The sequence below is a fragment of the Oncorhynchus keta genome, chromosome 19 (assembly GCF_023373465.1).
Source record: "Oncorhynchus keta strain PuntledgeMale-10-30-2019 chromosome 19, Oket_V2, whole genome shotgun sequence".
Lineage (NCBI taxonomy): Eukaryota > Metazoa > Chordata > Actinopteri > Salmoniformes > Salmonidae > Oncorhynchus > Oncorhynchus keta.
The window spans coordinates 40,365,073-40,509,251 of NC_068439.1; the positions used below are offsets into that span (position 1 = coordinate 40,365,073).

Here is a 144,179-nt window from a genome sequence, read left to right on the forward strand (position 1 = left end):
TCAGCATTGTGAATGCCTGTGTTATATAGTTGAGTGATGGACAGTGAGAATCCTGTGCTGCCTGTTGTTTACTGTAGTGCAGGGGAGATGGGAACAGGCTTAGTGTTTACAGGGGCAGGGCTACCACACAAGCCTCAGGTCACAGAGCTTGTAAACCGATCCTCGCAGTCTGAGCACATCCTCTGTACTGGGGTTCCTTTCTGCCTTACACACACACACACACACATGCACGCACGCACGCACGCACGCACGCACGCACGCACGCACGCACGCACGCACACACACACACACACACACACACACACACACACACACACACACACACACACACACACACACACACACACACACACAGAGCGAGAGAGACTCGTCCATACACACACATTCCTCTTCAGTCTCTGTGAGGGGCAGGCTCAGAGTGTGCTGGAAGCCTGGTGCTGTTCTTTAGTGAGCCTCACTCCAGTCGTTTAGTCACAGAGGGAAACCAGAGCAGAGACGGAGGAGGAAGAGCAGAGCAGAGACACAAGAGGAGGTCTGACGACACCATCTGTATGCACTGACACTCAAATTCAACACATGTAGACAGACATACATGCACATGCTGCGTTGATACAGTGTAAACAAGGATCCTCTAAATAAACACACAAGCTGTCGCGGTGCAACACGTGTATGTGGTGAGCCCTGAACGACTGACTTCTGGCTGACTTGTGACCGGACTTATAGCACTCCAGAAACCCATTACACGCGCGTGTGTGTACGTGTGTGTGAGCACACCGGCGATGCCCTCCAGACCTTCTCACAGTAGGAGGTCCAGCATGGGGATGGAAGGCACATGTTCTACATCGACTGGGATCCTTACAGCGCTCTGATTCTACTCCAACCAAAGGGAATACTGGCCCAAGACCGCTAAAAGGAAGAAAATCCAGAATCCAACGATACAAGGACTTTACTTTTCAACCTTTCCCCCCAGGCTGATATGATGTTGTGGAACAAGTTTTCCGGCCACTTGCTTTCCTTGGCAGCCCTGCTGGTGGCAGTAAGCTGTGGCGGGGTGGAGCAGAGAAAAGGGGCAGATGGCAGCGCCAGCAGCACAGGACAGGGTAGCACAGGTGGCATCACGGGTAGCAGTAGTAGTACTAGTAGTGAAAGTAGTAGTGGTAGTAGTAGCAGCAGTAATCGGAGGTACCACAGAGTGCAGCATGGACAGTGCACCTACACCTTTATCCTACCTGAGGGCGACGGCAGCGGAGGGAATTCGTGCCGACAAGGGAAAGCCGCGACCCAGTTTAACAGCGCCAATGCGCTGCAGAGAGACGCTCCTCCACTGGAACAGGACTTCGCTTCCCAGAAGATCCAACACCTGGAGCTCGTCATGGAGAACTACACTCAGTGGCTGCAGAAGGTAAGCGAGAAGTGGTCACACTGTCAACAACTTTGGATGAACACAGGTGTTCATTTATGTTTACTTTCAGATTTTTTCTTCTTCTGGTGTTTCGTGACATCTTTAACAGCGATGTGTGTTTGAGAATGACGTTCTCCGGCTTTCAATTTCAGTTCTCCTGAGGTTGTCTTTAATTCGTGTCCTTACTGCATTGTCGGGGATACATCCGTGTTCATATTGGCTGGAGCTGTGTTCTACGAGTCTTTTATTAATGGTTTAAGATCATGTTAGCGGATCTTGCATTGATGAACGATCATTATGACAAATGTAAAACTTTGTGAGCAAATCTCATACAGAAGCCCACGGTACTGAACGAGGGTCCTATTAATCTGGTTAAAAGCCTTTGTGTGACTGTCACATACCGACAAATAACCAACATCCATATATAATTGAAATCCACAAAGCTGCTTCATTACATTCATTGTAAATGAGAACTTGTTCTCAACTTGCCTACCTGGTTAAATAAAGGTTAAATAAATTGTAAAAAATGTAAAAAATTACGCAACTGTCAACCATCAATCTATTTGTGTAAGAGTAGTACTCAGTACTTCTCCGAAAATCTCCGTGCTCCCTGAGTTACGTTCCGCGTCACAAAGTGGTGGTAGTATTGTGTTAGTCACCCAGAGTTCTCCAGTGTGCTGTCTCTTTAATGACAGGAAACCAATAAAGACCCCTGTGAGAGTGCGAGGGAAGAATGCCCCCTCTATGTGCTGCTACCCAGGACTTCTCATTAGTCCAGACTGTAGCATTAGAATAGAAAAAACAACAACATAAATGGTATAATCAGATATTTTCAAAGTGCATTATATTGATTGAGGGGACAGGATTTACTAATAGGAAAGACATTAAACCATTGTTTATTTTATTTTATAAAAGGGGATATTTACTTGTTATTGGGAATGCATCTTCAATTTTCCCTTCTGTGTCTTTTGCCGTTCAAAATTGTGTATCCATTTTTATTTCAAAGCTCTGGATGCTTTTGAAGGGTAACCTTCAAATTGGATTCTCAACAGGCAACGGCAGTTTCGAGATTTAAATAGAGGTTAAAGCTAATATGATGTTACAACTGGGTAAGGTACAGTATCGCGGGAAACATAAATAATGATTTTGCAAGTGCTCAGTGAATACAACTGGGAAAGCAATCAACAAGCAAATATACTTCTCATTAGGCTTGTCAAGAAGTGTAGGCAAGGAAAATAAGCGGCATACATTTCAAATTGAGTGTTGCTAATTTACCATCTATTCGGGGTTTAAGAGACAAGATGCCTGTCCAGCCTGGTCTCAGAGCGTTTTGTATTACTCTGAACGTAAATCTGTGAATTTAATTTAGTATGATATGTTATGTTTGGTATAGTTAACTAAGACAGATGGTTACTTAAGGCAAAAATGAAAGGAGGGTGGTTGGTAGGGGTGGATAGGTATGTGTATAATACAATTATTAAGCAACCCAAAGGTTGCGAGTTCGAATCTCATTACAGACAACTTCAGTATTTTAGGTCATTCGCAACTTTTCAACTACTTACTATTTTTTTTAGCTACTTTGCAACTACTTAGCATGTTAGCTAACCCTTCACCTAAACTTAACCCTAACCTTAACCGTAACCCTAACCCTACCCTAGCTAACGCTACCTAGAATGTGTAACACATCATAAGATTAGCAAATTCCAACATATTGTACATTTTGCAAATTAGCAAGATATTGTACATTTAGCAAATAAGTAGCATACAGTATCAGTCAATAGTTTGCACACAACTACTCATTCAAAGGTCAGTCAATACGGAAAATTTCAAGGACTTTGAAAGTTTCTTGAAGTACAGTCGCAAAAACCATCAAGCGCTATGATGAAATTGGCTCTCATGAGGACCTCCACAGGAAAGGAAGACCCAGAGGTAACTCTACTGCAGAGGATAAATTCATTAGAGCTACCAGCCTCAGAAATTGCAGCCCAAATAAATGCTTCACAGAGTTCAAGTAACAGACACAACTCAACATCAACTTTTCAGAGTAGACTGTGTGAATCAGGCCTTCATGGTTGAATTGCTGCAAAGAAACCACTACTAAAGGACACCAATAAGAAGAAGAGACTTGAATGGACCAAGAAACATGAGCAATGGCCATTAGACCGGTGGAAATCTGTTCATTGAGATGGTTTGGGTGAGCTGGACCTCAGAGTGAAGGGAATGCAGCCAACAAGTGCCCAGCATATACTCCTTCAATAATTCCAGGTGAAGCTGGTTGAGAGAATTCCAAGAGTCTGCAAAGCTGTCATCAAGGCAAAGGGTGGCTACTTTGAAGAATCTAAAATATATTTTGATTTGTTGAACACTTTTTTGGTTACTACATGATCCCATATGTGTTATTTCATAGTTTATGTCTTCACTATTATTCTACAATGTAGAAAATAGTCAACATAAAGAAAAACCCTTGAATGAGTAGGTATGTCCAAACTTTTGACTGGTACTGTGTAATACAAATTGTAAATCGTAACATATCATACATAATGGTGGATGGACATCCACAAATGAATACATACCATACAAAACTTACCAACTTGGATTTACATACAGAATAATACGAAATTCTCTGAGACCAGGTTGCGCCATCACGTCCTTTTCCTCCAACAAATGAAAACCTGTTATGTATTAGATATTGCAAATAATGAATGAGTCTTTTCATGGTGAGGTGTCATGTTCTTTTGCCTATGTCTGAATAATGATTTGTTTGTAAAGCCAGTTAGGTGTTTAAGATCACAAATACGGTTTCACTGTGACGTTAATGAATTGTGAGGTCATCACTGATACCACTTGGCAACTGAATTGCTTTTCTTAGCTTTGAGACTTGAACCCTGTCTCTGAAAAGACAGATTGTCTCTCTGAAATGAATACATGAATCTAATAAACAAACTCTAAATTCGGAAAAGCAGCTCTGCTGTACTTTTCACAATATTGTGACTTTCCAATGAGATTAGTAAGGCCAATCTATGATGAATTGCTTAAACACATAATAGTTTATTTTTGTCTGTAAAATGTTGGCACAAAAGTGGACAAAATCATTTCACATAATGCACAGTGAATTGGAGATTACACTGGAATTGTGGGATTAATTGAACAGAACGTCATCAATACCCGTTAGCATGCTGTGCCCTCTGCTTATTAGTAGTTAGTGTACCCTCTTAAAAGCTATTTGGGAAAGCTTCTCAACAGTTTTACTGCGTTTCATCTAGCTCTGAAAGGTTATCTTTTCACTCCTCAGGTTGTGAGAAATAGTCGTTCTTTATAAATGACACAATCTTACATTCCAATGAACTGTTGGTTGAGTTTGTAGTTAGGAAAGTAGCAGATATGTTATTCCTTCTTACTGTATTTTTGTATTTGTATTATTTAACCTTTATTTAACTGGGCAAGTCAGTTGAGAACAAATTATTATTTACAATTTCACTCTAGTAAAGCACAAAGATACGGGTATGTACATATCAATTCCCAAAGAAATGTTTGGCTTTTGCTCAGAAACAGCACGTATCACTATGCATCAATGGTTAAAAACTGCTTTTAAACTTGGAATAAGCTGTGGGTTGTAAATGATTATTGACCTACAGTATATAAATGAAGAAAAACTACTGGCATGCAAAATATTGTTCAGTGGAGAAAAATCACATCACACATTTAGTACCACGTTTATACATTGTAAGAGAAGTATGTTGATTCAAAATATAATTGTAAGGCCACCAGCTGTAATAGGATTGTGAGTTTGCTCAACATTTGGGCATATAACTGAAAGAACATACAGTGCCGTTGGAAAGTATTCAGACCCCTTGACCTTTTCCACATTTTGTTACATTACAGCCTTATTTTAAAATGGATTACAGAGTTTTCCCCTCATCAATCTACACACAATACCCCATAATGACAAAGCAAAAACAGGTTTTCAGAAATGTTTGCTAATTTACAAAAAAAAATGTTTTAAAATATTACATTTATATAAATATTCAGACCCTTTACTCAGTACTTTGTTGAAACACCTTCGGGTATGATGCTACAAGCTGGCACACCTGTATTTGGGGAGTTTCTCCCATTCTTCTCCGCAGATCCTCTCTGTTTTCAAGTCTCTCCAGAGATGTTCGATTCGGTTCAAGTCTGGGCTCTAGCTGGGCCACTCAAGGACATTCAGAGACTTATCCCGAAGCCACTCCAGCGTTGTCTTGGCTGTGTGCTTAGGGTCGTTGTCCTGTTGAAAGGTGAACTTTTGCCCCAGTCTGAGGTTCTGAGCACATTAGAGCAGATTTTCATCAAGGATCTCTCTGTACTTTGCTCCGTTCATCTTTCCCTCGATCCTGACTAGTCTCCCAGTCCCTGCCACTGAAAAACATCCCCACAGTATGATGCTGCCAGAGCCATGCTTCACCGTAGGGATGGTGCCAGGTTTCCTCCAGACGTGACGCTTGGCATTCAGGCCAAAGAGTTCAATCTTGGATTCATCAGACCAGAATATCTTGTTTCTCATGGTCTGAGAGTCCTTTAGGTGCCTTTTGGCAAACTCCAAGCAGGCTGTCATGTGCCTTTTACTGAGGAGTGGCTTCCATATGGCCACTCTACGATAAAGACCTGATTGCTGCAGAGATGGTTGTCCTTCTGGAAGGTTCTCCTATCTCCACAGAGGAACTGTAGAGCTCTGTCGGAGGGACCATTGGGTTCTTGGTCACCTCCCTGACCAAAGACCTTCTCCCCCGACTTCTCAGTTTGGCCGGGCAGGCAGCTCTAGGAAGAGTCTTAGTGGTTCCAAACTTCTTCCATTTAAGAATGATGGAGGCCACTGTGTTCTTGGGGACCTTCAAAGCTGCAGAAAATGTTTGGTACCCTTCCCCAGATCTGTGCCTTGACACAATCCTGTCTCAGAGCTCTATGGACAATTCCTTCGACCTCATGGCTTGGCTTTTGCTCTGACATACACTATCAAATGTGGGACCTTATATAGACAGATGTGTGCCTTTCCAAATAATGTCCAATCAATTGAATTTACCACAGGTGGATTCCAATCAAGTTGTAGAAACATCTCAAGGGTGATCAATGGAAACAGGGCGCACCTGAGCTCAATTTCGAATCTCAAAGCAAATGGTCTGAACACTTACTGTATGTAAATAAGGTATTCCTGCTCTTTATTGTTAATACTTTTTCAAAAATGTCTAAAAACCTGTTTTCACTTTGTCATTATTAGATATTGTATGTAGATTGCTGAGGCTTTTTTTTATTTAATCAATTTTAGAAGAAGACTGTAACGTAACAAAATGTGGGAAAAGTCATGGGGTCTGAATACTTTCCAAAGGCACTGTATATTCTCATGTTGAATTGAATGTTCACTCAATTTGAGCTGAGTTTGTTGAGTAAACACACTTTAATACATTAGCTCCAATTTTTTGTCCTTTTGAAGTCCGCTCAAGTCACAGAATAATGCTGATTAAGCAATTGGTTATATTGGCTTTTAAAATGATTATTTTTACAGTGTAGGCCTACTGTCAGGCCATCCTGTGTAGAAAAGAGTCTGAGTTTAAATCCGACTGAAATTGAATCTCACTGGTCTTTATCTTTGTTCAGTGGACCTCAACACACTATACAGCATACTATAGAAACAGTACTGAATTCTAGACTAATGAGACCGCTGGCATAACTTTTCCACAAATGTAAAAATGTGAGTGTTGCGAAAGCATCTGCCATCACCACTAATACCACCATGTTTCTTCACCTGACACATTTGCGTTCTCTGCAGACCTCTGACATTTTTCATCTGAAGCGAGAAAATCAAGGGGGGGAGGGAAGAAGGGGGGGGGAAAAACATGCATCCAGCATGTCTTTATTATTCGGAAAGAACAACTTTCACTAATCTTGTCAACGATAAAGTTGATAGACAGGAGAAGTTACAGTAACCAGTTGACGCCAACACGAGAAGAATTAGAAGAGACGCTTCACGAGGCAGCCCTGAAGCACACAGCGATAATTCCGCCTAATTATGGACGTGCAGGAACATCCGGATGCAGTTAACATTTTTCATTGGACAGAAGATTAAGTGTCCCAGCCAGTCTATCTATCTTAATCACGTAAGCCTTGGCTGCTTGTCGAGAGGAGAGCTGTCCCTAATGCTACACCAGCCACTCTGGTGAAAGAATCAACAAAGGATACCACACACACTCCCATGCATGGGCGCTTAACTGTTGGGGGTAGATGCAGCAAGCAGCTGTTTGAGAAGCATTAGGCTGTCCCGATCATTCCCACTGTGAAATTCTGCTTGGCCCAGGGAAGAGAAGGCACTGATAACATTCCTGCCCAGTCAAAAGTGTCTTCTGTTTGTCTGAATATTACTTCTCCAGCAGACCTGTAAAGAATTGGGGGAATTGGATCAGATTGTCTGTGATCTTTGGGTATTTGTCACTGGAAACGAGCCACTTAATAATGCATCCCCACTCCAGGCCATTGCTGCAGGGCTTGGGGAAGTGTGCATGGTCAGTTGTAGAGGAAAGATCATTAAGTTTGCCTTTAAAAAATAAAAATAAAATAAATCATAGTTAAAATAACTTGGGCTGAGATGTTTTGTATCACTCACCTGATCACTTCCAGATGCATTCAACGTTTGAAAGGTATAAATCACCTACAGGAGAGATACACTCCAGATCCCCTTTCTACGTCCTCAATATTTAAAGGACAACTCAAGTCATTGGAACTTGGACGAAGGTCCATTTTGAGGAGCCAAAAAAAACCTTCTGCTTCTAGCGAGTGAAAGTGATAGATCTTCACACTTTGACTTCAGTGCAGACAGTAGAAAGGGTTTTCAAACCAACGTTTCTTCAGAGGGAGTCATTGCCAGAATAAGCTGTTGAAGTCAAAAGAGAGACAAAAATCAGTGTGTACACAGTGCTATCCCTGTGAAATTCCCATTGCTGTGCCTTTAAACTGAACATGGCCATGCTGGTTAGTGTAAACACAGGGGTTAATGGATGTACAACGTGGTTAATACAGTGAAAGGCTGAATAGTTCTATTCGTAATGCTACTAGAAGGCCACACAGCATGCCTAAAGAGCCAAGGAAAGACCAAGCTATTTTAGGGGTGACTTCCTCTGTATCAAAGTACATTTTTGCTGATAATGCAGGCCAAAACTAACAAATCGGATGATGCATAGATTTAGTGGACATGCAACAGACTGAGAAGCGCTTCCTTCCTGTCCAGCGCAAAACTTGTAAGACCGCAAAAATAAGGTAAGAACAGAGAACAGAGCTTTCTTCTCAACATGTCAAGGGAATAAGGAAGTCCATTACGGCAATGCCACAGTATTTCCACATGGATGTGGACACTGAGGCCAACATGGTTAATGTTCTTGGTTTTCAGGAAAGGGGCATTTAGAATGTTTGTCACAGTCAATATGGCAGCGCACTTAGTTTCAAACTCTTTTTCCAGGAATCATATTTCGTTGTGGTCATCAGCCTCGAATCTGTTAGAACTTTTGATATTGGGCAGAAAAGTCCTTAACTTTATACTACAGTTATGCAACCGAAATGAATGGTGGAGTTAATTTCTCTGTAATGTTACCCACGGTCTGGAGAGGCTCTCTGTGAGGCATCATGGGTACATGTGGTTAAACTTCCTGCATTCATTTTAATGAATCACTCTCTGGTGGGCACTTTGTGCAGGATTTATCTAGCTTTAATTGCTATATTATTTTTGTATTTGGTGAGGTGTGTCAGGCTTTTGTTATATAACCCTCAAGACATGTCACTTAGTGCTTTGCAATCACTAGTTTATGTGTTGAATGAATTGAGAATATACTGCATTATGTTTGGGATTCCTTCCTTCTGAGTATATTCCATTCTTAATAATGGAATAATTTCTTCTGTGAGTACCACAGGTATTATAAATTAAGGGCAAGGCGTCCAGTCAGCGGGACACCTGTCAACAACTTCCGGAGAAATTGGAGGGCGCGCAATTCAAATAAATAATCATAAAATGATCCCTATTAAACATCTAGGTACATATGTGTCTTATATCGGTTAAAAGCTTAAATGATTGTTAATCTAACTACATTGTCTGATTTACAATAGGCTTTACAGCGAAAGCATGCCATGCGATTGTTTGAGGACGGTGCCTCGTTTCAAAATGATATTCAAACAGAACAGGCTTCGTAAAATCACAAATAGCGATTAAATATTCACTTAATTTTTGAAAGTCTTCCTCTGATTTGCAATCCAAAGGGTCCCAGCTACAACATGAATGGTCGTTTTGTTAGATAAAATCCTTCTTTATATCCCAAAAAGTCAGTTTAGTTGGCTCCATCGATTTGAGTAATCCACTTGTTCAACATGCAGAGAAAGGAATCCAAAAAGCTAACGCTAAACTTTGTTAAAACAAGTCAAAATATGTTTATATTTAATCCTTTAATCATAATTAAACTATAATACTTCATATGGAAAGAAGTATGTTCAATAGAAAAGCAAAATAAACAAGTGCGCGTCCCCTTCGTCGCACGCGCACAGACTGATTTCCAACTCTGACTCCCAGTACCAAAACTCAAAATTCTTCCTCATTTGGGAAGAAACAATCCTGAAACCTTGAACGAAGACTGTTGACATTTAATGGAAGCCATAGGAATTGTAATCTGGGAGCTGGAATTACATATGACCCATATCTTTCCATTGGAAGTGCATGGGCTCTCTCCAAAAAAGTTGTGGTTGGTTTTTCTTTGGATTTTCTCCTACCATTTCAATTGTGTTATAATCTCATACATTATTGTAAAATTTCTGCAAACTTCAAAGTGTTTTCTATCCAATGGTACCAATTATATGCACATCCTGGCTTCTGGGCCTGAGTAACAGACAGTTTAAAGTGGAGGGGCGTGGAGAAAAATAGACCCTAGCTTGAAGAAGTTTTAAAGTGAGTGTGCTGCAGCATGTCACACAGGTGATATGGATAATTTTACCATGTAGGCCTATACTGTATATCAGGTAACTAATAGTTTGAAACAGTTAGTGGCATTTGACCTTGTTTTGAATAAGGGTAAAGTATCACATACCTGTGAAAGGGATTAATATAAATAATGTTGTTTTGGACAAGCAAGTGGATGTTTTTGTGCTTGTGTTTAGAAGTAATTACTGTAGCTTGCGAGCATTGTCGAACGTAGTCCATAGTCCAATGCCCTGGCAAATGCCTTTCTATGGCACGGGTGAGTGATTTTGACCCAAATGAAAGATAGTTCCCATTTTTATATTGTGGAATTGGAATACTATACAATACTATAAATGTGATTGTTCGGTCAGTGGTCAAATAAATTCTGCTTTCACAGTTTACTACAACATATCAATACTGAATTTGGAATCCAGCTGTGATAAGAATGGCGTATCACTGGCTTCCATTATTTATATATGTCACAGGCTATAACTCATGTCATCATTTCTCTACCTTGTTAAGCTTCTGTCATCTTTCTCTGAACTTCTCCACCGGGTAGCCTGTTCTGGTTCATTTCAGTCCTGTAGAATTCCACCAGGCCCTACAAGAGTCTGCCTTCATATAAATGTATACAGCTTTTGTTCTTCGAGGGACAGCTATCGCAGAAAAAAAACATGCAGGTCTATGCTTTCTATTTCTGTTTTCTGGCATGCGGCAGAAACGAAAGAGCCCGTCGACTGTTTCTTTGTATCTCTTTTTGGGTTCAGCCAATCTTTAAGTTCACTGTAGAGTTTCATCGTCTACAAAATCCATCGGAATTCTCTTCCATCGGACAATTATTCATCTGAGAGAGATAAGGCCGACTCCGAGGAGTCGGGGTAAATTCCTGAAGCATCCCCATACACTGCCATTGAGCTCTAATCTCCTTAGAGGTTGTGTCCTACAGATGTTCCATTGTGAGTGGCTGCCTTTGTCTGTCAGCGCTGAGGCCGCTTGCCAAAGTCCCAAAGGACACACCATTTCACCTTATCTGAGAGTTCAGCTTCTTCAACTTTTCCATGAGTACAAATCAAAACATCACAATTGGGGATGAAAGAGAGCAATGGAATAGTTTCAGTTGAAGCGGAGAGGCTTTGAATACACGAACAGAACAGCAGATAAATATCAAGTCATAAAAGCACCCGCCGTGTGGGAAACCAAACGAAGACAAGCAAGTGAAGGTGGGGAGAGAGGGAAAGAGTGTGGGAGATATTGGGGAACAGATAAACATTTTCACTCCCTCACAGCCAGAGTTGGATCTGTAAATGATGAATAGCCGAGTTTTCCTTCTCTTACTCTGTTCTTGTGCCGTTGTTGTCATAAGACTTCCATGAAAACTATTTGCAATGACCCCACTAATTTATTTATTCCATCTCTTCGGTGCGGGTAGGGCTTAGGGAAAAGTTTCTTGATGAAGAATTGTTTGTGGTCCATATCTTATGATATATTAACATGCGGTTTGAAACTGCACAATATGGTAGGCCACTCACAACTCCTTCCAGTGCGGTGGGTGGTTTTGTCTTATGTGTGGGACATGTTTGGGTCCTGCTTTATCAGTTTAGAGCTGTGATCGGCGTGACACCTCATCCACACCCCTCACACACACACACACACACATTATATTGACAGCTCTGGAGAACATCTTAACCTTGTAGAGCACTGTGTTTGCCTTGTCTGGGACCCAAGCCAGGCTTCTCACATTCCGCACAATACCAGGGCTGTGGCTGGCAGAGTCAACTGGAGATAGTGTGGTTGCCCCATTCCCCCTTTTCTCCCCTTATCACATCATATTAGACCTCTGCTTAAAATAGGAGTCAAAGGTCAATCTGCATTACACCCCAACTTTTTTAAAGAGAAGAACTGTACTCAATTTAGTCTCAATCACCCTTATGATAGAGCCCTAGCAGGCTTTGTCGGGTCAGGATAAGACTGACCTCTTGTACTATAAAACTGTAAGTGTTTCAGTGATAAACGGATAGTTTTAACAAGAGGTGTAACAGTAGTCGAGGGTAGAAATTCAAAAACTACCAGACTGATGCAGACCACCACCAGAGAGTCACTCAACGAGCCAGCCCCAGAACACACGTCTGCAGCTGGAAAACGAATGGAGCTCTAAGCCTGTTAAGTCATAAATGGGTGCAGATGTTTGTATGAGTGGACGTATCTGCCAGGGGGAGCTGCAGGCTGGGGTTGTGGGGGTTAATCCTCAGCAGGTCTGGAGGGGCTGTGCATGGATGGACTGGAGGAGCATGGGGTGGGATTCAGTCTGACTAATGGTGGTCTATACTGTAGAAGGTCAGGTGGGATCTGCCTCTGTTACCCCTCAGAGCTCATTCACCGAGCTTGAAACATTATGCATTAAGTTCTCAAACTTCTTAACATATAGTAGTGTATGTCATTGTGTCAATCTGCCTGATAATTTTGTTTTGTTTAACTTTATTTGACCATTTCTTTTCTTTTTTTACTATTCAGGATATTTCAATAATGTTATATTACAGGGGACTACTGCGAGTCACTTGTTCTCAATTTAAGGGGAATCTAAAGCATTCAAAAATAGGACTCTCAAATATTACATAATAATGTTGGAGTATTATATTCTATAGCATACAATAATATGGTAACCGTAGTCTAGCGCAGGGGTCTCTAACCTTTTCTAGCATGAGAGCTACTTATGTAAAAAATAAAAAATAAAATACTGAGCTTCTCATTTTTTTCTAGCTTTCAAATAGGCACATTATTTTCTTCTCCTCTCCCCTGCAACTCCTCCCCGGGTCCTTATTGTCCAAGAGGAAGCAGTGCACTATGTTTTCTGTCAATATACCTGGTAAAATAATGGTTAATAAACAACTCTAGCCATTAGCATCCATTTTCCCTTCGTTACACTGGTATGAGCTGATGTCAGGGGCCCTATAAAATCTGAGATTTTGATATTTTCCCAAATGATACTTTCTCAGTTTTATTTTCACACTCAAAATTACAATTGTTCATACAGAAACAACGAAATTGGATGTTCTGAGTCCATGCCAAAACTTAAATCACGTCAGGAGACCCGTTTTTATTTAAGTCTGGAAGAAAACTGACACATTTAGATTTTTGAGTGTAATCCCCCTTTAATTGCACATCTGGCCCTTTAATTGTGCATCTCGTGAGTGAGGAATGTGCTTTCTAATGTTCAGGTCTAACGACGGTTCTGTACTGCTGCTGCTCATTTCAAGGTTTGCAAAATAACAAATTATATACTTCTGCCAGGTAAGCCTACTTCGCCGGTAACATTTCATTGATAAGGTTTTGGGGGAAGTATTTCTGTCAACCAACCCACAAGACGGTTGTGCCTACATGGATTGATAGACAAACGCGTGTACCACAGACAGACAGGGGCAATTTTGCTGTAAATGAATGAGCAAATATTATGTTAGCTTTTTAAGCCAATAGTGGCTAATCAGAGGTGGGATAATGTCAAAGTTGCGTTAATTAGATAGAAGCTGGGTGCTTGCGGTGTATAATACTTGCGAGATTTGTTTATGACAGTTTGCAGAGGAACACGTGAAAATTGCATGTACTTTCAGAATGTTTTTTTCGAGCAAGGCTACTCAGAGTTAGGCTGAAAGATAGTGATATCTCGCAATTGACCTTTTTGGAGACCACTGGTCTAGCGGAAAGGATCCCTACGCATCCCTTATCCTTCAGCTCAGCCTGGGGATAATGCACCTACCCTACTTGTCTTTGGGGTGCGCTGGTTTCGATCATCTAATCTCTCCCTGGTTGTCACCATGTGTATACACACTTCTCCTGCACTTCAGTCTCAGAAAGCAAAAATAAACAGAGATCCAGCCAGATGAAAAAGCCGGGGATATGGCGACATTGTGCTGCGTATCCTCTGTGTGTCTGCCGCTATGCTCTGGGCCCTCAGAGGAGACAGAGCTGTAAGAGGCTGGAGAGGACCACGCTGGGTTATGATGATGTTACAGTGTTCAAACAGAGCTCTACTGTGCAGGTCTGGTCTGGTCTGCCTGGGGATCTTCCATATGATATGACTATGAGCTTCCACAGCTCCAAGGGTGGGGTTTTGCTTGAAGGGAACTGCATTCTCTCCATGTTGACATGTAGATTGTAGGTTAGCCAAAGGAAAGTGGGATGAATTAGTCAGTGTTATTACTTTACAAGACTTGACCTCTGAGTTGTTGGTTAGGATGTGAAACTAGCTATAACATTGCAGAAACAGTGGGATATCTTCTTTAAGATTTGTGACTTAAAAAAAATAATATTATAGACATTTGAATCTATGAAAGAGACACATTGCCTCAGCAGTCGTCAGCATCCATTCTCCCTTCGTTACACTGCTATGAGCTGAGGTCAGACCAAAGCAGTTCCATCTGGTGAGGGCTACTGTACCTCTTCCTGACGCTTTGTTTTCATTCCACTGTTGTTCGGCATGCACCGTAACGGAGGAAAAAAGGGGCTGTTCCGAGCCACTGCCTCTGCGGCCTCCATGCCATTGACCCCCAGTGCCGCCCCCTTCCGCCCCGTACTACCCCGGGGCACGATGACTACCGCTGTCAGCACAGATGCTGGATATCAAAGCCCCCTGTCCAGAGTCCAGACCCACACAGCCACAGATGATACATGGTCCAGTCTCACCCCACACTGTGAGATGAGGCAAAGAAGTGCCTCATAATTTAGACCTGATGTAACAGTGTGGCTCGTTGTGTGATGTACACTTAGAACATAAAGTGGGGCTTGGGTTTGACTTGGGAGCTTATATAGTTTTTTGGGGTTTTGTGAGGGTAACCCTGGATGACTAGAGAATTTATAAACTTTCGCCTCTTTAGCGGGATGTTAGCGGGGGAAGATAAACATGGACGTGACGCTGAATGTAACAAATCGCTGTCATTAAATGGCCATTTATTTGATCAGAAGAGGCAGCAGTTCTGATAGATGTTTAGCGGCCTCTGGCAGTGAGGGAATATAGTAGTTATTATTATGTTATGAGAAACCCCTACCATATTCTCAAACTTTGAGATTGCAGACATACCAAATGTGTTATTTCTTTCTGGCTATCTTGAGGCAAACCAATTCCACCAATTCCAAATGTCTGAAATGTGCTGGAAGAGAGAGAGATACTCCCGAATGTTTGGATTTAATCAATGGGTTGGTGTTCCTTTGTGTTCTAGGGCTAGGAAGATTGAAACGACAATGCTGAAAGGATTACTCAGCCATTATCGGCCACATTCCTACTTGGATTGAAACCCTGTGGAAACTTTCCCATGTTTGACAGAATCACTAGCTCAAATCCTCGGGAAAACTGCCCTGGTACTGGGGGTCCTACTCCTCCGAGCAGAGTTAAATTTGTTTGGTTGTTTGGTTCTCTTTCCGCATTCCCATGTCTTGGATGAATGCGCGTTTCCTCTCCCAAACGTCCAGATACACATAATTAATTGGGGTAATTTGAGGGCCTGCTTTGACATAAGAGAGCTCCTTGTAACTCGAGGATTTGTGAAAATATACATCCCTACACAATCACGGCTGCAAAATATTTATTTTCACTCTGGATGAATTCACATGAATGATGCTAAGTAACCTGAGCTCAACAGAAGGAAGCGAAACAGTCAAATATGGTTATTACAATGATAGCCTATAATTGAATTATACGTTGATTAATATAGATAGTGAAAATGATAGGGTGTATTAATAGACTATTACTGTTCTTAATCTAGTTTTCGGACTGGGTAAAAAGACCAATTGTTTCCCATTTTTGAGATTCATCAGTGTGTTGCCACTGGAATATGGTCATATAAGATAGCCAAATAATCCTTGTCTAGACCAACTCTACAAATTCATTTTCAGAGTCTTGATTGTAATAACAAACAAACCTTCCACATCACAGTACCCAAATCAAAAAGAGAAAAGTCAACATTTCTGTTGGACAGGATCCCTCCGGCTGTTCGGAGAGGAGAGCTAAAATTCAAAGCAAACACTTTCTCCGTCCCTCTTTTCATGTTTTGAGTAAGTTCATGTTTATAAGGCAGGATATCAAAAATTAATTGCTTCTTGGTTATATTAACTTCTTCTTCTTGTGAAATTGGCTCTTATTTTTTTGACGTTTTACCCATCTGTCATTACCTGTGAAGTGATTGTAGCTTGTTGCCGAGGATGTGTTTCGTTTAGTACATGATGCTGACTGTTGAAGACCTTGAATTGATGTCTGAGATTTCTATAAATAGATTGGGATAAATGATTCCAATCACATAAGAATGAATGTAAGGCCATATTTCCCAAAAGGAACAGAACTATTTTGGCCGTCACATGTTTAGATTTAGTTTAGTACTTTTCTCAGGCTTTTTTCCATTTATAAATGTTTCACCTTTGTCTAGGCTTTATAAACCTTTGAATCTTTAATCTGATTCAAGTTGCGCTAAATGTTACTGTCCATGTACACGATTTATATTTTGCGTTACTAAAACTTACTAAAACATAAATAAATAGCTTTGACTTAATAGTTTGTATAAAGAATTTCACAATCTGCCCTAAAATCTGCCCTAAAATCCTTCAGTCCAAAGAGAAAAAAAGTATTGTCTGATTGATATTTTGATTTTAATAAACAGTGCTACAGTGTCTGTACTTTTCTCATGATCGTTTTGTTTACATAATTGTACTAGCGGATTTTATGTAGGATCTCTCCAGGTATTCCAAGATGCACTGGCTCCCCTGTGCTTGTCCTTCACAGAAACCATGTACAATGATTCAGGTTTGAGTTGTTACATAACAGTAATAAGTGGCAACCTACAAGCATGCCCCATTCCACCATGGCAGGCCACCTTTCCATTCCCAGGTTCAAGCTCCAGAGCTTTGGCAACAGGGCCTTCTCCAGGGTTGCTCCAAGGCTCTGGAACTCCCCCCAGCCATCCGTTACTCTGAGACGTTACTCACCATCTTTCAGTCACTCCTAAAGCCCCAACTCTCCCCAATTGTAAAAGTGTTTCGGTCTTATGTAGCAAAATTTGAAATTGTGTTTTTGTTTTGTTTTACATTGTATAAAAGTAGAGGCTCAGAGCTAGAAAAGGGTATATTATACATTGTAGTTGAGGAACAATGGCAAAGTAATTCTGCTTTGACAGATGTTAAACTTGTAACCCCACTTTTGAGAAAATGGGCCTTGAATGTTCTGGTTCACTTACTGGAGAGCTCTTCTTTGTCACCCATTCAGCATCCTTCACATCCTCTTATGCCTTAGCCCCACCCCTCTCTTTAAGGATTCACATGCATGACATCAGCAGCCTGGTGGTCCAACATTTACATTTACATTTAATTCATTTAGCAGACGCTCTTATCCAGAGCGACTTACAAATTGGTGCATTCACCTTATGACATCCAGTGGAACAGCCACTTTACAATAGTGCATCTAAATCTTTTAAGGGGGGGGGGGTGAGAAGGATTACTTTATCCTATCCTAGGTATTCCTTAAAGAGGTGGGGTTTCAGGTGTCTCCGGAAGGTGGTGATTGACTCCGCTGTCCTGGCGTCGTGAGGGAGTTTGTTCCACCATTGGGGGCCAGAGCAGCGAACAGTTTTGACTGGGCTGAGCGGGAACTGTACTTCCTCAGTGGTAGGGAGGCGAGCAGGCCAGAGGTGGATGAACGCAGTGCCCTTGTTTGGGTGTAGGGCCTGATCAGAGCCTGGAGGTACTGAGGTTTTCACAGCTCCGTAGGCAAGCACCATGGTCTTGTAGCGGATGCGATCAACTGGAAGCCAGTGGAGAAGCGGAGGAGCGGGGTGACGTGAGAGAACTTGGGAAGGTTGAACACCAGACGGGCTGCGGCGTTCTGGATGAGTTGTAGGGGTTTAATGGCACAGGCAGGAGCCCAGCCAACAGCGAGTTGCAGTAATCCAGACGGGAGATGACAAGTGCCTGGATTAGGACCTGCGCCGCTTCCTGTGTGAGGCAGGGTCGTACTCTGCGGATGTTGTAGAGCATGAACCTACAGGAACGGGCCACCGCCTTGATGTTAGTTGAGAACGACAGGGTGTTGTCCAGGATCACGCCAAGGTTCTTAGCGCTCTGGGAGGAGGACACAATGGAGTTGTCAACCGTGATGGCGAGATCATGGAACGGGCAGTCCTTCCCGGGAGGAAGAGCAGCCCGTCTTGCCGAGGTTCAGCTTGAGGTGGTGATCCGTCATCCACACTGATATGTCTGCCAGACATGCAGAGATGCGATTCGCCACCTGGTCATCAGAAGGGGGAAAGGAGAAGATTAATTGTGTGTCGTCTGCATAGCAATGATAGGAGAGACCATGTGAGGTTATGACAGAGCCAAGTGACTTGGTGTATAGCGAGAATAGGAGAGGGCCTAGAACAGAGCCCTGGGGGACACCAGTGGTGAGAGCGCGTGGTGAGGAGACAGATTCTCGCCACGCCACCTGGTAGGAGCGACCTGTCAGGTAGGACGCAATCCAAGCGTGGGCCGCGCCGGAGATGCCCAACTCGGAGAGGGTGGAGAGGAGGATCTGATGGTTCACAGTATCGAAGGCAGCCGATAGGTCTAGAAGGATGAGAGCAGAGAGAGAGAGTTAGCAGCAGTGCGGAGCGCCTCCGTGATACAGAGAAGAGCAGTCTCAGTTGAATGACTAGTCTTGAAACCTGACTGATTTGGATCAAGAAGGTCATTCAGAGAGAGATAGCGGGAGAGCTGGCCAAGGACGGCACGTTCAAGAGTTTTGGAGAGAAAAGAAATAAGGGATACTGGTCTGTAGTTGTTGACATCGGAGGGATCGAGTGTAGGTTTTTCAGAAGGGGTGCAACTCTCGCTCTCTTGAAGACGGAAGGGACGTAGCCAGCGGTCAGGGGATGAGTTGATGAGCGAGGTGAGGTAAGGGAGAAGGTCTCCGGAAATGGTCTGGAGAAGAGAGGAGGGGATAGGGTCAAGCGGGCAGGTTGTTGGGCGGCCGGCCGTCACAAGACGCAAGATTTCATCTGGAGAGAGAGGGGAGAAAGAGGACAGAGCATAGGGTAGGCAGTGTGAGCAGAACCAGCGGTGTCGTTTGACTTAGCAAACGAGGATCGGATGTGTCGACCTTCTTTTCAAAATGGTTGACGAAGTCATCTGCAGAGAGGGAGGGGGGATTCAGGAGGGAGGAGAAGGTGGCAAAGAACTTCCTAGGGTTAGAGGCAGATGCTTGGAATTTAGAGTGGTAGAAAGTGGCTTTAGCAGCAGAGACAGAGGAGGAAAATGTAGAGCAGGATGAAAGGATGCCAGGTCCCAGACTTTTTCCATCTCGGCTGCCCGGAGCCCTGTTCTGTGAGCTCGCAATGAGTCGTCGAGCCACGGAGCGGGAGGGAATTCCAGCCGGCCTGGAGGATAGAAGGACATAGAGAGTCAAAGGATGCAGAAAGGGAGGAGAGGAGGGTTGAGGAGGCAGAATCAGGAGATAGGTTGGAGAAGGTTTGAGCAGAGGAAGAGATGATAGGATGGAAGAGGAAGAGTAGCGGGGAGAGAGAGCGAAGGTTACGGCGCATACCATCCGAGTAGGGGCAGTGTGGGAAGTGTTGGATGAGAGCGAGAGGGAAAAGGATACAAGGTAGTGGTCGGAGACTTGGAGGGGAGTTGCAATGAGGTTAGTGGAAGAACAGCATCTAGTAAAGATGAGGTTGAGCGTATTGCCTGCCTTGTGAGTAGGGGGGAAGGTGAGAGGGTGAGGTCAAGAGGAGAGGAGTGGAAAGAAGGAGGCAGAGAGGAATGAGTCAAGGTAGACGTGGGGATCTCGCCCAGAACTGTGAAGGTGAGCCGTCCTCAGGAAAGGAGCTTATCAAGGCATCAAGCTCATTGATGAACTCTCCGAGGGGACCTGGAGGGCGATAAATGATAAGGATGTTAAGCTTGAAAGGGCTGGTAACTGTGACAGCATGGAATTTCAAAGGAGGCGATAGACAGATGGGTAAGGAGAAAGAGAGAATGACCACTTGGGAGAGATGAGGATCCCGGTGCCACCACCCCGCTGACCAGAAGCTCTCGGGGTGTGCGAGAACACGTGGGCGGACGAAGAGAGAGCAGTAGGAGTAGCAGTGTTATCTGTGGTGATCCATGTTTCCGTCAGTGCCAAGAAGTCGAGGGACTGGAGGGAGGCATAGGCTGAGATGAACTCTGCCTTGTTGGCCGCAGATGGGCAGTTCCAGAGGCTACCGGAGACCTGGAACTCCACGTGGGTCGTGCGCGCTGGGACCACCAGATTAGGGTGGCTGCGGCCACGCGGTGTGGAGCGTTTGTATGGTCTGTGCAGAGAGGAGAGAACAGGGATAGACAGAAACATAGTTGACAGGCTACAGAAGAGGCTACGCTAATGCAAGGAGATTGGAATGACAAGTGGACTACACGTCTCAAATGTTCAGAAAGTTAAGCTTACGTAGCAAGAATCTTATTGACTAAAATGATTAAAATGATACAGTACTGCTGAAGTAGGCTAGCTGGCAGTGGCTGCGTTGTTGACTTTGTAGGCTTGCTGGCAGTGGCTGCGTTGTTGACACTACACTAATCAAGTCGTTACGTTGAGTGTAATAGTTTCTACAGTGCTGCTATTCGGGGGCTAGCTGGCTAGCTAGCAGTGTTGATTACGTTACGTTGCGTTAAAGAACGACAATAGCTGGCTAGCTAACCTAGAAAATCGCTCTAGACTACACAATTATCTTTGATACAAAGACGGCTATGTAGCTAGCTATGTAGCTAGCTACGATCAAACAAATCAAACCGTTGTGCTGTAATGAAATGAAATGAAAATGTGATACTACCTGTGGAGCGAAGCGGAATGCGACCGGGTTGTTGAGTGCAGAAGTTCTATTCGGTAGACGTTGGCTAGCTGTTGGCTAGCTAGCAGTGTCTCCTACGTTAAGGACGACAAATAGCTGGCTAGCTAACCTCGGTAAATTAAGATAATCACTCTAAGACTACACACTCTAAACTACACAATTATCTTGGATACGAAGACAGCAAAGACAACTATGTAGCTAGCTAACACTACACTAATCAAGTCGTTCAGTTGAGTGTAATAGTTTCTACAGTGCTGCTATTCGGTAGACGGTGGACGTTTGCTAGCTGGCTAGCTGCTGGGCAGATAGCAGTGTAGACTACGTTAGGACGACGAAATACGATAATTACGCAGTTATCTTTGATACAAAGACGGCTATGTAGCTAGCTAAGAAGAAATTGCTAAGATTAGACAAATCAAACCGTTGTACTATAATGAAATGTAATGAAAAGTTATACTACCTGCGGAGCGAAGTGCGGATGCGACCGCTCGCTCCAACCCGGAAGTATGTACTAAAATAGCATAACTGGTGTATTTTAACACCAATAAACCCATCCGTTTAAAAATACATTTTTTATATGTCAATCTAGCAAACCAGGCTACTAAGCAATGTTTTGTTTCGTTTCTAGCTTGTTAGCTAGCTAACATTAAATTAGCTGGCTAGCCAGTTCAAATAATGTCCACATCATATATCTGAAAACATCTTAACTTTTGCTCATTTGTATTTATTATTACAGGAAAATAAACTCACAACAAGATCGTTCTTTACAAGTTAACGGCAAGCTAATTACAAAAAATAGCTTAACGAAATAAAACCAGGGCATTCTACCAGATAATTTTAGAACTTGAACACTGTCTCATTGGCCTAACTTTATATTCTAATTTGACTTTGGTGTAGGTCATGTTGTTCTTCACATTACCGTCTCTGGTAAACACACACTACCAAATAAAATCAACGTTTATTTGTCACATGCACAGGATACAGAATGTGTAAACGGTACAGTGAAAAGGTATCTTACATAGTGGAATCTTTTGTTTAGACATGTAGCTAGCTAACTAAACAATGATCCATAATCCCAACTCATAATGTTACTACCCTGCATGAATCTGCAGATAGCTAAAAAAACTAGGTTCAATGTTAGCTAGCTAGCTAACATTAGGCTATAACTAGCAATGCAAATGGCTCTGAGAAACTAATAATAATACTACACAGATCATAAATGTAACGTTAGCTATCGAGCCAGCTAACATTAGCTAGCTAGCTTACAGAATGCTTTAACTGGCAATGAAAATCACTTTCAAAATTAGAAACTTATAATATCTGAAAATGTAGCTAGCTAGACTCTCTTACATGGATGAATGCTTCTCCCTCTCTGTCACAGATGTTATAGTGGCCTGGCCTTAGTTTGAAGAGGTAACACGGAGACGGGTGTTTTATACAACAGTGTGTGTGTTCTGTGTGTTCTTTTTTCGACTCCCTCCGCATATTTGCAATCAAACACCAGACTTTTTTCCATCTCCTTAGCTATCATACTCTGCTTCCACCGGGCATTCCACTGATTTCAGAACTGTCCTCCAGAAGGTGGAGAGCAACACAGTTATTCGCAATATCTTTCAAAAAAGCTGAGTTAGAAAGGATTACTTGCACATACTGAGTAGCCCTTTGTTATAGACAGAAGCGTGCTACATGGCAGACTAATCCGAACTCATCCCCCGGCATGTCCAGCCCATCCATTATCTCAGCCAATCACAGGAAAGTTCCTACCTTTTTCCGTGGCTAAACCAATACGGCTCGTAATTTAACAATTTTATTTGTATTTACAGATGGAATACAAGTTTGTTGTTAAGGCACATAAAAGTTCACATGTTCCATAAGGCATTTCTGCCAAAAAACACATTTTGATAAAGAGAATTATGTTTACATTCAAATGCCTCTCCAGTGAAGTAGTGACGCGTGACATACGCCTAGTTTCTTGAAACGAGTCATATATAAGTCCCATGTATTATTATTATTATTAAATATAGTGACAATTTAATAATGTCAAAGAAACTTGATTTAGATTTTTTGTTTATGCATTACATTTTTAATGTCTGGTAAATGGACCCTGTAAATGGAAGAGAGATGTAGTGTGGCAAATAAAATTGAGAAAATTCTGAAAGTGAATTTTCTACACTAGTTCCTGAAAATGTCAGATATTTACCTCTTTCCTTACATGATTCGGGAAGGATATAATCTTATTAGATTAGTAAATTAAATTGGATCATCTGAATTTGTGAAAACGCATTAAAAAAATAGCAACCAATCGGATTTGGAAATGTGAAAATCCTTAGTTTCCTTACTGCACAAGAACCTAAATCAGATAGATTTTAGGGAGTTTTGTAAAACAAAAGAAAACGGCAAATCTCTAGAACTCTTCACCAGTGGGCATGTGAAAATGTTGAGCCTAGGAGCCTTTGATGGACAGAAAGGGGTGTATGGGCTCTACAGTACTTGCCAAATTACTTTGGGCACAAGTTTTATATGCAATGATTTGGGTTGAGGATGGTTGGTTTGGTTTCAGGTTGTGTACACAAGACTAATTATGTCCTTGGAATAGGATAACGAAATCAACGCAACAGCATCCTGACAGAAAGAGAGAGAAACACAGAGGGGACTTGTGGGTCCTGGCAGTAGACTGGTTGGATAGAGTGTGACTCCCATGGGGCTCTGGTCAAAAGTAGTGCACTATATGGTGGGGAGACAGACAGAGTGAGAGGCATTGCGTTGCGATTTGATAAATGCCTGGTAGCTAGCCATGAGGGGGTAAAGGTTGTAGAGGTTAACTGTGAGTTCAGCCTGAGTTTCTCTCCTAATTCGTATCGTCTCAGTGTCTCACTCACTGTCTCATAGGGACTTACTGTGTCTTCAGAAAGTATTCACACCCCTTTGTCTTTTTCCACATTTTGTTGTGTTACAGCCTTTTTTTTGTCAATGGCCTACATTGTTCGGGGGAAATCCAATACATCACATTACTGAGTACCATTCTCCATATTTTCAAGCTTAGAATGGTGGCTTCATCATGTTATGGGTATGCTATTAATCGTTAAGGGCAGGGGATTTTCAGGATAAAAAAAGAAACGGAATGGAGCTATGCACAGGCAAAATCCTAGTGGAAAACATGGTTCAGTCTGCTTTCCAGCAGACACTGGGAGATTCATTCACCTTTCAGCAGGACAATAATCTAAAACACAAGGCTAAATCTACACTAGAGTTGGTTAACAAGAAGATAGTGAATGTTCCTGAGTGACAGAGTTACAGTTTTGACTTAAATCTGGCAAGACCTGAAAATGGTTGTCTAGCAATGATCAACAACGAATATGTCAGAGCTTGAAGAATTTTGAAAAGAATAATGGGCAAATGTTGCAGAATCTAGATGTGGAAAGCTCTTAAAGACTTACCCAGAAAGACTCACAGCTGTGATCGCTGCCAACGGTGATTCTAACATGTATTGACTCAGGGGTTTAATACTTATCTAATCAAGATATACAGTATTAGTGTTTTATTTTTCATAATTGTTTTACAAACATTCACATTTTTCTTCCACTCTGACATTACAGAGCAGTTTGTGTAGATCGTTGACAAGAATATTTCAGTTAAATCTATTTTAATTCTACTTTGTAACACAACAAAATGTGGAACAAGTCTGTATGCTGTCTATTCAAAATTATATGCAACCTCAATTTACACAACCCATAAAAGTCCTGGGCATTGTGTGAATTAATACCCCAGGTTTCAGAGAGCATATTATTATGGATCTATCTGCACTGACTCCATCTTGCACTGACCCTACACACACTCACTAGACTGTATATACACAGCATGTTCACATGAACTCACACACACTACATTGACACTCCCACAGGAAACCCACACAACATTCAAATACACTACATACGCACACACGCACACGCACACACACACACACACACACACACACACACACACACACACACACACACACACACACACACACACACACACACACACACACACACACACACACACACACACACACACACATAACACGAATGCACATCCTGACAACACAAATGCACATACATACACATTACACACGCACACTCACACACTTTTACACTCATCATCTGCTGCTGCTACTCTGTTCTTTATTTTACTCTTATTATTATCTATCCTGATGCCTAGTCACTTTACCCTGCCTTCATGTACATAACTACCTTAAATACCTTATTATTATCTATCCTGATGCCTCGTCACTTTACCCTGCCTTCATGTACATAACTACCTTAAATACCTTATTATTATCTATCCTGATGCCTCGTCACTTTACCCTGCCTTCATGTACATATCTACCTTAAATACCTTATTATTATCTATCCTGATGCCTCGTCACTTTACCCTGCCTTCATGTACATAACTACCTTAAATACCTTATTATTATCTATCCTGATGCCTAGTCACTTTACCCTGCCTTCATGTACATATCTACCCCAAATACCTTATTATTATCTATCCTGATGCCTCGTCACTTTACCCTGCCTTCATGTACATATCTACCTCAAATACCTTATTATTATCTATCCTGATGCCGAGACACTTTACCCTGCCTTCATGTACATATCTACCTTAAATACCTTATTATTATCTATCCTGATGCCTCGTCACTTTACCCTGCCTTCATGTACATAACTACCTTAAATACCTTATTAGTATCTATCTTGATGCCTAGTCACTTTACCCTGCCTTCATGTACATATCTACCCCAAATACCTTATTATTATTATCTATCCTGATGCCTAGTCACTTTACCCTGCCTTCATGTACATATCTACCTTAAATACCTTATTATTATCTATCCTGATGCCTCGTCACTTTACCCTGCCTTCATGTACATAACTACCTTAAATACCTTATTATTATCTATCCTGATGCCTCGTCACTTTACCCTGCCTTCATGTACATAACTACCTTAAATACCTTATTAGTATCTATCCTGATGCCTAGTCACTTTACCCTGCCTTCATGTACATAACTACATTAAATACCTTATTAGTATCTATCTTGATGCCTAGTCACTTTACCCTGCCTTCATGTACATATCTACCCCAAATACCTTATTATTATTATCTATCCTGATGCCTAGTCACTTTACCCTGCCTTCATGTACATATCTACCCCAAATACCTTATTATTATTATCTATCCTGATGCCTAGTCACTTTACCCTGCCTTCATGTACATATCTACCCCAAATACCTTATTATTATTATCTATCCTGATGCCTAGTCACTTTACCCTGCCTTCATGTACATATCTACCCCAAATACCTTATTATTATCTATCCTGATGCCGAGACACTTTACCCTGCCTTCATGTACATATCTACCTCAAATACTGCACCTCGTACCTTGGCACATTGATCTGGTACTTCCTAGTTCCATTCTTGTGCATTTTATTTTATTCCTCTTGTGTTACTATTTTACCAGCGCATGTGACAAATAATATTTGATTCGACTGTTGTTTTGGCGATAAGAAGGCGTTAGCACATTTGCTGGCATCGGTCTCAAGGTGCACTGTGTTATAGAGTGAAGTGCTAATCGACAGTAACAGCTCCTTTACCATATCCATAAAGGCTTTTCCGATGGTTGGGCCCCGTCAGTGGGAGAGACTCCCCCAGACCACCAGAGAGCCAGAGATAAGCTAGGCAACAACAGAGCACGAAGCATTAAAACAGTCCAGGCCTACTGTCTGTCTTGTAGCGCTGCCTGCAGTGGCTCCCAGCACCACGGCTGTTTAGAAAACAAGCTCTCAAGTCTAACCATGTCCATCCCTCCTCTTGGCTAGAAAGCCTACGAATGTCAACTGTCAGGAAAATGGTAAACATTTTAGCAATCCGTTACAATGATGTAAGGGAGTATCAGGTTATTTTGCTTCTAGGAACAGCTTGGAAGCATCTGCTACGATATCAAGGACTTTATTTTTGGTCACGTACAGCCATGGATTATATTTTGTATATATTTTTTTGTATAGTCATGTATTGTCTTGTGAAAGAATAGTGTTCTACTTCACAACACAACCAGTACAGTGGATCGTTTCCCAAATGTCTGCCATTTTTCAATGATAAACTGTCCCTCTGGCCTGAGCCTCATGTTCCTTGCTTTCGCACCGTCTTCATTTTGTTCCACACAGCTGAAAACAGATTGTTTTATCGTTAACTGGGAGCCGCAACTCATTTCCCACAGCTCATAAAGCTGCTAAATGACTGAGGCAGGCCTGTACACGCAGCTACAGTGGCTTTTGCGACCCACTGAATGCCGCAAAGGAGCCTTGGACGCCGTGGCGAGGGGGGTCAGCGTGTCAGGCAGTGTTGTTAGTGAAGCTACGGGCGGTCTAGACGTACCCAAGGCCCTCCAGACCAGAACTCCTTAAACCTTTATGCCTTTTTTTGTAAAGTAGCAGTTTGGGAAACATAAAGTTCTGTTTATGTGGCTCTCACTTAGCTCACGGCGATTATGTAAAAAGAGGGCAAGATTTAGTGGTTCTCAGAGCAAGGCTATTGTTGTTGCACCTTCTGGAATGTCACAAAGAATACATCTTACTTCGTCACCTTCGAAAAGCCACGGGGGGAAAAAGGAGAGTTTAATATATGGCGTGTCGTTATTTTTCATGGGAAGTGGTGTTACATTTGAATTTCTTTCCGGTGTCAAACTGTCAAATGTTTGCGTTTCATGTTGATTATGAAGTGAAAGTGTTCTTGACAAGGACACACACACACACACAAACAAAATAAAACTTCTTGTAGAATAAACATAGTTAAAGAGCGCAAAAGGTAGATGCTGTATGAAGTTGAGAAAGCTTCAGATTGTCTCGATTCGGACACGACGACGAATGGGTTTTTGATAACCCTATTGAGGCAAGAACTTGCGATGATATATTGCTCAAACTGGTCTGCAGGGGAACGAAACATTGCACACAGCAAAATAAAGAAAACAGGCTTGTAAATCTGCTCTGTTTTGCCTTATTATAGACACATTAACATTTATAACATGTTAACGTAATATAGCATGTGTAAGCAATAAGCAATGCGTAAATCAGTCACACAACCCCTATCACCTTTATGCTCAGTGGCTCTGATAATGATACACAGTCTAGGTAAGAGGTTAAACCTGACACCATAGTTATGGCTGACCTCAACTTATTTGGACTGACCCCCAGCTGGTGGGCTGTGTGTGGAGTTTAACCAAGAGCTCCGGCTGCTGCTAAGCCAAGTTGTACTGGTCCCAAACATGGTTCCCCTGACTCGGATAATAGCCCAGATTCCTCTCTATCAAATGTGAATTTCTTATTAAAGAATCAGAGTGATTCATTGGCCAACAGCTATTTGTATGTTGCATTTAGATGGAGCACGGTGGGTTTCTTTGAGTAGTTTCTATTTGAATTACATTGCTGAATTTGAGTGCATTTCGTAGGCTAACTTGTGTTCCTTGTCTGGTCAGATGTCAAGGAGAATCAGACTTTGGTATTTGGCCAGCTCCGCATACATATCATGCACTTTTAGTTATTTCATCATCGCTTTCCCAATTCCCGACAAGTGTGTACCTCTTTACTCACTTTCCACCACTGGCAATGAAAGATACCATTTGCTTTATCCTGCTTTCTAATCCTGTGCTGTTCACTGCCTGGAAAAGTTTGGTCAGTTTGCGTTGGGTGAAGAACAGCCAAATAACTTGACACCCACATATATTTTACTGCTTCCTAAGTGTTTTTTTATATATTTTTTTAACATGATGGGGGCGTGTTTGTGTAATCTTGTTTCTCCTTGGTACTTTCCGTTTATGACCCTCGCCAGATTGATTCGTGAGTCGAGCACATTCCCTGGGAGACTGGCCGTGAGCGACGGGGCTCTGAGTTTTAGGTTTCTGAAGGGCCGCCGGTGTCACTTCCAACATGGTCCTTCCAAGGTGACTTACGCTGGCTGCAAGCAAAGCCTATCAGGCAACATTTACACAGGCTGGTATTAACGGATTGGCACACTGATATAAAGAGTACGAGCAGCATTGAAGCATTGGATAGTACCACAGTGTATCACCATTAAAGGCAGAGGTCTCCAAAGATAAATACTTAAACTCTTAAGTTGAGCAATGAGCCTGAGGTTATCGATTCAGACTGTTTATACGCCAGTTCAATCCGTTCTGATATTGGTGTTTCGTAACCGCGTGGGTGCCAGGCTCTTCCTGTTCCTTCCAAAACTCCTTGAACGGAGTTTGGAGGTTTTGTGGGAGGCGACACTTATATCAGTCTGCTGCACTTCACCACCAAAGGAGCGCCATTGTATCTGAAAGCGGGCCTGAAACAATGCTACGCTTCGCTTTTCTATCATTGCCAAGACGGGGATATCACAGCGAAAACACTGATTCCAAGTGACAGAGATTTGCCGATGGCTGCTGGGTAGAACGCTGTCACAGTTGTAGAATTGAAAGGAACTGTCTGTGCTCTGTCTGTATTATTGTCTGTTCACTCTCGGGTTGGTCGAAATGTTGAAATCCATCCTTTATATAGTCGGGCAATATGACAGTTGAGTATTGTGCCAATCTTCTGAACATGTTATGCACCTTAAAGTGACTTCACTCTCCCAGCTCGAATGACCTTGGTCTTCTAACTCTGACGCAGGATTCAGCCAAATATACGTATGTTCTTATTGTGTGTTATTGTGTCTAAACGAAATACATCTTCTCCCTTTTGTCTCTATTTTGTTCCTGCAAACCGTTTTTTTTTTTTTTACAACCGTGGGATTAAAAATGATGTCGGTTTTGTGCACATTACCCTAAATACAACACACACATAATACACTTTTAAAGTGGCAATCTGCAGTTGAAACGATAACAAAGCGTGTTACCCAGCCCTGTTTCAGTTCAAAGCTGAGGAATGGGGCTGGACAAATGAAACCACTCGCAGAATTCATATACAGAGCTATGGATGCAAGGACTGACCATTCATGATATCAAAATGATAGTTTTAACCATGTCATGAGGCTATATAGTGTTTGTTCTGATGGGGCATTTTACAAGTTACAATTGTCACGTCCTGGCCATAGAGAGTCCTTGTTTTCTGTGGTAGAGTAGGTCAAGGCGTGACTGGGGGTAGTCTAGTTGATTATTTCTATGTGGGGTTCTAGGTTTTTTTTTCTATTTTGGTGATTGTGTATGATTCCCAATTAGAGGCAGCTGGTAATCGTTGTCTCTAATTGGGGATCATATTTAAGTAGCTGTTTTTCCCACCCGTGTTTATGGGATATTGTTTTGAATTAGTGCACGTAGCATCTCTGTAGTCGCGGTCCGTGGTTAGTTTATTGTACATTTGATTTTTGTCTTTGCTTAGTTTCACTTTCTAATAAATAATGTGGAACTCAACATCCGCTGCGCCTTGGTCCGACATTTATCCCAACGAACGTGACAATAATCTTCAAGAATGAATGGGTACATATCATTAAAGAGTTCAAAAATGTATATACCGTAGCAACTGCTGATTACCCCTTTTAAGACTTTACAGTCTTTAAAGTTCAAACTTCCAGAGTCTTTCATGTTTAAACTAACACTCGTACACTAGCTATAACGGGCATTTTAAACAACAACCCCATCATTCTTCCATTGAAATCCAACATAAGGTCCTGGCATGAGCATGAAAGACTCGCCTGTCCCAGTGCCTGTGCTATCTATGATCGGACTGTGAGTCACTCAGTCATAGTGCAAGCCAGGTCCCCGGGGGCCCCACGTGTAAGGCTCCTTCAACCATGTTGTCATAGGGTATCACCGGATATCATTGCTAATGTGACAACTACGAGCGATCTGTACTTTCAGGGGGATGGAAAAATGGAGTGACGTCACAAATGGTTTCCAGAAGCATCTCACAGCAAAATGTTTTCCTTCACACTCCACTGAGTAGTGGAGCTTGACTGGTGACGTCTCCGCCTGTGCTGTTCTATTCGTTCAACAAGGTGCCTGGCGCGCCAGGAACAGTTGCTGACTAAGGGCATTCAACACTAACGTTTGGTACTGGTTGATGCGTTCCTGAAAACGCCCTAGTAGAGAGTGAGCTCAGAAGGGCTACAGTCAGATTGATGTTTGAATAGATGACTCATGTGACGCGCCGAACATCACAGCGTGTGCATGAACTGACGCTGATGGTTCGTTTGCGTGAACAACCTATTCAGACACGGCCTCGGCCTTGTCATCCGTTCACTTTGCGAGATAAGGGATGAAAGAGTGCTTTCAAGATAAGCACCAGTGAGTATCGGGCCATCTCTGTCTCTTCCTGACCTTAGCTAATGACCTACATCTGGATCCACCTATATTCTGAAGCTCATTCTTCACTGGTGGTTTTCTGTTCACATTATGAGGTGGAAAGACACAATCAACTCAGTTGATCTACTGTATGACATAGAGATGCTGATAAGAAAGCCTTTTGAAATGTTACAATGATAATAGAACGTATGACTTTTTCAAATGTTAAAATCTTGATCAATGTCGAGGGTTTCCATTTGTCACGCATGTTCTTTTCTTTCGGCTATAAAAGTAATTGAATGCTGATTGCGGGATTTCTTACGAGTGTTACCTGTTTTCACACCTTGAATGTGTCCACGTCGAACAACTCCCTTGTTCAAGTGTCGTACCATTGTGTCTCAATTGTCACTGTTTTCAACCAGTATCTCTAATTTGCGGTGTCTGTATGATTAGTGGCGTCCGTTAATCCTCTGCTTCTTGTGTTTGTTTTTTTTCAACATACCCCGGTCACTGGCCGTCTGTTATCGTCTGTTTCATGCGCTGTGTCTCATCCATCCTCTCATAAATGATCTCTATACGTTGGGTGTTTCAGATTGAGAACTACATAAAGGAGAGCATGAAGACCGAGATGGCCCAGCTGCAGCAGAGTGCCGTTCACAACCACACGGCCGCCATGTTGGAGATGGGCACCAACCTCCTATCCAAGACGGCCGAGCAGACGCGCAAGCTAACGGATGTGGAGACGCAGGTAATATATCCCCCCCAACCTTATCGCACTCCCACTGGGATCCATCTCACGCACCATTGACCCAGCTATTCCACATTAAACCACCCCCAAGAAGGCAATGGGGGGGAACTGGCCAAAGAAAATATGGATGACATATAAATAGCTACGCTCTCTTTATGTGATACAGTAAGCATACTGTATGTATGTTTACGTTTTCAACGTCTCTTGATATCTGGGGTGGCTTTAGAAGGAAGAGAACAAGAGCCGCGCTTGTGGGGGTGGATTTTTGCTGATGTGCAAAAAAAAAAGAAAGGTGCACTAAGGGAAATCACTCCCTTCATATATATGCAACTGAGTATTACCATGTGTCAGAAGAACAACCGCTCTTTATGCAAAACCTATACTTTATTACCTCTTCCTAAAGAGGACATGATGATTTATAGCGTACCTACATTTTGTTTCGCTGGAACACCTCTGTGAGGCCGGATACCGCTAACCTATTTCTGTCTTGGGACAGGTTCTGAATCAAACCTCCAGACTAGAGATTCAGCTGCTTGAGAACTCCCTGTCCACCAACAAGCTGGAGAAGCAGCTCATGGTGCAGACCAATGAGATCAGCAAGCTCCACGACAAGAACGGGTAAACTCACACGCCATCCAACACAATGTGACGCGTTTAAAGACATCATGCCCTTTGTCCGGAGACTCAGTCATACACAGATCGGCTAAATGTGCAATCAGACACCCCATCCCCTGATGTATAACAGTATGCATTGTGCATGAGGCTATATTTTCCTACATCATCTTTTGCTTGAAAGTTGAATGATGTTGCAATGGGAGCAATCGAATGTGGCTTTTGGATGACTTTTCAGAGTCCTGTTTGTTGATTGGTCCAGTGGGACTGTCTCTCACTGTCCGTTTAAAAGCTCCCTCCCGTCCCCAGTGCTCACTGTAAATACAGTAACACAGCTGTACTGAATTCTTTCGTTAATATGCTTTCTGAAAAAAAAAAACGACCTCAACTGATCCCAATGTTTGAGAGCTGCACTCAAAGTTCATAGACAGGGATTCCTTTACTGAGAGAAATTTGCAAACGCTTGTGCAATCAATGTGTTAATCAATTCCACGTAAGACTATATTATAATAATTATAATTATAAAATGGAAGACCATTGGACACAGTTAAGGTTTACGTTAATCTACAAAGTGTATGATGAAATGTATGTATGTTTATTGTCCATGTGCAACTCATGGTAACTGAATCCACTGACATAAACATTTGTACTTCTATTACAGTCTGGGCGTAATATATATACAATGCATTCGGAAAGTATTCAGACCCCTTCAATTTTCCCACATTTTGTTACGTTACAGCCTTCTAAAATGGATTAAATTGTTTTCCCCCCTCATCAATCTACACACAATACCCCATAATGACAAAGCAAAAACAGTTTTTTTTTAAATGTTTGCAAATGTATAAAAAAATATATATATATGAAATATCACATAAGTAATCAGACCCTTTACTTTGTCCTGTTGGAAGGTAAACATTCACCACAGTCTGTCCTGAGCACTCTGGCGCAGGTTTTCATCAAGGATCTCACAGTACTTTGCTCCGTTCATCTTTCCCTTGATCCTGACAATCTGCCTGTCCCTGCCGCTGAAAAACATCCCCACAGCATGATGCTGCCACCACCATGCTTCACCGTAGGGATGGTAAAGGGCCAGGTGATGAGCGGTGTCTGGTTTCCTCCAGACATGAAACTTGGCATTTATGCCAAAGAGTTCAGTCTTGGTTTCATCAGACCAGAGAATCTTGTTTCTCATGGTCTGAGAGTCCTTTAGGTGCCTTTTGGCAAACTCCAAGCGGGCTGTCATGTGCCTTTTACTGAGGAGTGGCTTCCGTCAGGCCACTCTACCATAAAGGCCTGATTGGTGGAATGCTGCAGAGATGGTTGTCCTTCTGGAAGGTTCTTCCATCTTTGACAGAGGAACTCTGGAGCTCTGTCAGAGTGACCATCGGGTTCTTGGTCACCTCCCCGACCAAAGCTCTTCTCCCCAGATTGCTCAGTTTGGTCGAGCGGCCCAGCTCTGTGCCTCGACACAATCCTGTCTCGGAGCTCTACGGACAATTCCTTTGACCTCATGGCTTGTTTTTTGCTCTGAAATGCATTGTCAAATGTGGGATCTTACATAGACAGGTGTGTGCCTTTCCAAATCATGTCCAATGAAATGAATTTACCACAGGTGGACTCCAATCAAGTTGTCAAGCATGATCAATGGAAACAGGATGCACCTGAGCTTAATTATGAGTCTCCTAGTAAAGGGTCTGAATACTTATGTAAAGTTGGGTTCCCATTCCACATGTTACCCTAGTTACAGTTCAGAACATGTTTTGGGGTAGAGAGAAGGGCATATGCTGCAGTAGATTTAGAATGACAATTCACTTGCTTGATCTGTTAAAAGGAGGCATGTGGAACATAACATAGAAAGTGATGGAATTCCACTGTTTTTGACAATCACAAATAAATACCAGTATTTATTTGGGAACTATTATGTAAATTCCATACAAACATGTAAGCACCAGATTACGAATAGGGGACTAATCCGATCAAGAAAAGTTAGTTATAGCTTTAGATTACAGTTCTCTATAAACTAAAGCTATATGCATAACTAACTTTCCTATGCCGGGTTTCTGACCCCCAAGGTTCCTGGAGCAGAAGATGCAGGAGATGGAGTCTCGTCACCAGGAGGAGTTGGAGATGCTGCGGGAGGAGAAGGGCAGCCTGCAGGCCCTGGTGGCGAAGCAGAGTGGAGTGATCCGTGAGCTGGAGACCCAGCTGACCAGGGCCACGGGCAACAGCACCGCCATGCAGAGGCTGCAGCAGGAGATGATGGACACCGTGCACAACCTCATCAGCCTCTGCAACAAAGACGGAGGTAAGGAGCTAAAGGTCTAGTGTTGCCGTACATCATGCTGTATTCTCTTTCAAGAAGATCCCTAGTTGGGGGCTCGACCCTGAAGACAACAGTGAAACGCATGCATATGTGGTGTAGATAGATGTATTTGACTATTTAAAACACAATGCAACCCCACATGTGGATGACACAAAAAAAACGACACTAAGTACTAGGTATACTTTGGTTACATATATAACATGGCGCCGGGAGAAGATGGCAGACGTTATACGTGCCCCCATCACTGCACTGTTGGTTAGGGGCTCGTAAGTAAGCATTTCACTGTAAGGTCTATATATATACCTGTTGTATTCGATGCATGTGACGAATACAATTTGATTTGATTTGATAACACATAATAAAATAAAGGACAGGACAACATTGCCCTCAAACTCAACTCTGGACCTCGAAGCCAGTTCCACTGCGTTTATTCATTGTTCCCCTCTAATCAGGGACTGAGGTAGGTGCAGTTAGTTATCAGGTAGAAACAGAAAACCAGCAGGCTCCGGACCTCGTAGGGTAAGAGTACCTCTGGCCTAGAGCATTACATACAGATACGAAGAAGATCATGTTTTATACTGCTCGATAGTTATCTAGATTTTGACATTCTTTTAAAATGAAGTTGTGGTCGTCATGGTGTTGAGTTGCTGTGGTAGTTTGTTCCACTCGAAAGCGCCGGTATATAAAAAGGTGTTCTTACCAGATAGACTCAAATTTAAAACAGGCAATATCAGTCTTTGGTTCTGGTGTTGTATTGTTAGACATTCCTAAAAATGTCTAGTAACTGAATAGTCAGTAATAATTCTACGGACCAGACCGTGTTGAATTAACATGATCCTGTTCTCTACAGATAGTCAGCCAAGCTGATTAAAATGCTCAACCTCCAGATAAGTACGAGGGGGAGTTTAAGTACAACTCTCACCGGCTTGTTTTGGCTGGTCTGTAGCGTATTCATGTTTAGGGATGCTGGTGAACCATGATGTGCACGCACAACCAACACTGAACAAGTGCACCTGCCAGAGTCTTTAGGGTGTCACTATCAAGATATTTTTTGGTTTATCTTTGTTAAAACCTTAAGGGCCATAGTCTCACCAGTCAGGTGACTATCCAATTCACAACCAAGGTAGCTGACAGAGTTTCATAGTGTAACCACTGAGTTGTCCACTTTGACACTAAAACCAGGGGACCTTGCAAGCTTTACTCTGGAACCACATAAGATGGATTCTGTTTTTGCAAGATGCAGAGAAGGTTTGTCATCTGAAAGCCATTTACTGATATTGGATATCTCTGCACGAAGGATCTCTTCTACTGAGAATTTGTTCTTATGGGACACCAGTAGAGCAGAGTCATCCGCATACAAAAACAAATGACGAGAGCATGTTCATTTCATTTCATCATTTCATAGGAAGATAAGTGGGCCCAGGGTGCTCCCCTGCAGGACCCCACAGCTAATCACCTTCGGCCTAGAATGTTTTCCATTAACGTCCACCACATCCACCATTTTAACTTGTAGAGCATGATACTATGATCAGCCGTGTCCAACGCCTTCTGCAGATCCAGCATAACCATTCCCCAGAAATGTCCCTTGTCAACTTCTTTCCTGATAAAGTCCGTTAAGAGCAATACGCGTGTGTCAGTGGAGTGGGACCTTCTAAAACCAGACTGTGGTTTGTATATTTAAAAAATAATGTATTGCTAGTATATTCCTCTGTTCATAAGACAGCACAGTCAAAATAGATACATGTCTGTAGATGCCCTTGTCTGTTTTGCTGCCCTTCTTGTGGATGGGGGTCACTCTTAGCATGTTTCAAATCCATGGGATCTCTACCCTGCTCAGAGATGTTGATTAAATGGGTGACAGAGGGGGTCAATGAGCTCAGCACCATCTCTTTAAAACCTGTCAGGGATATTGCCGAGAGCCTGTAGCTTTGGAGCGGTTTCGTTCAGACAGTCTCTGGACAACTTCAGCCTGAGAGACTGCTGTAAAGGATAAGGCATCAGCGTGTGCATCCATCTTGCAGTAATAGCCTAGGACCTGACCCTCCCCGTGCACCCCAGTACAACCAGGTAGCTTCTATACCAAATTTGAGGCAATTGATGCGAGAAATGTATTGAGATTGCCGGCTACCACCCCCTTTACTCCTTTATTTGTTATTACACGTGCAAGATAAGAATGTAAAAATAAAAATATTAAATGGAAAAGGTGATTTGGAAACTGTTTTGGCCTCCCCAAGGGGAAATTGGATTGCGATAGAACAATACATGTTTTGTCCACACTAGAGTCCTATCATGATGCCAATACCATAAACATGGTTCCATACAGGGAGGCAGAGGAATGCCTAGTCCCTTAAACTCTGCTTGAGGGAGAAAGCCACAGGGGTCATCCTTTTCCAAGAAGCACCCGTCACGCTTGTTACTCAGCGTGGTGCTCTCTTTACGGTAATGGCTTATCATACTGCACCGTAACAGCCTAGGCTGTGGTTGCCGTTTGAGTGAAATATCAAACGGACACCGTTTTGAGTAATCACCTAGAAGATTATTACCTAGAAGTAATCTTCTTCCTTTGCGTCTCCCCGTGGCGATAATTAGGAGGAGCAGGGATTTCCCTTCGGCCCACCGTTTGACCCCGTCAGCAACACGATCCTCAGGTTTAGTCAATGCAGTCAACTCATTACCCCCCCCCTGTCTCGACACAACAGAAAAACCCACTTGAATCCAAGTCTGCCCTCCGTCACATTCAGTCACAGGAAATTTCAAGTAAAAGTGTGTTCTGGGATTGGTGGAGTTGTGTAGAGAGAAACCTTGCACTCTGTTCATGTTCGCTACTTCCTGCTGTGACGGCCGAGACGCCACACTGTATCCTGTGGCTGTTCACCCATCCAACAGGAAATGAGCAGGCATGAATGGATATCTGAGCCATGGTGAGTGGATATGTGCATGACATGGTTAAGGCGTGCTTTGTATTAATCATGCTGTTGTACTTCATAGCTTTAATGTTCCATGCAAAATGGATCACCAGCGGCCTCTTTTCATAGCTCTGACAGTAGGAACACTTTATGGCAGGAGGTCCTTTGAGTGTCATTAAAGCTCTCGACTGATTGGCTCATATCAACCAATCACTGTGACGTGCCATGTTGTGACCCAAATATGTCATTAGGGTTTATTAGGTAGCTAAAACAAGTCGCTAACTGAAAAACATGTCACTAACTGAAAAATAAATCACTAACTGACCTGGCAAGTAGTCTGCCATGTTCCACTTTGTCACGTAGTCAGCCATGTTATCTCCCTGTCAGCTCAGGGTGTTTCTGGGGTCACAGGGGCATTCAGCCTCCCGCCGGGATTGGTGGCTGCTTTAGCGAGAGGAGAATGAAATGGAACATTGTTGTCCTGGCTCTGTGGTTGGTCCGTTCCTCCTCCACGGTGGCGATGAGGGCCAACCAGGCACTGGGGTCACCCGATTCACCCTTGACAAATAATTCAACCTATAATGGTTCCTAGGGGAGGTCCTGTCCAGTGGAGGTAAATGGGTAGGTAGATCTCAACTGATTGCCTGTTGCAACACTCCCGTTCCCCAACAGTGTCTAAATCTAGATGCGATGAAGCTCAGTTAGAAGGGAGACTTTTCGGGGGAGGATTTGTTTGTTTACCAAACGGATTTGTGTTTTTGTTCGGGGAGGGTCAGCTTTTTGTGCCATTGGATGGCGTCTACTCGAATTAGGTTCTGTTTTGAAAACGGAGCCCTAGAATTTTCTTTTAATGCTCGGATTCAAATCATCATTGACACTTACTATGTGGAACAGTTTAAAAAGGGAGTTCAGATTCTAAGATGCCATAAACATTGTTACTGAAGTTGATCCAGAAACGTACTTAAATATACTTATTTACATTTTCAATGCCTTTTCAACTTTTGTACTTGTTCAATCATCTTTGATGAGGCCAGATGGCACTGAGCTCAGGTTTGGGTCGTGATTATTACCGAAACCTTATTATAGTGCAATGAGCCAAGGACCGTTATTAATGGTAATTGACCTCAGTGTTGGAACACACTTAAAAATCTCTGGCCTGCTAAATATGATTTTCTTTCACAGTATTCTATTATCCCACCTAATGAAAGGCATCAATCATTTTTAAAGCCGGGATTGCCATGTCTGGAGGGAGCAGGATCTTATTTTAATTCCCTGCATTTAGCTCAGAGCTCTATGCATATTGGTTCAAAATGGCATTTACGGTGAGAGTAAATCATCAGATGGCTTCTATTAAAGCATTTTATGATTGAACTTTACTCATGTTTTAAGCATAATCATTTGCATTGATGAGACACCTGACGCTGCAAAGATACTCTGGAGGAGATAGAGAGAATATCCATGAGGTGTGTAATGGTACCGTCCATCATGGACTTATCCCAGACATATATTGACCCTATTTGGGTTTGCTTGTCTTTCACTCAGATCATTGTTTGTGGGTTTGAGTCAATTTCCTTTTACTTTTAACATCTGTTCAAATTCAATTGAGTCTGTCCATTTTGGTACCCTTTCTTGTGTTTGTGTCCACGTGTGTCCATTTGACTCCATGGGGTGCCTTCAGGGTCCACATAGAAATGCATAAGGGACCTTTTCAATCCTCAGGGGTCTTTGAGGGGCCTCTCGGGTCTTCTTGCGTCCATGTAGGTTCATGAGAGTCCTTTTAGCCCCTGCGTCTTGGCCTCTCTGGGTCCATTTGGGCTCATTTGGCAAGGGTACTGATTTATGCAAACACCCCAGCCCTGCTGTTCTTTTCACATGAACCCCCCACTGAATACGAGTCCCCACTGAACCACAAAATATTTGTCTGTAAATAAATATTGGGACATAAATAATATTTTCAGAGCCAGGCTGAAAGCTGTTCAATGGTGCCGCTCCTATAGCAGGGAGTCCCCAGTCTCTGGTAGACTTCGACCACTCCGTTGATTGTGAAATGTGTCCTCCCTGTGACGGACTGTGAGTCAGAAGGTTCCCCTTTGACACCGACCTCTCCCACCTCTCTAATGCATCCTGCCATCTCCCAGTGTGAGGTAAATTGAGGCACGACAGGGCCGGCCTTTTGTTGTGTTAGACTACGCAGTGCAAGGTCCCACTCCATCAATCTGTCACAGCAGGATATTCTTGTCGCTGACACTCAATACTTTGTCAAAATGGCCGAAATCATACGCCTAACGGGCAGCCTGTGTCTCCACTGACTGTTTCAGCTGAGGGGGGAGGATCAAAGTGGAGTCTAAGGATCACTGACACGTTTCGCTTTCCAGTGACATCCCCTTTGCCTAAACAAATCCCAATAGTAAAAACAATGGTGTAAAAACTGAGATGCTCCCCCTCATTTTGGAGGGGGGGAAAATGGAATTTCCATCGATACAACAAGGGCTTGGAGGGTAAATATAAGCCACTTGTTATAACAGGAACTTGAAATGTATAGCTTGTAGTATTTTGTCCTCAGCGCCTTGCTTGGTTTCAAAATATTGCCGCCATAATTATCTACAGATGGAAATAGACACAGCTGCCTCTTTGAACAGGCCTGTCAAAGGGAGACACCATCTCTCTCAGGGCGGGAGACCATCCACTTGACAAACTGCTTTTGTCTTGCTAATAAGCCATTCAGTCACTCTCTGATTTTATCACGAGCTATGTGGATATCCACACAGAGACCTTGTAGTTCGGCTTCTGTGTCACGTTTCTAAAATATCCGTTTTCTGGAATGTAAAGATGGTAATCATGATAAATGGACACTGTCAGTTTTGATATTACAACCCCCCCCCCCCATGCTTGATGACTCATATGTGACATGAAACTAAAGGTAGTTCATTATTTCTTTAAATACTGTGATCATAAATGACATACCAGTATGAAACGTCAAAGGGTCAGTCACTGGGTATAGATTTATATTACTCTGTAAACTCAGCGTCAAGGTCATTCACATTTCTACAGATACAGATACAGATACACAGTACCTGAAATGAATTTGAAAACGGTGTTACTGTAGGCTACATTTTGATTTCAACGGTGCACAGCATGCTGAGACAAGAACAGTCGATTATTTACGTCGTTATACTCTCATCAGCATACCCCCCATTTGACTTAATCTCTTTTTATTGCTTAAAGCATACCTGTGTTGGATGACCTTTCTACATGGAGCTCTCTTCAATGCATCCTAACTCACACCTTATGTAGGTTACCTGACAAGTTGAATGGGTGGACGCGCAGAAACAAAATGTCAAGCGACAGCTCGGCTGTCATCCACTATATTTTGGTAATGGACAGAAAGCAGCGGCCAAGTGCTTGAGCACAGGGCTTTTTTTTTTCTCCTTTATTTTACTAGGCAAATCAGTTATGAACAAATTCTTATTTTCAATGACGGCCTAGGAACAGTGGGTTAACTGCCTGTTCAGGGGCAGAGCGACAGATTTGTACCTTGTCAGCTCGGGGGTTTGAACTTGCAACCTTCCAGTTACTAGTACAACGCTCTAACCACTTGGCTACCCTGCCGCCCCTTTTAAAAGACCTCATTGACATCTGTCAGTTAAATATGTCATTTGAAAATGACGGCATAAGGAAGTTGCTCGTTGACACTTTGAAAGTAGAACTCCATTTAACCGTGACAGTTTAAAAATGCTAAGTCTGAGACGGCTGGTGTTTTGTTTTGCTTGGAAGTACAATAGACGACAGTGTCTATGTCCTGGAGTCTTTCTAGTGCCCGTCTGAAGTTCCACAGCCGGACGTTGTGGTGCCAAATACGTGTCCCATGTTTCCTCAGTAGTCCCAAACAGCACGAAGAGGGTGGACGAGGAGAAGACGTTTCGGGACTGTGCCGATCTGTACCAAGCTGGCTTCCACAAGAACGGGCTCTACACCATAAACATCAATGCCCAGGAGACCAAAAAGGTGGGCAGCCAGACAGAATTGAATATAGAGACTGCCATGTGAAAAAAGCTACCATTTCATTCAATAGCTACCGACACTCTTTGATGGGTGTTTAATGGAGTTTAGTGTGTTTTTGTTACTAGAGCAAGCTTTAACTCTGTCCAAGAAAGCCAAAGATATTGATCCACCGGAGAGCAGCCAATGGAGGGGTGCGATGATAGTTATTGGCTGCTTCAGTGCTTCAGGAATAATCAAAGACTCAAAATATACACTTGGTAGCCTGATGAGAGCAAGGGTACACAAGAGGTTGGCGGGGGATAAGGAGGGGGGTGAAACAGGTGTTGGCCACCTCAACAGGGTGCTGCCAGACCTCAGACAGATGGCAGGGAGGTTTGAGGGGGACGGTTGGTGGAGGAGTGAGCGATGAGGCCGGAGATTAAGGAGAAAGCATCACGTCTGGTTTCTGAGAATAATTCTGTCAGGGGGGGGTACATCTCTTAATTATACCCAGACTGGGCGCTGTGTGTTCAGCTGGGGTCTTGGCCGGGGTGAGAGACCTCCTCCAGACCTTCTCCACTCCTCAAACAAAGAGCACCACAGCAGATAGATACCCCTGTTATCAGCTTACACAGGACAGAGGCCAGGGTTAAGGGCCATGTTCCACCCAGGTGTCCGCTGGTATGTGTCCAACTCCACTCCACTGGCCCCCTCCACTTTAATCTGAACCAGGCCTGGGATTGGGATCACCTCCCGGGAGTTGTAGGAGGATCAGAAGACATTTATTAAGCTTAAATTCCCTCTGATGATTCATGAGAAGGAATCACTAGTTAGGCCCTCTGTATTTCAGAATGATGGTTCACAACAGCAAGTTTAACCTACCATGTCTATATTTGTGCTCTAAAACGTAAGTTAGGAGCAAGTAGAATGTGTTTGTAGGCGGTCTGAGAACTTAATGAATGTCCGTGTGTGTGTGTGTGTGTGTGTGTGTGTGTGTGTGTGTGTGTGTGTGTGTGTGTGTGTGTGTGTGTGTGTGTGTGTGTGTGTGTGTGTGTGTGTGTGTGTGTGTGTGTGTGTGTGTGTGTGTGTGTGTGTGTGTGTGTGTGTGTGTGTGTGTGTGTGTGTGTGTGTGTGTGTGTGTGTGTGTGTGTGTGTGTGTGTGTGTTTAAAGGTGCATTGTAACATGGAGACCGCTGGCGGCGGATGGACGATCATCCAGCGAAGAGAGGACGGTAGCCTGGACTTCCAGAAAACGTGGAAGGAATACAAGACGGTAAGACAAGAAGAAGAACACACAACCCAAATCTACAAGCGACACACCCACAAGATAAAGCCAGGAAATTGATGTGGAGTCTGTTTCCAACACAGATCCTCAGTAAACGATGACAAAATGGGTGTACTCTCGCCTCTCTGTCTTGATTTAACATGTTGAAATTGAGGTAGGATTCTCTTGTATTCTCAAGTGTGGCCAGGCCCATGTGGAAAACTCCATCCAGATGTGACCTAACCGGCAACACGGCTGTACCTCTAGAACATCTGCACACTGAGAGGGATTCCCCAACCCCTCAGATTAGAGACTTACGTGTCGGAGGCTGGCGTGAAGCCCAACCCAACCCTGGGCCTGACACACTGTTGTTCTTCTTTTTAAACAGGGAAGCATTAGTCCGAAAACAATACATTTGTTTAGTCTTATGTAACCGCGCCAGGTGTTGTGATCATCATCACCTCTTGAATAGGGAATGGATAGCGACTGGGGGACTAATAGAGGCTCTGTTTGGCTTCAGGCACGATGAGTGACCCCATTGCCGTTCCTATTAGCTGTAATGTATGCTACCACAACGTAGTTAGAATAGCAGCTGGACACCAGATTGAATATGGAGGCCGATCTGGGCAGATGGTAATAGATGATCTGCAGAGGGTAAACATAGTTTTGGCAAGGGTGAAAAGGGTTGGGCTCGTTTGGAGGGTAAAGAGGTACGGACAGAGAGTCCAGCTGGTTAGATGCAGCGAGGGAGCCAAGAATGGAGAGTGTGGAATACATGTGGCAATGGAATCAGCACGGACCCGGGTACTGCCACCGAATACCCGGCACACCATCGGTGTGGTCCTGAAGGTGATTGATAGTGTTTTATTGTGTGATGAAATGAACTGCTGTTGGTCACTGTGGGCTCGTGCGCATAAATTCAACACACTTGAAGGATTCTCATCAATATTACTTCGATGGGCTATTCCCATTTTGTGGGAGGATGGAAAGCAATCGGGTAGCGTCCCCTACTATTAGAATGTGATCTTATGACCGTAATGTTTGTAATTACATGAGCAGTGCTAGATAGAGTATGTGTAGCAGGAGAATAAATGGTGCATGCATTCTCCAACCAGTATGAGACACAAATCGATTTGACAATTTGCATACCTTATTAAATACGTGTTTGTCTGTACAAGCGTTTGTCAGGGTGTATGGCACACTTTATGAAATCAAACGTTTTATCGGTCTTGATCATTTTACAAAAAAATGTACTTCTCTACCCAACAATACTTCAAACCTCCCTGAAAACCGGCAGGTGCATTCAGCCAGGTGTGCGTGTGTATGAACACTAGTGTGGAACAATAGGAGGGAAGCACTAGTGTTTGACTCCAACCATTCCTGCCTTCAGCCAGGTTTCCAGAGATGAAACGGGAGTCACAAGGGGTGGCATTGTCCAGTGCTAAAAGGCAGATCTTTCAGAGGAGGGAGTCGGATTGAGTTGAGGTCGTGGCCCAGCCACTTTCTAATTCCACCCACACAGCAGGACGTGTCTCAGGCTGGAGGAATGCCCCATATTTACTTTCCCCCTTCCACTCTCCTAATCACCACATGCTCTCGGCACAAACACAGACATCTCCTCCGCCTTCAATCCACCCCCAACCCTTCCCGCCAATCATTAATGGAACAGTCCAGAGCTCCAGATCCATCTCTAATACTCCCCATTGCAGGTTAGTTACTGCTGCTGCTGTCAAAGGTCCTTTGTCTACGATGGGAGTCGTTTGTGATCACATGTAAACGTGGTAATTGTTGAAATGATATGAGAAGGCATGCATGGCATTGCGTGCGTCAGTTGTCGTTCTTCTGGACTGTGTAATATAGAGGGGTTTATTACGTGTTTGGTTTGGTGTGGGTTAAAGGGTGGAAAAGGTGCTTTGTGTGCCTTGTATCAGCCGGACCCAGTTTACGCTGTCATAAACAGGTAGGGCTATTCATGCACTGTTTCGTACTATGTGATCCACTGTATGAAATAATCCATGTTATGTGTTGTAATGTCTACCTGGTTTCACATTGTTTCGCTGGGTTGAGTGAGTCTCTCTCGTGGCTAATAGTGAGACCAAGCCAATGTGCATGAACAGAAGAGTGCGCATAAGCATTTATACGGTATAAAGGGACATTATCAATGGTAGACACGATAGCCCGGTCTGAAGTCAACATTTAATTTGCTTTGGCGTCAACCCTGAAGCAGTCATTGATGACGACATCAAAAAAAAAGGTCTGAAATAATAACTGACAAAAATGTTTATAGAAAATGGTGGAGAGATTGCATCTTTTCCAGGAAGACCTTGGAAGAGATCGGGAATTACTTATATCCTGTATCCCAATTTGACAGTAGAATTCCTTATGGGCCTGAGTGATGACTCTGGCCTCCTCTTCCTCTTCTTCCTCTGTTGCAGGGCTTCGGGACGGTTTCTGCAGAGCACTGGCTGGGGAATGAGTTTGTATACCTGCTGACCAGCCAGAGGCAGTATGCCCTCCGTGTGGAGCTGACCGACTGGGACGGACACCAGGCCTTCTCCCTATACGACCGCTTTCACATCGACAGTGAGAAACGCAACTACAGGTACTACGAGCTGTATCTACAGTGCCTTCAGAAAGTATTCATACCCCTTGACTTATTCCACATTTTGTTGTGTTTACAGCCTGAATTCCAAATGGATTAAAAAAAAAAAATTCTCTCACCCATCGATACACAATTACAACGTGAAAACATGTTTTTAGTAATTTATGCAAATGTAGGAACATGAAATACAGAAATATCTCATTTACACCCCTGAGTAAAAACTTTGAAGAAGCACATTTGGCAGCGATTACAGCTGTGAGTCTTTATGGGTAAGTCTGTAAGAGCTTTCCACACCTGGATTGTGGAACATTTGCTTATTATTCTGAACCAGGTTTTCTTCTTGGATTTTGCAATTTCTTTTTTATCCTGAAAAACTCACCAGTCCTTAGCGATTACAAGCATACCCACAACATGATGCAGCCACCACTATGCTTGACAATATGGAGAGTGGGTACTCATTAAAGTGTTGTATTGGGTTTGCCCCAAACATAACACTTTGTATTCAGGACAGAAAGTGAATTGCTTCACCACATTTTTTGCAATATTACTTTAGTGCCTTGTTGCAAACAGGATGCATGTTTTGGAATATTTTTTATTCTATACTGGCTTCCTTCTTTTCACTCTGTCAATTAGGTTAGTGTTGTGGAGTAACTACAATGTTGTTGATCCATCCTCAGTTTTCTCCTATCACAGCCTATCAAACTCTGTAACTGTTTTAAAGTCACCATTGGCCTCATGGTGAAATCCCTGAGCGGTTTCCTTCCTCTCCGGCAACTGAGTTAGGAAGGACGCCTGTATCTTTGTAATGACTTGGTGTATTGATACTCTATCCAAAGTGTAATTAATAACTTCACCATGATCAAAAGGATATTCTGTGTTTGCTTTTTTTACCCATCTACCAATAGATGCCCTTATTTGGGAGGAATTGGAAAACCTCCCTGCTCTTTGTGGTTGAATCTGTGTTTGAAATCCACTGCTTGAGTGAGGGACCATACAGATAATTGCATGTGTGAGGTACAGAGATGAGGTAGTCATTAAAAAATCATGTAAAACACTAGTATTGCACACAGAGTGAATCCATGCAACTTATTATGTGACTTGTTAAGCAAATATTTACCCCTAAACTTATTTAGGCTTGCCATAACAAAATGATTGAATACCTATTGACTCAAGACATTCCAGCGTTGCATTATTTATTAATTTGTAAAAAATATCTAAAAACATAATTCCACTTTGACATTATGGGGTATTGTGTGTAGGCCAGTGACACACAACATCTCTATTTAATCGTATATTGATGCGCCTCGAATTCATGCTGCCACTACTGACTCAAAATGGAGACATTGCTGACATTCTCTAGTCCAAATTCCTTCTCATATAATGGTATCATATGTCATAACAGATATTTATATAAAGTAAAGTGTTCCCCCCCCAACTGATACTTGGTTCTTGAATAAGGGGTACAACTTTTTTGCTTCTTTTAGAGGGTTAAATATGCTTCAAACTGTGGCAGATGCTTGGATTCGTTAGATGTGTAAAACTACTGGAATGTTACAGAAGGTTCCGAGGAATCAAATGCCTCTGAGAGGAGATGGTCTGACAATTCCAATTGAGGTGATTCACCGGATTTGTAGTCCTTTCTGATAAGAAGCTACTTCAGTTTCTAAATGTCCCTCCTTTCAACTTCAGATGGACTTCTGTTTATTTTCCAAAGATATTATAGCCATTTATGTTGCCGGAAAGGGAGACACTTGCAGCATGGCTAAAAAACCTATACTTCAATGGTGTTTTGCAACGTCGGGTAGAGAGCGAGGCGACGGTCATATCTAATTTGTGGAAATGTCTTGGATTATATGACGACAGGAGTGTCGCCTCTTAAAGGGTTAGGACCTGGTGCGCACACTCTCTTGGTTTTCTCTGTGAGCTACAGAAATGTTACGAATAACGCTAATGGGAAAGGTCAACCAAGCTGTTTTGATTTGCTCTGAGACTAAATTCGGGTTTATTTGTCCCATTGTGAGGATTGGATAACTCCCTTTTTACCTCTCAGCGTTTGATACTGACCGCACAGGCACTGACTGTGTTTGGCAAAGGGAGATTTGTTAAGTGCAGAGGAGGACAAGGGGTGATAATTCAGGTATGTTTATCTCTGTAAAAGGACACTTGAACAGGGATAGTGATTTATTTCCACTCAAAGTACATTATTTTGGACTATGTGGTCTCCCTTCCTCCCGCTCTCTCTCTCTCTCTCTCTCTCTCTCTCTCTCTCTCTCTCTCTCTCTCTCTCTCTCTCTCTCTCTCTCTCTCTCTCTCTCTCTCCCTCACCCACAAAAAAATAAGCAAAGAGCCGCACACATACTGTAACCTCTTTCTATTTTGATGGGGGAAACTGTGGTTGTTTGTGTCTTCAGGGCAGCAAGAGGCGTCTTTGGGCCTACACTTTAGTTTTAGGGAAGGAAGGCTCGTCTGAAGTCGGACTGTTCAGGATTGAGTGGAGCAATCTAATCGGCCTGCTGATCACTATAAATAGATTCGTTCTCGCAACTACTTGTGGTATGATAATCACTCATTGCTTCTCAGGAACATTGGCCAAAACAAACCAGAGGTCCAGGCCTCAAATAAACTGGTTGGAGAGGGCTGCCATCTATGTTCGGGTTCTCCTCGGCTCTGGCACCTCCCCTTCGGAATCCCAAGCAATCTGCGACAAGTTGTTCAATTAGCATTTGTTGTGCTGAGAAGTACGAGATTGTAGCGAGAGATAGCATGACATTTTGTTTTGTTTTTGGATTCTTTTGGGCATCGGTGGTGGGGGCTTTACTGGAACTTCACAATCTACACTGACGCAGACAGACATGTTTGTTAAGAAACATAAACAAAAATAGTACGGTTATGCACACTCACACACACAAACAAACACATACCGGCCCACAAACCCACACGCAGCCGTTGGAAACCGTAGAGGGCAATTTAAATATGTAGTCCACCGATGTTCGAGTGTTGCCCATTTGTCATAAACAATGTGAAGCTTTGCCAGGAAATGTTTGCTTTACTGCCAGCTCCTTGCTTGTGTCTAAATATCAAGCCAGACAAATCGATCTTGGTTAGAAAGAAGTGAAATGATTGCCCAGAGAAATAGAAGATTCTAATCCTTAATCTAAATCACATACAGCAAGGGATAACTGTCACATGTCTTACTGTTCTCCCTATTTTAAGGATTTCCAAAGCACAAAGGCTGAGTAAGACTCGTCAACACTGTTTTGTTCAGTATCCAGCCAGCGTAATAAATCAAATATAATAAAGATATTAAATCAATACATCGTAATGTAGATCTTGGTTATTCAAAACATATCTGTGAGTAGGTAGTTGGAGAAGTGAGTCATTTGGCCTGGGTCTCTTCTCGGGGTGTGACATAGTCATTTCCAGATGACACGGTAGCAGTGCATTGTGGGATTGATGCAGACGTCTTGGAGAGTCTATGCAACTCTTCCCTTTTCATTGTGTTGAAGCTTTGCTTAATGATGCTTGTGCTGGCAATAGCTTGCGTCCATATAAACATGAAATCATCTGATGAAACAGTATCAGTATCTCGTCAGTATTACAGCAAGGGAATACAGTGTTTGTGAAAATATTATCACTCGTTCTGACTTTTAAATATGAAGCGGTGTGTGCAGCTACTTTTCGTCTTCACAATTGCTTTTCTCCCTCATATTTTCCCATGATGTAAATGACTTATTTTACCCCAAAAAGGACAATGCCTACCATGCCCGTATTACAATATACTGTAAACTGGCGTCAACGATACTGCTTAACGTCACTGTACAAACACTGTTGACATTGTTGAAAGAGTGTTTACGGGCTGACCTTGTAGATCAGAACTACACAGCTCCCACTGAACCGTGACCACACAGGCTTGAGAAATGTTCTTTTTGGTTTTCGCTCCATTGTCAATCAGGTTACCATAATTGCTGAATGTTATGTCTCTCTGTAAACCATACAAGGGAGCAGTCTATATAATGGACTGAAATTGTTAGCTTGGTGAAATAGTGGGTTGCAATTGAAATAGTGTGTTGTACAGTAATTTAGTCATGACCCGCAAATAGCATTGTAGTTAACTCCATTGTATCAACACATTAGTTTGATAACACTCATTTATCAACATTTACAGAATGGGCCTCAAAATGTGGTCTTAGACCCTGTTAGGTGTCTTATTAGAGAAAGATGGAGGGAGGAAAGAGCAGGAAAGGAGAGAGAGAGAGAGAGAGAGGGGGTTTTCCTGGGAAAACAGGCTGATAGGAAAGAAAGAAATTCTTACTACAGAGGAGCAGGGAGGGAAATAGATGTTAGATGTCCATAACACAGCCAACATTTGTGGGACCCTCATTCAAATGACAGAATACATGAATTTAGTTACTCATCTGTTAACACGTTATCGATGTTGATGTCTATAATTCCTAAGAATGTAACAATCAGCTCAATGGATTTGGGTTCAAATTGTAATTTACCTAAGAGGATCAATACTGTCCAGCAACAGCATCACTTACTGTTGTTGGACTCAACCATTCACACTGCCAATCTGTGGACGGATCTCATTTCTAATCATTTGTGTCTAATCTTGTTTTACTAAGTTTTGTATAATAATATTCGAAGAAAATGATGGTTGTAAATTGTTTCGAAGGTGTGCTGTGAACTAAAACATCAATGTTGTTGCAAAGTGACTTACAAATGGATGGGGCCTCACATTAAGTTTTTTCTTTTCCAGGATATTTTGTGTGTGTGTGTGTGTGTGTGGACTGGGAGGTCAGGGAGAGTATTTCCGGGGGTCGGCCAGGCATGAGATAGCTCCACATACATGTTATTCCTCATGGGACGGGGTCAAGTAGACAGCCATCAGTCAGGGGTCAGAGTTGATAACATGACACACGCTACAGAAGGGCTCTGACCCATGTCTAACATCCTTTTCAACATAAGTCTGAATAGTGGCCCTGTACCACAGTGGTCCAAGGGAAACATTTGACATATTAACAATGCATATTGAAGTACTGAATTATGGAACTGTTTAGGCTACTCGTTAATCCTTTATAGGCTATTTAGAGTTTCAATAAATATAAAAGACTAACTACAGTAGGAGTACTTTAGGATGATCATTCTTCTACATTATACATTTCTTGCTATTTTTATATTTTTTCCCCCTTTTTCATGATATCGAATTGCGATCTTGTCTCAACACTGCAACTTCCCAACGGGCTCGGGAGAGGTGAAGGTCGAGTCATGCGTCCTCCAAAACATGACCCGCCAAGCTTCTTAACACCCACTGGCTTAACCAGGAAGCCAGCTGCACCAATGTGTCGGAGGAAACACCGTTCAGCTGACGACCGACGTCAGCTTGTAGGCATCTGGCCCGCCACAAGGAGTCGCTAGAGTGCAATGATCCAAGTAAAGCCCTCCCCGGTCAAACCCTTCCCGAACCTGGACAATGCTGGGCCAATTGACTGGGACTCCCAATCACGGCTAGTTGTTACACAGCTGGGATCGAACCCCAGGCTGTAGTGACACTGCGATGTAATGCCTTAGATCACTGCGCCACTCGAGAGGCCTGTAAACAGAATCTTTGCAAGGATTCACATGTTATTTTGTGTCTGAGTATATTTTACTGCATTTATGCTTTAATGTTGCATGTGAAGATTTAATGCAGCACCCTAGGCATTAAATAAAACAATCAATTCTGGATTAAAAATAAATAAAACTATGTTATAAAAGCTGTATGGGAGTTGCTAAACGTATGCACGGACACAAGTGAGGTTTACAGCTTAACGCTCCCCTTCTTCACATGTACGCCGAAATCCTCTCCGTTGGAGAAAAGCACTATATGTTTGCTCTTCAACTGACTATTACATCTTTATTCAATATCCTTCCTCTCCAACCAGCCAAGTTCCCTAAATCCCGGGATTTCTCCATATGATAATGGTAAGATCCCTGGTGGAATCAGAAAATCCCTCAGATGTATTTGATGTAGGGATTTGGAGGAGGACTTGGCAACAGGGGGATTGTCTAGCTCGGCTGTGACCCCTCTGTCCTAGCCTCGCACTGAGATGGGATCACTGATACCCTTAACTCCTAGAGCTCAGTTTACTCATCCAACACTCATCCGCACTGCAGTGTGCCTGAGGCAGCAACGCTGAATACTGTCTGTCTGTAAATCAAATGCTAAGGTAGCTGTGTTAAACGTTATGCTGTAAATATAAAATTCAAAGATCATTTAGGTGAGAGGCTGTAGTACTATTCTGATATTTTATTGTCCTTCCGTTGGGTTGCGGTTTAATGTTCTACTTGAAAGACATCAACAGGGCATGCATACAGTATTATATACCTTGGTTGATTACAGTCGGTGTCAACTTGGAAAGTAAAAAATGGTGAGTGTGTGTGCACATACGTGTGTGTCCGTATATCTGTCTGTCTCCATGGTGTTATTTGACACCCAGCGGCAGGCGAGCGAATGGGCTACAGCCAGACACCTCTGGGTCGAAAGTGATCCATTGAGCATGGTGATTAACCTCTGCTATGAGCCAATCAGGCTGCGGTTTAGCAGGCTAATGACTGCCAGGTGTGCATCAACACGCACTGCCTGGACCTCAGCAGGTTTGGTTGTCTCCAACCTCCTTCTCAGACAGATAAAAGGAAGGAAGCCAGCAGGCTAGGTTGAACTGTGTCAGTCAAGAGATGAAAGACGCAAATTTGAAAGACTGCCACGATTAGTGTTATGTTACACACATAAAAGGAGAGAGAAAAATACACCTAAATCATTATGTAGTGTAGGATAAGGGAGTTTAGAGTCATCAAAATGTATCAGTTGTAGTCATCCAGAACATGTTATTTTTTCCCTCCAAATATTTAACATATTTTCCCAAGTTGACACCATCTTTTGTACAGGCATACATACTGTATATAACAAAAGTACACGTGGTCTCCCGAGTGGTGCAGCGGTCTAATGCAGTGCGAGAGGCGTCACTACAGACCCGGGTTCGATCCCAGGCTGTGTCCCAGCTGGCCGCGACCGGAAGACCCATGAGGTGGTATACAATTGACCCAGCGATGTCAGGTTAGGGGATGGTTTGGCCTGCCAGGATGTCCTTGTCCCATTGCGTTCTAGTGACTCCTTGTGGCGGGCCGGGTGCATGCATGCTGACTTTGGTCGCCAGTTGTACAGTGTGTTCTCTGACACATTGGTGCAGCTGGCTTCTGGGTTAAGCTAGCAGTGTGTTGAGAAGCAGTGCGGCTTGGCAGGGTCGTGTTTCGGTGGTCCCGAGAGGGGGTTGCAGCAATGGGACAAGATGGTAACTACTAATTGGGGAGAAAAAGGGGTAAAAAATATGTTATGTTATGAAGTGCTTCTCTGGAAAAATTCCTTCAGAATGTCAGTACTGCATAATAAAATATGACACATACTGTATGCTCTCATTGGCTGGCCTTCACTACATATCCATCGCCAAACCCACTGGCTCCAGGTCATCTATAAGTCTTTGCTAGGTAAAGCCCCGCCTTATATAGCACATTATTTACCCTCCCAGTATCTCTACTTGCATATCATCATCTGCACATCTATCACTCCAGTATTAGGGCTAGGCGGGACAACTTCCTGTTAAACTGGAGGGCGCGCAATTCATATAAATAATCATAAAAATGATGGATATTAAACATTTCGGTACATACAAGTGTCTTGTATCGGTTGAAAGCTAAAATTCTTGTTAATCTAACTGCACTATTCGATTTAGAGTAGCTATTACAGCGAAAGCATGCCATGCAATTGTTTGAGGACAGCACCCCACATCAAAATATTTTTCCACCGGCACAGGTTTCATAAATTCACAAATAGCAATTAAATATTAACTTATTTTTTGAAAATCTTCCTCTGATTAGTAATCCAAAGGGTCCCAGCAATAACATGTAGTGTCGTTTTGTTAGATAAAAACATTTTTTATATCACAAAGTCAGTTTAGTTGGCGCCATTGACTCGTTCAACGTCCAGAGAAATTAATTTGAAAATCTACCCCTAAACTACCCCTAAGTCAAAATACGTTTCTATTTACTCCTCCGATAGCCTAAAATGCAATCAAACTATAATATTTCCTACGCAAAGAAGTATGTTCAATAGGAAACCGATTTTAGCAGGTGCGTCTTGTCTTCATGGCACGCCCAAACACGAATTTCCAAGACTGTGTCCCTGTACTAAAACTGATGACAAAAGCTGGAAAAAAAGGTGAAACTAAGTCTGGGATACATTTTTTGAATGGGACATGCTTATTTAAGGAAAGCACTTTTAAAGAGCAACCAGGCGTCCTCTACTGACGGGATGAGGTCAATATCCTTCCAGGATACCCGGGCAAGGTCGAATAGAAAGGCCTGCTTGCTGAAGTGTTTTAGGAAGCGCTTGACAGTGATGAGGGGTAGTCGTTTGACCGCGGACCCATTACAGAAGCAGGCAATGAGGCAGTGATCACTGAGATCCTGGTTGAAGACAGCAGAGGTGTATTTAGAGGGCAAGTTTGTCAGGATGATATCTAAGAGGGTACCCATGGTTACGGATTTAGGGTTGTACCTGGTAGGTTCCTTGATAATTTGTGTGAGATTGAGGGCTTCTAGCTTAGATTGTAGGACGGCCGGGGTGTTAAGCATATCCCAGTTTAGGTCACCAAACAGTATGAACTCTGAAGATAGATGGGGGGGCAGTCAATTCACATATGGTGTCCAGGGCACAGCTGGGGCTGAGGAGGGTCTATAACAAGCGGCACGGGTGAGAGGCTTGTTTCTGGAAATGTGGATTTTTAAAAGTAGAAGCTTGAATTGTTTGGGCACAGACCTGGATTGTATGACAGAACTCTGCAGGCTATCTCTGCAGTAGATTGCAACTCCGCTCCCTTTGGCAGTTCTATCTTCTCAGAAAATGTTGTAGTTGGGGATGGAAATGTCAGGATTTTTGGTGTCCTTCCTAAGCCATGATTCAGACATGGCTAGGACATCAGGGTTCGCGGAGTGTGCTAAAGCAGTGAATAAAACAAACTTAGGGAGAAGGCTTCTGATGTTAACATGCATGAAACTAAGGCTTTTGCGGTTACAGAAGTCAACAAATGAGAGCGTATGGGGAATGGGAGTGGTGCTGGGGGCTACAGGGCCTGGGTTAACCTCTACATCACCAGAAGAACAGAGGAGGAGGATAAGGGTACGGCTAAAGGCTATAAGAACTGGTCATCTAGTGCGTTCGGGACAGAGAGTATAAGGAGCAGATTTCTGGGCGTGGAAGAATAGATTCAAGGCATAATGTACAGACAAGGGTATGGTAGGATGTGAGTACAGTGGAGGTAATCCTAGGCATTGAGTGATGATGAGAGAAGTTTTGTCTCTAGAGCAAGCAGTTAAGCCAGGTGAGGCCACCGCATGTGTAGGAGGTGGGACAAAAGGGCTATCTAAGGCATATTGGGCAGGGCTGGCGGCTCTACAGTGAAATAAGACATTAATCACTAACCAACACAGCAATAGACAAGGCATATTGACATTAGGGAGAGGCATGTGTAGCCGAGTGAGCATAGGGTCCAATGAGTAGCAGTAGGTGAGTCAGGGAGCCGATTCAGTAGTAGCTGGAGACAGCTAGCAGGCCGGGGCTAGCAGATGGGCCTTCGGCGACGTCGCAACGGAAGAGCCTGTTGGTATTGTAGCCCAAGAATTAGCTGGTGGACCTCTTTGGCTAGCCGGGAGATGGGCCTAGCTCGAGGCTAACTTAAGGCTAACTGGTGCTTGTTTCGGGACAGAGACGTTAGACAGAAGTAGCCACTTGGATTGCAGCTAGCTAGCTGCGATGATCCAGTGTAAAGGTTCAGAGCATGCGGTAGGAATCCGGAGATGTGGTAGAGAAAAATAAGTCCGATATGCTCTGGGTTGATATGTGCAGACTGGCAGGTATTGACCGAGCTAAAGCTTGCTGGTGTCCGAGTTAACGGTGAAGATCGCTAGCAGTGGCTAACTGACTACTAGCTAGTAGCTAGTTAACTGGCTAGCTTCTGATGGAGGTTCCGGTTCTAAAGTATAAAAATAGCAGACCGTACCACATTGGGTGAGGCAGAGAGTATATTCAGTCCGTAGATGGAAAGTGAGAATGAAAATATACACTAAATATATCAGGGGGAAAAAACGGAGGAAAACAATATTTACACGGGACAAGACAAAACACACATCCGACTGCTACGCCATCTTGGAACAAATCTGTGAAGTCTTGGAAATGGGCTGTGGCCCTGGCCTATCCACAAGTTGTTTAGCCGCAGTCTGACATGTCTCGTCTCGTGGAGGGGAAAGACATATTTATGATGTTCTCTATTTTGCAGTGTTTGGGGAGGAATGCCGCCTCCACTGAGCACGCCTGATGTATGGACCTCTATGGCAGGCGTGACTTATAGCACTTTGGGGCTGTGTTTTTTCCCCCAGCTATAGTGGAAGTCTCTGTTAAATGTAACTGTCGCTGGTTGAGCCTTGGTGGTTTGATAGAGCCTTACAGATACAGGAACTCAATTACTGCTAGCTTCATTGCAGGCAGAAGGGTGAATTCAATCCAAACGTCTCTGTGAAATATGCTGCATAGATGCAGGTTTTAGGTAAGCCTAATGCAAGTGGTTGAAACAGAAGAGAAGTGAGATAGATTGCAGCAGTTCTATCTTGATGTTATTCAGCCTAGAATGAGCAAACTCTACGTACTTTGTAGGACCAATATGGCCTAGCGGTAAAAGTGTTGTTCTGTGCTTCTAAACATGGTGTTGTAGTTTTGACTTTACACTATTAATAGAGTGTTGCCCTAATGCATTTCATCATGCATCTTGGAGTGGGCTTTAAAAGCATTGTTAAAGACTGCAGGCAGGTTGGTTCCGTGGACGAGTCGATGCATATCGTGTCATTTGGCGCAATAGAATACTCTATATGGTTCGGCAAGGATGTATTGACTATATTTTGGGAAAGCTTGGCTATTGTTGTCCCTTCAAGTTTCAAATGATCACTTAGTTTCATAAAACAACCATCCTCAACTGACCCCAATTTTGGTCACAAGGTAAAAATCTGTCATTCTGCCCCTGAGCACGGCAGTTAACCCACTGTTCCCCGGGCGCTGAGGACGTGGATGTCGATTTAAGGTAGCCCCCCCCCGCGCCTCTCTGATTCAGAGGGGTTGGGTTAAATGCGGGACACATTTCAGTTGAGTACATTCAGTTGGACAACTGACTAGGTATCCCCCTTTCCCTTTGCAATACTCCAGTCCTTTCCTTATTGCGATCGAAATCAAAATCTGCAACAAAGTGATAATAATGATGTGTATTATTAATACTATTACCATTTGTATTCCTTTTGAATATATCCTAATATCCAACATCCGGCGATGAAAGAGCACTAACAAACCAGCATCCCCTTTAGACATTAGCAGAATGAGATGGCAGGACACCAACACTTCTTCCCTCAGGCTGTCATTGAGAAAGCCCAAATCAATCTCCCACAATCCAACATTGTGTTTATTAATGAGCCTTGGCCAATCTCATTTGCTCAAGAGCCAATCAGATCGGCTCGGTTGGTCCTCAGAGGCTTTAAGGGTCCCGCATCGGTTGCGCAGATGTTTGACACTAGAGATGAAATACAGCCTGTGACATGACACGTTAAACGTTTCTGCCGAGAAACAGAGACGGCAGAATAACTGCACTCACACAGGAAAACCGTCTCTTCCTCTTGAGCGACTCTGTCACTGCTGCCTCAGATCGCCCTACTTATCAGTTGAGCACATAATAGACACGACATGACAGGACGCAGATGTCAATTGGAGTTGGATTAGCTGGTAAACTGTCTGGTAAATACACAACACACCCATTCAATACAGACCAAAACGAGTTAAAGGTCAGACGAGTGTCATGAGGAGAATCCCTCTTCATGGCGTGTCTTGGCGATGTTTCTGTGTGCGGTCATAAGGCTGTGTAAATGTCTTCTAAATACACAGCCTGTGTCTGTTCTTTATCGGAGCAGTAGCAGGCTACATCCTGGACTGTGTGGGCCAGGAATTAGCATAAGTTACACTGCCAGGAAATCAAGCTGCGTTTTGGGATATGAGAGGTATAGGCCCTACGGTAGAGTATCTGCGAGGACTTCTGTTGTCTTGAAGGGTCAGAGTTGTGCTTCGGCACGTGTCACAGATGAAGACTAACTACTCCCACCACGCACTCACACACACACACACTCAACTCCGACCCCCATAAATGCACACTATTTCATCACCCCACTACAATGTCTAATTTCAACATGTTCAATTCATACGACCTTTCTTTGATTTCGATATAACCACTGATTAGAGCCATGACTCTCCACTACATAGTACAGTATTGGTTTAGTGGCTTAGTTGCATACCGAACAGTGACATAGTCACTTCTTTCACCTCTCCCTGTACAAGTCATCCATCTACACACCTGTCTAAAGACTTGCTCCAAGAATACACACCACTGACTGTTGTCTCCACTTTATGAATCTAACCTGAAACCACATGGCTACAAGCATAAGTGTCAGTCAACCACATTTTGAGGGGCAACGGAATTGATCTTTGCATTAATTCGTTGCACATAGATTTTGTAAGATATATTTTACCGCCCTTCAGTTTCATTGGGCATGTCGTCTCTGGCTACACACTTTTCTTATCCACAACACTGCCACCAGTATTGCAGGTGAATACCCCCCCAAAAAAATACAAAAATCAAACAGCCTATCCAACCTTTCTCATAGGAAAAAACACAACTTGACCAAGACTTGTTACCCACCTACTCCCCTGTCCATTCCGATTGACGCCAATGGATCTCAGGAAATGATTTTGCTCAACAGAATATGATTCAGAGTGCAGAGCAGACACATTGGCAGGGTCCTCTAACAGTGTTTATTGGCTCTGAGAGTCCATCTTTGGGGAGAGAAAGCTCTTAGGCATGTGATAATGTGGGTTATAGAGAAGGGCAGGCCACAGAATGAGCTCCTTAATGATGCAGGTCACAGCAGGATAGAGAAGACCCACAATACAGCATTTCTGCTCTCATACCAAGAGTGATTTTACAATTCGCAACGACAAACCCTCGAGTGTGTTTAGATACATATAGTTCCTATTCATTTCCAGTTGAGGAGAACTGTTAGGGGCTGAGTGGCGAGAAAGATCGAGTCGGATCTGATAATGGTAGTCACGGAGTGGGTGGATCGATGAGGAAAACTCTGAGGTGTATATGGATTGGAGTCATTGACTCTATTGGATCATTGAATCAATTGTCAGCAAGCTTCCAACGTTAGTCGATGTCAAGTATCCTAATGACATCGTAGCACAAATCTGCATTTGAGATGCAAGAGTACGCTTGTCAATCACCTCCTCAATCAACACTGTCTTGTCTCCTTCCAATGCCAGTCACTCAACCTAAAAATAGAACACCACAAAACGCATTGTTCTGGGGACATGGCAGATGTCCGTAGATCAGCATGAGACAACAGCCCAACCCCAGCCACGGTGCCTCCGGACTGGGGCTCCGTCATGCTGGTCCCCCCTCCCCATCCTGTATGTTGCCCACTGGTTAACTGCGTCTCTCACCAGTACATCTGGAGCCCTGGTTGATTTACAGGTTCCACATGTGCAGGTTAGACTGAGACAGCAGGCCTGCCATACTGTAACACGCAGTGTCTTAGGGTTAATATGCTTTCTCTCCACAAAAATAACCTACTATACGGTAATAGTAATAGGCCTGTCATAGTAAGCGCAGGAGGCCTCTGTGATCATTCTGACAGAGAATACTGTATCAATCTGTACTGTATGGACACAGGAGGGAAGACAGTGGGCATAGTGCATACACACAAGGAGGGACATTGTGCATCTGAGACATACAGGACTAGGACCAGTAGGAGAGTAACAGTATGTAGCCTACTTGATGGTACCTCAGTGGGCTGTACCTGGGTCAGCCCTTAATGACTTGGTCTTTGGTCTCTCTGCTCCTGTTATACTGTAAATGGCTGCTCTGAGCCCTGCAGGTGAAAAACGTACGTTCCAGACAACTCTGTCTACCCTTCTCCCTCTTTTCTCTCTCTTTAATGCGTTTATGTTGACTCAGGTGGAGAGACTGTTTGCAGAGCACATGCACACAGTCAGTCACTGCTGAAAATATAACTCTCTCAGGAGGTCTCTTACAGTTTGTTATGTCTTCTCTCCCTCTAAACCCCCTCTTCTATTCCGTCCTCCTCTTCCTGTATTCTTCTCCACTCTCCCTCTAATCCCCTTATTCTGTCCTCCTCCTCCTCTCAGACTGTTCCTGAAGAGTCACAGTGGGACAGCGGGCAGGCAGAGCAGTATGGTGATCCACGGGGCAGACTTCAGCACCAAGGACATGGACAATGACAACTGCATGTGCAAGTGTGCCCTCATGCTCACAGGGGGTAAGTACCAGTGTCCCCATAATGCACCACACTGCAGTGTTGAAAATATAGTTTACCAAGCTACCAATTACGTCACAATGGAAGACGTTAAGCTACCCCTTAAAGTTACTTTGAAAAAGTAGTTTACTACATCCAAACGACATAGGGATAAATAATAATATCTAAATCTGAAATATCAATGACTACAAATTGAAAGAACAGGTCACTCTGGGGTTATATGTGAAAAGAATGTGTAATTTAGCCTATTAAACACAAAAAAACGATGTTTCAAGTCAGAATTGGGCAGGTCTGATGCCGAAAAAGAAAGGCAATTCTTGCCTACTTCACCCATAATGCACTATTTAGCAGTAGAGGCTGCTGAGAGGAGGACGGTTCATTATAATGGCTGGAACGTTGCGAATGGAATGGTATCAAACACCACTCCACCAATTCCGCTCCAGCCATTACCAGGAGCCCGTTCTCCCCAATTAAAGGTGCCACCAACCTCCTGTGCTATTTAGTGATCTGGCAAGGGAGACCCCATAATGCACCACACTGAGAGATGGCACAAGAAGAGTCCCCGCAAACCACCACCTCATGGCACAAAGGAAGATTCATCTTATACTGAACAACATCATAAATGCAACATGCAACAATTTCAACGATTTTACTGAGTTACAGATCATATAAGGAGATCAGTCAATTGAAATTAAATCATTAGGCCCTAATCTATGGATTTCACATGACTGAGTGGGTGAGTTTTTCCCCACAAAACGGCTTTATTGCAGACAGAAAGACTCAGTTTCATCAGCTGTCCAGGTGGCTGGTGTTAGACGATCCCACATGTGAAGAAGCCGGATGTGGAGGTCCTGGGCTTGGGTGGTTACCCGTGATCTGCGGTTGTGAGGCCGGTTGGACGTACTGCCAAATTCTCTAATATGACGTTGGAAGTGGCTTATAGTAGAGATATTAACATGACATTCTCTGGCAACAGCTCTGGTGGACATTCCTGCAATCAGCATGCCAATTGCACGCTCCCTCACAGCTTGAGACATCTGTGTCATTGTGCTGTGTGACAAAACTGCACATTTTAGAGTGGCTTTTTACTGTCCCCAGCACAGGGTGCATCTGTGTAAAGATCATGCTGTTTAATCAGCTTCCTGATATGCCACACCTGTCCGGTGGATGGATTAACTTGGCAAAGGAGAAATGCTCACTAACAGGAATGTAAACACATTTTCTGGATCTTTTATTTCAGCTCATGAAACATGGGACCAACACTTTACATGTTGCGTTTATATTTTTCCTAGTATAGTAATGCATCCTGGTCAATTGTCTAGAGAACTTGGTTCTACTACAAGACCAGCCTGACTCCGCCTAGCTCAAACCCTGACACTTGTTTGGGTTAATTTGGCACGGACCTGTGCATGTGGCATTGCACCACAGTACAGAGTAATGAGGCATGTGTGGAGCTTACTGCATCCTCTAACTTCTGCACCCACCACTCAACACAACAGCACATAAGGGATTTCAAATGAGCACCACAAATGTCCATGAGCCGGGCACCAAGTGTCAGGGAGATTCAAAATGACTCTAATTCTCGGGCAATTGTATCCACTCCGATCTAAGGACAGCATATTTTCCTCATTCAACCAGCCAGTCTCACAATCCAGCAGTGTGCTTAACAGGGTACTGACTTAAAAAAAAAATGTAAACCATATTCACTGTAATAATATTTACATATTATCAGTGCAGTAGTAAGCGATGGGGTCAATAGACGCATTGAGAAAAACATTAGTAACCAAAGAGGAGAAAAAGATTAAGGAAGTAAAGTCAGTATGGCAATTACTTACAACAGAGGAGGTTGGTGGGAGGAGCTATAGGAGGACGGGCTCATTGTATGACTGGAATGGAATAAATTGAATAGTATCAAACACATACACCAAATGGAAACCACATGTTTGACTCCATTCCATTTATTCCATTTCAGCCACTGAAATTAGCCCGTCCTCCTATAACTCCTCCCACCAGCCTCCACTGACCTACATACAGTGCATTCGGAAAGTATTCAGACCCCTTGGAACAGCCTTATTCTAAAAATGGATTTACTCATCAACACACAATACCCCATAATGACAAAGCAAAAAAAGGCTTTTATACATTTTTTTTTAAACGTAAATATTGCATTTACATAAGTATTCACCTCCCTGATCAAGGCTCTTCTCCCCGAAGGACAATTCCTTCGACCTCGTGGCTTGGTTTTTGCTCTGACATGCACTGTCAACTATGGGATCTTATATAGACAGGTGTGTGCCTTTCCAAATCATGTCCAATCAATTGAGTTTACCACAGATGGACTGTAATCAAGTTGTAGAAACATCTCAAGGATGATCAATGGAAACTGGATGCACCTGAGCTCAATTCAGAGGTATTTCAGTTTTTAATTTGAAATACATTTGCAAAAATTCCGAAAAACCTGTTTTCCATTTGGCGTTATGGGGTATTGTGTGTAGATTGATGAGGATTTTTTTGTATTTAATCAATTTTAGAATAAGGCTGTAACAAAATGTGGAAAGAGTCAAGGGGTCTGAATACTTGCCGAATGCACCGTACATACATGCAGTACAAGCTCAGTCATACTAAACAGACCTAACCCAGGCCAACTGTATGTTCATTAGTGTACTGAGGTGACAATGACAAAAGACTATCCGGTTCTGGAAACAGATCACCAACTGTTTCTGACGGGGGCAGCTGTTTTTACAAGATAGTAAAAGCTCGGCCCTGGAAACACAAGTCACAGGGAACCAATGGGAAACCTTTATCAACGTGACACCCATGCTAAAGGCAAGGACAGCGGTACTAACTGTGGGACTCACTGGTAGGTCTTCTGTGAAATGCCACAGCCCAAACTGGCACTGGTATTTAGGCCTGAGGGGAAAGGCTATGCCCCAACCTCCGACTGACACGTCACACCAGCCACACGATGAAATGCAAAGATTTGTGTTGCTCATTTTCATGTGCTCTTTGGTGCTAGTAATGTATTTGGATAAAAAAAAGTATATGCAAAGGTTAAGCGAGAAGAAGAAAGGGGTGCAACTGCGTCATATGCAGGGAATGCAATTCTTACAAATGCCATGCACAACAGAGCCTATTTGAGCCCATTCACCTTTACCCTTTCTCTAAATACCATTGGGTGTAAACAGGTCTCAAAAGTGGTTAACAACAGGTATCGGCAACCCCTGTGTACCTACACCACAGTGACCCGATACCTTTGTGATTATGTCTGAACCACTGCAATAGCTAGTGCTGGAGTTCACGTAGGCACACTGTCAAGGTTCAACATTACAGAACCAGAACAGAGAAATTCAATGTGAAGTTTACGGTCTTTCTTTTAGCGTTTCATACACACTAATGTCTGTTTTTGTCATAGGGGTTTAAAAAAAATCTCATCCTCTCCCCTCCGTTCTTGCTCTGCCCAGGTTGGTGGTTCGACGCCTGCGGCCCGTCCAACCTCAACGGAATGTACTTCACCAAAGGGCAACACGTCGGGAAGCTAAATGGCATCAAGTGGCACTACTTTAAGGGTCCCAGCTACTCGCTACGAGCAACAACCATGATGATTCGACCACTGGACTTCTCATAGACATCAAGTGCATCTGAAATGGCCCCCTATTCTCTATGTAGTGCAATACCTGGTTCAAATTAGTGCACTATATAGGGAATAGGGTGCCATTTCAGATGCAGTGTTAGACCTTCTGCCCACGCTCTCTGTTCGACCACTGGGACAACTATATTGGGAGGAACGCTTCCTGCTTTACCCTGTTACTATCGTCTCACCATAACGACTTTGGAGTTTGTTACGGAGGTGAACTCTACACCACCTGGCTGTTGCTTGGTAACTATACTCCAGGTGTCGGCCTGGAAGTGTGGTTGGAGAGAAGAGGGCTTGTGGAACGAGAGGGGTCCCGTAGCTGAACTGCGACTGGTGAACTTGCTGCGGTTGGGGGACATACTTTAGCTTTGCTCTTTTTTATATTTGAGGCATAAACTCAAGTAGAATTCAGCTCTCAGCTCTCACCCCAGGCCTGTGGACTACTGGACTCCTCTCCTTTTTGGGAACTAACTGCAACTTGGCAGCTTTGTCTGTATTGGTAGACTACCCGTAGACTACATGAGAGACTGCATAGACTCTTTCAGACTACATGACTCCCTATGAACTCTGTGCATCTGGAATGTCCTCACAACCATACGGGAGATATATACATTTTTATAGAGGTGTGGCACAAAGACATTGGGACAGTGAACAATGTTTTGTATTTCTTTGCTTTTTATTCCTATATAGCCTAATACATTTGGAATGACGTGATGTTTTTTAAAGTTTTTTTTTTTACATAAGCCTCTCTGGATCGTTTCTGGAGAGGAAAAACCACAAGCTCACAGCTTACAAGGTCACCTTCCATATAACATGTTGGTCTAATATGTACTGCGGACGCCAAAGGCAGTTCTGAGAAAAAGTATGGCTCAGTATACGGTTTTGCTGCCACTTATATAGTTGTTGTCCTGACAGAGTGCAATGATTATCTTCAAAGTTCAAGGTGCCATGTTATTATTGGATTTGGCCACGGATGGGGATTTATCTGCATTTGCTATTGGCTGACAAACAACCAATGGTTGCCAAGGCTCAATATCTGTTGATGTATTTGTTGATTCCTCATTTAAGTACGAAAAAGAACATACTGTAATGAAGGCAGGTTGCATGTAATATTAAGTCAACTTGTATAACTGTGTATGAGAAGGACGACATTATTTGTTATACCAAACCAATTGAAGGTAGTGTATATTATATCATACTTATCTTTATCTTATGTATATCTGTTTGATAATGGTCAGTTTCCCATCTCAAGTATTGTCATACATCTAGCCCCCTAAAACATATATGGACATGGATGGTGTAATTCTAACTTTCCTGAGAGATTTGAAATCCTTTGGACATCAGATTTGGATTTTACATTTGAAAACACTATAGTATTGGGCAATAGCAAAGTCTAGATGATTCGGACCATTCCGACCACATATAAAGCCCGACCGAGAAATGGTGAGTGCTTGGATCGGCGCTGTTAGAGTAAACTATAATAATCTACTCAACAAATGTGTTACCAGTTGTAAATGTTGGCCTAATTGATGTTATGCTGTCTACAATGTTCCCTTCAACTGGTACTCCTCAGTTTGCTTTGCTTTTGCAATCCCATGGCATTAAAAAGGGGAAGAGGTAATCACCTTTTTATGACTTCGGAGGTGCTGTAGGGGCCTTGACAGAAATGTGGTCTGTCCATATTTTGAGCTCTAACCACTGGCCAAGAGACACGTCCCGTTTTATTGGAAACGCCCCACAACGTCCCTCGAATGTTTCTTTGCTTAGACAGACGACCGGACTAAAAAAACTCTATATCAAGACGGATCTGTCTCTTTCATCAATGCAGCTTAGAAACTGTCGTTTTAATAACGCTTAGCTGAGACATAAAATGGATGTGTACTTGTATTGCATTACTGCCAGCATGAAACAACAAGAAAGAATATACGGCTTAATATACGGTATTACTAAGGGTAGGCTGCATATACATGTTGAAGAAGGACACATGGTATCTGGAACTCATTACTATGATATGTCCATGTTTATTAACATACTCAAATTGTATAATTGAATGAGTGCATATGTAAAATTACTTTCCTGAGGAAAGCTACTCCTTTTCGTTTTTGTTCCTCCAGAATCACTGTGGTGTTTGAAGTTGAGCATAAAATATAGAAGTAATCATAATAACAGTTGAGAAACGTGCCTTAAATGATTCTGCTTTTACCTCATTAAACTGTCGACTTGCTATTTTATTTAAACTAAATTTTTTTGTAACAAGTTGTCAAAATGCCATGTTTTTGGACGAAATAAAAAAAGCATGTGATGCACTAATGTTTTCAATCTGGTTATGCATTGGGTGTTTTTTTGATGTACAATGTGTTGATTTTGAAACTGACTGCTTTTGGAGTCACAGGTCGCTCTCACCGCAAGTTCCTTTGACACATATACTCTCAGTTCCCACTGGGCACACACTGGTTGAATCACTGTTGTTTCAAAGTCATTTTTCAATGTATTGTGACATGTAATCAACGTGGAAAATACATTGGATTTGAAAAAAGTTATCAACCAGCACTGTTTTCATCTATATTCAACCAGCATTGTAAAAGTTGAGATTAGGGTAATCGTCAATTTAAATACATTAACTTGTTACGTCAATCTAATTTCAACATAACCATAAGAACTATGTATACGTATCATGACTCAGGATAACACCCAGATACAGTCAGTTTGAATGTTTCACAGATGTTTATTGACCAAAAAGGGGGCAGGCAAAAGACAGGTCAAGGGCAGTCAGAGGTCAGTAATCCAGGGCAGAGTCAGTAAGGTGCAGAACGGAAGGCAGGCTCGGGGTCAGGGCAGTCAGAGGTCAGTAATCCAGGGCAGTGTCAGACAGGTACAGAACGGCAGGTACAGACCAGCAGACAAGTCAATGAGGGGATTGTGTTGCTGGAGCCAAGAGAATCCTAATACCACGGGAACCTGAGGAGACTTAATGAGCAGGAATTGGATCCTCTCGCTGTGGTTCGCTGACACACGTAGGTTGATGGGGGTGGAATTGTGGTTGACCCGGCCTATAGAGCGCCCGTCCAGCACTCTAACGTCCATGGGAATGGAGAGGGACTGAGTGGGGTTGCCCAGCTCGGATGCCAGGGTAGCGTCCATAAAGCTCTCAGAGTCGATGAGTACCCAGAGAGATTTCGACTGGTTCCCCAACAACAACATGGCATGAAAATGGGTGTGAGTAAGGGAAGAGGAAAATTTATCCGTATGGCCCTCCATGGCACACTACTCGCTCCTACCGGTGAGCCTGTTCTTTTAGTGGACAGGTGGAGACAAAATGACCAGTAGTCCCGCAATACAGGCAACTTAGTGTGAAGCCTGTATAGCCGTTTGGCTGGATACAGAATAGCTCTGCCTAGATGTATTGGCTCGGCAAGAGGGGAAACGACGGACTTTGGAGACTCTCGGGGGAACTCGGGTAGCCTCGGGTTCTCTCGGCAACAGAGCCTTCGGGGACTTCCGGGATGCCTTGGAGGCAAGGTGGACTCCTTGGGCGGGCGATTGAAATCAAATCTCCTCTCCTTCCTTCGTTCCCGTAGTCGCCCATCGATCCAAATGGTCAAGGCGAGTCAAGATCCGTCGGTATTTCCCAGCCTCCAAGCTCGTCCTTTACTTCCTCCGATACTCCGTGCCGGGAACATGACGAACAGCGCTTCCGGTTCCAGGCACTCTCAGCTGCCAACGTGCGGAAATCCACCTCATAGTCTGCCACACTGCGGGAGTCTTGCCGAAGTTGGAGCAACTTCCGGTCAGCCTCTCTTCCGGACAATGGAGGAGATGGAGGCAGCTAAGGCGGAGTGGCAGCGATATGAGGAGGCAAGTCAGCGAAGCAGGCACAAGAGGCAGCCCCCGAGGCACACGGGGAGATTGGCGGAGTCGGGGTTTAGACCTGAGCCAACTCCCGTGCTTAACATAGGGTGCATGTGATTGGTCAGGCACCGTGTTATGGGGTGATGCGCACAGTGTCTCGAGTGAGCATTCTCAGGCCGGTGTGCTCTGTGCCAGCGTCCCGCATTTGCCGGGTGGAAGTGGGCATCCAGCCAGAACGGGTTGTGCCAGCTCTGCGCTCGAGACCGCCAGTGCGCCTCCACGGCCCAGTGTATCCGGTGCCTCTGCCAAGGACAAAGCCTCCTGTATGTCTCCACAGCCTGGCGAGTCCTGTGCCTGCGCCTAGAACTAAGCCTCCTGTATGTCTCCCCAGCCTGGTGAGTCCTGTGCCTGCTCCCAGAGCCAGGCCTCCTGTGTGTCTCTCCACTCCAGTGATGATCCATGGCTCGAAGCCTCCAGTGATGATCCATGGCAAGAAGCCTCCAGTGATGATCCATGGCAAGAAGCCTCCAGTGATGATCCATGGCAAGAAGCCTCCAGTGATGATCCTTGGCACGAAGCCTCCAGTGGTGATCCATAGCACGGAGCCTCCAGCGACGGACTCCAGTCCGGAGCCTCCAGCGACAGCCTCCAGCGACGGCCTCCAGTCCGGGACTCCCAGAGATGGCCTCCAGTCCGGGGCTCCAAGAGACGGCCTCCAGTTCGGGGCTCCCAGAGACAGCCTCCAGTCCGGGGCTCCCAGAGACGGCCTACAGTCCGGGGCTCCCAGAGACAGCCTCCAATCCAGGGCCCGCAACGAGGGTGCCCAGTCCGGGGCCCGCTACGAGGGTCCCCGCACCAGAAGTGGGGTGAGCCAGTGGTGGAGCGTGTTCTGCGTCCCACACCTGAGCCACCACCGCGGATAGATGCCCACCCAGACCCTCCCCTATAGGTTCAGCCGGAGTCCGCAACTTTGGGGGTACTGTCACGCGCTGACCTTAGAGATCCTTTTTTATGTCTATTTGGTTTGGTCAGGGTGTGATTTGGGGTGGGTATTCTATGTTCTATTATTTGTATTTCTATGTTTGGCCGGGTAGGGTTCTCAATCAGGGACAGCTGTCAATCGTTGTCTCTGATTGAGAACCATACTTAGGTAGCCCTTTTCTCACCTGTCTTTGTGGGAAGTTGACTTTGTTTATGGAACATAGCCTTTAGCTTCACAGGTTTGTTTTGTAGTGTTTATTGTTTTGTTCAGCGTCTTTTCATTCTAATAAAGAAAATGTACGCTCACCACGCTGCACCTTGGTCCAGTTCTTTCAACGGCCGTGACAACAACAATACAACAAATACATTGATCATCTCAGCAAGGTTTTACCTGTGGTCCTGGAGCTGGGGGGAAGTGCAACTAAAATGTAGCTTAAATAAACATCTGCATTTTGAATGTATTTTTTTCTCGTTATTTTATTAATGAAAGCATAAAGAGATTGATGAAGAACTGTTAGTGCCAAATTGGGTGATTTTTCACACCTACAGCAGCCGGACTATGAAGAGTTGCGTGTCAATTCATAAACCATGTGCCATGGAATCTCTTCCCAACTATTTCGCAATCTATATGGTTTTCCAACATTTTGCGGTTGCATGAGGTCTTGAGTTAGAAATCTAACACTTTAGAGTACTTACGCATCGAATACATTGCAAATTGGGGATTTTCACACCTACAGTCACCAGGCTATGAAGAGTCTATTGTCCTGCTAATAGGTAACATTGTTTGCATGATCGGCTACACCTACTACAGTACTACAGTACTACTGTCACGCCCTGACCATAGAGAGCCTTTTTATTCTCTATTTTGATTAGGTCGGGGTGTGACTAGGGTGGGTGATCTAGTGCATTTATTTCTATGTTGGCCTGGTATCGTTCCCAATCAGAGGCAGCTGTTTATCATTGTCTCTGATTGGGGATCATATTTAGGCAGCCATTGCCCCGCTGGTTTTTGTGGGATTTTGTTTCTGTGTAGTTGCCTGTGAGCACTGCTTGAGCTTCACGTATCGTTTATTCTTCTTTGTTGTTTTTGTGAGTTTCGTTTTATTAAACATGTGGAACTATATGTTCGCTGCGCCTTGGTCCGTTAATTCATTAGACGATCGTGACAACTACAGTACAGTTGTGAAAAACAAGTGTTTGAAAACCTGTTTCCAAAATTCTTCCAGCTGTCCATCACTACTGTAAATAAAACACAACATCTTGTTTACATATTGTTTACATTCTTTATTGTAACCACAATGTCACAAATAATTTGTATCTACCTTTCCAATTACTTTTAGTTTGGCATGTACAAATGTGAACTTTTCATGGCATTTTTCCTTAAATCCAGTTCGTATTTAAGTATAACTTTTGTATGACTGACGCCTTTGAGTGGTTAAATCGGGAAAGTTGTAAATCATGCAGCGCCTTGTGTCACGAGCAAAGATTTTAGAGAAACAACAAATGTCGGTACATATATGTGTCTTATATCGGCTGAAATCTTCAATTCTGGTTAAAATAACTGTACTGTCCAATTTATAGTAGCTATTACTGCGGAAAATTGCCATGCTATTGTTCGACTTACATTCTGAAATCTTGCTCTGGTTTATCATCCAAAGGGTCCCAGAGACAACATGAAGTGTGGTTTGGTTAGATAAAATCATTTTTCATATCCTAAAAAGGTCCATATAGCATGTACAATCGATTTTGTATTTCCACTTTTTTCAATTTGCAAAGAAAGGAATCTGTGAAAATCTAACCCTAAACGTTGTTTCAACCTGTCAAATCACATTCGTATGTATTCCTCAGAGATCCTAGAACGTAACCAGACTTCACTATATCATTAGGGGTGTAGTATATCCTAGATGACACCAAATTTGGTCAGAGAATGACGCCTTCATGGCACGCCGATGACGCGGTCGGTCTTCATTTGATCGACTGTATCTTTGTCAAATAAACACCAATCACGGTCAAACAAAGCTAGCTAGATAGCCAATGAGCTGGGATTTATGGGAGTATAACCCTGTATCTGTCGCCGGTGATGTAGGTGCTAATGTAGGTGCTAACCTTTTACGACAGCATGCCTTTTCCTTTTGGACAAAAATGATAAGAATATTCAGAGTTATCAAGTTATGAAAACGGGTTGTTTTTGCAAAAGTTGAATTTACGTTATAGCTACTAATACTGGAAAACCTAAATCCAAGTCCTAGTATACAGATTTGACGATATTCTTGCAGAAAAATGTAATATGAATGCAAATGTCTCCTTCAAATGTACCTGGGTGACTTCACACTAAATGTAATGTAGTTCGCTCATACTTCAAGTTATCCGTCTGAAACTTTGCACATGCACTGCTGCCATCTTGTGGACATCATCGTAATTACAACCAGAGTGATGGCTAGAACTGGGACCTTTCTCTTGCATTTCAAAGATGGTGGTAGAAAAACTGTTGTTCTTTTCTTTGTATTTTCTTCTACCAGATCTATTGTGTTATATTCTTATACATTCAATTCACATTTCCACAAACTTCAAAGTTTTTTCCTTTCAAATGGTACCAAGAATATGCATATCCTTGCTTCAGGGCCTGAGCTACAGGCAGTTAGATTTGGTTGGTCATTTTAGGTAAAAATTGAAAAAAAGGGGGCTATCCCTAAGAAGTTTTCATATTTAATCATTTCTGCCCTCCGAATACATACAGTATCTAAGGGGCATTTTTCATTAGGACAAATCTGCTCTGTGAGAATATCTAATAATAATAATAATCGCTTTCTAAATAAGGATGCATTATGAAAGGAAAATGACATGCACATGAGACGGTGGTAATATTTTTCATTTTATAGGCTATAATACATGGCATCCAGGTAAGGATAACCAAAACATTTCTTTATTAATTGAAGACTATCAGAAAGAATGTTGGTACTTATTTATTTTGATCCAAAGTTATGAATGAGTGAGTCACTCAGCTTTATGTAGGTGCCGAGGCTATATGACTGCGCCATCAACTTGATTATTTAGCAGACTTGCTTATATTCAGTCAACACATATATCTTAAGAATATCATGGAATATAATTGAACATTTCAGTTTCTCTTAGAATGAAAACCTTAGTGTAACAACGGTTTTAGTAAGTAATATGCTACAGTCCAGTTACAGCTTCTTCTGACCAAGCAGAAACCAAAAAAATAAGTGTGTTTTTTCAGGTGTGACTGCAGGACAGAGGAATAGCAATTCTTACACTATTATTATTAATTCAATCACATTCTTCATCCTCATCATTAAGTTCATTGAAATGTTGAAGTTGTGCACACTTATCAGTTTCTATTTGGTTTATATCGCCAATTCATTGTCAGGTAGAGACACATTAGGCCTTAGGACCCAAAAGCAAAATCAGTTCTCTAACTCCCCCTTGGAGTGGTCTGGAGCAATGAAGCAGTGACGCAGGTTAACGTACTAAACCACAAAAGTCCTGTAAGATGCGTACACTTTCAGAGTTACAGTTACTTCATTATACCACCCTTAATGACATCACAAAATAATAAATCATATGACAGGATTATTCTTTAGATCCCCACAGACCATTCTTAATATTCCTATCTTATGAATATTGTGCCAAATTTCATTCTTTAGCCGGTAGAGTTCTTGGCGGGAAAGGTTTTCTGTAAACAAAGGGATTTCTTTCCCAATACTGCAGGGCAAGAAAGAGAAACATGAGTTGCTTGTGGGCGATGAGACACAATTGGCCCGGATGACGCTGGGCCAATTGTGCGCCACCCCCTGGGTCTCCCGGTCGTGGCCAGCTGCGACAGAGCATGGAGTCAAACCAGGATCTCTAGTGGCACAGCTAGCACTTAGATGTAGTGCCTTAGACCACTGCACCACTCAGGAGGCCCAACCATTCCATTTCACACCATGCTGTTCATATAAATAATTTATTATAACTTACTGGTTTCTGGCAGTTATTTATCCAGAGAAAGTTGAGTGGTTTTGGGCGGTAAATCCTGGTAAATCTGGGTAAACGGGTTCCCACCATTCAACTCTACTCTACACCTGATAAAGGGCCCTAGACCCTGTCTTCTACTTTATTAAGCAACCCATTTTCTCTGCCAGACTACGACCAGAAACACCCCCCTGATATTGCCCTACGCTGGGAACCTGATGGAAAGAGGAAGCTAGGATGCTAGAAAGCGACATAGAGAAGGAGATGGAGTGTGGCCTGACCTGGGGAACATTCACCAAGAAGGCTGCAGACCAGATAAAGAGGCACTTTCTTGTGGATGCCTTATGTGCCTCAAGGCACGAAGAGGATTAAGTCAGTAAGCTCTGCAGTGCAGATTCTCTTCACTACGACTACACACAATACCCCATAATCCCAAAGTGAAAAAAAAACATTTTTAGACATTTTAGCAAACTTATGGAAAATTAAATACAGAAATATATCATTTACAAAAGTATTCACACCTCCTTGCTATGATGCTCTAAATTGAGCTCAGATGCATTCAATTTCCTTTGATCATTCTTGAGATACAACTTGATTAGAGTCCAACTGTTGTCAATGACATTGTTTGAACATGATTTAGAAAGGAACACCTGTTTGATGTAATATCCCACAGTTGACAGTGCACGTTAGAGCAGAAACTATACCATGAAGTTCAAGGAACCGTCCGTAGATCTCCGAGATAGGATTGTGATGAGGCATATATCTGGGGAAGGATAATAAACCATTTCTAGAGTGTTGAAAGATTTAAAGAGCACAGTGTTCTCCATCATTGGGAAATGTTTAAAAGAAAAAAATATTTAACTATCCAGCCTCTGCCTAGAGTTGGCCGTCCAACCAAACTGTGCAACCGGGCAAGAAGGACCTTGCTCAGGGAGGTGACCAAGAAGCCAATGACCACTCTGACAAAACTACATAGTTCCATGGCACTTCACCAATCTGGGCTTCATGGGAGAGTGGACAGACAGAAGCCACTCCTGAGAAAAAGGCACATGAGAGCACACCTATTTGCAAAAAGGCATGTGAAAGACTGAGAGCATAGGCAAAATATTATGTGGTCTGACTCTTTGGCCTGAATGCAAAGCGCTATGTGGGGATAAAACCAGGCACAGGTCATCACCTGTCTAACATCCTCCCTACCATGAAGCACAGTGGTGACAGCATCATGCTATGGGGATGCTTTTCAGCAGCGGGGTCTGGGAGACTGGTAAGGAGAGAGGGGGAAATGAATGGCGCAAAATACAGGCAAATCCTTGATGAGATCCTGCTTCAGAGTGCACACAACCTTATACTGGGATGAAGATTTACGTTCCAACAGGACACAATGACCCCAAGCATACAGCCAAAGCAAGGCTGGAATGGCTTCAGAACAAGAACAAGAAAATCGTTGAGTGGCCAAGCCAAAGCCCAGATATGAATCGCATTTCAAATCTGTGGAACGACTGCTGTACACCATCGCTCCACATCTAACTTAAGAGCTTGATCAAATCTGCAAGGAAGAATGATTTTTTTTAAATCCCCAAATCCAGATGTCCAAAGCTGATACAGACTTTCCCAAGATGACTCAAAGCTGTAACCACCGCTAAAGGTTCTACTACACAGTATTGACTCAGAGGTGTGAATACTTGTGTAAATGAGATCCTTCTGCATTTCAATTTTGAGTAAATGTGCAAACATTTCTAAAAACATGTTTTCACTTTGTCATTATGGGGTATTGTGTGCAGATGGTTGACAATTTGTATTTAATTAATCTATTTTGAATTCAGGCTATAATAAAAAGGTAGAATAAGGGGTATGAATACTTTCGGAATGCACCGTACGTACCCTGCTTAGCTTTGGAAACAAGCTGTGTTTGTTTCAGCTGAGCTATCACGTAAACACATTTAGACTTTGATCAGCTTCCACGATCATTTGTGTAGACTCCTAACTTTTCTTACACAAGCTGTATGTGAAAGTAAATTCGTAATGAAGCTATGTTTATGTAGGCTACATTAACATCTGATTTGCCCAACAAATGATACCATCATCTCAACGTGTAGCTAGGTATACTTTAACTCATCCACGGTTGGTTGGGTCTTTGGAAGATTAGAAGTAGTTACAATTATCCCTATAAATAGGATGCCAAATTCATGATGCCCTAAAGTATGTGGACAACCCTCCAAAATGTTGAAGCACTGCCTCTAGAAGCAACGTCAGCGCAAGAGTGGCTCATCGGCAGCATCATGAAATGTGTTTCCATGGCCGAGCAGCTACACACAAGCCTCAGATCACCATGTGCAATGCAAAGAGTCAGCGGGAGTGGTGAAAAGCTTGTGGCCATTGGACTCTGGAGCAGTGGAAACACGTTCTCTGGAGGGATGAATCACGCTTCACCATCTGGCAGTCCAATGGACGAATCTGGGATTTGCTGGATACTGACTGTAAAGTTTGGTGGAGGAGCAATAATGGTCAGGGGCAGTTTTTCATGTTTCGGTCTCGGCCCCTTAGTTTTAGAGAGGGGAAATCTTAATGCTACAGCATACAATGACATTCTAGACGATTCTCTGCTTCCAACTTTGTAGCAACAGTTTGGAAAAGGCCCTTTCCTGTTCTAGCATGACAATGCCCCCGTGCACAAAGTGAGGTCCATACGGAAATGTTTTGTCAAGATCGGTGTGGAAGAACTTCACTGGCCTGCACATAGCCCTGACCTCAACCCCATCAAACACCTTTGGGATGAATTGGAATTCCAACTGCGAGCCAGGCCTGAAGACCAACATCTGTGTCTGACCACACTAATGCTTTTGTGGCTGAATGGAAGCAAGTCCCCGCAGCAGTGTTCCAACATCAAGTAGAAAGCCTTCCCAGAAGAGTGGCTGTTATTGCCACAAAGGGGGGACCAACTCCATATTAATGCCCATGATTTTAGATACTTTTTGTCATGTAGGGTATTATAAATATACTTTACCTTTGGAAATTGTCTTATATATGAAGGATAATCGGTCATTTCAAATTTAATCTACAAGTTATTAATATGTTCAAGTCACACCTCCATTTCAACCAAAAATCTACTTTGAAGAATAGGACTAAATCATATCAAACTTTATTTGAAGTTTAATTTGATTTTGTGCTTTTCTTCAACTTAGGTTTTTGGTTGAGATGGAGATGTGTACTGTATATAAGGGCACAGACCCAGAGGCAGACACGGGAGGCAGATGGTTCGAGTCTCTGATATTTATTATAATCCAAGGGGCAGGCAAGAGAATGGTCATGGACAGGAGGTAAAGAGTAGCAGGCAGTCTCGAGGTCAGGGCAGGCAGTATGACCAGGCAGGCGGGTTGAGTCAAGGCAGGCAAGGGTCAAAACCAGGAGGACTAGCAAAAGCAAGATATGAGAAAACCACACTGGTTGACTTGACAAGACAAGCTAAACTGGCAACAAGCAAACAGGGAACACCATAATAAATACCCAGGGACTAATGGGAAAAATGGGTGACACCTGGAGGTGGGTGGAGACACAAAGACAGGTGAAACAGATCAGGGCGTGACAGTGAAACCAACATATCAGTCATCAATTTGAAGGCAAACTGAATATTGAATTGTGAACGCAACCAAATATCAACATTTGAAGGAGCTGTATCTTCTGCTTAGATAGTATACATAGTTGAGGCCGGAAGTTTACATACACTTAGGTTAGAGAAATGAAAACTTGTTTTTCAACCACTCTGCACATTTCTTGCGAACAAACTATAGTTTTGGCAAGTCGGTTTGGACATCTACTTTGTGCAAGCCGCAAGTCCTTTTTCCAACAATTGTTAACAGACTGATTATTTCACTTATAATTCACTGTATCACAATTCCAGTGGGTCAGAATTTTACATACACTAAGTTGACTGTGCATTTAAACAGCTTGAACAATTCCAGATAATGATGTCATGGCTTTAGAAGCTTCTGATAAAGCTAATTGACATAATTTGAGTCAATTGGAGGTGTACCTGTGGATGTATTTCAAGGCCTACCTTCTAACTCCACCTCTGGCCTGCTCGCCTCCCTACCACTGAGGAAGTACAGTTCCCGCTCAGCCCAGTCAAAACTGTTCGCTGCTCTGGCCCCCCAATGGTGGAACAAACTCCCTCACGACGCCAGGACAGCGGAGTCAATCACCACCTTCCGGAGACACCTGAAACCCCACCTCTTTAAGGAATACCTAGGATAGGATAAGTAATCCTTCTCACCCCCCCCCCCCTAAAAGATTTAGATGCACTATTGTAAAGTGGCTGTTCCACTGGATGTCATAAGGTGAATGCACCAATTTGTAAGTCGCTCTGGATAAGAGCGTCTGCTAAATGACTTAAATGTAAATGTAAATGTAACTCAGTGCCTCTTTGCTTGACATCATGGGAAGATCCAAAGAAATCAGCCAAGTCCCCATGAAAAAAAATGGTATACCTCCACAGGTCTGGATCATCCTTGGGAGCAATTTCCAAACGCCTGAAGGTACCGCGTTCATCTGTACAAACAATAGTACGCAAGTATAAACACAATGGGACCACGCAGCCGTCACTCCGCTCAGGATGGAGACGCTGTCTTTCTCCTAGAGATGAACATACTTTGGTGCAAAAAGTGCAAATCAATCCCAGATCAACAGCAAAGGACCTTGTGAAGATGCTGGAGGAAACAGGTACAAAAGTATCTATAATCACCGTTAAACGAGTCATATATAGACATAACCTGAAAGGCAGCTTAGCAAGGAAGAAGCCACTGCTCCAAAACCGCCATAAAAAAAAGCCAGTCTATGGTTTGCAACTGCACATGGGGACAAGGATCGTACTTTTTGGAGAAATGTCCTCTGGTCTGATGAAACAAAATAGAACTGTTAGACTACAATGACCATCGTTATGTTTGGAGGAAGAAGGGGGAGGCTTGGCAAGCCGAAGAACACCATCCCAACCGTGAAGCACGGGGTAGCAGCATCATGTTGTGGGGGTGCTTTGCTGCAGGAGGGCCTGGTGCATTTCACAAAATAGATGGCATCATGAGGGTGGAAAATTATGTAGATATATTGAAGCAACATCTCAAGACATCAGTCAGAAAGTTAAAGCTTGGTCGCAAATAGGTCTTAGAAATGGACAATGACCCCAAGCATACTTCCAAAGTTGTATCAAAATGGCTTAACCTCACTAGGTGACGCTGGCCAACATCCAGTGAAATTGCAAAGTGACAAATTCAAAAACAGAAATACTCATTATATAAATTAATGAAACATACAAGTGTTATACATGGGTTTAAAGATAAACTTCTTGTTAATCCAACCGCTGTGTCAGATTTCAAAAAGGCTTCACGGTGAAAGCAAACCATGCGATTATCTGAGAATAGCGCCCAGCAGACAAATCATTACAAACAGTTAGCAGCCAAGAAGAGGAGTAACAAAAGTCAGAAATAGCGATAAAATGTATCACTTACCTTTGATGATCTTCACATGGTTGCACTCAGAAGACTTCATGTTACACAATAAATGTTTGTTTTGTTCGATAATGTCCCTCTTTATGTCCGATAACCTCCGTTTTGTTTCGTGCGTTTTGTTTAGCAAGCCATTGGAACAAAGCGCAGTCTCAAAAGACAGACGAAAAATCAAAAGAGTACCATAAAGGTTCGAAACATGTCAAACAATGTTTAAAATCAATCCTCAGGTAGGTTGTTTAAGAAATAATCAATAATATTTCAACCAGACAAAAGCTTCTTCAATAGAAAAGGAGAAACAAGAAAGGTGCGCTCACGGTCACGCGTTGGACTCATGTCTGTAAATTTCCACTGTCCTCTCATTGAAAGTGCTGTATCTCCCTCCTTTTTCAGAGTAAAAGTCTGAAACAATGCCTAAAGACTGGCCACATGTAAGGGAAGCCATAGAGATTGTGAACTGGGTCCTAAGTGTTTGTATGGTGGATAGGCTTTCAATGGAAAAACAGTCATTTCAAAATAAAAGCACTTCCTGGATGGATTTTCCTCAGGTTTTCACCTGCCATATCAGTTCTGTCCCACTGGGAATGTGATGAAAGAAATAAAGGCTGAAATAAATCATTCCCTCTCTACTATTATTCTGACGTTTCACATTCTCAAAATAAAATGGTGATCCTAACTGACCTAAGACAGGGAATTTTTACTCTGATTAAATGTCAGGATTTGTGAAAAACTGAGTTTAAATGTATTTGGCTAAGGTGTGAAACTTCCGACTTCAACTGTATACTGTACATTGTGAATAATATAAGTCAATATCTCAAGGCAAAAGTGTGTTATTAGTATCATGAATTTGGCTAATGGTTACTTCTAAACGTCCAAAGATCCTATGAACCGTGGATAAATTATGGTTGAAACGATGATGTTGATTCAAGCGTACCATTTTCCTATCAACATTGAAACAAGGTCAAATAAAATATGTTTAATCAAATATGAAGTTCAACATAATTATGTTTTCACGCAGAATTTTCAACACAATTTAAATGTATACATAGTTCTGAGGATTATGTTGAAATTTGATTGATGTAACAATGTGTTAGTCAGATTAAGTCAAAGTTTTTAAATTAAAGTTTTACCCTAATTTGAATATTTACAACGTTGGTTGAAATGAGATGGAAACAGTACAGGTTGATTACTTTTTTCAAATCCAATGCATTTTCACGTTGATTCCATGGCACAATACGTTGACAAATGACATTGAAACAACTTTGTTTAAACCAGTGTTTGCGCAGTAGGGTCCTACATTTCTTCAAAAAGAGGCGATTTGCCATTCTCTCTTATGACAGTACCTTGGTCTTCCACACCAAGTCAAATAGAGGAGAAACACGGAGGAGAGAGACATGAGCGAGTCCTCCTACAGGACGTTTAGGCAAATGGTGCTGAGATTATGAGGACCCATAGGTGCGGGACAGCTGCCTTTGTCTTCACCTCAACTCGGCCACTCTATGCGCTGCTGTCTGCAATGACAGATGGCAGAGGTGTCAAACGATGCTGCCGGGCCCTCTGGTGTATCTTCATAGTAGACATTCCTGGGGCCTAATCAGAGGTTAAACAAATTACGTCTGCCTGCAAACTGCTGCTTATCCCTCAGCTCCTGCGCTGACCTGACAGCCCTTACTGGAATGTCCTCAACACAGGGGCTAGGGTGGGGGGTTCCAGAAACACAATGAACAGGAGCAGTAGGGTCGGCAGCGCCGGTGGCATACTTCACACCAATAGTGACTCCCTCCACTATAGGATGGGAGATGAATGATGGGGACTCATTCCACTGTGCAGGAGGCATGGATATTTTCTTCGTTCTGCTTTTCCATTGCAAAAATAGGATGTTGATGTCTTCAGAAGTAGACAGAAGTCCAACTAGGGGCTCACATGTTCAGGATGTTAGTTGAAGTTAAGTCTGACTCTAGGCCCCTCCTAAGCCCTCCCCACCTCCTGCCTCCATGGCCTGTTGGCTGTGCTGAAGACAGATCATTTCCTGTTTGCTGAAGGGGGGCCTGGGCTGCAGACGGTGCTTGGGTGCAGGCCAAATCTGATAAGAGGAAAGACAGTACCTGCAGTGTCAACACAAAAGAGCCATCTCAACCCCCTGAGACCACCTACTCACACGGAGAATATGAAAACTAAGGGGAAAGCGGACATGCTTGTGTCTTTATGAAAACAGAATGTGTCCTTTGGCCCCCTCATTAACTTTTTATATGTAAAAAGTCCTGCTAACTTCCGACTTAGATTTAGAAGAGTATTAGAATGGATATTTCCTTGAAGGAAAAAAAATGAAAAGTTATGATGTTCAGAATACTAAGAGCCACTGGAGTTTGGAAAGCACATTTATTTTGAGATGGTTACAGAAGTTTAGAGTACTTTGCTGTCATAACTGTCAAAACAAATGTAGCCACTGGCTGTTGTTACCTGCTCACGAATAGCCTAGGCCTACATAAATTATGTGTTCACCAGTACGTTCTACGGTTTTCCCTGAAGAACCCTTATCGGTTCCAGGTTCAAACCCTTTTTGGTACTTTAAGGTTTCCAAAAAGGGTTCTACCTGGAAACAAAAAAGGTTTCTACTACAGGGTCAGCCCGATAACCCTTTTTTCTAAGAGTATACCTTTGGTGTAACAGTTCAATTCATTACTGTTGAATCAATCATCTGGTGAAATGAAGTTAAGATGATGACTTCCTTATCCCAATGGGGAAATGTTGTGTGTTCCTCTGTGCATACATAAAAACAAAATCAAAGATAGACAAAGGATGTATGGAGCTCTAGCACCCTGACTAATGGTAAGATGAATCAGTCTGAATAACCTTGGAGAACTTGATCCAGGTCTGGCATGCTAGCCAGTTGGATACAACAGTTGGGTGTCTTCATGGATGAAGGGTGTGAATAACAGCTGTTTACTTTCTTGGGGGAAATCAAATTTTGCTTTAAACAATTGTAAGGTGTGCGTACTGACGGTAGAGAAGTCAGGCGCAGGAGATCAAAGGTTGTGTTACAACAGCGCAGTTTAATTATAAAAATCACAGTGAACAAAACCCATATATACAATGGGACAGCAACAAAAAACAGACATAACGTGCACAAGCACTTACAATAAACAATACCGGACAAGGACATGTGGGGAACAGAGGGTTAAATACACAACATGTAATTTATGGAGTTGAAACCAGGTGTGTGGGAAGACAAGACAAAACAAATGGAAAAATGAAAGGTGGATCGGCGATGGCTAGAAGACTGGTGACATCGACCGCCGAACGTCGCCCGAACAAAGAGAGGGACGACTTCGCAGGAAGTAGTGACAACAATGAAAGGGGGCCTTGTATTTACATGCTAACGTGCAGACGCATTTGCATTGTTGCTGTGTTATCTGATTTACCGAAGTTGGTTAATATGGTTACATCAGAAGACTACATTTACTTAACCAATGGCAGCTGATTTACCACTGAAAAAAAACAGAGGGAAATGGTCATCTGTCAAATATTAATCCACATTATTTGTAAACGATAAAAACCTGCTTGTTCAGCGCCGTGTGCATCCAACGTGTGTCCATAAAATTCCAATTCAATAACAACTACTGCATAACAATGTCTAGGATCAACCCCAAGGGGTCCTTAACTCTCTGGGATATTTGGGACGGTAGCGTCCCACCTCACCAACAGCCAGTGAAAATGCAGGGCGCCAAATTCAAAATAACAAAAATCTCATAATTAAAATTCCTCAAGCATACTTGTATTTTACACCATTTTAAAGATACAATTCTCATTAATCCAGCCACAGTGTCTGATTTAAAAAATGCTGATACAGATGATTATCTTAGGTCCAGCCGAAGGACCAGCCGAACGTCAGACGAAAAGTTAAAACATTTCCGTTACAGACCGTAGAAACTTGTCAAACTAAATATAAAATCAATCTTTAGGATGTTTTTATCATAAATCTTCAATAATGTTCCAACTGGATAATTCCTATGTCTGTAGAAAAGCAATGGAACGAGAGCTAACTCTCTCGTGCCTGTGGCACTCTGCCAGACACCTGGCTCAATCCCCTCTCATTTGCCCCACTTCACAGTAGAATCCTCAAACAAAGTTCTAAAGACCGTTGACATCTAGTGGAAGCCTTAGGAAGTGCAATATGACCCAATTTACACTGTATATTGGAATGGCAAAGAGTTGAAAAACTACAAACCTCAGATTTCCCACTTCCTGGTTGGATTTCTCTCAGGTTTTTGCCTGCCATATGAGTTCTGTTATACTCACAGACATCATTCAAACAGTTTTAGAAACTTCAAAGTGCTTTCTATCCAAATACTACTAATAGAGTAGCAGACTATGCAGCTGATACAGTTCAACCGACAATAAAAACATATTTAATCCTCAAAAAGAAAGGACCTAGGCACTCTTCATATGATTAATTACAATGCTTTTCTTTGTATGGTGTATTGAATGGAACTAAAATGTTACAACTCTGTCGCATTTCGGCTGCATGGCCTTCATCAGGGAGTACAAAGATATGATAATACACGGTCTTCTTTTGAACAAAGCATTTTCCCATCCACCCTGATTGAAGAGGGTGTGGTTACAGAATAGTTAATAGTCAATAGTCATTGGACATCACCCAGTAAACAATAATATACATTCAAAGGTAAATCTTTGTTTCATTGACCATGTCAGACAAATAAAGGCATTTTAATTAATTATATGAAAAGAGCCTTGGTCCTTACTTTTTGATGGATTTTACCAAGAGCGCCATTGCTACCGGTCTTCAGTCTTTTTGGGCACAGTTTTCCACGACCAGACACATTCCTTTATCTCCTTCTTCACGGTTCTTCAACGGGACTATCAAAACAGATGTCCCAAAATGAATCAGTTACAGGTTTGACAAGGGTTAATCGAGCCCTGGAATCTAACTCTGGTCATAAAATTCATAACATGCAAGTCTACTGAAAATCGCTACATCAAGTATTGACATCGACGCACACAATTCCAAGTCATTCCCTTGTTCATTGTAGCAGATTCTGAAATCCAAAACCTTCCAAGGTGGTCTCTGTAGAATTGTCAAGATTAGGTGTTAGGTCATGCATTTTTTGGTTAATGGCTCTTTCTTCGAAAATGAAGGAATCATTGTTTTCCTCCAAATGTGCAAAGCAATTTTTTAAAGGGGGGACATGATCCATATCAACTTCATGTACTTCAGAGATTTGTTACACTTGTGTTGGACCTGTACCATTTGTAAAATAAATCTGCACCCCTCATGAAATAAACAATGTTATTTTAAAAATCCAAGATGCTATTGCGACACCGATGACTGTCTGTGAACTGGTCTGAAAACACCAAAAGGTCAACGATCCTCAATCTTACATTCTTTACAAAGAAAGTGGTTGCTATTGGTTGCTATTGGTTTTTAAGAGTAATATATATTCCTGTCTGGCTATGGGGAGAAAACCCACAAGAATGTTGCGCTAGAGTAATGTTGGGTTGCATCAGCTAGGAGTAAAAAAAACTCCTGTTTGGTTTAAGAAAAATAAATGGAAAGGAACTCACATATAAACAGAGGTGAGGTTAGGGACCCAAAATACCCCCCTCCATCTTGAAGAACTCAATATATGTTCATCATGACAGATGGTTTGTGGTAGTGGAAATGACAGCTGTTTTAGAATGGTGCGTGAGCGAGGTGAGGCGTGGCTACTCTTTCCAATGCTAGCGAAGTCCAAATCAGACCCTGGGCTGCCCCTCTATAATGACCTTGAGTCAAGTTTTAGGGCTCCGCTGTGACACATTGCTGGATTTTAGCTGGGAAGGGCCTTCCTTTGTTTGTTTAATCTAATTCTGATTTATTATATCCAAGATATACTTTACATTATAAAGCATGAATTGACTGGTATGGGGAGGGGGGGGGTGTTGTCTGTTTTCTTTGCTTTTCACTGAATATGATACATGAAGCATGAAACAATGAAAATGTCAATGTTGTTAGGTGGAAACGTACAAGTGACTGTACATTTCAAAATCTATTACACATCGATGTTGATACAAAAATAATGGATTATGTGTTGAACTATACGGCTCCCTCCAACTCAACAAAAAAAATACACTGCTCAAAAAAATAAAGGGAACACTTAAACAACACAATGTAACTCTAAGTCAATCACACTTCTGTGAAATCAAACTGACCACTTAGGAAGCAACACTGATTGACAAATGGAATAGACAACAGGTGGAAATTATAGGCAATTAGCAAGACACCCCCAATAAAGGAGTGGTTCTGCAGGGGGTGACTACAGACCACTTCTCAGTTCCTATGCTTCCTGGCTGATGTTTTGGTCATTTTTGAATGCTGGCGGTGCTTTCACTCTAGTGGTAGCATGAGACGGAGTCTACAACCCACACAAGTGGCTCAGGTAGTGCAGCTCATCCAGGATGGCACATGAATGCGAGCTGTGGCAAGAAGATTTGCTGTGTCTGTCAGCGTAGTGTCCAGAGCATGGAGGCGCTACCAGGAGACAGGCAAGTACATCAGGAGACGTGGAGGAGGCCGTAGGAGGGCACCAACCCAGCAGCAGGACCGCTACCTCCGCCTTTGTGCAAGAAGGAGCAGGAGGAGCACTGCCAGAGCCCTGCAAAATGACCTCCAGCAGGCCACAAATGTGCATGTGTCTGCTCAAACGGTCAGAAACAGACTCCATGAGGGTGGTATGAGGGCCCAACGTCCACAGGTGGAGGTTGTGCTTACAGCCCAACACCGTGCAGGACGTTTGGCATTTGCCAGAGAACACCAAGACTGGCAAATTCACCACTGGCGCCCTGTGCTCTTCACAGATGAAAGCAGGTTCACACTGAGCACATGTGACAGTCTGGAGATGCCATGGAGAACGTTCTGCTGCCTGCAACATCCTCCAGCATGACCGGTTTGGCGGTGGGTCAGTCATGGTGTGGGGTGGCATTTCTTTGGGGGGGCCACACAGCCCTGCATGTGCTCGCCAGAGGTAGCCTGACTGCCATTAGGTACCGAGATGAGATCCTCAGACCCCTTGTGAGACCATATGCTGGTGCGGTTGGCCCTGGGTTCCTCCTAATGCAAGACAATGCTAGACCTCATGTGGCTGGAGTGTGTCAGCAGTTCCTGCAAGAGGAAGGCATTGATGCTATGGACTGGCCCGCCCGTTCCCCAGACCTGAATCCAATTGAGCACATCTGGGACATCATCTGGTCACCACAGAATGTCCAGGAGTTTTAGGATGCTTTAGTCCAGGTCTGGGAGGAGATCCCTCAGGAGACCATCCGCCACCTCATCAGGAGCATGCCCAGGTGTTGTAGGGAGGTCATACAGGCACGTGGAGGCCACACACACTACTGAGCCTCATTTTGACTTGTTTTAAGGACATTACATCAAAGTTGGATAAGCCTGTAGTGTGGTTTTCCACTTTAATTTTGAGTGTGACTCCAAATCCAGACCTCCATGGGTTGATAAATTTGATTTCCATTGATAATTTTTGTGTGATTTTGTTGTCAACACATTCAACTATGTAAAGAAAAAAGTATTTAATAAGAATATTTCATTCATTCAGATCTAGGATGTGTTATTTTAGTGTTCCCTTTATTTTTTTGAGCAGTGTATATGTGCTGCACGCTTGGACTCGAAGGATGAAAAGCGTGCGGCTGATTATGAAATGCTCTGGACCTGACAGAGACCCTGGCGTGGCCGCAGATAACGAGGTGTGATGGCTGACAAAGACACACGCCCAGAGCAACACCTCTTTACAAGACCACATATTACAAAGGAGAAGCCCCTCATCCAAAGACAACCTCATGCTTCACTTAAAAACTGATTAGGCTGTTGCGCACACAATAACATCACCACAGGAATAAACTGGGCTTCAATGATATGATACTCCCCCACTTAACACACTGCTTGACTAGTTGGGGCCAAGCTTGCTGTACAACATTAAAACCCATTCAGTCTGTCTACAAACAGGCTCCCAAAGTGCTTTATAGAAAGCCCAATAGCTATTCTCACTGTTACATCCTCAGAAAGCATGAGCTCCTGAGTTAGGAAAATCTTGTGCAATACGCTGACACATGTCTTGTATTCGAGATCCTAAATGGCCTGGCTCCACCCCATTAAGTACTTTTGTCAAACAGAAGAAAAAAAACCTCTGTGAGAGCTTCCCATGTCTGAAACACACTGCAATCAGACACACATAACTGCACCACCTATCACACCTTCACAGAAAAGGACAATCAGATTGAACATAACGTGTTATCTGTTGTCTGTAGCTTGTGAGGTGTGGGAACACTGTTGGTTTTATGTACACTGAACAAAAATATAAACGCAACATGTGTTGGTTCCATGTCTCAGTTTCTGAAATAAAAAATTCCAGGAATATTCCATTTGTACAATATTCTTATTACTCTCAAATTTTCTGCACACATTTATTTACATCCCTGTTAGTGAGCATTTCTCATTTGCCAAGATAATCCATCCACCTGACAGGTGTGGCATATCAAGAAGCTGATAACCAGTTAAGCATTAGGGGGCGCTATTACATTTTTTGGATGAAAAACGTTCCCGTTTTAAACAAGATATTTTGTCACGAAAAGTTGCTCTACTATGCATATAATTGACAGCTTTGGATAGAAAACACTCTGACGTTTCCAAAACTGCAAGGATATTGTCTGTGAGTGCCACAGAACTGATGTTACAGGCGAAACCCAGATAAAAATCCAACCAGGAAGTGACGCATTTTTTGAAACTGCCTCATGCCAATGATTCCTTATATGGCTGTGAATGAGCTACGAATGAGCTTACGTTTTCCACGTATTCCCCAAGGTGTCTACAGCATTGTGACGTCTTTTTACGCATTCCATTGAAGAATAGCCATAAGGGACCATATATAGCAAGTGGTCACATGGTGTCTCCCACAGAAAATCTTGTGTAAAATACTGAAGTAGCCATTTTTCCAATCGCTTCTTATGAGAAACCAATTGCCTCGACCGATATATTATCGAATATATTTCTTAAAAACACCTTGAGGATGGATCCTAAACAGCGTTTGTCGTGTTTCTGTCGATATTATGGAGCTAATTTTGAAAAGAGTTTGGGGTTGTAGTGGTAGCATTTTCCGGTCGATTTCTCAGTCAAGCATGATGAACAAACGGGAGCTATTTCGCCTACAAAAGTAATATTTTTGGAAAAAAGGAACATTTGAGATCTAACTGGGAGTCTCCTCAGTGAAAGCATCCAAAGTTCTTCAAAGGTAAATGATTTAATTTGGTTGCTTTTCTTATTTTTGTGAAAATGTTGCCTGCTACCAGCAGAGCCTAGCATAGCATTATGCCATGATAAACTTACACAAATGCTTTGAGGCTATGATTACGATCCCGGATCCGGCATTGCTCTTCGCAAAAGGTTAAACAGCATGATCATTACACAGATGCACCTTGTGCTGGGAACAATAAAAGGCCACGTTAAAATATGCAGTTTTCTCACACAACACAATGCCACAGATGTCTCAAGTTTTGATAGAGCGTGCAATTGGCATGCTGACTGCAGGAATGTCCACCAGAGCTGTTGTTCATTTCCCTACCTTGAGCCACCTCCAACGTCATTTTTGAGTATTTGGCAGTATGTCCAACCGGCCTCACATCTGCCGGGCCTGAATGCCAAGCGTCATGTCTGGAGGAAACCTGGCACCATCCCTATTGTGAAGCCTGGTAGTGGCCGCATGATGCTGTGGGGATGTTTTTCAGCGGCAGGGACTGAGAGACTAGTCAGGATCGAGGGAAAGATGAACGGAGCAAAGAACAGACAGATCCTTGATGAAAACCTGCTACAGTCCACTCAGGATCTCAGACAGGGGCGAAGGTTCACCTTCCAACAGGACAACAATTCTAAGCACGCAGCCAACACAATGCAGGAGTGGCTTTGGGACAGGTCTCTGAATGTCCTTGAGTGGCCCAGCCTGAGCCCAGACGTGAACCTGATCTAACATCTCTGGAGAGACCTGAAAATCGCTGTGCAGTGACACTCCCCATCCAACCTGGCAGAACTTGAGTGGATCTGCAGAGAAGAATGGGAGAAAATCCCCAAATACAGATGTGCCAAACAAGCATCGAAGAAGACTCGAGGCTGTAATTACTTCCAAAGGTGCTTCAACAAAGTACTGAGTAAAAGGTCTGAATACTTGTGATATGTGATATTTGTTTATTATTATTTATTAACGAGCAAACATTTCTAAATACCCGTTTTTGCCTTGTCATTATAGGATAGGGGGGGATGGGGGGGGGAAACAATTTAATACATTTTAGAATACGCTGTAACGTAACAAATGTGGAAAAAGTCAAGAGGTCTAAATACTTTCCGAATACACTGTTTGTCCATGAAGGCAGGATAAAGTGACTAGGCATCAGGATAGATAATAATAAAGTATTTGAGGTAGATATGTACATGAAGGCAGGGTAAAGTGACTAGGCATCAGGATAGATAATAATAAAGTATTTGAGGTAGATATGTACATGAAGGCATAAAGTGACTAGGCAGGATAGATAATAATAAAGTAAGGTAGTTATGTACATGAAGGCAGGGTAAAGTGACTAGGCATCAGGATAGATAATAACAAGGTATTTGAGGTAGATATGTACATGAAGGCAGGTAAAGTGACTAGGCAAGATAGATAATAACTAGTACATGAAGGCAGGGTAAAGTGACTAGACATCAGATAATAACAAGGTATTTGAGGTAGATATGTACATGAAGGCAGGGTAAAGTGACTAGGCATCAGGATAGATAATAATAAGGTATTAGAGGTAGATATTACATGAAGGCAGGATAAAGTGACGAGGCATCAGGATAGATAATAATAAGGTATTTGAGGTAGTTATGTACACGAAGGCAGGGTAAAGTGACTAGGCATCAGGATAGATACTAATAAGGTATTAGAGGTAGATATGTAAATGAAGGCAGGGTAAAGTGACTAGGCATCGGGATAGATAATAACAAGGTATTTGAGGTAGATATTACTTTTTTTTCAATTATTATTATTTCACCTTTATTTAACCAGGTAGGCTAGTTGAGAACAAGTTCTCATTTGCAACTGTGACCTGGCCAAGATAAAGCAAAGCAGTGTGACACAGACAACAACACAGAGTTACACATGGAGGAGTAAACAATAAACAAGTCAATAACACAGTAGAAAAAAGAAAGTCTATATACAGTGTGTGCAAAAGGCATGAGGAGGTAGGCAATAAATAGTCCATAGGAGCGAATAATTACAATTTAGCAGATTAACACTGGAGTGATAAATGAGCAGATGATGATGTGCAAGTAGAGATACTGGTGTGCAAAAGAGCAGAAAAGTTAATAAAATAAAAACAGTATGGGGATGAAGTAGGTAGATTGGGTGGGCTATTTACAGATGGTCTATGTACAGCTGCAGCGATCGGTTAGCTGCTCAGATAGTTGATGCTTAAAGTTGGTGAGGGAAATATAAGTCTCCAACTTCAGTGATTTTTGCAATTCGTTCCAGTCACTGGCAGCAGAGAACTGGAAGGAAAGGCAACCAAATGAGGTGTTGGCTTTGGGGATGATCAGTGAGATTTACCTGCTGGAACGGGTGCTACGGGTGGGTGTTGTTATCGTGACCAGTGAGATAAGGCGGAGCTTTACCTAGCATAGACTTATAGATGACCTGGAGCCAGTGGGTCTGGCGACAAATATGTAGCGAGGGCCAGCCGACTAGAGCATTCAGGTCGCAGTGGTGGGTGGTATAAGGTGATTTGGTAACAAAATGGATGGCACTGTGATAGACTGCATCCAGTTTGCTGAGTAGAGTATTGGAAGCTATTTTGTAGATGACATCGCCGAAGTCGAGGATCGGTAGGATAGTCAGTTTTACTAGGGTAAGTTTGGCGGCGTGAGTGAAGGAGGCTTTGATTGCGAATGAAGGCAGGGTAAATGAAGAACAGAGCAGCAGCAACAAATGATAAGTGCAAAAGTGTGTGTGTGTGTGTGTGTGTGTGTGTGTGTGTGTGTGTGTGTGTGTGTGTGTGTGTGTGTGTGTGTGTGTGTGTGTGTGTGTGTGTGTGCGCGTGCGTGCGTGCGTGCGTGCGTGCGTGCGTGCGTGCGTGTGTGTGTGTGTGTGTGCTATCTAGACCCTGAAAGAGTTATTCGGCTGTCCCATAGGAGAACCCTTTGAAGAACCATTTTTGGTTGCAGGTAGAACCCAAAAGTGTTCTACATGGAACCAAAAAGTGTTCTCCAATGGGGACAGCCAAAGAACCTATTTGGAACTCTTTGTTCTAAGACTGTGTTTTTGTGTTGTGTCGTTCTGTGTGTGTGTGTGGGGGGGGGTGTATAGCTCTATCAAGTTGATTGTTGATCGTTGTTAGACAGCCATTTTCAAGTCTTTCCATAGATTTTCAAACCAATTTAAGTAAAACAGTAAGTCGGCCACCCAGGAACACTCAATTGTCGTCTTCATAAACAACTCCAGTGTAGATTTGGCTTTTAGGGTACTGTCCTGCTGAAAGGTAAAATTGTTTCCCATTGTCTGAAAGTAGACTGAATCAGGTTTTCCTTTATGATTTTTCCTGTGTGTATAGCTGTATTCTGTTTATTTTTATCCTTAAAAACTGATGACAAGCAGACCCATAACATGGTGCAGCCACCACCATGCTTGAAAATATGAAGAGTGTTACTCAGTGATATGTTGTGTTGGATTTGCCCCAGACATAATGCTTTGTATTCAGGACAAAAAGTTCATTTTGGCACAGTCAGCTGGTGGTTTACTAGTGTCACAGGGTTGCTGGTTCAAGCCCCGCTAGTGCTGCCTCCCCTACTTTTCTACATTGATATCATAAATGGGATAGTCCCAGGGGTCTGTCTATCTTGGGCCTTTGTTGGACATTTTCCCCTCTCGGCATTAGGATGGGAGAGTCTACTGACCTAGTATTTCAGGGGAGGATTAGTATATTGTCTGTCTCAATAGTGAATGTGAAATACCTCTGTAGGATATTGGCATGGACTGACAGACTAGTCTCCTGCCCTGTTGGCTAAGATGGTTTGCTTTGACTTATTTACATGTGTTTTTGTGCAGAATGTTATAATAAGAATGGCAATAAATCAAAGATGGCAGCATGTCAAGTAATTTGTCTGTGACTAGTAGATTTTAACCTACCTACCAATAATCTATTCATTTATAGTTGAGTAAATCCCCAATTTCCTTGTTGTGTTGTGCAAACTATTTTGTTTTGCTGGTGTAAAGATTGCGGATCTTCAACTCGGACACATTTTCTTATTTAAATCGCTCTTTGCACTTCTTTACTTGAAGTTTATCAAAGTAACCCTATCTCTGGCTGGCCTGAGTTCTTTCTTCAGCTTTCCCTCTGCTGAGTGTCGCATACAAGCTGCTCATCTTCACTCTTCGCCTGGCTGTCAGAGGCAGCTCAACAATCCCCAACCCATTTGTGGCATGACGTGAACAGTACGAACTCATGTTTCTACCAAAGTCTAATGGTTTTTAATGACTGTTTTGTATTGTCTGGAAACTGACTTGTAGAATTCAGTTGCAGTAGGTCTCTTGTTAAAAAAAGAGAAGGCGTGCAAGGTTATTGAGAGTTTTAATGGCAGGCTTTCTTTCATGATTTGTTATATTTTGACTCGAGCAAGATTGATCTTATTCATGATGTGGAAACTGCCTGGGAATTCTTTCATTTAATTTTTTCCCAAATAGTAAACAAACATGCCCCATTCCACAGGTTCAGAGTTAAAGGGCAGGATAATCCATGGTTTTCTTCTGAGCTGTTTTGTATTATTCACAAACGTCATCTAGCCTGGGCTTAAGCAAGGAAATCATGTTCTGATGCTGATTGGCTTCTTTTTAGACAGTTATGAAACAAGTGTTCTTTTCATCTCGGGAAGGCCAAGTCTGAATATTTTATGTCTGTTACCACTGATAACCTGAATGACCCTAGAACGTTTTGGAAGGCTATTAAGTCTATGTCTGGTAACAGTCATGTTAATGAATTACCGTCATGTGTATTGAAGGACTTTGTTGCTGTATATGACAAAAATGAACTGCTGAATTGTTTCAATGAGCACTTTGTATCATCATTTTGGGGGCGGCAGCGTAGCCTAGTGGTTAGAGCGTTGGACTAGTAAGGTTGCGAGTTCAAACCCCCGAGCTGACAAGGTACAAATCTGTCGTTCTGCCCCTGAACAGGCAGTTAACCCACTGTTCCCAGGCCGTCATTGAAAATAAGAATATGTTCTTAACTGACTTGCCTGGTTAAATAAAGGTAAACATTTAAAAAATAAAAAATTAAATCTGGTAGGCTGTTTGATTCAGAGCCCTCTGTCTCTGTACAGCCCTGTGTAGATGAACCAGTGAGAGCTGGTCAAACGTTTTACTTTTTGCCATTCTCAGTGCAGGAGGTACATAAAAAACTGAAATCCTCCGATCAGAGAAAGCCTGCAGGTCCTGATCTTGATCCCTGCTTTTTAAATCTGGCTGCTGATTTCATAGCTGAACCACTTACATATCTGTTCAATCTAACCCTGTAATGTAATTAAATTCCAAAGATCTGGAAATCAGCATTTGTCCGACCACTTTTAGAAAGGGGGAGAATTCTTTTAAATAATTATAGGCCAATATCAAAGCTGTCTCCCTTGGTGAAAATACTTGAAACCCTTGTGAGTGAACAGCTAAAATAGTTTTTACATACTAACTCTATTTTATCCATGTACTAATCGGGCTTCAGGAAGAAGCATAGCACAATTACAGCAGCCATGAAGGTTTTAAATGATATCACTGAAGCCCTTGACAAAAAACAGCACTGCGTCTCACTTTTTATTGATCTCTCTAAGGCTTTTGATACAGTTGATCATGCTATACTGAGGCAGAGATTGTCGAGTGTAGGTCTTTCGGAGTTTGCTATCTGTCTGATAGAACTCAGTGCACTCAATTTGATGGGCTCATGTATGGTAAATTATCTGTCTGTAATGCTGTGCCCCAGGGCTCTGCACTTGGTCCCCACTTATTCACTATTTATATAAATAATTTAGACAAAAATGTGGAAAATGTGCAACTTCACTGTTATGCTGATGATACTGTTATTTATTCTTGTGCCTCATGTCTCACAAAAGCTTTCCAGAACTTGCAAACTGCTTTTTATACTGTTCAACAACCCTGTCAAGGGTTATCCTCCATACTGAAGCTTATCCTCCATACTGACAAAACTAAACTAATGGTGTTTTCTAAAGCAATAAATAGATCTCTGAATCTTTCACCTATTACTATCTGTCAGGGCAATGAGATTGAGACTGTAACCTCATATAAATATCTTGGAATTTTAATTGATGATGGCCTCTATTTTAAATTGCATATTCAACAACTTACAAAAAATTGTTGGGATTTTATTTTAGGAATCAAGTACATTTATGTCTTTACTAGACTATGGGGATATTTTATATATGAATGCTTCCGCTCAGTGTTTGAGATCAATTGACACCCTTTACCTTGGCGCATTGAGATTTATTTTGGCGGCAGGTAGCCTAGTGGCTAGAGTGTTGGACTTGTAACTGAAAGGTTGCAAGATTAAATCCCCGAGCTGACAAGGTAAAAATCGGTTCTTCTGCCCCTGAACAACGGGATAGGCGGCAGCATTTTCACCTTTGGATAAATAGCGTGCCCAAATTCAACTTCCTACTACTCATCCCCAGAATACAAGGTATGCATATTATTAGTAGATTTGGATGAAACTCTCTGAAGTTTCTAAAACGGTTTGAATCATTACATTTACATTTAAGTCATTTAGCAGACGCTCTTATCCAGAGCGACTACAAATTGGTGCATTCACCTTATGACATCCAGTGGAACAGCCACTTTACAATAGTGCATCTAAATCTTTTAGGGGGGGGGGTGAGAAGGATTACTTATCCTATCCTAGGTATTCCTTAAAGAGGTGGGGTTTCAGGTGTCTGTGAGTATAACAGAACTTATGTAGCAGGCAAAACCCCGAGGTCACTGTCTGTTCAATGGGTTTTCATTGGGAAACCAGATTTCTAAGGGACTTGTTTGCAGTTCCTACCGCTTCCACTGGATGTCATAAGTCTTTGTTTGAAATTGTTTGAGGTTATTCCTTTGTGTAATGAAGAAGTACGGCCATCTGAATGAGTGTCACGTTATGTGTACTTTTTGAGAGAGGCGCATGACTCGAAAAGTAGCGTCAGTTTGTTGTCTTCCTGTATTGAACACAGATAGTCCCGTCTTCAATTTGATTGATTATTAACGTTTAAAAATACCTAAAGTTGTATGACAAAAGTAGTTTGAAATGTTTTGGCAAAGTTTACAGGTAACTTTTGAGATATTTTGTATTGACGTTGTGCAAATTGGAAGCTGTGTTTTTCTGGATCAAACGCGCCAAATAAATTGACATTTTGGATATATATCGACGGAATTAATCAAACAAAAGGACCACTTGTGATGTTTATGGGACATATTGGAGTGCCAACAAAAGAAGCTCGTCAAAGGTAAGGCATGATTTATATTTTATTTCTGCGTTTTGTGTCGCGCCTGCAGGGTTGAAATATGCTAATATCTCTCTTTGTTTACTGTTGTGCTATCATCAGATCAGATCATCAGCATCTTATGCTTTTGCCGAAAAGCCTTTTTGAAATCTGACACGTTGGCTGGATTCACAACAAGTGTAGCTTTAATTTGGTATCTTACATGTGTGATTTAATGAAAGTTATATTTTTATAGTATTTTATTTGAATTTGGCGCTCTGAATCTTCCCTGGCTATTGGCCAAGTGGGACGCAAGCGTCCCGCCTATCCCAGAGAGGTTAACCTCTTGAGTGTAGGGGGCAGTATTTTGATGTTTGGATGAAAAACATACGCATATTAAACTGCCTATTTCTCAGGGCCAGAATCTAGAACATGCATATAATTGTCAGATTATGATAGAAAACACTGTCAAAATATTGTCTGTGAGTATAACAGAACTGATATTGCACGCGAAAACCTGAGGAAAATCAAACCAGGAAGTGGCCTCTATTATGAAAGCTCCATGTTCCATAGCCTTCCTTCGCTCCATTTAAAGGGATATCAACCAGATTCCTTTTCCTATGGCTTCCCCATGGTGTGAACAGTCTTTAGACATAGTTTCAGGCTTTTATTTTGAAAAAGGAGTGAGAAAGGTCACATCTCGTCATTGTGTGGCTGGGTGCCAATAGCATTTTGTATGCGCAACAGCTTGGTGCAGCCATTTTCTCTCTCTCTACTATTGAAGAAGCTACTTTCCCGGTTGATATATTATCGATTATATATTGTAACAACAACCTGAGGATTGATTATAAAAAAACGTTTGAAATGTTTCTACGAACATTACGGATACTATTTGGAATTTTCGTCTGCGATGTCATTAACGCTCGAGCCTGTGGATTTCTGAACATAACGCGCCAACCAAATGGAGGTATTTTGGATATAAAAATAATCTTTATGGAACAAAAGGAACACTTATTGTGTAACTGGGAGTCTCGTGAGTGCAAACATCCGAAGATCATCAAAGGTAATCGATTAAATTGATTGCTTTTCTGACTTTCGTGACTAATCTACTTGGCTGCTAGCTGTTTGTATTTTGTCTACTGAGAGAGATGTGCTTACATAAACGCTTGGTATGCTTTCGCCGAAAAGCTTTATTAAAATCTGACACGCCAGGTGGATTAACAAGCTAAACTGTGTTTTGCTATAATGCACTTGTGATTTCATGAAAATTAAATATTTTAGTAATTTACTTTGAATTTGGCGCTCTGCAATTCAGTGGTGGTTGACGAAAATGATCCCACTAACGGGATGGGTGCTTAATTTCCTGTTTTATAATTTTGTTATACTCTTGTGAATTCTATGTTTTTTACTAGATTACTTGTAGTTTTTCATGTTGTCTGTCTTGAAAAAGATATTTCAAATCTCAATGAGGCCTTCCTGGTTAAATAAAGGTTTAATCAATTTATAAAATAACTAATGAACACCACTAGATGGCAACAGCAATGACAGGAATATGGTAGTCACTGAGTGCAAAAAACCTTAGGGACACCTGCTCTTACCATGACATAGACAGGACACAGGTTAGAAAGAAGAATTTTTAAGACTTGAGACAATTGAGACATGGATTGTGTATATATTTTTTTAAGTAGGCAAGTCAGGTAAGAACAAATTCTTATTTTCAATGACAAAATGTTTAATATTTAAGTGCCTTTGAATGGGGTATGGTAGTAATGTAGGTGCCAGGTGCCCCGGGTTTGTGTGTCAAGAACGGCAACGCTGCTGGGCTTTTCACACTCAACAGTTTCCTGTGTGTATCAAGAATGGTCCACCACCCAAAGGACATCCAGCCAACTTGACACAACTGTGGTAAACATTCGGAGTCAACATGGACCAGCAACACTGTGGAACGCTTTCGACACATTTTAGCCATATCCGATGAATTGAGGCTATTCTGAGGGCAAAAGTGGTGTCCAACTCAATATTAGGAAGGTGTTTCTAATGTTTTGTACATTCAATGTTTATTTTATTTGATTTATTTCACCTTTATTTAACCAGGTTGGCAAGTTGAGAACAAGTTCTCAACTACAATTGCGACCTGGCCAAGATAAAGCAAAGCAGTTCGACACATACAACAACACATGGAGTAAAACAAACATACAGTCAATAATACAGTAGAAAAATAAGTCTATATATAATGTGAGCAAATGAGGTGAGATAAGGGAGATAAAGGAAAAAAAATGCCATGGTAGCGAAGTAAATACAATATAGCAAGTAAAACACTGGAATGGTAGATTTGCAGTGGAAGAATGTGCAAAGTAGAAATAATGGGGTGCGAAGGAGCAAAATAAATAAATACAGTAGGGGGTAGTTGTTTGGGCTAAATTATAGATGGGCTATGTACAGGTGCGGTAATCTGTGAGCTGCTTTGACAGCTGGTGCTTAAAGCTAGTGAGGGAGATAAGTGTTTCCAGTTACAGAGATGTTTGTAGTTCGTTCCAGTCATTGGCAGCAGAGAACTGGAAGGAGAGGCGGCCAAAGGAGAGAATTGGCTTTGGGGGTGACCAGAGAGATATATATGTAGTGTAGTCATATATGTTGTGTAGTCATTAGTGCACCACTAATGTTTTCATCTACTGGTGTTGATTAACTTGGATATTCACATGACTTACTATTATTATGCATATCAGAATGTATTTGCTTGTAACAGAGCGTAAATGGTAGTTGATTGAAAAATCAACAGACTTTCTATTCTCTAAAAAAGCTTTGCCTTAATGCATATATAAGCCCAGTTCATTTTCATACAAGAGTCATTTTACATCAAATATAAAGGAAAAAATACTGTTAATATAAAACAATGATGGCTTTTTTGTTTTATTTCCAATATTGAAAAGGACTGGAATTGGCCAGTTAACCACACAGTTAAATACATGCACAAAATGCTCCTCTTTCACTAAAAGCGGCAGGTAGCCCAGGGGTTAGAGTGTTCGGCCAGTAACCTAAAGGTTACTGAATTAAATCCCCAAGGTAAAAACCTGTCGTTCTGCCCCTGAACAAGGCTGTTCCCCTGTAGGCCATCATTGTAAATCAGAATTTGTTCTTAGCTGACTTGCCAACTTAAATAAATGATGGTTGTGATTTTCACTTTTTAAATTCACTTTTTACTTTAACTCCCGTGTGTGGGCGTGGGCACGGGTGGGCGTGGGCACAGGTGGGCGTGGGCACAGATGGGCCTGGTACTGTGATGGCGAACATAAGGGTCTGAAGGCAAAGGTACAAGCCGTTGCACCACACGTAATAGTCACTCATTGTGTTATACACAGTGAAGCTCTTGCTTCCAAGGCTCTCGATAAATGAGCTTAGTAGCGTGCTTCAAATAGCAATACAAATTGTGAACTTCTTAAAAAGGCACACCTCATGAATACGAGACTATTTGCTGTTCTGTGCAGGGTAATGGCATCTGAGCACAAAAGCAAATGATCATTCATCACATCCGAGGATTTATTGGACATTTCAGGAGTCACTTTAAAGAGGAGAGACACAAAAAAAACCACTTCTGGATTAAACAAGCGTTCATTGCCACCACCGCTGGCAGCAACCTGTCATCGGAGCTAGAGGATTCTCTCCTGGACCTATCCAGTGACAGGACCCTTCGCACAGGCTTTGTCTCAACCCCGCTGGATTTATTCTGCCGTTCAATTGCAGGAGAATTCCCGGGATTATCTGACATCGCATTGCATAAACTGATTCCTTTTGGATCAAGCAACCTCTGTGAACACATTTGCCGCACTTACCTTAAAAACGGTTATCCGTGTCAAGCATAGCGCTCAAAATTAAAATGCTGTGTTCCCAGCACCCGGGCTCATTCATTGGAGTGAGTACAGATGGATTAAGAATAGGTTTATGGATGGAGAGATTCTGGAAATGACCAATGTAAATGGCCAAATAAAATAGTATGAAGTGAAATGCAAACGAATACATCTATGGTAATCTAAGGTAATTGATCACGGCCCCTTCCTGTGTTTGTGAATGTATCAGTTTCCTCAGGGCAATGACTAGAGGTCATCATGGGGTGACACTGCCTCGGTGTCCCCTAGGGAGAGAGACCCTCACCTCGGCCCCATCCTCACCCGCGAGCAGCTCGTCTGCCTGAGGTAAGCAGTGTGACACCAAACACACGCTGTAAGTAAAACCTCTCGAGGACACAGAGAAACTGCAAAGTGAAAACACATGAAGACGGCAGGTGTGAAATTGTGGGTAAACTGGAGAATGTGTTTTGTGTGTGTGTATATGCCAGACATGAGCACTCACTCACGCTCCCTTGATCCGTCTCTCCGTCCCAGGCGACCAAACCTCAGAAACAGCTGCTACTGTACATGATCTCCACCCTGCAGTGTCTGTTGGCCTTGAAAGCCTTCTTCCAGGACTTCTGCAAGCTTGCATTCTCATCAGGTGCCCTCACACACACACACACACCACACACTTGGATGTCTTGCCTCTTGCGACTTTGCAATTCTGCTTATTGCCACACGCTCTCCTTACGCACACAGATTATTTAACCAACAGTTTTTGTGACAAAAACTATCGGTAGAGTTGAAACGCGAAGGAAACACATTGAACTTTAGATTTGTATTCGGTACATGACAAGCGAAAAAGTATGTTTTGTGTGCACTAACGTCATCACGCACTGACTTTTATCTGCAACGTCAGTTTAGTGGAAACACCATTGGTGATAAAATATGCAGATTTTCTTTATGCATATTTTGGAATATTTGCATGACAATCTGTCACCAATTGGATGGAAACCTCTACCTTTGTCGAGGAAAGTGTTACTTGCAATGATATACGGTTGTTTTACCTACCTTAGCTTAGGGCTGGGCCATATACCATATTTAACTATATACCGGTATTGATGCACGGACCGGTTTGGGTTTTTACTTTACCTTCTACAACAGTATTTGAATGTTTGGTTCGTTAAATGTGATATGCCGTGCGTAACACCCATTTTTATCATTTACTCTGCTACTTGAGTCATCTCTTTCGTCTCTCTCTCTCTCTCCATGCCGCTTTCCACACAGACCTAGCCCCGCAACCTGTCACTCAAGGAGCGCATTTATTGTTGCTCGACCACAAGACACTTGCGCTCAGTCTGCATAGTCAATGCAACAACTGCAACAATGTTGATGACAACGATGCTGTTTCCACTTTGCGTCTAAATATAAATCCACAAGGGTTCTATAATTACACTATTAGGTTGTGTTTCTTACATCTGCAAAGAGCTAATTTGTGTTTCCTTAGCAAGTTTTGGCTAAATCATGTTAGCCGCTAATGCTAATTGCTAGTTAGCCAGCTAGCTAGCTAATAAATGTATTAAGTCAGAGCAGACGTAGCTAGCTACACAGCCTGATACCAGTAATGGTGTAGGCCTAAATCAACATGTTGTTTGTGCAGCAGTATCTTCTAAATCAAAAATGATTACGCAAAGCATGAATATGTTTGCTACATGAAGTAGCTAAGTTCCCTAAAAAACACTGACCAACACTTTGGTTCCTACCCTGTTACAATAACTCCTGCCTGGCATTTTCATTTGTTGTCATGTCAAACAACACTGTATTCAAATGGCCCACTATTATATTCAAACTATAGAATTATAATAATCATTATGTTTCCATGATTCCAAAACAGTGTTTTGATCTAGTGAAATTGCAATCGCAACATTTGGTAAAAAGCAAGGCCTCAATTTGTTTTCCCATATCGTGCAGCCTATGTAGCAGTGCGGAAAGGATCTCAAATGAGTGCAGAAAATGCAGAAATTGATGATTGCAGAAATACTTTTTCGGTTCAAGTTTAATTGAACAGTATAGAACAATCACAATGGAGAAAGACCCATTGAAATCACTTAGAATGGATGTGTTGCCACCCTAGAGTCACGCTCTACTCATAAAGCAAATGTCTAATTTTTATTATTTAAAAACATCAGATACCGTCATACCGTCAATGTTTTTTTTTTAAAAATACAATGATATTGACTTGCCTAGTTAAAAAATAAATAATAATAAAGATATGATATGATATTTTGGCCATATTGCCCCGCCCTACCGCCCTAGCTGAATGTATGTCGCTCTGGATAGAGCGGCTGCTAAATGACCAAAATGTAAATGTTTAGGACACCCACAAGTTCATGAGCACCTTGCTGGGTCAGATGGCATCTCTAGCCCCGGTGCTGCAGAAGGTGGCGGCAGCAATGGATGGGACCTACACCTGCCCGGCGGAGACCCACTTCGGGATCCAAATGCTCAGCACCAGGATCTGCAGCAGGTTAAATCTACACCCACAAACAGGGGGGACAAAATGCACATAAACACACTAACACATATGCACTGTAGATATCTTGTTTTGGTCTCTATGTGTCTGTAACTGTGTGTGTTTCTCCTGTTTTTTGTATTCAGGCTGTGGAAAACAGACGACACCCAGCTGTCTACGGAAGTGGTGCCTGGTGGCTCAGTGAAAGCCAGCCTCCAGCTCTACCAAAGAAATAAGTGGCACTCCAATACATTAAATAGTGAGTGTTAAGATAGTAGGATACAGGTCATGTCTAGTGCTTAATCTATTTTGATAGTTTGGGCCAACCCTTAACGGCATTGTTTTCGAAAGAATTGCGCTTCCATTTGGTTATTTACAGTGTAATGTGAAATGTGTCAGATTAGTGTTTCCTCTCTACCTACCTCCTCTGCTGTAGGAGGAAGAGCTGCCGTTTAGGTGTGACTGTAGGGGGGAAGGCTTCTGGTCAGCGCTGGTCTTTCCAGTCCCTGTAACAGTGAGTGAGCTCTGCACTGTTGTCTGTCATCTTGAGATACAGTACCTGTCTGCATGTACAATACAGTCGATTTGATATTGTTTATTGTCAAAATACTCAGCGATGAAGTTGTTCATCTCCAAAATGCTCCACTTTACTTTACAGTTGTCCTGGCATTGTAGTCACAGCTGAGGTGGCTTCTCTCTCCTTCTCTTTAACCTTCTCTGCTCTGCCCCTCTCCCTCTCTCTCTCCACCTCTCTGTTTGCATTGTCCTGGTCCTCCAATTGAAGAGGTTCAACTAGGTAAACCAACTAGGTAAACCTCAATCAAGATGGAGGACAAGATCCATAGAAGAATTAAAGAATAATCAGGAAAATGTCATAGTGCAAGTTTCAGAGAAATAAGTCTGAATTCTTCTAAAATATTGTGTTTAATGAGTAAATGTGTTGTGTATGTATAGCTGTATTTCTGTTGTTGTTTTCAGGGTGGATCCAAGTACATGCTGGTCAGTCTACTGAGCCACATCCGCTCCTCTACATCCTCAGGTAAGATACACACCGTACACACACAGAAACACACACAGAAACACTTGTGGGCAGGGGCGGAGCCAGAGGGCAGTTTGATGCTGATTGACATCTCATTTCACCTCTTGTTGAAAGAAGCATTTATTTTGACGTTTGGCGGCGCATTTTTCAAGGACGAGGAAGAGAGAATATTAACGTTGGTTGCGAGACACAGAAGAATAAGAATAACACGCAGAAGAAGAGAGAATATTTCCACAGCTCCACGAGCTCTTTTCGCAATTGGTGAAAGCATCATATTTGAATTAAGTTTTAAGGTTTAGCAGCGGGTTTGGGTATCCTGAACAACTTTTACGAAAGTGTAAGTTAACGTTAGACCTTTGACTCCATTAACAGACAGTTAATCAGATAAGAGAGATCGGTTCCCAATTTAGCCTAACAGTATGTTTATCTGTGCTAGTAATACACACTTATACAGTGCAGTGTCGTAAGTCACAGTATACACATGTTTAGCGAATGTGGGGTAACTAGTAGGCTACAGCTGTCAGTGTTCAGCAAGTTAACATTCGGCCATTTGAAATCCATTAACTCAGTTAGATTTTGGTGCTTGAACTCAAAACGAACAATTGTTATTATCAATCTTTTAACGTTACTGAAAAGATTACCACAATTTGCAGATAGCCTGTTTGCTATCGTAAAGGTGTAAGAAATTATAGCTAGCTAAGTTACTTACTGCAGAGTAGGGCTAGCCATGATCTAACTAAACTCAGCAAAAAAATAAACGTCCTCTCACTGTCAACTGCGTTTATTTTCAGCAAACTTAATGTGTAAATATTTGAACATAACTATGAACATAATATATGAACATAACAAGATTCAACAACTGAGACAAAAAACTGAACAAGTTCCACAGACATGTGACCAACAGAAATGGAATAATGTGTCCCAGAACAAAGGGGGGTTCAAAATGAAAAGTAACCGTCAGTATCTGGTGTGGCCACCAGCTGCATTAAGTACTGCAGTGCATCTCCTCCTCATGGACTGCACCAGATTTGCAAGTTCCCAGACATTTCTGTGGGGAATGGCCCTAGCCCTCACCCTCTGATCCAACACGTGCTTGAGATCCGGGCTCTTCGCTGGCCATGGCAGAACACTGGCATCCCTGTCTGGCAGGAAATCACTCACAGAACGAGCAATATGGCTGGTGGCATTGTCATGCTGGAGGGTCATGTCAGGAAGAGTACCACATGAGGGAGGAGGATGTCATTGCCTGCAATGACAATAAGCTCAGTCCGATGATGCTGTGACATACCGCCCCTGACCATGACGGACCCTCCACCTCCAAATTGATCCCGCTCCAAAGTACAGGCCTCTGTGTAAAGCGGATAAACGTGAATCCGACCATCACCCCTGGTGAGTCAAAACCGCGACTCAGTGAAAAGATTGCCAGTCCTGTCTGGACCAACGACAGTGGGTTTGTGCCCATAGGCAACGTTGTTGCCGGTGATGTCTGGTGTGGACCTGCCTTTACAACAGGCCTACAAGCCCTCAGTCCAGCCTCTCTGAGCCTATTGTGGACAGTCTGAGCACTGATGGAGGGATTGTGCATTCCTGGTGTAGCTCGGGCAGTTGTTGTTGCCATTCTGTACCTGTCCCGCTGGTGTGATATTCAATTGTACCAATCCTGTGCAGATGTTGCTACACGTGGTCTGCCACTGCGAGGACAATCAGTTGTCCATCCTGTCTCCCTGTAGTGCTGTCTTAGTCGTCTCACAGTACGGACATTGCAATTTATTGCCCTGGCCACATCTGCAGTCCTCATGCATCCTTGCAGCATGCCTAAGGCACGTTCACACAGATGAGCAGGGACCCTGGGCATATTTATTTTGGTGTTTTTCAGAGTCAGTAGAAAGGCCCCTTTAGTGTCCTAAGTATTCATAACTGTGACCTTAATTACCTACCGTCTGTAAGCTGTTAGTGTCTTAACGACTGTTCCACACGTGCATGTTCATTAATTGTTGATGGTTCATTGAACAAGCATGGGATACAGAAATCCCTTATTTACATAAGTATTCAGACCCTTTGCTATGTGACTCGATATTGAGCTCAAGGTGCATCCTGTTTCCATTGATCAGCCTTGAAATGTTTCTGCAGCTTGATTGGAGTCCACCTGTGCTAAATTCAATTGATTGGACATGATGTGGAAAGGCACACACCTGTCTATATAAGGTCCCACAGTTGACAGTACATGTCACAGCAAAAATCAAACCAGGAGGTCGAAGGAATTGTCCACAGAGCTCCGAGACAGGATTGGGTCGAGGCACAAATCTGGGGAAAATAACCCAAAAATGTCTGCAGCATTGGAGGTCCCCAATAACTCAGTGGCCTCCATCATTCTTAAATGGAAAAAGTTTGGAACCACCAAGAATCTTCCTAGAGCTGGCCACCCGGCCAAACTGAGCAATCGGGGGAGAAGGGTCTTGGTCAGGGAGGTGACCAAGAACCCAATGGTTCCTCTGTGGAGATGGGAGAACCTTCCAGAAGGACAACCATTTCTGCAGCACTCCACCAATCAGGCTTTTATGGTAGAGTGGCCAAACGGAAGCCACTCCTCAGTAAAAGGCACATGACAGCCTGCTTGGAGTTTGCGAAAAGGCACCTAAAGACTCTCAGACCATGAGAAACAAGATTCTCTGGTCTGATGAAACCATGATGGAACTCTTTGGCCTGAATGCCAACTGTAACATCTGGAGGAAACCTGGCACCATCCCTACAGTGAAGAATGGTTGTGGCAGCATCATGCTGTGGGGATGTTTTTCAGCGGCAGGAACTAGGAGACTAGTCAGGATCGAGGCAAAGAAGAATGGAGCAAAGTACAGCGATATCATTGATGAAAACCTGCTCCAGAGCGCTCAGCAGCTCAGACTGGGGTGAAGGTTCACCTTCCAACAGGACAACGACCCTAAGTACACAGCCAAGACAACGCAGGAATGGCTTCGGGATAAGTCTCTGAATGTCCTTGAGTGGCCCAGCCAGAGCCCGGACTTGAACCTGATGGAACATTTCTGGAAAGACCTGAAAATAGCCATGCAGCAATGTTCCCCATCCAACCTGACAGAACTTGAGAGGATCTGCAGAGAAGAATGGAAGAAACTCCCCAAATACAGATATGCCAAGTTTGTAGCTTCATACCCAATAAGAAGACTCGAGGCTGTAATTTTTGCCAAAGGTGCATCAACAAAGTACTGGATAAAGGGTCTGAATAATAATAATAATAATTATTGTTAAATAAATTAGCAAAAATGTCTTAACCTGTTTTTGCTTTGTCATTATGGGGTATTGTGTGTAGTTTGATGAGGGGGGAAAAACATTTAATACATTTTAGAATAAAGCTGTAACCTAACAAAATGTGGAAAAAGTCAAGGGTTCTGAATACTTTATATCTAGTCAAAGAGGGATACCTAGTCAGTTGCACAACTGAATCCATTCAACCAAAATGTGTCTTCCGCATGTAACACAAACCCTCTGAATCAGAGAGGTGCGGGGGGCTGTCTTAATCAGAGCAGTTGTTGTGGGTTAACTCCTTGCTCAAGGGCAGAACGGCAGATTTTTCTACCTTGCCGGTTCAGGAATTTGAATCAGGAACCTTTTGGTTACTGGCCCAAACGCTCTTAATCTCCAGGCTACCTGCTGCCCCTAGAGTATCAAGTATATCAGAGAATTTGCAATAACTGAAGCCGATGCTTAGGCCAGGTCTCTTTTGAAAAATAGATTTGTATCTCAATGAGAAAAACCTGTATAAACAAAGGTTACATAAAATACAAAATGCACAGCACAGGATACAAGACTAATTATGGCAAAATGCTATCATGTTTTTATAGCCGCTAGGCTACGTACTGAAAAGGAAGGCCCTCCTAACATCTAACATCAGCTAGCCTCTCAAAAACACAGAACCCGCATGTTTCTTTAAACTTTATTTCTTCTTGCTCCTTTTCTTTATTCATATTCTCTAAAACATGTCCAATAAATTCAAAATGAAGACGCCTTAGCTCTGCTCTGGACCCTTAATGAGATCATATGGCTACACAAGCCCAGTCATTCATCCTGTCAGTCTCCGTGCAGGAGACGATGTGATGTCCTCCTCTTTCCGGATGGCACAAGCTGACCACAGGCCTGCACTTGCAGCCAATTTAACGTCCCGTCCGTCTATTTATGAGGGCTGTTTGAGACGGCCAAACAGAATTAATAACACACTTCGCCTTCGATTTCGGGAAGTATTAGTGAATTGGCTGACACACACAACTGGCTGACACAGTTCACGTCTCTGGGCGAAGGCAGATGCGTAGAGCTGACTGGCTCTGTCTTCTGAGTCACTGACGAGATAGGAGAAGATGTTGTTGTGGTTGTGTCGGAGAAAAGAGGAGAAATGGATGTCTGTTCTTGTCAAGTTTACTTACGAAGACACTTTGTCAACCGCAAATGTTTGACCGCTGTTGGTGTTGCAGTCTGCATTGGGAAACGACACCTCATTCATCAAATTCTGAGCAGAAAAAAAGTACCGTCCAAGAAAAATAAATACTGTTAATATCCTATGATTTTGGCTTTGTTCCACTTTGTTCCAATCCCAAGGACAGCATACAAGATTCCCGTGGCAATCAAAATAACATGGCTAAAAGCATCTATCTTTTACCAGTGCTCTGAGTTAATAAGGCATGTTAATCACAGGCAGATTAGAACAGAACATATTATTCTGCATACGCAGCCCACTAAGGGCACCGCACAAATCAGCATCACCCGCAGGGGTCACAGAGTGCCCGAGAGGTCGCTTCTCCACCACCTTCGATCCTAATCCTGCACAATTCATCTCGATGGTCAACCAAAACAAAACCCGCTGAAGAGCTGCCGACTCTAAAGAATAAAAGGCAAATAAGACAGAGGACTAGCAGCAATCCCTTTGATACACACTAGGAAACGCAGGTGCTCTCACTGTTCTGGCCCTTCCCTCTGGCCTGGATGCGGTGTCTGAACCACCAGTCCAGGTGGCTTAAAAGACCAGACCGGAATGAACTTTCAAAAAGGAAAGTATTTACACCTGGAATTCCAAATGAAGCATCCATCTCTTGGAATAGTGAATGTAATTAATCAGTTTATGAGCGGAGCCAGAATGAAAACCATCTGATTTGCCTGGTCCACTCTGGGTATGGGCTACCACACACTGATGGATGGCAAGCTGGGGCAGCAGTGGGTGAGGTGATATTTATTAGTCTGTGATATACAGCACAAGCAGTGTGAAGGGTTGTGTCCGGTCTGAGTACATGGTAACCACTAGCCTGATCCACCATCCTGAAACAATATAAGCTTGCGAGATCAGGATGGTGGATCAGGCTAGGTAACAACAGCTCTAGTTCAACATGCCTTTCTCTGTCTTTCTGTCTGTTTCTCTAACTCCTCATAAACCATATACATAATTTGTCCATCTCTGACTCACTCACCCACTCAATCCCCTGTAGGTTATTTGACCACTGAAGACAGAACATTTTTCTCCAGCATCTTTCTCTAGCACTACAGAGCTTTACAGACTCAACACTGACCTTGTGGGGACCTCTGCTGGTGTTTTACTGAGCTCACCGTTCTCAACAACTGGTGCTTTTTAGAGTTCTGGTGTGATGAATATAGTTGGTGAATGTGTATTTGCAACAATACCTTGACCAGGTGATGTTCCTACTTTTGTCACTAGATGTCAGCAGAAATACTGTTGGATGATTTTCTTTTACAGTTTTTCTCAATTGCTAAAACACAATTTCTGAAACCTTGCTCCATTTTCTGAAAACATTAAACACAAAACCTCATCTTCAAGCACTATTTACATAACCTCTGACTCCTCTCGCAAAATGAAACATTCGCCTCGAAACAGTTTTACCTGTGTTCAAAATCAAACACGGCTCTCAAATCAGAAACAAAGTGATCAAAATGATATACATTTTCAAGCAGTCAGTAAACAATACACCGAAAAATAGAAAACACATTGTTCAAAACATACTATTCTCAGGGAGAAGTACATTTTTAATCTAAAAAAATATTCATATTTTTCCGTCATTGTCTTTTGATGAACGAAAGCATGTTCTATCACAGTAGCTCAAAATTGATCAGAAAATACTACTCTGCTTTGCGCTTTGCAATTTTGTTCTTCCTCCTCCTTGTACCCCTATTTTTACAGTGCTGCACCCTGCATCTCACACACTTGTCCTTTGTCTCTGTGATACTGTAATTCTTGTTCTTTGTTGATATGAACCTGCAATCAGTCAAAATCTATTGAGCAGTCAGTACTGTTAATAAATGGAAAGCACAATGTTCAGGGCCATACAACCTGTCCATTGTACAGTATACAGCCTACAATGCACTGTACTACAGTATACAATACTAAAAGGGACAATAATCAAAGGAGTAAACATGTGATCAATGTGCTTCTTCTTGTCTTTGGGCTGGGTCAGGCCAGAGCACTTCGTCGACATCACAAGCAATATTGTCCCTCCTGAGGCAACGGGGGAAGAAGCCTCTTGGGTGCCGTATCCAGCCCTGACATGATTCCTCACCTATATCACCACAGGCTAAATCCATGGCTTGCAGCAGATTTACTCTGATGTAGGGTTGTCTGTCATACACTTTCCATCTCCAAGAGGAGAAAAACTCCTCAATCGGATTCAGGAAAGGCAAGTATGGAGAGAGGTACAAGTTCATAAACTGGCCATTGATGTTAAACCATTCCCTTACCTGAGCAGCTCGGTGGAAACTGACATTGTCCCACACTATCACATAGGTGGGAATGGGATTCTCATTTAGCTCTTGATCCTGCTGCTCTTGAACCTGCTGCTCAAATAAAATATATCTTAGATTGGCAAATAAATCTTAGAAGTTGCTGGGTGTTATATGGCCCGAGTGTAACATGGTGATGTAGAACACCATGGTTGCTGATAGCAGCACAGATTGTGACATTGCCACCTCGTTGACCAGGGACTTCAACAATGGCCCGCAGTCCAATCATGTTTGGGCCTCTCCTTCTCCTCTTTGTTAGATTGAAGCCTGCTTCATCGACAAAGATGAACTCATGGGGTCTGTCCAAGGATCCCAAGTCAAATATTGTCTGTGTAGAAATACAATGTACTGTATGTAGGATTCTGCAAGTCGTACAGAGACAGTGCTATACTGTAGAGTACAATTAGGCTTCTGATTCACATACATTGTATGTACTGAAGAGTAATGTCATTCACATAGTATGTTTTAGTACTGTAGACAATCTGGATTCTCTATTTGTATTTGATTGTTGCCACATGTGTTTACCAGTATGGATGACATGTGCATTAGAGTGAAGAATGTGTTTTAAGTTTTGCTGAAAAGTCTAAGTGAGATCTGCAAATTGTGTTTCACCATGTGAAATGGTTGAAGGTATTGACAACAGACTGTATAATTAGCTAAATGAGTCCAGGCAACTGAGAACTTTGTTCAGCCAATGGGTTTTAGTGTTTTAGCAATTGAGAAAAACTGTAATGAGATGTATGTTTTAGACAAACAATCAATTTTTCCAAAAATATAATTGAATTCAAAACTCTAAACTGTCATGATATTTGATATGGGTTCTTTAAGGTGTAAACTTTACAATGACATTTGCTAAACTTTCACAGACTTCTATCTACAACTTAATCTGAGTACCCAGATACATTTTCTATAGGCATTTCCCTAAAACAATACCCAGGCCTAAAGTACCAATAACCGCCCAAAAATGTCACACTGCTAAATTCTTATAATTGTACTGTTTTTTTTTATAGTAAAAATAACATTATCATGATTTCATGTGATTTGAATATGAATTATATTTAGAAATCCTCTTCAAAAAATGAACAATGTGACAGAGTAGGCCTATCATCCCCATAAATGCAATTGAGAGGTAATCCACATATTTGTCCATAAGGTGGCGCTCTAACCTGCTTATGAGGTTATCTGGTATTCGGAATGACCTGAAGAGGTATACAGGAGCCCTCTGTTCATGCTCACTGACACAACGTGTGACTGACTGCCAACAGCTGTCTCTCGCCGGCTTGCTGGCCTGTGTATGCTTCGGACAGATTCTATTAATATGTCCCTTTCCTCTCATTGACCCATACAAATATCAAGACTAACACACACACACACACAGATTAACATAAACATCCACACCTTCACATTAGGTTACGTCTAGAGAGCTGTCATACACATGTCTTCATCTAAAACTCACATGCCCATTTTCTAACACGAAATGTAGAGTCTTGAAGCACTGGGTGCAATGCCAGAGGCAGTGCTCCCCCGACCCTCCCTGTTTCTAAACGTTGATCTCTCTACCAGGTGCGTTGCAAGACTAAACCCTACATGCGTAAGCAGTAGCTCCTCGTCATCTCCAGGTATCACATTCTTTCCTGGTTAGAGTCCGTGTGCCTTTGGTCCTTGGGTCAAATGTCTCCTCCGGTCTTTGACACCCCCTCTGGTTCCTGTGACACACAACAAACTGCCAGTGCAGGTGTAGCTGCTCTCAGCTTCTTGCCTAAGCACACTCCACACAGTATATTTGCATGGCATGCACGGTGTGGATATATATCATCAATCTATCTGTTCCGGTGACAATGCAGTAAGTGTTTATGCTTATGGAAATAGAACCTGGCGCTGGCAGCAAACGTGCAAGCTAGAGCAGAATTTGAGCTGTGCCGTAAAGCTAACGTTCTCGTGTGTGTTTCTGCTAGGTGATCTCTTTTACCGATGCTGTCGAATCCAATTTGTATCTTTCTGTATCGCACCAACCCTCACTGTCTTTCTGTCTGTCACTGACCCGTTTTGAGCCTGAGCTTGACTTGATTGATCGTCCACTGGACACCGATGTCATTTCAACGTCTAGTTTTGATTTACATTTGGTTGAGTTGTCAACTAACAGGAATTCACCATGTCATTCGGGTTTTTTTTTTAAGGTTAAACGTTGGGTGAAAAAAATATGACATTCCCTGACGTTGATGACCTTTTGCCAGTCTAATCAGTTTTACACGTTGATTCAAAGTCATCGCATAGATTGTTTTATTTTATTGAAATGACGTGGAAACCACGTTGATTCAACCAGTTTTTGTGACTTGCCCTCGTTTATTTTAGTTGTCAAGTTTCTGAATTACTGTGAGTGTTTATATGTTTTTTTTCTCCCTTCTATCAGCCCCCCTCATTTTAGATGCAGTCTTGTTCTTGAGCGCCGATGTCCCCTTTCTTAGATTCCCTTTTCCTGCAAAAGTCATTGTGATTTTGAATACATTACATGTCATGCCTTCGCCAACACAAATATTGGTGACACATGCGGCCAGACGGGCCACCCCAACTGGATTGAGACCGTTAAACAGGATTGCTTCTATGGGATTTGCTCATTATCGTCTACAAGGTCATCTGAACCACTGGCAGTATTTTGATAGCACTCTTCTAGACAGCAGCTGCTGCATTGTCATCTGTCATATGACATACTGTACAGGCAGTTTGGCTTTGGAGTAGTGATTAGCAATCACCACCAGTGTCATGTAGTGACATTTGTAAGTAGTACCATCATTGAAAATGCAAATGTGGATCTCATTCATGTTTGCTCTCGCTGTGTAATATACTGATGGTATGTTATTTTTGCAATATCATGTACAAAAGGATGCCCTTGGGCCTCCATTTACAGTAACTGTATGGACTTTGCAGTTGTCATGTCAAATTGGAAAATGCTCATGAACACTGCGTAGATTACGGTCTGGGAGCAGAACACAAGCATGGGTTCCTCTTGAGAACATGGTGCAAGTCGTGAGAGCAGGCAGTGATGCATCCCCATGTATTCCTCACACCAAGCAAAGATCAGCTAGTCTTTGCAGTTGTCTGGGCAGTTAGATACACGCTTGCGCCGGTCCTTTAAGAGCTCAGCGCACCTTTGCTCTGTTGCCTTGTTTACCTCCAGATATGGCCCATGGTCTGTGAGGAAATGTGAGCACACCAATCCCTCTAGGTTGGCAAGTGTCAGGGAAAGACGATCAGCGGGGAGGCGGGGTTGTCTCAAATACTTTCCAACGTCATGTAGAGTTCACACCTCCCATTTTAAGCCAGAGTTAGGGTAGAAGGCAACAGGGCAGGCAATTGGGGTCAGCGAGACAGTCCCACAGAGAAAGAGAGTGAAGCTTCATGAACATAAGCAACTAATCTGGCAAGATTAGTAGAACATTTTTAAAGGGTAACCTGACACTGACTGCACAGGCTGGCCAGAGGAAGTGTTCCACCAACAAGAACATCAAGAAGCTGCGCACCATCTGCATGGTGTCCAGCCTGACCCAGCTGGCAACACTGGGTGTCCGAGGTCAAGGACAAGCAGGCCAAGGAGCCTTTCGCCTGGGCTCCTGACGCCCTAAGAGAGCTTTGGGACGAACCACCAAAGACGCTAAGCACCACTAAATTAGGAACTTGGGAGAAGGTTTGTCCCGGTCAGGATCTCACCACTGGCACCGACATACCTGCTGATCAGAACAATCCTTCAGCTGTCCAGCAGGAGTCCCAAGGCAGTTCTCCTTCTTCCCAATTGGTGGGTAAAAGGAAGACTCTGCTAGTGCTTCAAGGGGAGTCCCTGATCAAGACCAAGCAGGTGGTGAAGACTGTGACCAGCGGCATTCAGGAGAGGAGTGTGGGCAATACATTTCTGACCGAGCGGATCTGTAAGGAGGCTCCACCACCAGGGGAGGAGATAGACAGGATGCTGAGCAAGAGGGGGTCGCCCACACTCCGCAGAAAGTGCTCCAATGTGTTGGAGCTGACCTGCAGCTGGAAGGAGGAGTGGAATGTACCGTCAGAGGGAGAATTTGGAGATGGGCGCACCTGTATCGTGGACACAGAGGATAGTCGGTACTCTGAGGCAGCGGAAAGGGCCCTTGAGGTGGAGAGCGGCCAAGGTAAACCTGGACAGATAGACAGCTCTAAACCTGGACAGACAAACAGCACTGAAGCTGGACAGACAGACAGCTCTAAACCTGGACAGACAGACAGCTCTAAACCTGGACAGACAGACACCTGTAAACCTGTAAAGACAGATAGCACTGAGTCATCCGGGGAGGCCACGCAGAGGGACAATGACAGCGTCTCACCGAAAGGGAAAATTGAGTCATGGGTGAGGGTCAAAATACCCTCCATTTCAGTGTGAGTTCAATGTTCTTTCTTCGTGTACAAGTGATGATGCGTGACGACCCGTCATTGAACATTGCCCCAAAATATGTAAAGGATAATGCTAATACACCTGCTGTATATGATTTTTATACAGCACATTTCTGCTCAAATAAAACGGTATAGTGCAAAACCTGTTCTGAGCTTTACAGTGGAAATGGATGTGGCCATGGTTGATTGTTTCGGTTTTTTTTGTAAATATTTTTTGTGATTGTCCTTCACAGGGGCAAAAAGGAGTTGGATGACGCCAACAGGATCAACACTCTCTCAAGGAAGTACAGTGCCGTGGGCGATCTGAAGAGCCGCTGGCAGAACTGGTCCTCGACGCACACCGTCAACCAGAAGCTCAACCCCTTCAGTGAGGACTTTGACTATGAATACTCCATGTCCCTACGCCTCCGCAAGGGCGAGGAGGGTTACGGACGTCCTAAAGAAGGCACGAAAACAGCCGAACGGGCCAGGCGAGCCGAGCAACACATCCACGGTGAGATAGCCGACATGTGCTATGTGATCAGGACTATGAATGACCCAGATCCCGACGGGAAGACCCGCGTCACTTTCAGAGAACTGTTTGATAGATACGTACGCATCTCTGACAAGGTGGTGGGGATTCTTCTGAGAGCCAGGAGGCATGGGAAGGTAGCGTTCAAGGGGGAGATGCTGTGGCAAGGACAGGATGACGGTGTTATCATCACCCTGTTGGTGTGACGTCATCTGCGGTGGAACCATACAGAACTAAGGAGACATAAGTCCTTTTTAACATTGAATGATAATGCGCTGGTAGATGTGGATATGTCCAGATATGTCCTTCTGTAGCTCAGTTGGTAGAGCATGGCGCTTGTAACGCCAGGGTAGTGGGTTCGATTCCCGGGACCACCCATACGTAGAATGTATGCACACATGACTAAGTCGCTTTGGATAAAAGCGTCTGCTAAATAGCATATATTATTATTATTATTATTATTATATGATTCTCAATAGGAACTTAGACGATTTGCTGCTATGGTTTACTGAAGATTTGATATCAGTATCTAATTCAATATTATATGTTGTTTTGTTGCTTACAGCTTTTACTAGCTTTTAAAGAACAGTTTGTCTTTATGTTCTATCTGAACTCATGAATCATGTTAGAACATGTATTAATATATGCCTAATAAATAGCTTCTTTGACTTGAGGAACATTGTGTAGTTTAAACAGGGATTGAGTTTCATGATGCACAGCACAAGCCAACTCTGATGAGATTTAGGAGACATGAAATCTGAGACACACCATGCAGGGGAGGCTGGTGGGAGGAGCTATAGGAGGACTTGTCATTGTAATGGCTGGAATGGAGTCAATGGAATCGTAACAAACACATGGAAACTACGTGTTGGACTCCATTCCATCTATTCCATTCCAGTCTTTACAATTAGCCTGTACTCCTATAGCTCCTCCCACCAGCCCCCTCTGATGACATGTATTGTGTGCCTGACAAAGCTGAACTCCGATGTGGGCACATTGGCTGCGTTTAGACAGGCAGCCCAATTGTGATGTTATTTCCACTAATCAGATCAGCTCCGAAAAAGATCTGATGTGAGAAGATCTGATGTGATTGGTCAAAAGACCAATTAGTGGAAAAAAATATCAGAATTGGGTTGCCTGTGTGAACGCAGCCCTTGTGACCATGTTTGACCTCCATGTCTGATACCTAATCGGATCCCTAAGTCTAAAATACACTTGATACTGTATTAATCAACAAAACTTGGTATCAGTTTACGGTCTCTGATATGGATTGTCCACTTTTATTTGAATAACCATACTTTCTATTTGTCAATCTATTAATTTGAATGTAATTGTTATGAAAGGAGTTAATAGTATAAATAAAGAAAAACCCTTGAATGAGTAGGTGTTCTTTTGACCGGTAAAGTATTATGTTTTCATGTATTTTCAAGAGGACCATAATTGAAATAACTAACTTTTTTGTGTCATCCTTGATTATTTGAATGTCATTGTACTGTATCCACATGTGTGGTTATATTGTGTTTAAAATGGTAAAAATAAATCAAATCAAATAAATATTACAGGAATGTAATAATTTAAATGTAGAGGTTTGTTCTTTATGAATGCAGAATCCACTTGACTTTCCTCATTTGTGTTCAGAGCAAATTATGTAAGAAAGGCTATCTCCAGACAGGAACTTAATATTACAGTACTTGATGCATCTTGTGGCAAACAATTTATTATTATTATTATTATTTTTCTTGGTAGTCTACCACCATCCAGTTTTTGGTTGACTTGTATTCATTTATCTGCCTTTCTTTTTGCTTTGAAATTGAAAGTAGAATTGGTTACACCTGTGTCTATCACCTAAATAGTCATCCAGCAGGTGATCCCAATAAGCCCAATCAGGATCACCTGGATACTAGAACTAACCCAAGGGTGCTCTCCAGTGGCAACCTCAGATAGTACACTCAAGGGAGAAAACCTGACCTGTGACAGGCACAAGCAGACAAATAACGGCGCAGTACAACAGTGGTGTGCAGATCGGCATCTCGGAATGCACAACTCATCGGTCCTTGTCATGGATGAGGCTATTGCAGCAGACGACCACACCGGGTTCAACTCCTATCAGCTAAAAACAAGAAGAAGTGGCTGCAGTGGGCATGTGATCACCAAGACAGGACAACTGAGGAGTGGAAAAACATTGTCTGGAACATGACAGTGAGTTCAGATTACTTGACCGGCCTGCGCAGTCCCCAGACCTCAACCCTATAGAGCATCTTTGGGATGAGATGGAAAGGGCTGTTCGCAACATAAATGCACTGCCGTCCAATCTGCAGTAACTAACTGCGTGATGCCATCGCGGGAGCATGGACCAACAACCCTGCAGAACGTTTCCGACACGTTGTAGAATACCCCAAATAATTCAGGCTGTTCTGGAGGCAAAGGAGGTTCCGACCCAGTACTAGATAGGCGTACCTAATGAACTGTCCAGTGAGTGTATAATAATAATAATAAATGCCATTCAGCAGAAACTTTTATCCAAATCGAGTTGCAGTCATACCATTTGAATGGTTCTGAATTAGTTTGACCTTTAGAATTGTGTAGTAGGCTTGCATAAATGCCATTTGCATCGGTGTAAAGTGTACTTAAGTAAAAATACTTTAAAGTATGTACTACTAGTTTTTGGGGGTATTTGTAGTTTACTTTCTAATTTTGCCAACTTTTACTCCACTACATTTATTTCAAACAGCTTGGAAAATTCCAGAAAATAATGTCATGGCTTTAGAAGCTTCTGATAGGCTAATTGACATAATTTGAGTCAATCGGAGGTGTACCTGTGGGTGTATTTCAAGGCCTACCTTCAAATTCAGTGCCTCCTTGCTTGACATGATGGGAAAATCAACAGAAATCAGCCAAGACCTCAGAAAATAAATTGTAGACCTCCACAAGTCTGGTTCATTCTTGGGAGCAATTTCCAAACGCCTGAAGGTACCACTTTCATCTGTACAAACAATAGAACGCAAGTATAAACACCATGGGACCACGCAGCCGGCACACCGCTCAGGAAGGAGACGCGTTCTGTCTCCTAGAGATGAACATACTTTGGTGCAAAAAGTGTAAATCAATCAAAGAACAACAGCAAAGGACCTTGTGAAGATGCTGGAGGAAACAGGTACAAAAGTATCTATATCCACAGTAAAACGAGTCCTATATCGACATAACCTGAAAGGCCGCTCAGCAAGGAAGAAGCCACTGCCCCAAAACCGCCATAAAAAAGCCAGAATATGGTTTACAACTGCACATGGGGACAAAGATCGTACTTTTTGGAGAAATGTCTTCTGGTCTGATGAAACAAAAATATAACTGTTTGCCCATAATGACCATTGTTATGTTTAGAGGAAAAAGGGTGAGGCTTGCAAGCCGAAGAACACCATTCCAACCGTGAAGCACGGAGGTGGCAGCATCATGTTGTGGGGGTGCTTTGCTGCAGGAGGGACTGGTGCACTTCACAAAATAGATGGTATCATGAGGAGAGAAAATTACATGGATATATTGAAGCAACATCTCAAGACATCAGTCAGGAAGTTAAAGCTTGGTCCCAGATGGGTCTTCCAAATGGACAATGACCCCAAGCATATTTCCATAGTTGTGGCAAAATGGCTTAAGGACAACAAAGTCAAAGTATTGAAGTGGCAATCACAAAGCCCTGACCTCAATCCTATAGTAAATGTGTGGGCAAAACTGAAAAAACGTGTGCGAGCAAGGAGGCCTACAAACCTGACTCAGTTATACCAGCTCTGTCATGAGGAATGGGCCAAAATTCACCCAATTTACTGTGGAAAGCTTGTGGAAGGCTACCCGAAACGTTTGACCCAAGTTAAACAATTGAAAGGCAATGCTACCAAATACTAATTGAGTGTTTTGAAACTTCTGACCCACTGGGAATGTGATAAAGAAATAAAAGCTGAAATAAATCACTTTACAATTATTCTGACATTTCACATTCTTATAATAAAGTGGTGATCCTAACTGACCTAAGACAGGGAATTTTTACTAGGATTAAATGTCAGGAATTGCGAAAAACTGAGTTTTTAAATGTATTTGGCTAAGGTGTATGTAAACTTTCGACTTCAACTGTAAGTCCAGAAATGGATGTAGCATCTAGCTCCTTTAAATTGATCAAAAGTGTGCGAGTTTGAACATGTGTTCATTAGGCCTATGGATTTTTTAAAAATCAGCATGAATTAGATTGAGCAATAAAAGCCCCACTTTTATTCCATAGGCTGGGATTTTTTTAAATTTTACCTTTATTTAACTTGGCAAGTCAGTTAAGAACAAAATCTTATTTTCAATGACAGCCTAGGAACAGTGGGTTAACTGCCTGTTCAGGGGCAGAACGACAGATTTGTACCTTGTCAGCTCCAGGATTTGAACTTGCAACCTTAAGGTTACTAGTCCAACACTCTAACCACTAGGCTACCCTGCAGCACCAGATCTGCATTATGCAGCTTTTGCAAGAGCGTATTTTTCACTGGCTGTCCAATGGTTTCAAAAACAATGATTGATAGGCAACTTAAACTTCTTGAATTCAACCATTATTGGTTTCAACTACACAACCACAATCCATAATGCACAAATAGCTAATTGAGAGAGCAGCCGTGTTGATTCACATCAATGCGCTATGTAGATATTAATAATAAATTATATCCGTCTTGCCGTAGACCACAGTCGTGGCCAAAAGTTGAGACAACACAAATATTAATTTCCACACAGTTTGCTGCTTCAGTGTCTTTAGGTATTTTTGTCAGATGTTACTATGCAATACTGAATTACGCGCATTTCATAAGTGTCAAAGGCTTTTGACAATTACATGAAGTTGATGCAAAGAGTCAATATTTGCAGTGTTGCCCTGTCTTTTTCAAGACCTCTGCAATCCGCCCTGGCATGCTGTCAATTAACTTCTGGGCCACATCCTGACTGATGGCAGTCCATTCTTGCATAATCAATGCTGGGAGTTAGTCAGAATTTGTGGGTTTTTGTTTGCCCACCTGCCTCTTGAGGATTGACCACAAGTTCTCAATGGGATTAAGGTCTGGGGAGTTTCCTGGCCATGGACCTAAAATATCAATGTTTTGTTCCCCGAGCCACTTAGTTATCACTTTTGCCTTATGGCAAGGTGCTCCATCATGCTGGAACAGGCATTGTTTGTCACCAAACTGTTCCTGGATGGTTGGGAGAAGTTTCTCTCGGAGGATGTGTTGGTACCATTCTTTATTCATGGCTGTGTTCTTAGGCAAAATTGTGAGTGAGCCCCACTCCCTTGGCTGAGAAGCAACCCCACACATGCATGGTCTCAGGATGCTTTACTGTTGGCATGACACAGGACTGATGGTAGTGCTCACCTTGTCTTCTCCGGACAAGCTTTATTCTGGATGCCCCAAACAATCGGAAAGGGAATTCATCAGAGAAAATTACTTTACCCCAGTCCTCAGCAGTCCAATCCCTGTACCTTTTGCAGAAAATCAGTCTGTCCCTGATGTTTTTCCTGGAGAGAAGTGGCTTCTTTGCTGCCCTTCTTGACACCAGGCCATCCTCCAAAAATCTTTGTCTCATTGTGCGTGAAGATGCACTCACACCTACTGCTGCCATTCCTGAGCAAGCTCTGTACTGGTGGTGCCCCGATCCCAAAGCTGAATCAACTTTAGGTAGACAGTCCTGGCGATTGCTGGACTTTGTTGGGCGCCCTGAAGCCTTCTTCACAACAATTGAACCGCTCTCCTTGAAGTTCTTGATGATCCGATAAATGGTTGATTTAGGTGCAATCTTACTGGCAGCAATATCCTTGCCTGTGAAGCCCTTTTTGTGCAAAGCAATGATGACGGCACGTGTTTCCTTGCAGGTAACCATAGTTGACAGAGGAAGAACAATAAATCCAAGCACCACTCTCCTTTTGAAGCTTCCAGTCTGTTATTCGAACTCAATCAGCATGCCAGAGTGATCTCCAGCCTTGTCCTCGTCAACACTCACACCTGTGATAACAAGAGAATCACTGACATGATGTCAGCTGGTCCTTTTGTGGCAGGGCTGAAATGCAGTGGACATGTTTTCTGGGGATTCAGTTCATTTGTATGGCAAAGAGGGACTGCAATTAATTGCAATTCATCTGTTCACTCTTCATAGCATTCTGGAATATATGCAAATTGCCATCATATAAACTGAGGCAGCAGATTTTGTGAAAATGTATATTGGTGTCATTCTCAAAACGTTTGGCCATGACTGTACACCACTGCTGTCATCCTTACCTCCAAGCGATTATTCAAGTTGGATAATCTTTGGATGCAGACAGCAGAAGACATAGCTTGGACTGTAGCTTACAAAAGCCTATTCCTGCTCTTTTCCCCTGATCCATCAAACACAATTTGTGTCATCATAGTGGTCTCTGACTTGTGGTCAGACTCGCTCAGGTAGAACAAATTTAAACTTGAGCCTTTTTTCAATGCTGATTTGAATGTCATTGAGAAAACAAAGAAGTGTCTATTTTTTATCCGCAAACATCCTTTCTGAATTTAAAAGTCATCCTCTAAGTAATCATGTTGTTTTTTCAAAAGTATCTAATATGATTACAATATTTTTGATGGTAACAGATTACAGTTACCGTTTTTTTGTAATCCCTTACCTGTAATCTGTTACTCCCCAACCCTGCCGACAGGCGGGAGGAAGGACACTGTCTAGCTAGCTACCGTTGTCGCCCTCGTCCTTTCTTCTGTGGAGTTTATTGTGCATTAAAAATAGATTAACCGAGTGGCACAGATTACGGTTTGATTTGAGAAGGTCGCTCCTCCCTGTCTTTGTCCGTTCACATCATGGGCCATAGATGGTGCACCACGGCTCAGGTTAATAGGTTTTACTCCGCCCAAAATCTTTCCACGAACATAACCCCACGAAGTAAGACATTTTTGTACGGAGCTTCATGAGTATTGAATTTGGTCAACAAAAAATATAATTGCCAATTTTGTATTTGAGGCTTAATTGATCGAATTTATGTTTTGTAATGTTTAGGTTGTTACAAATGTAGATAAGTGGATGCACGTGTTATTTCGGAAATTTACCCAAAAACCCTTCATATCAGAGTTGTGCCTGGGGTCATAGAGATAGACGACTCATCACCATTTTAAAGTAGTCAACTGGGTGGCGATTTATATCAGTCGAGAGCAATCAGACAACGAAGAATAAGAAAATGTACTACTTTAAAATGGAGATCGCCTCAATGGCGCTGCCCATGCTGTCACAGACGCTAAAATGGCACTGATACAAAAGATGAGTCCTCTATCTCAATTGCATGTTGTTCACAAGCGTATCTGCCCTCTCATTAGCTAGAATGGTTCCTCCCGCCTGCCTTCCATCTTTGAGGATATATATTTCCATTTTTAGAGCAGTCACTCTTGTCATATAATAGACAATATTCGGTTACCGGTCAACTCTGAAAGCCCGTGTATTGCAGTTGCCGCGCTCCTCACATTTTTGGCCTGGTCATCTTTTCCTACAGTGCAATCCGTATGGATAACACAATGGTGTTTGCGGAGACGGAAAGTCCATTCACATCACGTGCTATATAGATCAGTATTAATGCGCAGGCGTCAGTCGTATTTGAAACCCCATGCAGCTTTGCTTAGAAAGAGCTGTGCTGAAAATACTACAGAATCTGTCTTCTGTCATCAATAGTGATATACAGCCTATGCAGGTGGGGATACATTTTGAGCAACCATTGGCATAATTAGTCTAAATGTGTGACGTGGGCTGTTATCGTGTTGTGCTCGAGGTCTGCACCTGTTCACTAGGACACTGAAGCCCCCGGTGAGTGTTCCGTATGCGTATGGAAACATCACTTTGTTTTGACATTTTAAACCCTTTTACTTGCATTAATTACATGCCGCGTTATTTACGTTGAAGGCTGGTTTAGCACTTACTAGGAGTTATGCCATCTAGACCCGTGAACGGATTTTGTTCAGACCAGTGATATTCGGTGAAGAAGCTGTAGCCAAGTCATAGTGTGGAGGTCCAACTGCGATGTTCGGCCAGTCACCTCACGTTCTTGGAGGCATCTTGTGGATTCAGAATCCAATGAGAGGTATGTTTGGTGGGCTCATAACCTATGGTAATGCTGCAACCCTTCTCTGTGTCAGGTGGGATGAGAATTATTGTGGACAGGTTGCTGACATCATGATCATTCATTTCTACCATGCACTGATGCTACCATAATTGTCGATACGAACCAGTCTCTCCTGTTCCACTTCTCAGGTGAAAATGTAACTTGGTTTAGTGTCATCAACACGCACCATTGAATCACAATTTTAAAATGCAAAATTTGTTTATATTTAAGCTGATGGCATTGCACAACGACTGTGTCGTCATGCGTATTGTCCTGGGTCACCTCCGAATCTCCTGGGATATTTTATGGAGAGGTGAGGAATGAAGTCTAAACTCCTATTTGGCAGGTATGACCAGATTGCACACGCAGGACTATTCGACATGCCTATACGTTTAAATCTTGTAAAACCATATTACATTCTCTCAAGGACCACCTTCACTGTGGTACCTTTTGCTATATTTGCAGATAAATTATGCCTTCATCTGTGGAAATTATTGACACTGCAATCAATTGCTTTGCAGATATTGTGTGTAGACATTTGAAGTGCACATCAGAGGCATTTCTAATCTCGCACAAGGTCAGGTTTTATCCTGCTAAAGCTGCCCAAACATCCTTTTATTAATGCACTGGAGATTACATTTGTATATTTCTTACACACTTTTAGTGAGGATGCCCCTATATCTAGAAAACATTTTAATTATTACTAATACCATATAGGGCCTATGTACATAGAGACAAAATGTAGCTTGGTCCTACTCTCTAACCTGCAAACATGTCCTGTAATTAATAAAAAATTACATGTAGGCTGTTCTGTGATGAGTCCTCACTGTGGTAGTATGAGTTTAAACAACCTGGATTCGGAGGTAGACGTAACATTGTAATTGTAAATCCTGGACACTCCAATTAGTATGATATGTTACATTTCATATGGTATGTATTAATTTGTGGATATCCATCATTCGTTTTCTATGATATGTTACGAGTTGCAATTTGTACGAAATGGGTTACGAGTTGCTATTTGTTGTGGCTAATGTTAGCTAGGCTAGGGTTTAAGGTTAGGGTTAGGTTAACCTTTCTGGCGCAGGCGTTCCGCTAGCGACCCACCTCGGCAACATCCGGTGAAATTGCAGAGCGCCAAATTCAAAATACAGAAATAATCATAATAAAAATTCATAAAAAAATACAAGTGTTATACATCGGCTTAAAGAGTAAGTTGTTCTTGTTAATCCAAGCACTTTGTCAGATTTCAAAAAGGCTTTAAGGCGAAAGCATACCATGTGATTATCTGAGGACAGCGCCCGCTTACAAAAGCATACAAACATTTTACAACCAAGTAAAGGAATTACAAAAGTCAGAAATGGCGATTAAAATTCATCACTTACCTTTGAAGATCTTCATATGGTTGCAGTCACAAGGTTCCCAGCTACACAATAAGTATTCATTTTGTTTGATAAAGACCCTCTTTATATCCCAAAAGCTCTGTTTTATTCAGTAACCCACTGGCTCAAAGGTGGTCAAAACATGCAGAGGAATACATCCTAATAGTACCGGTAAAGTTTGTCGAAACATGTCAAGCAATGTTTATAATTAATCCTCAGGTTGTCAATTGTCAGAATAATCGATAATATTTAAACCGGACAATAGCGTATTCAAAAGAAGGAAAAAAAACAACGAAGGGCGCGCACTCGGTCACGCGCGCAAACCAGAACTGCATGATTCTACAGTCAATTCTATAAGTCTGGCTATAAGTCTGGCGGTACATTTGACTGGCTTACTTACTGAAAATTGTGACAAACTCAACAAAAAGAAGAAGAAACTTTATTATGAAGCCAAGATCAATGATATAAAGAATAACGGAAAAAGTACTTGAAGTACTATAAATGAAATTATGGGCAGAAAGACGATTTCAACTCCATTTTTCATCAAATCAGATGGCTTATTCATCACAAAACATTTGATGTTGCCAATTATTTTAATGATTATTTCATTGGCAAACTTGGGCAGAAAATTCCCATGAGAAACAGTGAGCTATTATATCCATGCATAAGAAAAGCAGTGAAGTTTGTATTTTGTAAAGTTAGTGTGAGAGGTGGAAAAATTAACGATCAATAATGACAAACCTCCTTTACTCTTGTCTATTTTTACCAATGACCTGGCATTAAACAAAGCATGTGTCCATGTATGCTGATGATTCAACCATATACGCATCAGCAACCACAGCTAAGGAAGTTACTGAAACCCTTAGCAAAGAGTTGCAGTCTGTTTTGGAATAGGTGACCAGTAATAAACTGGTCCTGTACATCTCTAAAACTAAGAGCATTGTATTTGGTACAAATCATTCCATAAGTGCTAGACCTCAGCTGAATCTGGTGATGAATGGTGTGGCTGTTGAACAAGTTGAGGAGACTAAATTACTTGGCGTTGCCTTAGATTGTAAACTGTCATGGTCAAAACATATGGATTTAATGGTTGCAAAGATGGGGAGAGGTCTAGCCGTAATAAAGAGATGCTCTGCTTTTTTTGACACCGTGCTTTTTGGAGTGTTCTACAGGCTCTAGTTTAGTCTAATCTTGATTATTTTGTGGTCCAGTGCGGCAAGGAAATACCTAGTTAAGCTGCAGCTGGCCCAGAACAGAACGGCACATTTAGCTCTTAATTGTAATCAGAGGGTTGATATAAAAAGTAGTGATTCAGCCAGTCAACTCTTAGCCAAGAGAGACTGGTATGCATAGTATTTATAAGAAACATTGTGTGGAAAATCCCAAATTGTTTGCGTAGTCAACTTACACACACTTATTCCACCAGACATGCCACCAGGGTGTTTTCATAGTCCCCAAATCCAGAACAAATTCAAGAAAATGTACAGTATTATATAGAGCCCTTATTAGAAGTCGACCGATTAATCGGCATAGCCAATTTAATTAGGGACTATTTTCAAGTTTTCATAACAATTGGCATTTTTGGACACCGATCATGGCCGATTACGTTGCACTTCACGAGGGAGACTGCGTGGCAGGCTGACTACCTGTTATGCGATTGGTAAGGTGTTAGCTTGCATTAAACGTATGTTTTTTTTTATAAATCTTTACATAATCACAAGTTAACTACACATGGTTGATATTACTAGTTTATCTAGCTTGTCCTGCGTTGCATATAATCGATGAGGTGCCTGTTAATTTATCATTGAATAATAGCCTACTTCGCCAAACAGGTGATTTAACAAGCGCATTCACGAAAAAAAGCACTGTTGTTGCACCAATGTGTACCTAACCATTATCATCAATGCCTTTCTTAAAATCAATACACAAGTATATATTTTTAAACCTGCATATTTATTGCCTGTTAACATGAAATCTTTTAACTAGGGAAATTGTCACTTCTCTTGCGTTCATTGCACACAGAGTCAGGGTATATGCAACAGTTTGGGCCGCCTGGCTCGTTGTGAACTAATTTGCCAGAATTATGACATAACATTTAAGGTTTTGCAATGTAACATGAATATTTAGACCTATGGATGCCACCCGTTAGATAAAATACAGAACGGTTCCGTATTTCACTGAAAGAATAAATGTTTCATTTTCGAAATGATAGTTTCCGGATTTGACCATATTAATGACCTAAGGCTCGTATTTCTGTGTTATGTTATAATTAAGTCTATGATTTGATAGAGCAGTCTGACTGAGCGATGGTAATCAGCAGCAGGTTCGTAAGCATTCATTCTAACAGCACTTTTGTGCGTTTGCCAGCAGCTCTTCGCAATGCTTCAAGCATTGCGCTGTTTATAACTTCAAGCCTATCAACTCCCGAGATTAGGCTGGTGTAACCGATGTGAAATGGCTAGCTGGTTAGTGGGGTGCGCGATAATAGTGTTTCAAATGTCACTCGCTCTGAGACTTGGAGTAGTTGTTCCCCTTGCCGCGGCTTTTGTGGAGCGATGGGTAACGATGCTTCAGAGGGTGGCTGTTGTCGATGTGTTCCTGGTTCGAGCCCAGGTAGGGGCGAGGAGAGGGAAGGAAGCTATACTGTTACACTGGTAATACTAAAATGCCTATAAGAACGTCCAATAGTCAATACCAATATTGAGAGAAATAGTCCTATAATAACTACAACCTAAATCTTCTTACCTGGGAAGATTGAAGACACATGTTAAAAGGAACCACCAGCTTTCATATGTTCTCATGTTCTGAGCAAGGAACTTAAACGTTAGCTTTCTTACATGGCACCTATTGCACTTTTACTTTCTTCTCCAACACTTTGTTTTTGCATTATTTAAACCAAATAATTATTTATTTGAGGCTAAATTGATTTGATGTATTATATTAAGTTAATATAAGTGTTCATTCAGTATTGTTGTAATTGCCATTATTACAAATAAAATAAAAAAATCAGGTGATTAATCAGTATGTCACGTACATGTGGAGAGTGACCAAGGCGCAGCGAATGTTGAGTTCCACAACGTAGTAATAGTAAAACTTAGCAACGACAATAAACGAAACGTGACTACGTGGTACACAAAACAATATCCCACAAACACGTGGGAAAAATGCTACCTTAATATGATCCCCAATTAGAGACAACGATTACCAGCTGCCTCTAATTGGGAATCATACAAATCACCAACATAAAAATAATAACCTAGAACCCCACATAGAAATAATAAACTAGAATACCCCCCAGTCACGCCCTGACCTACTACACCATAGAGAAACAAGGGCTCTCTATGGTCATGGCGTGACCGTATCGGCTTTTTTTGGTCCTCCAATAATCGGTATCGGCGTTGAAAAATCATAATCGGTCGACCTCTAGCCCTTATTGCATGGAACTTCCTTCCATCTCATATTGCTCAAATAAACCGCAAACCTGGTTTCAATAAAGCAACACCTTGCGGGACAACGCCTCTCCCCTATTTGACTGAGCCTACATATCAATGCACACACAAACTATGTGTGCCTTTAAAAAAAATGTATGTAGTTCTGGCCTTGAGCTGTTCTTGTCTAATGATGTTCTGTATTATGTTTTGTGTGGACCCCAGGAAGAGTAGCTGCTTCTTTTGCAACAGCTAATGGGGATCCTAATAAAATAGCAAATGTAACAAATCATACTAATTGTGTCCTGGATTTACATTTTACTATGATTTATGTTTACATGCATGTCTGTGTGAAAAAATAAATAAATATATATATATATATATTACACACACACACACACACACACAGTGGGGCAAAAAAGTATTTAGTCAGCCACCAATTGTGCAAGTTCTCCCACTTAAAAAGATGAGGCCTGTACACTTGAAGGTACACTTCAACTATGACAGACAAAATGAGGGAACAAAATCCAGAAAATCACATTGTAGGGTTTTTTTATAAATTTATTTGCAAATTATGGTGGAAAATAAGTATTTGATCACCTACAAACAAGCAAGATTTCTGGCTCTCACAAACCTGTACATTTAAGAGGCTCCTCTGTCCTCCACTCGTTACCTGTATTAATGGCACCTGTTTGAACATGTTGAACCTCAAACAGTCACACTCCAAACTCCACTATGGCCAAGACCAAAGAGCTGTCAAAGGACACCAGAAACAAAATTGTAGACCTGCACCAGGCTGGGAAGACTGAATCTGCAATAGGTAAGCAGCTTGGTTTGAAGAAATTCACTGTGGGAGCAAATATTAGGAAATGGAAGACATACAAGACCACTGATAATCTCCCTCGATCTGGGGCTCCACGCAAGATCTCACCCCGTGGGGTCAAAATGATCACAAGAACGGTGAGCAAAAATCCCAGAACCACACGGGGGGACCTAGTGAATGAAGCTGGGACCAAAGTAACAAACGCCTACCATCAGTAACACACTACGCCGCCAGGGACTCAAATCCTGCAGTGCCAGACGTGTCCCCCTGCTTAAGCCAGTACATGGCCAGGTCCGTCTGAAGTTTGCTAGAGAGCATTTGGATAATCCAGAAGAAGATCGGGAGAATGTCATATGGTCAGATGAAACCAAAATATACCTTTTTGGTAAAAACTCAACTCGTCGTGTTTGGAGGACAAAGAATGCTGAGTTGAATCCAAAGAACACCATACCTACTGTGAAGCATGGGGGTGGAAACATCATGCTTTGGGGCTGTTTTTCTGCAAAGGGACCACGACGACTGATCCGTGTAAAGGAAATAATGAATGGGGCCATGTATCGTGGGATTTTGAGTGAAAACTTCCTTCCATCAGGGTTCAAATTGTGCTTTTTCCCTCCCTTGGAAGTTCCCTTTGATTTACAGCTCTGTGTCTTATTCACAGAAAGTTCCCCGCTAGTGTTTGACTTCTGCTCTCCACATGACAGCCGTTTTGCCATTCTCAAAGTTCTTTTCTTGAATGGCCGACCTTGTTTATTTTTCAGTGCTGTTATGGTGGTCTGAAAATCTTGCCCCACCATCTCTTTTACAACTGATGTGGCCACTGTCGGTTCTTCCGTAATGGTCTTGGATTTTTTCTTACCCTTGTTCTTCATTCTCTGATTCTCCAGTAAGGACGAGTCCACTAATACAGAGCTATCACTAAGATCATCTTTAGGATTTAGGACTTCTATATCTGCATTAACAAAATCAGTACTTCTGGTGTCAACTTTTCGCTTTCTTTGTATTTCTGATATATTACTGACACACAGAGATGTTTTTCCTGAGGACATATTAATGCATTGCTGTTCACTGGGAACGTTGGTGGTAGATGACATTTTTTGCAATCTCTTGGAAAAACGACCACCTTTTTTACGTTTTGGAATCACAGTACTGATTGTGTCTATTGCAATAGACATAGAGCCCCCTGCTTCATCTATAGGGACTTGTAAAAGTAATTTGTCATCTGTTAATGCATTGCCATCCTTCACCTGAGATTGGCTGTGTTTACTTTGTGGATTCACATCGTCTATTTTGAGAATTTTGCCTTTCTTCCCTTTGCCGTCTTCTTTCCCCCTATTTTCTGGGCTTTTTTCTTCCTCAATGAGTGTCTCTTTTACAAATGCTGATAACAATTTGAGAGACATGTTGTCATCTGTGATATTCTTATCAAGACCTGTGCCTTTTGGTCTCTGAGGTTTTATCGTCTTAGGAGTCCTCATTTTATGTGACCGTTTCTCTATACAGTCAGCACTCACTAATTCAGTAATCTGTCCTTGCACTGCAATTGAGGACACTGTTATTGATACAGGACTGGTAGGGTTATTGGTGAGATCTGATGCAACCGATAGAATTACTTGATCTTGCATCGACTCAGTTGTGATATGTGAATTAGATGTGTAGGGCAGTCTGGCATTGAAGATGAAACGTGGCTGGGTCTTTCAGCATGACCATGATCCCAAACACACCGCCCGGGGCAACGAAGGAGTGGCTTCGTAAGAAGCATTTCAAGGTCCTGGAGTGGCCTAGCCAGTCTCCAGATCTCAACCCCATAGAACATCTTTGGAGGGAGTTGAAAGTCCGTGTTGCCCAGCAGCAGCCCCAAAACATCACTGCTCTAGAGGAGATCTGCATGGAGAAATGGGCCAAAATACCAGCAACAGTGTGTGAAAACCTTGTGAAGACTTACAGAAAACGTTTGACCTCTGTCATTGCCAACAAAGGGTATATAACAAAGTATTAAGAAACTTTTGTTATTGACCAAATACTTATTTTCCACCATAATTTGCAAATAAATTCATTAAAAATCCTACAATGTGATTTTCTGGATTTTTTTTCTTCTAATTTTGTCTGTCATAGTTGAAGTGTACCTTTGATGAAAATGACAGGCTTCTCATCTTTTTAAGTGGGAGAAATTGCACAATTGGTGGCTGACTAAATACTTTTTTGCCCCACTGTATATATATGTGTATATGTGTGTCTATGAAACCAGGCTGGTTTTAAAAAACAGTAGCATCCTTATGTTGGGAGTTGCACCTTGGTAGCAATGTGATGTAGCCTGGTCCAAGATGCTTGTGCTTTCATGTCAACTCATTGTCATGTTTTGATGTGAGGAGGTTGAGTAAAATGGTGATTCTGCAATGCCACCGTGTTACAGTACGAACTGCTACCAACTCTTAGACGGTGAATGCAGGTACAGTATTAATCATGTATAACATGTGAGAAAATGATTAGCTGTTTGAAATGCAGTTTTTAGAAGGACATTGGTTTATCATTTAAATGTTTAAGTCGTGAATTTATATTTTTGTTTAATTCATCTATTTGATCTAAAACAAAATCTAGCTAAGTATTTTCTGCACAGTAGTGTAAAACCCGCAAGTGATAAAGCACAGCATTACTTCAACTGCTTGATCTTAGAGTTATTTAGTCGCATGAAATCTATTCTAGCAGACTCTGTCTAAAATGCTGGGGACTGGGAATGGCGAGGTGATGTTATTGCTGTGAGTGAAGATCCTGTGGTGAAGCAGGCATACTGTCTTGGAGATGAGGTATATCATGACCGTCTGAGACAGTTATGAATCACATACACACTCGAAAGGCCAATTACATCTTGTTCGTGTGAAAGCCTATGGGCAGACACCCTACCTCCCTCAATCGACACACACATACACATCCTTGATAAAAGACCCGTGCCATTACAAATTTGCACTGAGTTCCACTGTTGTGCTTGATGATGGCTCTATGCGATGAAGGCCAACTCATCACAGCACTGAGAAACATGTAGAGGACATAATTCTCAGTAAGTTGTCTGTGATATCATAACTGGTGTCGTTTCATGACAAATGATACGTACACAGTCATGGCATAATGTCCCGTTGCATGATCTACTGTATAACAGTGGATGCTTATCTTGCACATACTGACATAAGTTGTTATGACTGCTTATGTCATCTGTTGCATAGTACGTGGGACACTGAACAGCTTTGTGGTTGAGGGTTCCAGTGAACTGTTACAGAACATTGCTTTAACCTACAATTGGATGCCCTGGCCGATCCATCTGACCAATGCTCTCGAACTTTGGCCGAGCCTATCCATTCTCTTCAGTCAGGCCTCTATTTCTGCTCAGCCTCTCTAATGAACCCTACACCGACCCTCCTCACTGTGCATCAGGGTTCGCACAAGGTGCTTGAATTTGGCTCTGAAATCCAAGTACTGGAGTACCTTGAAAATCAGACATTTTCTCAAGTTGCTACTTGAATTTATATGGAGAGAACAGAAAATAATCAAATATGTTAATATGAAAAATATTAGAAATGTTTGATCTTGCAAATTAATTTCCAGGCAGTCTACCAAGTTTTATTTCCTCGTGTATTGTGCTCTGGTTGCCAGGCGAATTCGCTCATTCCACCCACACTGCCAGGCAGGTACAGAACTGACTGATTATGCGCCGCCAAACCTCACATCGATCGCTAAAATACTGGGCAAATGTAGATTCAATCTTCCCTGACAGGATATTGATGTTTATGAATGGGTGAAACGCCGCCCACGACCATAGGCCGAGAGGTGAAACTAACTACCTCAGCCCAGACTTACCGTGGCAAGTATCAGTGGGAATTTTTAAACATCCCTTGACTCCTGCCGTGTCAACAGACAATCCCCCCCCCAAAAAACTGACTCTCTGAGAATGAGTGTACAACTGGTAAATTGTTGTTGATATTTCAGTCAAATGTCTAGCTAGCTAGGTAACTCGAGGGAGGGAGGGAGGGAGAGAGGGAGAGAGGGAGAGAGGGAGAGAGGGAGAGAGGGAGAGAGAGAGAGACATTTTCAACCGTTCCCTGACCGAATCTGTAATAACTACATGTTTCAAACAGACCACCATAGTCCCTGTGCCCAAGGAAGGGAAGGTAACCTGCCTGAATGATTACCGCCACGTAGCACTCAAGTCGGTAGCCATGAAGTGCTTTGAAAGGCTGGTCATGGCTCACATCAACAGCATCCTCCCGGATACACTAGACCAACTCCAATTCGCATACCGCCCCAACAGATCCACAGATGATGCAATCTCAATCGCACTCCACACTGCCCTTTCCCACCTGGACAACAACCTCTCCCTCAATGTGAGCAAGACGAAGGATCTGATCATGGACTACAGGAAAAGGCGGGCCGAACAGGCCCCCATTAACATCAACGGGCTGTAGTGGAGCGGGTCCAGAGTTTCAAGTTCCTTGGTGTCCACATCACCAACACTATCATGGTCCAAACACACCAAGACAGTTGTGACGAGGGCACAACAAAGCCTTTTCCCCCTCAGGAGACTGAAAAGATTTGGCATGGGTCCCCAGATCCTCAAAAGTTCAACAGCTGCAACAGCGAGAGCATCCTGACCGGTTGCATCACCGCCTGGTATGGTAGCTGTTCGGCATCTGACCGTAAGGCACTACAGAGCGTAGTGCATACGGCCCAGTACATCACTGGGGCCCAAGCTTCCTGCCATCCAGGACCTATATAATAACTGGTGTCAGAGGAAAGCTCTTGCAATTGTCAGACTCCAGTCACCCAAGTCATGGACTGTTTTTATTTATTTCCCTCTGCTACCGCACGGCAAGTGGTACCGTATTCTCGGACCAAAAGGCTCCTTAACAGCTTCTACCCCCACTGCTGATTTAATTGCTGAACAATTAATCAAATGGCCACAGGACTATTTACATTGACCCCCCCCCCCCCATATTTGTTTTCTACACTGCTGCTACTCGCTGTTTATTATCTATGCATAGTCACTTCCCCCTACCTACTTGTACCTATTACCTGTTACCAGTTTACTCTGGTAACCTTATTCATCCAAGCTACTCAATACTGCCCACGTTCCTAAAGAAATTAAACGGCTTGGAAAATTCCAGAAAATTATATCATGGCTTTAAAAGCTTCTGATAGGCTAATTGACATCATTTGAGTCAATTGGAGGTGTACCTGTGGGTGTATTTCAAGGCCTACCTTTAAACTCAGTGCCTCTTTGCTTGACATCATGGAAAAATCTAAATAAATCCGCCAAGACGTCAGATGAAAAATGGTAGACTTCAACAAGTCTGGTTCATCTTTGGGAGGAATTTCCAAATGCCTGAAGGTACCACGTTCATCTGTACAAACAATAGTATGCAAATATAAACACCATGGGACCACACAGCTGTCATACCGCTCAGGAAGAAGACTTGTTCTGTCTAGAGATGAACGTGGTGTGGAAAGTGCAAATCAATCCCAGAACAACAGCAAAGGACCTTGTAAAGATGCTGGAGGAAACGGGTACAAAAGTATTAATGTGCACAGTAAAACCAGTCCTATATCGACGTAACCTGAAAGGCCGCTCAGCAAGGAAGAGGCCAGTGCTCCAAAACCGCCATAAAAAAGCCAGGCAACTGCATATGGGGACAAAGATTGTACTTTTTGGAGAAATGTCTTCTGGTCTGATGAAACAAAAAATAGAACTGTTTGGCCATAATGACCGTTGTTATGTTGGGAGGAACATGGGGATGCTTGCAAGCCGAAGAACACCATCCCAACCGTGAAGCACGGGGGTGGCATTATCATGTTGTGGGGGTGCTTTGCTGCAGGGGTGACTGGTGCACTTTACAAAATAGATGGCACCATGAGGAGAGAAAATGATGTGGAGATATTGAAGCGACATCTCAAGACATCAGTCAGGAAGTTAAAGCTTGGTTGCAAATGGGTCTTCCATTTACATTTAAGTCATTTAGCAGACGCTCTTATCCAGAGCGACTTACAAATTGGTGCATTCACCTTATGACATCCAGTGGAACAGCCACTTTTACAATAGTGCATCTAAATCTTTTAAGGGGGGTGAGAAGGATTACTTTATCCTATCCTAGGTATTCCTTAAAGAGGTGGGGTTTCAGGTGTCTCCGGAAGGTGGTGATTGACTCCGCTGTCCTGGCGTCGTGAAGTGTGTTCCACCATTGGGGAGCCAGAGCAGCGAACAGTTTTGACTGGGCTGAGCGGGAACTGTACTTCCTCAGTGGTAGGGAGGCGAGCAGGCCAGAGGTGGATGAACGCAGTGCCCTTGTTTGGGTGTAGGGCCTGATCAGAGCCTGGAGGTACTGAGGTGCCGTTCCCTCACAGCTCCAGGCAAGCACCATGGTCTTGTAGCGGATGCGAGCTTCAACTGGAAGCCAGTGGAGAGAGCGGAGGAGCGGGGTGACGTGAAGAACTTGGGAAGGTTGAACACCAGACGGGCTGCGGCGTTCTGGATGAGTTGTAGGGGTTTAATAGCACATGTTCCAACGGGAGATGACAAGTGCCTGGATTAGGACCTGCGCCGCTTCCTGTGTGAGGCAGGGTCGTACTCTGCGGATGTTGTAGAGCATGAACCTACAGGAACGGGCCACCGCCTTGATGGTTGAGAACGACAGGGTGTTGTCCAGGATCACGCCAAGGTTCTTAGCGCTCTGGGAGGAGGACACAGTGGAGTTGTCAACCGTGATGGCGAGATCTGGTCTTGCCGAGGTTCAATGATCCTCATCCACAATATGCCAGACACAGCCACCTGGTCATCAAAAGGGGGAAGGGAGAAGATGGGTCTGCATAGCAATGATAGGAGAGACCATGTGAGGTTATGACAGAGCCAGTGACTTGGTGTATAGCGAGAATGGGAACAGAGCCCTGGGGGACACCAGTGGCAAGCGCGTGGTGAGGAGACAGATTCTCGCCACGCCACCTGGTAGGAGCGACCTGTCAAATCAGCGTGGGCCGCGCCGGAGACTCGGAGAGGGTGGAAAGGAGGATCTGATGGTTCACAGTATCGAAGGCAGCCGATCTAGAAGGATGAGAGCAGAGGAGAGAGAGTTAGCTTTAGCAGTGCGGAGCGCCTCCGTGATACAGAGAAGAGCAGTCTAAGTTGAATGACTAGTCTTGAAACCTGACTGATTAGGATCAAGAAGGTCATTCTGAGAGAGAAAGCACGTTCAAGAGTTTGAGAGAAAAGAAAGAAGGGACGAGTGTAGGTTTTTCAGAATCACGGAAGGGACGTAGCCAGCGGTCAGGGATGAGTTGATGAGCGAGGTGAGGTAAGGAGAAGGTCTCCGGAAATGGTCTGGAGAAGAGAGGAGGGGATATTTCGGGCGGGCAGGTTGTTGGGCGGCCGGCCGTCACGAGAGCTTGAGATTTCATCAAGATCAGAGTGAGCAGAACCATCTTCCAAATGGACAATGCACACTTCCAAGGAGGAATGGGCCAAAATTCACCCAACATATTGTGGGAAGCTTGTGGAAGGTTACCCAGAACGTTTGACCCAAGTTAATCAATTTAAAGGCAATGCTACCAAATACTAATTGAGTGTATGTAAACTTCTGACCTACTGGGAATGTGATGAAAGAAATAAAAGCTGAACTAAATCACCCGCTACTATTATTCAGACATTTCACATTCTGAAAGTAAAGTGGTGATCCTAACTGGCCTAAAACAATGTTATGTCAGGAATTGTGAAAAATTGAGTTTAAATGTACTTGGCTAAGGCGTAATGTAAACTTCTGACTTCGTGTGTGTGTGTGTACACACACACAATTACAACAATACTGAATTAACACTTTAACCTAATATAATACATAAAATCAATTTAGTCTCAAATAAACAATTTGGTTTAAATATTGCAGAAACACTGTGCTGGAAAATAAAGTATATGTGCCATGTAAAAAAGCTAACGTTTCAGTTCCTTGCTCAGAACATATGAAAGCTGGTGGTTCCTTTTAACATGAGTCTTCAATATTCCCAGGTAAGGAGTTTTAGGTTGTAGTTATTATAGGACTATTTCTCTCTATCCCATTTTGTATTTAATTTACCTTTGACTATTGACTACTTATAGGCACTATAGTATTGCCAGCCTAATCTCGGGAGTTGATAGGCTTGAAGTCATAAACAGCGCTTAGCTTAAAGTATTGCGAATAGCTGTTGGCAATCGCAGGAAATTGCTGTTTGAATGAATGCTTACGAGCCTGCTGCTGCCTACCACTGTTCAGTCAGACTGCTCTATCAAATCATAGACTTAATTATAATAAACTCACAAAAATACGAGCCTTAGTTTCCAGATTTGACCATATTAATTACCTATCATTTTGAAAACAAAACGTTTATTCTTTCAGTGAAATATGGAACCGTTCTGTATTTTAATTAATGGGTGGCATCCCTAAGTCTAAATATTGCTGTTACATTGAGGGTTTTGCAATGTTATGTCATAATTATGGTTAGGTACATTGGTGCAACGATAGTGAATTTTACGCAAATTTTATTTTGTTAAATCATCACCGGTTTGGCGAAGTAGACTGTGATTCAATGATTCAGGCACTGCATTGATTATATGCAACACAGGACAAGCTAGTTAAACTAGTAATATCATCAACCATGTGTAGTTTTTTTCATTAAATAAGTTTAATGCTAGCTAGCAACTTATCTTGGCTCCTTGCTGCACTCGCATAACAGGTGGTCAGCCTGCCATGCAGTCCCCTCGTGGATTGCAATGTAATCGGCGTCCAAAAATGCTGATTACCGATTGTTATAAACTTGAAATCGGCCCTAATTAATCGGTCAACCTCCAGCCTAAATGAGTCTTTCTGCCACCACAAACTGTTTTACGCCTTGCCTACTGTACACGCCATATAGACAAGTGCCCTCTTGAATGACTGTTAGTTGAACCTATGTCCCAGAAGCCAAAACGGTTTGCAACTGCATCTTTATGACGGCAGACGTCACGGTCAGATTGCATGTTTTTTTTCATACGCCTTTTAAGTGATCAGATAAAGACTATGACTGATTATGTACCCAGATTGACGCATTGCACTTTCTAGAGTTTTCCCCTTTAGTTAACACTATCAACGTTTTTTGCACTACTGTGAGAATTGTACTCGAATTCGAGCACAATTCCCACAGTTTCAATGCAACATATCGAAACTAAACAACTATGGAAGAGCTGAGCAGAGACCCTGGGCATCTTTCTTTTGGTGTTTTTCAGAGTCAGTAGAAAGGCCTTTTTAATGTCCTAAGTTTTCATAACTGTGACCTTAATTGCCTACTGTCTAATCTGTTAGTGTCTTAACGACCGTTCCACAGGTGCATGTTCATGAATTGTTTATGGTTCATTGAACAAGCATGGGAAACAGTGATTAAACCCTTTACAATGAAGATCTGTGAAGTTATTTGGATTTTTACTAATTATCTTTGAAAGACGGGGTCCTGAAAAAAGCGACGTTTCTTTTTTTGCTGAGTTTGTTTTTTAAAGGACAAGTGGATAAACAGGTTAATGTTGAGCCCTACATGTTTTTTCAAAAGTCTCATGGATTGTAGGCCTACATTGAACAACACACATTTGCTGCTACTGTAGGCTGAATGATAGCTGTTCTATTTCCATGTAAACATATTATGAGATGTATTTTTCGCCAATGTTTTTAATGGTAGGCCACTCTGACAGGCCTACATTATGATCAAACAGCCACAGTAGCGGATTTGGCCACTATTAAAACTTAAAGCAGGTACAGCCTCAGTGTTCAAAGTTAAAGCGCATTTTTCAAACCGTTCGCGCTCAGCAGACCTGACATTTGCTCAGTGCCGACAAGGGAACATTGCCTTCCACCATACCCCGTTAAAAGGCACAGGTTCTTGCCAATTCACCCTCTGAATGACGCATACATAATCCATGTCTCAAGGTTTCAAAATCCTTCTTAATCTGGTCTCCTCCCCTTCATCTACACTGATTTGAAGTGGATTTAACAAGTGACATCAATAAGGGATCATAACTTTCCCCTCGATTCACCTGGTCAGTCTGTCATGGAAAGAGAAGGATTTATTCATGTTTTGTACACGCTGTGTATATGACCCAGTAAACTAATAGTTTGTATTCAAACTCCATCATGCAAAAAAATGAATTCCTTACCAAGACATCTAGCTTGACAGTACCTAAAGATCTCTCTAACCACACGCGAAAGATGTCATGGCACAAAAAATATATATTTTATGCAAATATTCTGGAAGTAAGTCTCTGACTTCCTCTGACAGTTCCCGAGTTGTGCCCACCGTTATATCAATGACTTTGAAATAGTCTCTCTGCCGCGGCTTCAATCACTCTGCAGAATGGGGCTCAGTGAACATGGTTATCCAGAGCTGTGACAAAGCAGAAGTACACAATAGGTTGACTCAATTATATGTACCAAATGGCACCCTAATTACATTATAGTGCACTACCTTTGACCAGGGCTCATAAGACTGGTCAAGACTCGTGCACTATAAAGGGAATAGGGTGCCATTTTGGACACGTTCTTTATTCAAAGAAGATGGGAATCATATTCATGACAAAAATAGGTCCTACTTTCTTACGTTTCTTTACCCCCTAGTATTTCCACTTAGTTTTGCGCTATATTCAAACTGTTAGTTACATTGTTTCCCCCCACCCCATTTGGTCTGGTTGAGTTGACAAAAGTCCTAAACAAAGCCACGTGTCCATGAACATTTGTTTATTAGACAAACATGCTCAAGTTAAATCCATGTATGATGATCATGAAGCGTCACTTGTGTCCAAATATTACTTTCACTTTGTTCTTCCAACAACGTGTGAAAAACGAGCGCAATAGCCACTATAACTGCGACGTGAATAGCCTATATCCCCAGTATAGCTCCCGTCTCCGCTAATCTGCATCGGATGCGCTGCTACTCACAACGTTTCAGAGATCAAGTTACAATACCGTTTAGCATTATATCAAATGCTCGCAGTCAAACAAACGATAATAATGCATGACTGTTTGGTCGGGACTGCGTTTCCATCTGCAGCGATCCTCTCCCGGTACGAATTGAACTGAGCCCACCCTTTTCGAGCGAACGGTGGTGCATTGTTTTAGTGAGCTTCCGAGTGTGGACAGTGTTCACACCAGTCCAAACGAACTAAGGGGGTAAATGCACCAGAGTTCGGAAAAACCACACCCTCTTAGAGGTCATTCATGCCCTTGACTGAGTGAATTGATTATTGTGACAGACAGCTAAAAAATGTTTTGCTGACGTTATAGTACATATGGGACACCATAGCAGTTACGTGCTCTCTCTCGGTGCCTTGCATCAATTGCATATTTATCAGGTCTAAAATTAGACTGCGTTACATCATCCTTGTATCGCTGTGTGGGAATCTGCCTCAGTACATAGTGTGCGTCAGTGGGAAAAAAAGGATGCCTTCCAATTTAAATCGAATCAGTAATTAGGAGTTACACAAGCTTAGTGGGAGGAATAGGAGGTTCTCTAATCAGTGACTGACTAAATATAGGCTGCTCTGTGAATATGAAGACCGTCTTTGTGAAACCATAATGAATCTGGCATGATATCTTATCCATCCTAACTGCTTTTATTGACTACAATATGGCTGAAGCGATTAGTGATGTTGTAATCAAATCAAAAAATGGAATCAAACTGTCACATGTGCCGAATACAGCAAGTGTAGACCTTACTGTAAAATGCTTACTTACAAGTCCTTAACCAACCATGCTGTTCAAGAAGAGTTAAGAAAATATTTACCAAATAAACAAAAGTAAAAAAAATAAAATAACAATTAGGCTATATACAGGGGGTAGATTTCATGGTTTCATAGCAATCGGCATTTTGGGATGCCGATTATGGCCGATTACATTGCAATCCACGAGCAGACTGCGTGGCAGGCTGACAACCTGTTATGCGAGTGCAGATTCAAAAGGGCCTTGTGGCTGCAAGGAGCCAAGGTAAGTTGCTAGCTAGCGTTAAATTTATCTGATTGATTGATTGTTTTTTTATAAATCTTAACATAATCACTAGTTAACTACACCTGGTTGATGATATTACTAGTCTAACTAGCTTGTCCTGCGTTGAATATAATCCAATGCGGTGCCTGTTAATTTATCATCAAATCACAGCCTACTTCGCCAAACGGGTGATGATTTAACAAAAGCGCATTCACGAAAAAAGCACTATCATTGCACCAATGTACATAAGCACAAACTTCAATGCCTTTCTTAATATCAGTACACAAGTGTATATATATTTTAAACCTGCATATTTAGTTAAAAGAAATTCATGTTATCAGGCAATATTAACTAGGGGGAAATGGTCACTTCTCTTGCGTTCCAGTGCAAGCAGAGTCTGGGTATATGCAGCAGTTTGGTAAAGGTAAATTAAATACAAATGGTATAGAGAGAAATAGTCATAATAACTACAACCTAAAACTTCTGAACTGGGAATATTGAAGACTCATGTTAAAAGGAACCACCAGCTTTCATATGTTCTCATGTTCTGAGCAAGAAACTTAAACTTTTTAAGTTCCTTGAAATTCAGCTTTTTTACATGGCACATATTGCACTTATACTTTCTTCTCCAACACAGTGTTTCTCCATTATTTATTCCAAGTTGAACATGTTTCATTATTTATTTTAGACTAAATTGATTTGATTTATGTATTATATTAAGTTAAAATACGTGTTATTTCAGTATTGTTGTAATTGTCATTATTATATATTATAGAGAAGAAAAAAAAATCGGCCAATTTTTTTATGTAATAATCCTAATCGGTCAACCTCCTAATTTAGGTTTATCATACCTGCTGAAGCCCCAAAGCTCACAATTGTTTTTGGCGCTTTTTTGCTTTGTCGCCGTTGCTAAATTGGGAATGTTGTGCCGTTCTGGGAGTGTTGTGTTCTGCTGAAATATTAAACACTGTCGTTATGCTCCGACTCGAGCATATCATCTATTTTTGTGTAGATCAGATCCTAGACCTTGTCAGTACTGTCAGGCACATGGTTAACAGCATCAAAGGTTGTTTGTGAGTACTCTAATACAGTGCATTCAGAAACTATTCAGACCCCTTGGCTTTTTCCACATTTTGTTAGGTTACAGCCTTATTGAAAAATTGATTAGGTACCCCATAATGACAAAGCAAAAACAGGTTTTTAGACTTTGTTTTGCAAATATATAAAAAAATATATATGTTTTTACATAAGTATTCAGACCCCTTTTTCAGTACTTTGTTGAAGCACCTTTGGCAGCGATTAAGGCCTTGTCTTCTTGGGTATGACGCTACAAGCTTGGCACACCTGTAATCGGGGAGTTTCTCTCATTCTTCTCTGCAGATCCTCTCAAGCTCTGTCAGATTGGATGGGGAGATTCGCTGCACAGCTATTTTCAGGTCTCTACAGAGATGTTCGATCGAGTTCAAGACCGGGCTCTGGCTGGGCCACTCAAGAAAAATTTGGAGACTTGTCCCGAAGCAACTCCTGCATTGTATTGTATTGGCTGTGTGGTTAGGGTCTTTGTCCTGTTGGAAAGTGAACCTTCGCCCCAGTCTGAGGTCCTGAGTGCTGGAGCAGGTTTTTATAAAGGTTATTTTACTTTGCTCCGTTCATCTTTACCTTGATCTTGACTAGTCGCCTCGTCCCTGCCACTGAACAACATCCCCACAGCATGATACTGCCCCCACCATCCTTCACCGTAGGGATGGTATTGGGCGAGTGATGAGCGGTGCCTGGTTTCCTCCAGATGCGACGCTTGGCATTCAGGCCAAAGAGTTGTTGGAGCCAACTCATGTATTGCAGGGTTGTATATGGCCTATGTGGACAGAATTGACCTATGAATCTTAATGCGCTAATTACCTATACGGTAACAATATTGACTCATGCCTGAACTTTGCAGCAGCTGAGTTGACACCTCAATCCTGTAGTGACAAAGCTAAGCCATGCATGCCAAGGCCCTGTTAGCTGCGATGACTAAATGCATCTCAATGCAAGCAGCACAGTTGACCTATAAATCTAGAGGCCCTGTACAAACAGCCTGTGGCAAAGAACTAGGCCAGAGCAACCTGGCGCGACCAAAGTAGAGTAGCTGGCATCTATCTATGTGGGTAAATCCATTTGAATTAAATTACTTTTTGACAGCACCTCTTTTGATTTGAACTAAACCTCCCATACATATTTGCCTATTGTAGAAGTGCTCCGAAAGTGACTTTTTGGACCTGAATGCCAAAACATTCAATGCTCAAAGATGACCTAATTTTGCATACCATGCATACCCCCCATACCATGAGACATCCATGTCTTCATCACTGGAAAAGATAAACGGTTGAGATTGATATAATTTAAGAGGTTACAAACAGGGTTATCAAACTATTTTATAATATCTATGTTTCATAATTTCTACATTCTTTGTTTATACAAATTTTCTATATTGTAGAATAATGGTGAAAACAAACTACAAAATAACACGCATGATTCATGTCGTAACCCAAAGTGTTAGAAAATATATTTTGATTTGTTTGAGATTCTTCAAATCACCACCCCTTTGCCTGGATGACAGCTTTGCACACTCTTGGCATTCTCTCAACCAGCTTCACCTGGAATGCTTTTGCAACAGTCTTGAAGGAGTTCCCAAATATGCTGAGTACTTGTTAGCTGCTTTAACTTCACTCTGCGGTCCAACTCATCCCAAACCATCTCCATTGGGTTGAGGTCGGGTGATTGTGGAGGCCAGGTCATCTGATGCAGCACTCCATCAAACTCTCTGGTAAAATAGCCCTTACACAGCCTGGAGGTGTGTTGGGTCATTGTCCTGTTGAAAAACAAATGATAGTCCCACTAAGCGCAAACCAGAAAGGATGGCGTATCGCTGCAGAATGCTGTGGTAGCCATGCGTGTTAAGTTACATTTACATTTAAGTCATTTAGCAGACACTCTTATCCAGAGCGACTTACAAATTGGTGCATACACCTTATGACATCCAGTGGAACAGCCACTTTACAATAGTGCATCTAAATCTTTTTAGGGGGGGGGGGTGAGAAGGATTACTTACCCTATCCTAGGTATTCCTTGAAGAGGTGGGGTTTCAGGTGTCTCCGGAAGGTGGTGATTGACTCCGCTGTCCTGGCGTCGTGAGGGAGTTTGTTCCACCATTGGGGGCCAGAGAGCGAACAGTTTTGACTGGGCTGAGCGGGAACTGTACTTCCTCAGTGGTAGGGAGGCGAGCAGGCCAGAGGTGGATGAACGCAGTGCCCTTGTTTGGGTGTAGGGCCTGATCAGAGCCTGGAGGTACTGAGGTCAGGCAAGCACCATGGTCTGCGAGCTTCAACTGGAAGCCAGTGGAGAGAGCGGAGGAGCGGGGTGACGTGGAGAGAACTTGGGAAGGTTGAACACCAGACGGGCTGCGGCGTTCTGGATGAGTTGTAGGGGTTTAATGGCACAGGCAGGGAGCCCAGCCAACAGCGAGTTGCAGTAATCAAGACGGGAGATGACAAGTGCCTGGATTAGGACCTGCGCCGCTTCCTGTGTGAGGCAGGGTCGTACTCTGCGGATGTTGTAGAGCATGAACCTACAGGAACGGGACACCGTTAAGTGTGCCTTGAATTCTAAATTAATCATGCGATTTCTGAGGATGGTACTGTAACTCTAATGAACTTATCCTCTGCAGCAGAGGTAACTCGGGGTCTTACATTCCTGTGGCAGTCCTCCTGAGCCAGTTTCATGATGGCGCTTGATGGGATTTTGCGACTGCACTTGGAAGACAATTTCAAGTTCTTAATTTTCCGCATTGACTGACCTTCATGTGTTACTTTAACGTTTGAGACAACATGCTCTAGCATACAGGGTGGGTGTCATATTTTGGCTGCTAAATGCACTAAAATGGGAATCAAATGTTAATTTCAACTTTCAAATTGTACCACAAAGATGGCGATCCACACATCAGAGAATGTTGAATTGAATGGGAATATCTGTTTTTAAATTCTACTGTAGATCTTCCGTAGGAAACCTATTGAAATCATAGAAATATATGTAATTAAATTTCAATGCTGTACCAGTTAAATTGCAGTGGTCAGAAGGGTTTGGTCCATTCTATGAATTCGATTTCTATGATTTTTAAAATGACACCCAAACTGTATCCAAGAGCATGTTGTATCTCAACCGAGGACGGGCACAACACAGAAACATCAGATTATGTAAAGTCTGGTATAAATTACATCATACTACAAAAATCTGAGTACGTGTTTTTATATAATTGACGTTAAAATCCAAAATGTAAAATATTTACTGACCATTTTAAGAAATGTATTAAATAGTTTTGACTACCCTGTTTTGTAATATATTTTTTATTATATCAAACTTGACCGTTTAACTTGTCCTGTGATAAAGACATGGACGTCTCATGGTGGGGTATGTAATAAAG

The 144,179-nt window shown here is 42.5% G+C and overlaps 2 protein-coding genes and 1 pseudogene across 7 annotated transcripts in view; all 3 read left to right on the forward strand.

Moving 5' to 3' along the window:
* The first annotated feature begins 418 nt into the window (after nt 1–418).
* LOC118398282 (angiopoietin-1-like) lies at nt 419–66,343 on the forward strand. 2 transcript variants are annotated; one of them, XM_035793469.2, is made up of 9 exons: nt 419–1,402; nt 32,086–32,241; nt 32,738–32,859; nt 34,926–35,158; nt 41,963–42,087; nt 43,235–43,336; nt 45,763–45,929; nt 60,259–60,389; nt 63,848–66,343. In XM_035793469.2, the coding sequence occupies exons 1-9, from the start codon at nt 977–979 to the stop codon at nt 64,009–64,011; spliced, it is 1,626 nt and encodes a 541-aa protein (XP_035649362.1). In that variant the 5' UTR covers nt 419–976; the 3' UTR covers nt 64,012–66,343. The 2 variants fall into 2 exon arrangements, with proteins under 2 accessions (XP_035649362.1, XP_035649361.1); XM_035793468.2 differs by having other exon boundaries at nt 420–1,402; nt 41,960–42,087.
* A 34,734-nt stretch (nt 66,344–101,077) lies between these two features.
* Nucleotides 101,078–115,534, forward strand: LOC118397691 (actin-binding Rho-activating protein-like; annotated as a pseudogene).
* Nucleotides 115,535–121,563: 6,029 nt separating this feature from the next.
* The window catches only part of LOC118398283 (sterile alpha motif domain-containing protein 12-like), a 113,898-nt gene continuing 91,282 nt past the window's right edge, over nt 121,564–144,179 (forward strand). Inside the window, exons 1-2 of one of the 5 annotated variants that reach the window (XM_035793470.2) lie at nt 121,601–121,787; nt 121,884–122,061. In XM_035793470.2, coding sequence (XP_035649363.1) covers nt 122,001–122,061 — 61 coding nt within the window. In that variant the 5' untranslated portion in view covers nt 121,601–121,787; nt 121,884–122,000. Of the gene's footprint in view, nt 121,788–121,883; nt 122,062–144,179 lie in introns of all 5 variants that reach the window. The other 4 variants (XM_035793472.2, XM_035793471.2, XM_035793474.2 and 1 more) reach the window with 4 other exon arrangements.

What these genes read in the sequence shown, in the direction of transcription:
- LOC118398282 (XM_035793468.2), top strand. Translation starts at nt 977, where the DNA reads ATGATGTTGTGGAACAAGTTTTCCGGCCACTTGCTTTCCTTGGCAGCC. An exon ending in ATGCCCAGGAGACCAAAAAG is followed by an intron (nt 42,088 to 43,234) that starts GTGGGCAGCCAG and finishes GTGTGTTTAAAG; the next exon opens with GTGCATTGTAACATGGAGAC. An exon ending in CGTGGAAGGAATACAAGACG is followed by an intron (nt 43,337 to 45,762) that starts GTAAGACAAGAA and finishes CCTCTGTTGCAG; the next exon opens with GGCTTCGGGACGGTTTCTGC.